This window comes from Castanea sativa, chromosome 10 (genome assembly GCF_040712315.1).
Source record: "Castanea sativa cultivar Marrone di Chiusa Pesio chromosome 10, ASM4071231v1".
Lineage (NCBI taxonomy): Eukaryota > Viridiplantae > Streptophyta > Magnoliopsida > Fagales > Fagaceae > Castanea > Castanea sativa.
In genome coordinates, this window is record NC_134022.1 from 37640349 (window position 1) to 37768459 (window position 128111).

A 128111-nucleotide genomic window follows, 5' to 3' on the forward strand; every position below is an offset into this window, starting at 1 on the left:
TTGTATGCTGAATCTTTTAAGCCATCAAATGCTAGCTTCATAGCCATTGGAACATTTAAACGAAGCATCTCTGCAATACTCTGCAGCATGTACAAAAGGCAAACAGACGAGTCAAATCATCAATCAAAAGGAAAACACCTGAAATATTGCATAAATATGCATCATGTATTCATGTTTCCTCGATAGTCTACTCTATTGAGGAAGAACTTCCCATAGCTATTTTAAAGGGGGGGTGGGGGTGGGAAATCATTGTGAACTTGCAAGGCTTGCTCCATTACTCAAGTGCTAATATAATACTTTATCATAAAAAGTTCAACTTAGAAGTAACCAAGTTCAACCGAAATTCAAATCAATAACCTTATATAATTAACTCTACAATTTATGCGCTGCAAAGTGAAAAAGGAAATAAAGGAGACAAAAATTCATCCAAAAAATAAAAGAGGTATCCACAATGCAATCATTTGCTATTAAACAATGTGAAATGGTCATACTATGTAGTCGAGTGAAGATTTTAGATGTCCTGGGTCTCTCTCTCATATCATATGACATGAAGTCGATAAAACTAAAAATTAACTTTCATAGCAACTTTGCCTCCCCCACCCCTCTATTGACACAAAAACACACTCATACACCATGTTATCTAACTAAAGCTTACTCAAATCCTTACTAACTACTACATTTCAGTTTAATCCCTTGCAACTATTTTTTGACACGCCACTCGCAAACAATGCCCCACGTCTGGTATAAGCAGACAGTCCCGCAAATTAGACATCCACAGGAATTAGCTTATCTGACTATCCAAACAGTTCTCAAACAACATCCCCATGTAATTTCTACATGCTCCTATAGCAATAACCTATTCTGGTTCATTTTTCAAAAAACTCCAAAATTTACACATAATTACACGCCAATTATTTGATTGAACAAAAACATTGCTCTATTTAAACGAACCTAAAATTCTTTGAAATTAGAACACTGTTTCAGATATAAATTATGCAAACACAAAAATGAAAGTGAGAGTACCAAAACTTCAGAATCGTCAGGCAAATCTTCTTCGATACAAATACTGACATTGAGCTCCAACTCCTTCTCTTTTCTCTTCGCCGCACGCCTCCTCACTTTCCGGTACTCTCTCTGCGAAGCCCAAACCCTTCCTCGGAGTGGACTCAAGCCCTGACCGTCCGATATCGACGGTTTCAGGGACCGAGAGACGAAGCCGCCGAAACGGTTCGCATTGGCAACGAAACCTAAATGCGCGGAGGGAAAGCGGACGAGAGCGACGGCGTTCGGTGTGTGGCCGAGAGAGACAGCGGCGGCGCGTGGGATGACACGCGCCATTGTAGTGGGGAATGTGGACGTGCGGAGGAGAGGTGAGAAGCGTGGGATCATTGATATATCATATATAAGCTATAGAGGCGTGAAAGGTTTTGGTTTGGTCTTGTGAGTTAGGCAGTGAGTGACAGTGACATGATTCACGTGAACGAAGCCGATAACGAATGTCTTAGCCTTCACAGTTCACTCCGAAAGTACAGTACTAGTTTAGAGAGAGTACTACTACACTGCTACAAACAAAACTAAATGAAATGAGCTCTCTCCAAAGGTTTTGGGTGTTGGTTTTTGTTTTCGTTCCCGAAAGGCCGAAACAGTATTGTGTGGCCACAAGAAGTAGCCTACAGCGCTAGCGATGGGAATTATGCGGTTTTTTTTTTTCTTTCCTTCAAATATTCAGTTTTTTTAAAAGAATTTGGAAGCCTTCCCTAAACTTATTTATTATTTACTTATATAGTAAATTTTTCTGAAACTCGAGTTCTAAGTGAAATTGTGTGTGCGATTGGATGCCATTTATTTTGTTAAAAATTAAAAATTTATTATTAAAATACTGTAACAAGATATTTTTTGTTATTGCAAATTATTGTTCATGCGTTTTTATCACTTGGCTGGTTCATGAACAATGCCATGAACCATCCCAAAAAAAAACACAATCTCAAAAAACGTAGCCGCAGCCGCAGCCGCAGCCGCTACACAAAACGGACGTTGAGTTTATCAAATTGTAAGGATTATAAATAAAAAAATACTACATAACTAAGTTGCAAGATATGTCATACCTTGAGCTTGGAACCTGAGATTGATCTATTAGAGTTTCATAAAAAGGTGCTAAGTTTAGGCGGAGGTTTTTAGTAATATTTTTTTTGGTTGCAAAAACAGTATATTTGGAAAAGAAAAAAAAAAAAAGCTAAATTGTGCATTGAATTTCTTTCTCAAATTGTCTTTTTACAGACAAATACCAACGTTTTATATATATATATTTTTTTTAATTCGATAGTTAATATTATACTGATAAACAAGACTTTTTGGTAAAATTTGTTGAATTTACTAATTGTCTTTGGAAATTACAATATTTGTAAAATTATTCTACATGTGAAGTTAGAAGCCAAAGTAATATTATTAGAAATTATTTACGCTCCGTTTGTTTCAATGGAAAACCTTGTGTAAAGATAGTTTCCTTATTTTCCAATGTTTGGTAGCATAAAAAAATATGAGTCAAAGGAAAACTATCTTTGGTCAATATAAAAAGTATGGCTTATTTTTAGAGATTGTTTTCCATTAAATTTTTTTGGAAAACAACTCTATCTCACAGCAAGCTAAACAAGGGAAGTTAAGAGGTTGTTTTTCAACTTATTTAAAGTTGTTACCAAACATTGGAAAATGAGATAGTTTTATAGAAAATATTTTTTAGAAAATGACTCATTTTCTAGAAAACATCATTATTGAAACAAACAGAGTGTTAGATTCGGAGAAATTAGTTAGAAACAACACCAAGCCCTTCCTGATTGAATATTCCCTCCGATCCTGCACACATCTCAACTCTAAGTACCCATTTGGGTAGTGCGTCCCATGCGTCTGCATCTGTGTTTTCTTTTTCTTTTTTTGAAGCCAATTTTCACGTGATTATGTACTATGCAGTGGGTCTCATGCACTGTTCACAGGACATATAAGTACTTTATTAAAAAAAAACTTTAAAAATAGGTCACATGGCACTATTCACACATTTAAAAATTATTTTGCTACAATATTTTTAATTTTCAGCAAAATAAGCGGTATCTAAACAGACCCTAAGGATAGCCTCCTTTGGTTGATATGTTTAAGATCGATTTTGATGGAGTCATTTTCAAGAAAGAAGAACGAGCTAACATCAGGGTTATTATTAGAGACAAGAAAGGTTTGGTTATTACTTCAATGTCTTATTAAGTTAGTTTTCCACATTCATCTGTGTAGTGGCGAAAGCTCTTAAGAGCATCTCCAATAGCATTGGCAAACACAAAATCATCTTTATTTTAGAGATTCTAACCATAATATAGTCATCTAACACTTCTTTAAAACTCAAAAAGTTTTTTTTGCTAATGAATAGTTATTCTCCAAACCTGATGTATTACTACTCATTAGTAAAAGAATAAGACAGAATAAAAAATTAGCAAAGAAATGAGTGGGGATGGGGGTTATGGGGATACGTGTGTTAAAAATGTATAAATAATGAATGAATAAATAATATTTAAATGAGATAGAGAATTTGTTGAAAGATGTATTTAAAAAAGTATATAGGTAAAAGGTAAATATCACTATTCATCGTCCAAACAGTACAAAAATATAAAGAAACTGCTGGAGATGCTCTGACTTTTCTTTGAAAATAGGAATTATAAAGACAATTATGGAGGGAGACTCAAAGTTCATCATGAGTTCTCTAAAAGCAAAGAAGATATTTTATACCCTTGTTTGGTTATTTGATATACTTATTTAGCTGAAATTGAAATTTTTTTGCTAAAAATACTGTAAATAAAACTAGAAGTTAGTAAAATAGTATAGTGAAACCCATAAATACTACAAAAAAGTGCAATGAAACCCATGAATAGTTGTATAAATAAGCTATAAATAGTAAAAGAAGCTGCTCAATATAAGCTTATTCCAAATGCAGCCATAATACTAAGTTTAGCTTCTCACATGTTTCTTGCTAAGGAAATATTACTATTTATAACCTTGCTAGATATGTTAAACATGTCACAGATTTTTGTGTGGATAGAGGATATTCTTTGACAGCTCAATACTGTAATCCAAGCCGACGTGACTTTTCTTTAATGAAATTTGTTGCCTTCTTCTAAAATTTAAAAAAAGAAAAAAGAAAAGAAATAATATTACTGCTTCAAATCTGAAGTTGATGAAACTTGAAACACAATGGAATTCTTTCGGCTCATAGGTTATATTTACTTGGGTTTGGGCCAAAAAGGATCATTTGGATGGCCTAAGGCCACATAGGCTTGGGCCTTATGATGGCCAATATTGTTTTGGGCTATTTGGGTATAGAATTGTATCATTTTCCTTAGGTATAGAGACTAGAGAGTCATGTTTAACAAAGATCATGACTGATTAGTTTATTTTATTTAAGGAAATAAATTACATAAATATAACTTAAAAAAAGGTTCATTAGGGTTTTATTAGTTGAAATTTATAGTTATCTAAGTGTTTGCTAATTAAAAAAAAAAAGTTGGTTAAGCAATATCAGATACAGGGTAATTCAAATAAATTATATAGACTTTTTACTACCTATACAAGAAGATATTAGGTATATGGTACTATTGCATTGGACCTAGTGACACATATACTTTTGGCTATGTGTCAATATCACAATAGATCTAGTGCACAAGGGACACTAAACCCAAGTCAAGTCATCATCTATATTATGCATTTTCTCATTATATATAGTATTTTTCTCCCACCTTTCTTTCACCTACTCACCTTGTCATTGAACAATTCAACAAAGTGACAAAAATTACAAAGAATTCAATACGTAAAGTGTTTTGTCTTCAAATAAACAATTAAACATTTTTTTTATGGAGAAAAAAATAAAGGACTGAACATAATTAAATATTTTAATATTTTCCATTTGAGCTTATAATTGATATTACATTTTTACTTACTAAGAACCATTTATCTTATCAACATTTTGTATTATTTATTTATTTATTTTTATAAAAGAACAAGCAACTCTAGCATTTTTTCCAAAAACAACCTTGACTTTTCGTATAATTCATGGATTGTTATTAAAGTAGGAGTCCCGAAGAAGAATAGAAACAGAACCAAGTCAATAAGCAAAGTGTTTTATCTTCAAATAAAGACTTATCATAACTACAAAATATATATTTGCAATATTATTTTCAAGTGAAAGTAAAAATCCTGACTCGTTTTATTTAATTTATGAATTCCTTATTAAAATATATGAAGAAGAGAAGGCACAGAATCGTGGATCTGCCTTGTGATTGAATAAAGAAAAAGGCTTCGAGATTTGCTTGTTATTAGTTGTTAGCATACTCAAGCATTAAAAAAAATGACAAAAGAGACAAAAAAAAAAAGGGGATAACAACCGTATTTACGCGTCAACTGGGGCCTGGCTTGTCTGGGCGGCCAGTCGGCAACTTTGAAAATCAGTTCCTCTTTGAAAACCGAAAAAACAGAAAAGAAAAAGAAAATGTAACTTAGCGTGCGTTTGATGACTATAAAAAATTAAAATTATTTATCTGTTTAGTTTATTTTTGTTATTATTTTTGGGCTAATTGTATTTTTTGCACTATTTATAGATTTCACTGTATTATTTCAACTAATTTTTACCTTTATTTACAGTATTTTCAGGAATAATTTTTCAGTTTCAACAAAATAAACAGTATCCAAACACATCCATAGTGTGCGTTTGGATTTGGATGAAAACTATAAGTTATTTTACTATTCAGCTTATTTTTACTATTATTTATAAGTCTCGTTACACTTTTTGGTACTATTTATGGGCCTTACTATATTATTTCAACTAACTTTTACCTTTATCTGTAATACTTTCAGCAATAAATTTACAGTTTCAGAAAAATAAGTGGTATCCAAACAGATCCTTAAGGTAGATTTATTTCTAAATTTAAAAGTTGCTTATTTTACTATTCAACTTATTTTTATTATTTTTTTGAAAGAAACTTATTTTTGTTATTGTTCACGAGTTCTACTGTACTTTAAATACTGTTCATGAGTCTTCCCACGTTATTTTAGTCAATTTTTACTATTATCTAGAAAACTTTTTAGCTATATATACTTCTTATTAATTAATTAAAAAAAAAACTATGAGTGTCACTCATCGACTCCGCATCAAAGGACGATAATGACTAATATCACGGATATTTTTGGGCCTTGTCTAAATTATAATATAATTGTGGCAGAAACAATACAAAAACTTCTACCGTCAAGTCCCAGCCCGCGCAACTTAGCAAGATATGACGTGCAGACCCTACAACTACAAAATTTATTTATTTTATTAATCTAAACAATAGTACTACCAATACGTGTCGAATCTGGTATTCCAGTTTCCAAACACTCCCTTTTAGCCCACCTAAAATCTGTAGAAGTTTGTAACGCTCCAATTCCTCTCTCCTTCTCGATCTTTCGCACACACACCTCTTTTGTTTCTTTCTCTCTCATATATTTTCCGTGTTTGACCAGCAAACCTTTTTTCCTTCGTCGGAGACTTAGGGTTTCGATCTGTGCTCTCTCTTTTTTCCAGTTATCCAAACACACACCTTCCTCTTCAGCTCTCAGATTTACACCTTCGATTCTGTTGTAATTCCGATTTCGCTGAAGAGGATTTGATCTTCCCTCATTCTTCCGATTCAAAATCAATTTGAGGTTACCTTTGCTTTTTTCACACTGAAAATGGCGGGCCCCGAGAGTCCAAACGGTTCTTCGCTGCAGAAGAGGTTTGGCATCACAAAGCCAATCTCCGTTGCCGGTCCCACCGAGACTGATCTTATACGCAATATGGATTTGGAAAAGGTAAAATTTTCTATATGATTTGGGCTAAATTCGGATTATACTGAATATTCTTTTGTATTAAATCTGTGTTGTTCGTAGTTCTTGCTTGATTCGGCGCTTTACGAGAGTGAGGAAGAAGGTGTGAGGAGAGAAGAGGTTCTGGCTCGCATTGGTGAGGTAAATTTCTGGTTTCTTTGTATTATTGACTATTTATTTGAGGAAAATAGTGTGTGTTCTTACTATATGTTTACATTTCACATTCAATTTGGTGACCATTTCTAAGATATATGACTTTTTCTGTTGACTAAAATGAATTAATGAGAATTACTCATAAATCAATCAATTAATTAAAGTCGAAGCACAATCAGAATCCAAATTAGCTTATTAATTTGTAGCCTAATTTTGCATCTAGTGTTTCTTAATTTTGGTGCCACGCGACCCATTCATAATGATGAACCACACGAACCATCATCGCGTGGAAACATGAGAACATAATTATTTCTATTTGATTTATGGATGATTTTCATGAGTTATTGGACATGCCTAAACTTCACCCGATAGGCGGTTAGGTTGTGAAGGCAAAGCAATTACTGGTTCCTGAACATGTGTATACGTTTCGTGCTGTTGGTTGTAAGGATTTTGGAGTTTACAAACTAGCGGGGATATATTATAAGGTGTAAGTTTATTACTGATTTTATTGTAATCTGCAGTTCCAGATGTTTGTGTAATTTTAGATGCTTCTTAGCATAATATATCATTGTTTCTTATACTTTTTCATTTTAATTTGCTCTATTAAATTTGTATGTGGCATTCTTTCTTTATGGTAAGTGTGTTTTATTGGCTAAATGTTGTTCCTATATTATTGTTTAGTTGGCAGAAGTTTTACTGTCTCTTTATCTAGATACTTTATTTTTATTCTTCTGTAATTTATCCTTGAATATTTCATTCATTTGACATACATCGGGGCTTAACTTAATTATGGAGGCTTAGAGGTTGGGATCCTAGGTTGTTGTAATATATGCATTTTTTATCTTTTTCAATGTATGCATTTCTCTGTTTTGAAGTACTGTTTGTGACCAAGTTAACTGCTTATTGTAGATTGTAAAAGGTTGGGTGAAGCAATTAACCCGCCAGAGAGGCTACACAGAGCAGATGGTGGAGGATGCTAATGCTGTCATTTTTACTTTTGGTTCTTATCGTTTGGGGGTTAGTATGAATTTTCCATTATGCTCCTTTTATGATGAGAGCAATCCCTTCCGCATTGTTATATTCTTCTCCTAGGTATTTCTGTCTGGGCCTCACAAATGTTGTTAAGAGTTAAATAAGTTTGTAAATTGTGTGAACTTTGCATGCATAATATTTTACTAATATTTTCCACTTTTTGTTGGAGGATCAACTTAGATCATGTTGAGTTTGGGAATAAGAATTGAGCTACCTGCCAGAGTCAAATACTATCTATTTTTGCTAGCTTGTGTCATCATGGTGATGTACCTGGAATGGGGAAAACCAAATTCAAGTATGAAGAACCCTGATATATAAGAGTATCTAGTAATAGTTTCTGGATTATTTCGAGGAAAAATAGGAGTTTGTGGTACATAGAGTCATTAATAGTGATTGTACTGGATAATGGCCTTTTGCTTAGTAGAAGTTAGGGAACTGGGCTGCTTCATCTTGTAGCCAGGAGACCAGAAAGTGGTTTGTTTTGGTTTGCGCGGTAGTGATTATGCAGAATGTATTATGACAAAAATGCCAATTTCTGGTTTTATGTGGACTTCTGGTGGTAATAGTGAAGCTCATTTTGTGGTCCTTAACTGGTAAATTCTTTCTCATACTGTGAGCATGGCGATCATGGTAGTGGCGGCATTGGTGGTGGTGATGATGATGATGATGATGCCAATTTTTTTCTTGGAAATTGTTGAGCTTGGATAAAGGGTTGCCCATGTGTGAAGCAGTAGTACATTTAACTTAGACAGCAAGTAGTTCTACCATTAAGCTTTAATGAAAAGTGCTTCTGTCCTGATTTTGGTCTTGCTTCAGTTTTTGTCTGCCTGCCAGTCAGTCTGTTGTAGTCAAACAGTGTACAAGAAATGTTATACTCTCTAGATTCTGACCCGTTTTTCTGTTGTAATTCTCTCTCTCTAAACATACACACACAGGCACGTATATATATGTATATACCTTAGTGAAATAACAGTTTTTTGAGTATCTGGAGATGTAGCAACAAATTGCTTTCTTGGCAGGTACATGGGCCAGGGGCTGACATAGACACATTGTGTGTTGGGCCATCTTATGTAAATCGAGATGTGAGTCATATTTTTTCCTTGTTCAGATCTGTTGAGTCTAGGCAGAATAAACTTCATCTAACATATGATTATCGCTTTCAGGAAGATTTTTTTATAATCTTGCATAATATTCTGGCTGAAATGGAAGAAGTTACTGAGCTTCAGCCAGTTCATGATGCTCATGTCCCAGTAATGAAATTCAAGTTCCTGGGGATATCAATTGATCTTCTTTATGCAAGCATATCTCTTTTGGTTGTTCCAGAAGTAAGTTATTTTGTGCTTCTATTCTTTTTCTCTTATATTTTTTTTTGTGGGGCAAAGGAGGAGGGATGGGGTCATTTATTTTAACCATGTTTCTCAGTTTTGTTTATTTAATTTTGTCTCTACATGTTTTATGACTGTTTTCAAAAGGACAGCTTCTTTCAATCCTGTATTATATGCTGTTGTCTTTGAGATTTCTTTGGTAAGCTGGGTCTTCTAAAGTTCTGAAACTCACATAAGTGACAATTTTATTCACTTTGATTGCTTACTTTGGATCAGATGTGATAATGATAATCTTGGTTTTTGAAGAAATTCTTTAGTGTGAGATTAGCTTCCTTTGCATATTTTGATGTGATTTTTTTTAATCTTTTATATTAGTAATAAATTTTATTAGAAAAACTGAACGCAAGTAGCAGAACATCACAATAAATATTTTGATGTGAATTTTAGAGTGACCATAAATACCTTAAATGCTTTTTATAACTAATGTTGTAATATTTTCTATAACTTCATGTAGTGCTTGTTGAATTAGTTTCTGACTGATATACCATGTTTATTTGCTCTGCATTTGCCATGATTGTAATTGAGAATTTGTAACAGTGAAGACATATTTGTTGCCTCTTTTTGCTTCATATCATTATTGTTCTTGAACTAACTTATCAACAGGACCTGGACATATCACATGAGTCTGTGTTGTACAATGTCGATGAGCCAACCGTTCGAAGTCTTAACGGCTGCAGGGTTGCTGATCAAATTCTTAAACTTGTGCCAAATGTTGAGGTGGACATTCCTTACTCTTTACTCTTTTTATACATCTATTTTGTGGTTTTCACAGTTTTTTAATCCTATATGCAATTGTAGCACTTTCGTATGACACTCAGATGTTTGAAGTTTTGGGCTAAAAGGCGAGGTGTTTATTCAAATGTAAGATTGGTCTATTTGTAAGTTGTTCATTGCGTTCGGCAGATCACTTTCGTATCGTGGTTTTCATTCTCTTTTCCTTCTGTGTAGGTCACTGGATTCCTAGGTGGTGTAAATTGGGCTCTTTTAGTTGCTCGGGTATGTCAGCTCTATCCCAATGCAATTCCGAGTATGCTGGTATCTCGATTCTTCAGAGTTTATACACAGTGGCGTTGGCCGAACCCTGTGATGTTATGTTCAATAGAAGAGAATGAACTAGGGTTTCCTATATGGGATCCTCGCAAAAACCCTAGGGATCGACTTCATCACATGCCAATTATAACTCCTGCATACCCCTGCATGAATTCTAGCTACAATGTCTCAGCAAGTACTCTTCGTGTAATGATGGAACAATTCCACCATGGTAACAAGATCTGTGAGGTTTGAGCTGACTCCCACCCCCTTCCCCTTCTTCTTCTTAATAGCTGCCTTTATGTAATTACTGAAGCCTTTGCCCTTGTGATTTTGTCCACTGACAGGAGATTGAGCTGAACAAAGCCCAGTGGAGTGCTCTGTTTGATCCGTATATATTTTTTGAGGCTTACAAAAACTATTTGCAGGTGGACATAATTGCAGCTGATGTTGATGATTTGCTAGCTTGGAAGGGATGGGTGGAGTCTCGACTTAGACAGCTTACATTAAAGGTCAAATCTGTCTTTAAGATGTTGTAGAATGCCGGAGTAAACTTCACCCTTTTGGGCTTGTAAATTTTATGCATTCTTTGATTATTAAATCTCTTACATATCCTTGCTACAGGAGGTGGGGTTGTTTTTCTTATTAATGTTTTCCATTTGTCGCTGTGCAGATAGAGCGGGACACAAATGGGATGCTGCAGTGCCACCCTTATCCAAATGAATATGTAGACATGTCCAAGCCATGTCCACATTGTGCTTTCTTTATGGGATTGCAAAGGAAAGAGGGAGTTAGGGGTCAAGAAGGACAGCAATTTGATATACGTGGAACAGTTGATGAATTTAGGCAAGAGATAAATATGTATATGTTTTGGAAACCAGGGATGGATATTTTTGTTTCTCATGTTCGTCGAAAGCAGCTTCCCTCTTTTGTTTTCCCTGATGGTTATAAACGTTCTCGATTGTCAAGGCACATAAGCCAGCAGCCTGAAAGGCCTTGTGACAATGCTGTGGGGTGCTTGTCTGGTTCTTCTGAAAGAGGTCTCAAGAGGAAAAATGATCCTGAAATGGTGGATCTGAAGCCTGACAAACCAGAGAAGCGAGTCTCTATTAGTCCGCAACTACCGGAGTCAGTTTCTCCAGAAAGTAGTAGATTAGAGTGTTCAATAACTGGGGATGTAGATAGCAATGCTGAGGTTAGGTCATCCAGTGGCCAGTTGGGGGGTGAAGAGGGTATCATAGGAAATCATGTGCAGATGGACGGAACGGTTGTTCATGACTCTGTCACCCTAAGAGAGAAAATTTTTGTATGTAAATCTAATTTTCCAGAAGTTAGGAATGAGGTAATGCCAACTGAAGCAGTGGAGAAACCTTCACCCAGGAGGGAGTTGCTTGCTTCATGTGAAGTACCTAATTCTCTAGCTGGGGAAACATGTCAGATTGGACTGAATGGGGACAAAGTTGGGATGGCATACATGGAAAGTGCGGAGACTGGATCTACTGGAAGACTGCTAAATTGGACAGAGGGTGCTGTTGATGCTGCTCAAGAATTAGTCAAACCATGTAATCAGACAATGGGTAAAGAAAATGCCGAAAGCGTATTCGAACCAAGTTGCAATACTCAAAACCTCAGTTGCGAGGTGAGTTTCTCCGCTTGAAGACTTTGGATTAGGCATTGTAGCAGATGGCAATGAGAAAAATGGAAGTTCTGGAGATAAGTGAGTCGGAGATCTTTGCAGGGTGATGTATGTGCGGCAGATCTTGTCTCGCCTTTGGAAAATGGGTGTTCCAATGCAAGCGGAGTATTTCAAGACAGTTTGTCTGAAGACTTGGAGGTTTTGAATCTAAACTCATTATCTTTATCAATTAACTTTATGCTTTCATAAATTCTGGCTAACATACCTTTTCTACTGGTGATTTTAAGAAGAAATAGAGGTTTTGAGCTTAAATTTGTTAGCACTTAACAAAAAATTTCACTTTCTTGCACTTCCCTATTAGCTGGTTTACTTACTATTCCCCCCCCCCCCCCCCTCCCCCTTCTTCTCTTTATGTGGTTGGTTTTTTTTTTAATCAATTTATTTATTTTTTAAAGAAAAAGAAAAGGGAAGCTTGTTTGTACGTTTCATTATATTCTCCTTAACCTGCTGTTATTCTCATAGAATTTTGCAAATTTTTTTTCCTATAATCAGTTGATAATGCTGAACTGTTGCACAGACAATGTCCTAACTGGTGCATATGTGGTGGCAGGTCCTGCACCACCATACGTGCTATGTTTCCAGTAACTGTGCATAAGAACCTGACTATGTTTTGTGTCTAAGGCTCAGATACATAACCCTCCCTTCCTGCTTATTTTCTCTAGTATCTTGTTGGTAGCCTAACTTGTTCTTTTGCCTCTACTTTTGTCTTTTATAGCCAAATATTGCACTCGGGGTGTTATAACTTCTGAAGATGGAGCTAGGTCAGAATTTATAAAAAAGCTAGTGATAAGGCATGTTTTTGGAAACTTATTATTATTTTTTAATGGAAATCATTTTATCTTTATGCTGTCCTGTTTGTTGTGTATGGCTCTTCTATGGCAGGTTAAGGCTCAAGTCCATGGTGTAAGGGTATGGGAGGTGACTGTCACTAAACATAGATCATTTCTACGAAAGGAGGGAGCGAGCAACTTGGTAAGTGCCACATTAATTGCTGGCTTTCATTAGGATTTTCCCAGGTGCACATTGTGTGCCATATTGCGAGCTGAGAGCTGGGGCCAGCAACAAAGGCCTATACATTAGATTTGGGTTAGCATTAGATTTTAGATATCACTTTTCTGTGCTATGCTGCTGAAGCTGAGAGCATTGTAGAAGGCTATTAATGTGTGAAGTTCGTTGGTGCTTTGAAGAGTAGTCTCTATGTTCTACTTTTCCTAGTGGGTACGGAATGGGAAGTTTCATAGCCTTCTGTCGATGTAAGAATCTGAACTGGGGCGCAATGTTTCTTAACAAGAGGAAATTTAGTGAGGGGGGTATGCCTTATCTCTTTTTAGGCATTGTAATACTTCATTCACTGTAGTAGCCTGTTGGATTGCTTCCTTGTAATAGTTTCTCCAACGTTGTAGTTTTTAGGCTTGCTTCCTTGTAATAAGTTGAAAGTTCTATTAAACCCTGGTTTATCTCGCAATCTCACTGTCTCTCTCTCATCCAACTTTGGTTGTACACTATCTTTGGTTGCAAATATTTCTTGTATGGTTGCAAACCTTATAAATAAGCGGAAAAAATCATTTCATGGAAAATTGCTAATATTTCTTGTAACTCCAATTAATTATATGGATATAGACTTTCATTCATGAAACTAGACTTAAAATGGGATTTTTTATAAAAAAAAAAAAGAAAAGAAGAAAAAAAAGGATAGGGGTGGGTGTTTTCTCTTCTATAATCATTTGGGAGTATTGTATGCAATAAAAGTTCATAAATTTGGATTTTATGCTAAAAAGGTAAAAATGGTAGGTTTTGAGTTAAAAAAAGATTAAAGGTGGTTTTAAGAGAGAGGTGTCATGTCAACGATACTTCCACACAAATTTTAGGTAGTGAGTTGTTATTGATTCTAATTTGAATCTACTATTGAAATTAATTTTTTGCTCAACAGTAACAACACTAAGGATTTGTTATGGACATGACATTTCTCAACTTAAAATAGTAGCATTTCTCAATTTAAAAATAGTACATGGTGTATCTTATTTTGGTGTATCAAATTGTAACCAAAACTCCCTATATTTGAGTGCCAATATTCATGAGTTCAAACGTGTCAAGCTAAGCTATCAACATCTTCCCTATTGATCTTGTAATTACTAGAAACACTGTCAAGGAGAGGAGCAACATCAAGGTTGCTTTGCATCTTCTTAACTGTGTAAGCTCTAGGAGGGGAACACCAGCAAAGCATCTGCAAAACCTCCCTCATGGAAGGTCGATTTGCAGGTAATGTGCTAGTGCATTTGAGTCCTAGTTTAAATACCATAGTCATCTCTTCCAAGTAATGCGGTTCCTTGATTTCATCATCGAGGGCATCGGTAATAGACTTTCCTTCACTGCTGTGCTGCATTGCCCATTCTGCCAGATTCATGTTCTCATCATTGGGTTCTCTTCCAGTGACGAGTTCAAGAAGTACAATTCCAAAGCTGTAGACATCAATTTTCTCATTGACCTTTGTTATATAGGCGTACTCTGCAATGCGAATCACAAAAGGATATGTGCAAATGTGTTAGATATTGGATGAAACTCTAAACACAACCATTTTTAAATACTCCTAAATAAGTGTTTTTATATGCTTGAACTTTTGAGACAACTAGTAAATTATCAATAAGATGCTCTTACCTGGGGCAAAGTAACCAAAAGAGCCTGCAATAGCAGATATTGTGCGGGACTCTCCATGCTTTTCTAACATCTTTGCTAACCCAAAATCAGCTATGCTTGCCTTGAACTCAGAATCCAACAAAATGTTGCTAGACTTCACATCTCGATGAATGATTGGAGGAGAACAGTCATGGTGCATGTAACTTAGGCCTTGTGCTGTGCCAATTGCAATTTGCAACCTTCTTGGCCAATTCAAGACCATCTGATGCGCTGAATTCATCCCTGTTGATGATTTTCTCTTCTTCCCATGGAGCCAACTATCCAGACTGTGATTTTCCATGTACTCGTAAACAAGAAGCTTTGAGTTCTCACTTGAAATACAGCACAACAACTTTACTATATTGGAATGCCTAATCGTGCCCAGTATTTCAACCTCCGCCAGAAATTCTTTCTCAAGCTTGTGATCTAAAGTCTTGTTATTCCAAATACTTTTCACAGCAACAAATTGGCCTGGGTGGTTAGTGGGAATCCGATATACTTTCCCTGATCCACCACTTCCTATAATATTGTTTTCAGTCAAATTCGACAAAATGTTCAAATCTGTGAAATTCAATCTTTGGAATGATGTAAGCTTCCATGTTGCCAGATTGCGTTGGTGCTTTTTCCTCCGGTAGTCACTTAACTTATAAAAGCTTAATAAAAGAGTGACTAGGAGAATTGCAAGGACAAGAACTAGAATCATGGCAAGGTAGGTAGAGTGCATTTTATTATTGTTGGAATCAAGGGTTTTGGTGTAACAACTTGGAAGGTCTAGAATTGGACTACCAACACACAGATTGGAATTATTCAAGAAGCTGCTTTCATATTCAAGGTTGTTAAGCTGATCTGGGATTTTTCCAGAGAGTTGGTTGTAGGACAAGTTGAGTGAAATAAGCATCAAATTGCCAAATTCAGATGGGATTTCACCGGACAATTGGTTGTGTGACAAGTCCAAGTAATTGAGATGAGGTAAAGACCCAATCACTCCTGGGATTTGGCCAGAAAGCTTATTTCTTGAGAGGTCCAAAGTAGTTAATAACTTCCATGAGATGATCTCTGATGGAAGCTCACCAGAAAGTTGATTACCACCCAGAAAAAGAGAAACAAGATGAGAAAGACTAGTTAATTCTGCTGGAATTTTTCCGGATAGCAAGTTGTTTCTTGCATCAAAGACAACCAACTGCACCCAGGAAGAGATTCCAACAGGAATTTCACCTGAAAATCTGTTGTTACGAATTTCTACCCTTGACAAATTCGAAGCCAACTTACTTGGAAGCCCACCCGAAAACAAGTTATCACTTAACATCAAGCTAGATAGCTTGAATAATGTCCAAAGACCAGAAGGAATCTCACCTGAGAAATTGTTTCCCTGAAGCTGAACTGTATGCAAAGTGGGACAATTTCCAACCCATTTCGGCACTTCCCCGCTGAGATTGTTAGAAAATGCAACCAGTCCTTGCAAGGCACCTCCTTCGCATAAATGTTCCGGCAATTGACCACTTAGTTGATTCTCCGAGACCTCAAATGCTTCCAACTTCGAATGCATGCCTAATTCCGGTGGCAAAGTTCCACTCAACTTGTTTCTGAAAACCCGAAAATCAATCAGTGGTAGTTGGCCTATGCTTTTTGGAATCTCACCGGTCAATTGATTCTCAAACAAAAGCAACACTGTCAAATTTCGTAACTTTCCAAAACCTTCAGGAATAGAACCATTCAAGTTGTTTGCAGAAACATCGAGTCCCTCCAAACTTGATGACGCTTCAATCGAGCTCGGTATCTCACCAGACAATCTATTAACATAGAGATACACAAACTTTAAACTCTTTATCAAGAGCAAACCACTAGGAATAGCACCTTCCAATTTGTTCCTTGCTAAATCCAAGTGCTCCAGGCTCGGAAAATTCGAAAAATAATCTGGGATTCGGCCAATCAAATTAGAACTTGTCATCCACAAATACGTCAACTTCCTCAACCGTCCAAACTCTTCTGGCAAAGCTGTAGGCACAAACTTATCATTATGAGGCATGCTCAAATTTTCAAGCTTGGCCAAGTTACCAATTTCCTTTGGCCACGTGCCGTTGAACTGGTTTTGATAGAGTTTCAACTCTCTCAACTCTGTCAAGTTCCCGATCCCTTTTGGGATATTGCCTGAAAAATTGTTGGCTCCGAGGTCTATGTATTGGAGAGTTTGAATCCGGTATATGTCTTCTGGGATTGGACCCACAAAATAGTTTTGAGAGAGATCGAGATATTGGAGCTTGGAACAATTGTATAGGACTGTTGGAAACTCTCCTGGTATGTAATTCCAGGACAAGTCAAGGATGGTCAGGTTCTTGAGATCACAAATTGTTGATGGGATTTTTCTGGTTATGTTTATCTTTGGGAGGAATATTATGGTGACCGAACCTTCGGTGCATTCGATCCCCGGCCATTTGCACGGTGAGGATGAGGAGTTCCATGACTGGATAAACGGTGGATCACCCCACTGCTGTTTCAGGCCGAGTAGGATGGCTTGTTCGGTGTTCTGGGATTGTGAATTTACTCCAAAGGGTACGGAGATTAGGATAAGCATAAGGAGGGGTAGCGGGGTTTTGAGAAATGGCAAGGGTAGTTTGGTCATTTTGGGTGGAGTCAGTTACTCACTCCGTAGCTCCGGCTGAGTACTTTCCCGGGGAATCCAACGGCCAATATTCAAATGTGGTGAGCTGAGCTTATAGTTATAGACAGTCAAGAAGTAGACTCCACTTGTTTTGAGATACACCGTACACGTGAAATGATCCAAAAACACGGTGCGTTTATCACGCGTGGCACTGAAAATAAGTGGTTAGTCCAATAAAGAATAGTCAAAGTCAGCACGCTGGAGTTTTGTTCTAAGACGTATGTACTTTGCTTTATTATCGCTTTACGGTGGACCTAACAACGACCTTAGACTTCAACTGCCCTTTTTGTAGACAGTGATATGAAGATTCCCAGTTGGTGTTCTAAATTTCTTTCTATAATTTCAGTCAGTTTAATTTCTGAATTTCTTTTATAAATTGTTTTGTTGAGTGTTTAATGTTAAGGTCCATCTCCTCCGCCTAAACTAGGACACTATCTTGATTAGTTTTTTGACTCTATATTGGGTTATTATGACTTAGTTTTGTGGTTTGTTTAGCTTAGTGAGAAGTGATTAATTGAAACTTATACTTTTTAATGTGCCAGTTTAAATCTCATATTTTTATCGGTGTGTTGAATGATAGTCTTAAGTTTATTATAATGAGTCATGCTAATGAGTGTCCTTGGGGCAATAGTTAACAGTTTATTTTAAGAAAGTTTTGACACAACTTTTATAAAAAATGAAAAAAATTGTCAAAATATTAATCTTTTTTTTTTTTTTTTTCATAAAAATTTTCTTTAAATGGATTGTTAACCAATACCCTAAGAGCATCCGTTAGGTGTTTGACACAATAATAAAAGTGTGGGGTTTGAAGAATCACATTTGAAAGTATTGGATTTATTATTTTTGAGAATCAAAATGATTAGATTTAATTTGTCACAAAGATAAAACTGTTAGGTTTTTTTTTTTTGGTTATACTTTCCCCTTTATTCTAAAAAATGGAGTCTACTTGATATCTTTGTTTATTTATTTTTTAATTAAAAAGGAGATAGGGTAAGATTTGATTATTCTTTTTTATTGTTAGGCAAAGAGCATATAGGTTTTGATCTCAGTCTTTTATTTGATAACAAAAGAAACCTGTTTTAATAAATGAGTTTTGAATGAATTATATATATAAAAAAATGATATTTTAAAAAACATTTATATATAATAAATAAGAAAGAAATTGCCTAAATATAGTAGTTTTAAAAAGAGGAACATCGAAAAAGTGACAAAACAAGCCGCCCATGTATATGTGTGTGTATTCCATTATCTCATCTTCTTCCCTTATATATATGTGTGTGTGTTTCTCAAATAAAAAAAAGATACTCAGTGTTGTCGAGTTATCCCACATCGGTAAAGTGTGATATTGAGAAGATGTTTATCACTTGCTCTGCGACACCAACTGCCACATGCAGTTTTGGTGTTGGCGTGTGAGTGTATTCCCTTATCTCATATCTATTCTCCTATATATGTGTGCGTGTTTCTCAAATTAAAAAAAAAATTTGGTGGTCACAAATAATGGCATTCTTAAAACCCTGTAGCATAAAGTTACAATTTTTATTAAAAAAATTAACATGGTTACATATTTTAAATTTGAATTAAATGTTTTTTATATGTCAAATTTCCTACCAATCTGCTATTGTTTATTATTTAATCTATAAAATTAATTTTTATATATAATTTTAAACTACAAAAACTTAATATTTAAACATGTGATAATGATATAACTATTAATATATGAACTTCATGAAATTTTGTATCTAATGCTGAAAAAGAAGAAGATATAGAGTTGAGTTATAGCCTTAGTAATAATTTGTTTTGATCCATGAAAATAAATAATTTAATAATTCTAACATCTAACATCTAATTTTTATTTATTTATTTATTTTAACTAACATCTACATTTAATAATATTACGTCCAAACAAAAAGAGAATTTGTTTTATTAAGATGGAGAGTGCACTCATGCGTGATTATACAGCAGACTGAAAAAAAAATCACACGTGTAGTTTTTTTTTAATATAAAATTTTTCTGGTTAGTCGCAAATGGTTTATAATATAAAATCTTTGGGATCATTGTTCTGGAAGTTTAGTACAAGGCTTAAGAGAAAATAGTGGGCATATATAAAATCTTATAAAAATTTCTTAATTTAATTGTTGTTAAAATTATTGTGAAAAATATTATGTTTAAAGTATTACCCAAATATATTATATCACAATGTGTAGTACAATTGCAAATCACCCTCTTAGATAGTGCGCCGCCAAAGAGCATGGAACAGCTAGTCTATACTCTATAGCATCATTTTGTTTGTTTGAGTTTTTTTTTTATTTTTAATACAAGTATACACTAAGAAGGGGGAAATAACCTATTCCCATCTCTAGCTTCATGAGGAAAAACTCAATGAAAGAGAGAAGAGATGTTCACAGATTCATCCTAACAAGAAGCGACCTAAAGGGCAAACTATTGGACAAAAAATTTATATATCCATTAAAAAGAAATTTAAAAAATAAAAAAATTTATATAAAGAATCACAGCCCCAAGAGGCTTAAGTGCAGAAATGTGCATTGATGAGTAATTAAAGGCAACACTTGTCCAAAACACATGTCCATAATGAATGTAACCCGTCCAAAGGTAAAAGTCACCAACAAACCGTTTTGATCACATGACACGTTTAAAGTATACTTGTTCACAATGACAGTTACTCCATAGTCACACAAACCAAATCTTTACTTAAATATTATAGATGAAGATCACTTCTCCAACCCACTACAAAGAACATGGGAACGATTTCCAAGTATATATCTTGCTCCCACTAATTTCATATTCACTCCTCCTATAAGGAAGGTGGTGAGAATCAAGGGAAATACGATCCACTCAAGATCTCCCATATAAAGACTAGACCTTTTTTATTTCAAGATACGCCTAAAAAAATTCTCAACTCTTACATATTTAGAGTTTTTAAAGATCTTTTGTGAATTTCTAATTTAATCATTAGAGGGTCATTGGTCGGTACTACACAATCAGCTGATTAATTTCTTATATCATCATGCACTATAAGCGCCCTGTTAGGTGTGTTTAGCCATATCTTAACCTTAATCCCACGAGGATCCCGGTAGCATTACCTGAATACTTTGTGCTCCCAAGGATTTGAATATAAGATGTGGATTTGAATAAAACTATGGGAGTAAACTTTTGCCATTGGATCACTCACCTTTGGTGGTGTCTAGACCTTCATTTAATCATTTATTTCTTAAAAAGTACAAGAATAAAGAGTGTGAAAGAGAAAAGGAAAAGAATATGTATTTTGTCATGGACAGAAGGAATAAAATTCTCTCAACAATTCTAAGATTATGGCCAGTTGGCCACTTGGAAAAAAGAAAAAGAAAAGGTCATCTGCATCATTTGTCTAATATGTAGATACAATGTACTTCTGGTTCTGGAGTATTGAGATCTATAGGATTACTGATTACAGCCACTAATCAATGACAACCTTTTGTTAGCAAAAAGTAGAATATCTAAAAAAAAATTAGAACCACTGTATTGCAAATTTAAAATCAATTTATAAAATTACACAAACTGATGTGATCTGTACATAAATGAAGAATTACTACAAAGAAGTAAACCTAATAGCAACAAATATATTTATGTCCATTGTAATTTATTGGGTTTAGAGTCTTTAGACTGAATTAATATGCAGGCCCACACAAAATACGAGAGTCTTTATATCATTAAGAAAATTTGTTATTTTGCTCTAGCCCAGAATATTCAAAGTTCAAACTCCAGTATAAAGTTGACTTCAAAGTAATGCTGCCAAATGGGATGTTAGATCTAATAGAAGACAAATTGTATGTTTGCTTACCCAGAAATTCTCTTGATTTCTTTATTGATTCTTTTTCGCTGGTTTTTTATTTTTTTTTTTAATTTCTTTATTCTTTCATGTGGTTTTTTGAGTATATACCACTCATTATTAGTCAAACTTCGAGAAGATTAATACTTTTTCGATTTTTCCGGCCGGCTTCCGTATTTTTAATGCCAGTCTCCCATGTCCACTAATTGTTCTCCATTTCATAAGGCTCTATACCAACCACACCTGTTATGATTTTTTATTGGAGCCGATGCTAAGCACAATACATTTGACTTAAGTTACCTTAGTGAAATAAAAATGAGTTAATTTTTAAGTAAAGGAGAAAACTTAGGTACCGTACGTACTATTCTTTAAGTTCTTTAGGTACACTTCCATTCTATAAAGAAAAATTTATATGGTTGAATCTGAGAATCTAAGAAATAACACTTAAAGTATGTACGTAAGTTTTGCCCTTAAATAAATTTTACTTTTATTTTAAAGAAGATAAGTAAATTATACTAATTCCTTTGGTTTAATTTGGATGATACTTCCATCTTTCTTTAAACAGTGAGCATTTCACTCCACGATCAACTTTATGATGGTGTTTTACAATTGGCAACCTCCTGAGCTCTGAGCCTCTAAGTTCATTGAGAATTTTGACACTAGGCTGGGCCAATTTGTGATCTCCAATATATTTTGGGGGGGGGGGCAGGGGTGGAGGAGGGAATATATTAATATAGTGAAACTCGTACTATGATAATAAATATACAGTGATAGAGATCAAAGTCTGTAGTAAGGCAAAACAATAATATTAACTTTCTCATAAAATCCCAATTCCAAAAATTTGATCTTGGCATCAATCTAGTAAGCCGAGCATGTTTCCACTATGTAAGGAAACCTATAGGGTAGGATCATGTGTACAGCTTTTCCGCGTTGTAAGTCATATCTCCATGATCTGAACGGTTGTTGCTTATGGTGTTGCTTGCTACTAGAGCAAGTCACACATGACACAACATCCAAAACCTAAAATCTATAGGACAAAATCTAAAAGCTTTTGAGAGAGAGATGGAAAGGAAAAGGATATTTTATTTTCTCGAGTTGACAAATAAGAGAGGTTATACTCTTTCAGTTTTTCGGAGTCCACTCAAATGTAGCCTATATTTCATAGGAATTAATCTCATTAACTATGGTCATATCCACTATGGTGACATGACAATCCAAATTTTAACTCGGCTTTTATTGGGGTAGGTATTGTATTATTCACTTTGTCATTCTTTGTAAATTTTAAGCCAAAGAAGAGTAAGTTCTCGAGCAATTTTAGTGGATTCTTTTGTTAATGATACCTCATACCATTTTAGTCATTGTAGTCAGTTCAAATTACCCAAAATTCATTTTTAGGCTACGCAAGGTCAACATGGAGCAGGAAAAACAAAGAAAGAAAAAGGAGGTATCAATTGTACAATGGATCAAACATGAAACACCTAGAAGAAAGGCAAGTAGGAAACTTTAATGTCCTGCTAATTTCCCCCCTGCTCCTTACTAACTCTCGTGCGACAAGTGAAGCATGTACCCATCAATCTAGAAGAAGTTACATATAATTCAAATTGAAGAATGTGACATATTTGACAACAAAGCTCCGGTCATGTGCACCGTAATTATACCTCATCCATACTCATTAGAAATTTATTGATTTTTTTGTCTCTTTGTTTTGTTGGACATTTTTTGTAACCCAAAACTCTTGCTAAATGGATTGTCCTTTGGTTGCTATCGGGCAATCCAAACTCATGCCTGTAAACACAAGAGAGAGGCAGAGCAAGATATTGCTTCCAATATGGCCTGAATTGATTCATCCTGTGACCTGTGACCTGTGGACTTAGTATTAATATTTAATACAACTGGAAAGTGAACTACTTAAATTTCATAAATTTACTGATCATGTTGACCAAATTATTGTTAAATATATGAAGAGGATTACTTATCCAAATAGAACCGTATCTAGTAGAAATAATGCTAAAATTAGAGCACAGTCGAGGTCAATCAATAAAGTACAGGTAGAATATAAGTTAGGGAGGGGAAGAACCTGATGTGTTATTCCTTTCTCTTATTGGTAAGTAAATGGAAACTTTAAATCAATGGAAGGAAAAGTGACTTTGTGAAGAAAGATTTATGCGATTATAAGGCTGATGCAGAATAATTATTTGAAAAATTGATGAAGTATTACCTGTTTCAATTTTGGGTACCCTTTCGTATTTATACTAAGGGAAGATTGAGTTGTGTAAATTGTGAACAATTTTTTTTAGTTGAGAATTTAGTCACAGTGGCAATCTTGTAAAAATTACCAATAAGTGGGATACACTCTCATAACTTGTCTCTATCAAGTTGGACCATAGTTAAGGCCAATGGCTCTTTTTGAAAGTTAGTTTATGTTCATTAGTACTTCACACATACAAACTTACTAACACTCGCACATCTTCTTCACCTTGCTCATCCTAGAATTCTTCTTCTCTTTTGTCTCTTTCTTTGTCTCTAGGTCTTGCATTTGAAGAAGAACATCGAGTTAGAGAATTGAATATGAGATGTGAGTTAGAGTTTTGAGTTATGAGAACTGAGTCGCGAGTGAAGCTAAAACAAATAGGGCTTGAACTTTTTGAATGGGGATTTGTTTGTGAAAATAGATGATAACACAACTTTCTCACTTGGGGACCTGGGGTAGGCAAAAAGATATTATGTTATACCATTTCATGTAGAGTGCTTGCACAGGTGAAAGTGGGGCTCTTGGGGGATAGGTAGCTTAGGGTTTTTGGGCATTTAATGATCAGTACTACTGAGATGAATCGAAATTTTAGATAATTAATGTTTGGTTTAGCAGTTGGAAAACAAAGATTAATCTTAGGCGAGATTTAGGAAAATACACATTTAAGCCAGGTAGATCTTTGTGCAACCTTGGGTGGCAAGCTTGTTAATTTGTTGGTCCCCGAAAAGCCCAATAGCGTATAATGAAGATTTTTTCTTTTTCAGTTTTGCTTTGTTATGAGGCCCAATACATTGTGGTAGATTGCGATTTTTATTGGGCATTGAATCCAAAGGTTACAGTGCCATCCTTGATCCATGGGACTTGGAGGCCCAAAACCATTCAATTTCATTTATTACTGTTATCATTGGGCTTGGGCTGAGTAGAACCCACACAGAAAAGCCCTAAATACTTCGTGGTGAGTGTACTGTGTAGGGAAAGTTTGCATTACATTCCCTTTTCATTGCTTACTCTTAAGATTGCCATTTTGTCAAGCCATGTACTTGAGCCTAAATTATTATGGAAGCAAAAAAATTAATTCTACATGCTTTATTAAATACTTGATGCCAATAACTTGTGTTTCTGAATTTTAGTATGTTTCCAATTCCATTGATTGTTGTTGTTGTTGTTGTTTGTTTGTTTTTTAAAAAAAAAAAAAAAAAAATTTCTTAAGGGTCTATTTGCATATAATTTATGACTATAAGCTATATTTAGACGTACAGTTGTCTTTTATTATTTAATTTCTGAGTGGTCATTGACCAAACGATATTCTCTCTTTTATTATACATATTTTTTTAATTTTTATAATTCAGTAGTTGAAGGTAAGAAATTTATATTCTAGACATCTTTATTAGAAACACTTAGAAGTATCACTTGAACAACGAAGTCTTTGACGACCACCACCGCACACCTTTGGTGCGTTGGTCACTCCACAAGTATAAGTGCTTGTGGGGTGTGGGGAGTAAGGGCCGGGGTTCAAGTCTCCAAGTTGGAGTTTCACACACATATACATATAGATTAGGCTAGAGTAAAAATTCTATCTTGTATAAAAAAAAAAAAAAAAAAGTCTTTGACGACCAAAATGATGTTGATAATTCGTAGTTAGCAAGCCGAGCAGATAGCTTTTGTTCCATTAGAAAAAAAATTATAGTGGAATGCATGGAATGGATCTAGTATCAACAGAAGAAAAAGAAAAGAAAAGGAAATGAAGAATACATGATGATAATATTGGAGCGGTAACCACATAATTAGCACAATAGTTTCATTATTTTGTGAGAACTTTGGTGCACAAATTGAGAGGCAAGATCGTCTCCCAATTTCACCACACTATAAGCAACCAAGAAATTGAGAAAGAAAATCCTTACATGTCTCTTAAATAGTTAAATATAAACATAGCAGCTTATTGATCATAGTTGCTATAGGTTCTGAATCACTGTTTGAACTGGAAAGGCTTGCTAGCATGAAGACCCTTATTTAATCCTTGGATGGCACCACATGCTGCAGCCAATGAAACAAGAAAGCAAAACGAGCTCAAGATTTGAAGCCCGAACCACCGAAATGTTCGTTTCCTAATCTTTTATTGAGCAATGTACATCTCCACTGGGAAGTAGACTGCAACTGGCCAGAACGCAATGGCTCCAAGAAGTGAAAGCATCTCATCGAAGAGGACATTGCCATGGCAAGAACTGTTATTATCACCACAAAAATTGTTCTCCAAATTAGCCTTAAGAAGTTGATGCTAAATCTTATTTTGCCAATGTTTAATGGGTACTCCATAGCTACGAACTTTGAGTTAGGCCACCTCATGCTAGCCCATAATTCTAACATGGGGAAGACTGGTTGCCCAATTACCTGTCCACAAATATTCAATATGAAAGATCATCTAACAACTTAATTTTCAACTAGCTAGGGAGACAAATTTTTCTTTTTGTTAAGATATCAAGTTGTAATTAGAATAACATCATTTTTATATGGGTTTATTAGTCACATCACATTTATTATACACCAATCATAATAGATCATGCAAACAATTGTGAAAATTTTTGCAATTCTAAACTTATTGCTTAATTTTACATTGTGTGCCCGTTTGGATCCCCGTTTACCTGTTGCGTTTGCATTTTTTTTTTTTTTTAAAGACCAGCGCTTGGTGCACTGTTAATGGGACATGAACAGTGCACCAAGGCATATGAACAGTAAAAAAAGAGTGAACAGTGTTTTTTTACACATTAAAAAATTATTTTGCTACAGTGTTTTCAGTTTTTAGTTTTCAGTTTTCAGCAATAAGTTCTATCCAAATGGACCCTGTATATCAAAACCAAAATGAAAAACATGAGTGAAATTATTCAATGCACCCGATATATTACACCTTCATTTTTTCTTTTTTTATAAAGGTGAGTATCATATGTGAGTTCCACATATAAAACTCACATTATTTTTTGTGCAGTTACAATATATTTGAACTTATGACATCCTTTCCGTTATATAATTAATATTAATTACCTAGAAAAAAACACTGATAGGTTTCTTATATAGGCAAGATTCGAGCTCAAAGAACTTTACCAAAATGTCCAAAACCAACTAAAATCCACATTTATATTTGAAGGAGAGGGGGAACTAGATGCTGAGATGGTCTGAAATTAGAATGTAAGTTGTGTAGAAATTTTGAATCATAAGGTTGGCTAATTTCAAGTTATGAAGCATGATTTTAGCTTCTCAAGGTGAATGCCTCTGGATTATTGGGTAACTAGTTTTAGCAGGTGAAATCGGTTGCGCATAAATTTTACTGGTTAGAGGCAAGTTTTGAGGACTTTATTAAAAAGATTAGATGTTATCTAAGAAAATAAAATAAAAATTAAGCATGGATTTGGAATGCTTGAGAGAATACTTACTGCTAATATGCTTATTATAATATTCATGGATTATCTAAATTGTCACCGCCAAACTTTATGCATCCCTTTTACAGAAGAAGTAAAATTTAAAAGAGATTATGTAGTTGATCTTTAAAGGTTGTTTTAGGCTTTAGGACATAAATGTATAGAGGGATCAGGGATGGTATTGAATATGAAATTGAGGTTTAGTTGTTCAGAGAGTGCACAGTATTAAAGGTATAGCCGTATAAGCAAGAATGATAAATAATTATTGGACTAAATGGTGAAGGGTGTCTCTCTAGCACCAATTGATATGACTTATGTCCTAATATTGAACTGAAAAAATAAAACTTAAATAAGAGAGAGATTTTATGCTTTGCTATGATGTGAATTGTCATGTTGGTTATACCTTTATGAGTTCTAATTCATTAAGTATGCTTTGAAAGTATGATTGGGTTACAGTAGTTAGAAAATTACAGAACAAATGCAAATATATAACTTTTTACTAGTATTATGATTTTTAATTTGTTCTTCTGTTCTAGAAATCCCTATTATGATTTTTACTAGTATTAATTTAACTGCCTTTGCTTGATTGATATCCGATCATTTTGTAATCTAGTGAAGTGAGCTCAAATTCTTATAATATGGATATTGCTGTCCTTGCCTAGAGGCGGCGGCTATGTCACTTAACAATCTGGAAACTTTTGTTGATCATTGGAATCGTAATAATTGCTGGTTTGGTCATTTCTAAATCTAGTAAAGAAGCTGGGTATGAGAATGAAACAAAAGAACCAGATAAACGCAATGATCCAACTTTAGTTGACAAGGTCAATGATTTCAAATTTGAGAAAGATGACCCTAAAGCAAGCACAAAGTTAACATTGAGAAATGTTCAAAATCAAGCTGGTATCTTGCCACTTGTATCACAAATAAATTTTTTCTTTGACAAGCACGTATTAGAAGACCATATAATTAATAAACAAGCCATATTTCCCTCTCTCTCTCTCTCTCTCTCATGTATAAATTGCAAAAACTTAAGAAGCCTTAGAGCAGGCCCATGGGATCATGGCTCCAACAAAAGACTAAAAACAAAAAGCTCAAGAAGCCAATTTTTCGGCCCCCGAATTCTCAATAGTCAATATGGGCCCAATCCCTCCCAAGTAAGGTAACAAAAGCCCACATAAATCTAGTTGAGGTTCGTCAAACATAACAAAGTTGTCTGTCAAATTGAATTAGGAAGGATCATACGGTAGGAGTAGGAGTAGGAGTAGGAGTAATAATTATTCTCATTAATTAATACTAATAGAGGTGGCGTGGTGTGGTGTGGTGTTTTTTCCTCCTCTTTATTGTAGCAGTACTAAACCCATCCTTCCTTCTTATCACTGTCAGTTATTGTGACTACTTATTTATTGTGTATGTCAGTGACAGTGACTGAGAATTAGAGAGAGAGAGAGAGAGAGAGAGAGAGAGATCCCTTTATCAAATAAATAAATATACATAAACCCTACCCCATCAGTTGCACTTGTTTCTCATCAGAGAGAGAGAGAGAGAGACATTTTGAATACAAAGAGTTTGGCAAGATGAGCAAAATCTTCAACTTCAATCTTGTTGGAATTGTTAGGGAATTCTCTTTTCCCAGAAAGAGGAGAGGAAGTGGTACCTACTTTCTTTCTTCCTTCCCTTCTCTTTTTTACTTGTAACATTAAAAAAAAAAAAAGGCATGCATGAGCCATATCTAGTGTGCTACTAGTTTTTTTATCGTGTGAGAGAGTATTCACTTTGCATGAGTGTATTTATAATTTAGTAAGTGATTTTGTGGGACATTTATCTCTGTTTCTTTGTTCTCAAAGTTCTGTTCTTGATCATCATCAAGGTTAATTATATTCCTTATGAAAATAACATATGTATTTTTAATTAAAAGTGTTGTATTTTTATTTTTTCGCTAGAAAGTGTTGTAGCTGATATCTCTAGCCATATTGGATCCATTTTCTGTGTTTGGATTCTGCACCCAACACCTCTCTTTCGCTTTCTTGCCTCCTCTCAGGTAACAATTTTTTATCTTCACATACATATGTTTTGAATTTTCAATTCTGTGTAATCTTAGGGTTTGCCAATCACCCTTTAATGCAATTTGGGGTTTTTGTTCAATGGCTTCTATGACTGAAAATTTTGAATTGTGAAGGTAAAGTTTTGAAATTTTTGTTATTTGGGGCTATTGGTGAGGTTTCTGTGCAATTTTTGCTTCTGGGTTTTTCTTTTGCTGACCTTTTGGATGCACCTTTGCTGTTTCTGAGGTCTCTTTTGTGTTTGGAGCTGAGAGAATGTGATTTTATATATTGTAGAATACATAATAATGTAGGAGAAGATCTATAAAGAGTCCAGAGCATCTAGTAGTACAACATGTAGGTACTACTAGCTATAGTAAAATAGAAAGTACTCCATCAAGTGATATGGTTGGTCTGTTTGTCGAAGCTGTAGTTAGCAATTTGAATGACACATTTTTTTGTCACAATAGATGGGAATAGCAAAGGTGATAGGACACTTAAATCCTGTAATTAGAACCAATATATAATTATATATAAAAGGGGACTTTGTAGAGGAGAAGTGCAGGATATATAGTGCAATACAATTATTAATTAACTCTTAATGTCTTTAGATATGCCTACTATTAATAATGGAATTGTTAATGTCTCTGCTCTTTCTGGGAAAAGTGACTTACAGGTCTTTATTATTCCTTCCCAAGTAATTCTTAAGTTGAATAGAACTGTCATTCTTGCTTGCTTTTAATATTTTAATTAAGAATTCTTGTTTTTCATGTATTGCAGGCCACATTATGAGAAAGAGTTTTTTTTTCCTACTCTTTATAACCTTGTTTAAGACAATTTGAAGGAATTCTACCTATGGCTAGAAGTGTTGGAAACAATGATACTTTTGTAAGAGAAGAATCAGCTAGAAGTGCTAGAAACTACAGAGCTATTGCAAGAAAAGAATCAGTTGGAAGTGCTAGAAACAATGGAGCTATTGCAAGAAAAGAGTTGGCTAGAAGTGCTGGAAACTATGGAGCTATGGCAAGAGAAGAGCTGGCTGGAAGTGCTATATGGTAATTTATATATTCTTTTATGCTCAATCTTATGCTTGTACAATGTTGATATTTGAGACGAAACTCTTCTACAAGTTATGGAAATAATTCACAGTTAATTATTGAATCTTTTGTTAACTTTCCATTGCAGGTTGTTGTTGGAAGTATATAGAAGCGAAAAATCAGTCTGTTTTGTAGAGAAAGTATGAACTTTCATTCTATTTTGGCTGGATACATCTTCTTGTAGATACAGTCTGAGCTATCAGTAGTCTGTCAAATGTTATGTTTTGCAAGTTTTGATTCACCCTTTGCTTCAAGTGCAAAACAGATCTCATGATGATGATTTCCAAAATTCTTGGTTTGTGCAAAGTAAACATGTGACTTCCTCTTTACTTTTCTAATTATTCTTTGGTTCACTATGATGTCATATGAATGAAATTACTGCTATATGTTATGATTAGAATGTACAGGTGGTAGAATTTCTAGGAAAATTACTTTTGTCTTGCTCTACATCTACACATTAAAATGTGAATCTGTTACTCTCTTGGTTGTCTTTCTTTTTATATACAATTCTTGTTCTCTAAGCTATGTATGTTGGACTGCAATGATTGTTTTGAATCATAGGCCTAAACTATGCAGGAGTATCTATATTCACCACCACCAATGTATTAAAGTTTACAAATTTAGAGTTTCCACATTGTGATCGTAGTGTTATTGCCATATTTTTCAGTACTAATTACTAATACTAATACTTTTGCTTTATGGTGGATAAATAAGTTGGGTTAAGTACTTTGGTGTTACACAACCATCGTCTTCCATTTTTTACTGATTTATGTTGATTTCTTAAATATAAATCAGATTCGTGAGTTGGTGGAATTGCCTTTAAGGCATCCACAGCTTTTTGAAAATATTGGAGTGAAGCCACCCAAGAGAATTTTGCTATATGGGCCTCCTGGTACTGAAAAGACACTCATAGCAAAGGGTATTGCTTTAGTTTAAAAAAAAAAAAAAAACTTATTTCAACGGTTTCAAACTGTTGAAATATATCTCAAGACAACATATATTTCAACAGTTTTCAATAATATTTCAACGTTTAATAATTGTTGATAAAGGTGAATCACATTTTTCGATGGTCACATAGGGTGTAGAAAAAAAAGTTTCGACATAGTTTTTAGTGGCGGTTCTCAACAGTCACTTAAACTGTCGAAAATACTTTTTTCAACGGTTTCAACCGTTGAAATAGCAAACTTTCTTGTAGTGGCTGAGGTTAGGTCATCCAGTGGCTAGTTGAGGGGATGAAGAGGGCATCATAGGAAATCATGTGCAGATGGGTGGAACGGTTGTTCATGACTCTGTCACCCTAAGAGAGAAAATTTTTGTATGTAAATCTAATTTTCCAGAAGTTAGAAATGAGGTAATGCTAACTGAAGCAGTGGAGAAACCTTCACCCAGGGGGGAGTTGCTTACTTCATGTGAAGTACCTAATTCTCTTGCTGGGGAAACATATCAGATTGGATTGAATGGGGACAAAGTTGGGATTGCATACATGGAAAGTGTGGAGACTAGATCTACTGGGAGATTGCTAAATTGGACAGAGGGTGCTGTTGATGCTGCTCAAGAATTAGTCAAACCATGCAATCAGACAATGGGTAAAGAAAATGCTGAAAGCGTATTTGAACCAAGTTGCAATACTCAAAACCTCAGTTGCGAGGTGAGTTTCTCCGTTTGAAGACTTTGGATTAGGCATTGTAGCAGATGGCAATGAGAAAAATGGAAGTTTTGGAGACAAGTGAGTCGGAGATCTTTGCAAAAAAATTTTCTCTCTTGCGCTTCCCTATTAGCTGGTTTACTTACTATTCCCCCCACCCCTCTCTGTATGTGGTTGGTTTTTTATTAGTCAATTTATTTATTTTTTAAAGAAAAAGAAAAGGCAAGCTTGTTTGTAGTTTTCATTATATTCTCCTTCACCTGCTGTTATTCTTATGGAATTTTGCAATTTTTTTTCCTTATAATCAGTTGATAATGTTGAACTATTGCACAAACAATGTCCAAACTAGTGCATATGTGGTGGCAGGTCCTACACCACTATACGTGCTATGTTTCCAGTAATTGTGCATAAGAACCTGACTATGTTTTGTGTCTAAGGCTCAGATACATAGCCCTCCTTTCTTGTTTCTTGTCTCTAGTATCTTGTTGGTAGCCTAACTTGTTCTTTTGCCTCTACTTTTGTCTTTTATAGCCAAATATTGCGCTCGGGGTGTTATAACTTCTGAAGATGGAGCTAGGTTAGAATTTATGAAAAAGCTAGTGATAAGGAATTTTTTTGAAACTTAATTTTTTTTTAATGCAAATCATTATATCTTTATGCTGTCCTGTTTGTTGTGTATGACTCTTCTATGGCAGGTTAAGGCTCAAGTCCATGGTGTAAGGGTATGGGAGGTGATTGTTAATAAACATAGATCATTTCTACAAAAGGAGGGAGCAGGCAACTTGGTAAGTGCCACATTAATTGCTGGCTTTCATTAGGATTTTCCCAGTGCACATTGTGTGCCATATTGCGAGCTGAGAGCTAGGCCAGCAACAAAGGCCTATACATTAGATTTGGGTTAGCATTAGATTTTAGGTATCGCTTTGTTGTGCTATGCTGTTGAAGCTGAGAGCATTGTAGAAGGCTATTAATGTGTGAAGTTCATTGGTGCTTTGAAGAGTAGTCTCTATATTCTACTTTTCCTAGTGGGTACGGAATGGGAAGTTTCATAGCCTTCTGTAGATGAAAGAATCTTTTGAACTAGGGCGCAATGTTTCTTGACAAGAGGAAATTGAGTGAGGGGGGTATGCCTTATCTCTTTTTAGGCATTGTAATACTTCATTCACTGTTGTAGCCTGTTGGATTGCTTCCTTGTAATAATTTCTCGAACATTGTAGTTTTTAGGCTTGCTTCCTTGTAATAAGTTGAAAGTTCTATTAAACCATGGTTTATCTTGCAATCTCTCTTTGTCTCTCTCTCATCTCATCCAACTCTGGTTTTACACTATCCTTAGATGTTGTAGAAACCACTGTGGAAAACAAACGCACTTTTTTGTATGGTTGCAAACCTTATAAATAAGCGGAAAAAATCATTTCATGGAAAATTGCTAATATTTCTTAGGACATAATTTAGCTACAAAATTGATTGTAGCTTAATGTTACAAACTAACTCAATAAAATAAATATTACAACATATTTTGAAAATCTAACAGTTGAATTGCATGTTCTTTATGTTCTTGATACACATATTAAATTTTGTGTTAATTGGATATTATTTACTATATAACCTACAAGCTTACATTTTGTGCATAATTTTAAATTACAAAAACTTGCAATTTAAAATATTTATTGATGACACAGCTATTGATCTTTGATTTTCTTGAAATTTTGCAAGTATGAAGGATATAAGAAAAAGATGTAATTCAATGGTAGATTTGTCAAAATTCATCTCTAATAAAAAGATATTAAATAAGTTTGTAACCTAAGGTTATAACTAATTTTGTAACTAAATTTTGTCATGTCAACAATAGTACATGGCGTTTTATTTTCCTTATATCTTATTTTGGTACCTCAAAATGTAACCAAAACTCCCTACATTTGAGTGCGAATATTCATGAGTTCAAATGTGTTAAACTAAGCTATCAACATTTTCCCTATTGATCTTGTAATTACTAGAAACACTGCCAAGGAGAGGAGCAACATCAAGGTTGCTTTCCATCTCCTTAATTGTGTATGCTTTAGGAGGGGAACACCAGCAAAGAATCTGCAAAACCTCCCTCATGGAAGGCCGATTTGTAGGTAATCTGCTAGTGCATTTGAGTCCTAATTTAAATACCATAGTCATCTCTTCCAAGTAACACGGTTCCTTGATTTCATCATCGAGGGCATCAGTAATAGACTTTTCGTCACTGCTGTGCTGCAATGCCCATTCTGCCAGATTCATGTTCTCATCATTCGGTTCTCTTCCAGTGACGAGTTCAAGAAGTACAATTCCAAAGCTGTAAACATCAATCTTCTCATTGACCTTTGTTATATAGGCATACTCTGCAATGCGAATCACAAAAGGATATGTGCAGATGTGTTAGATATTGGATGAAACACTAAACATACCTATTTTTAAATACTCCTAAATAAGTGTTTTTATATGCTTGAACTTTTAAGACAACTAGTAAATTATCAATAAGATGCTTTTACCTGGGGCGAAGTAACCAAATGAGCCTGCAACAGCAGACATTGTGCGGGACTCTCCATGCTTTTCTAACATCTTTGCTAACCCAAAATCAGCTATGCTTGCCTTGAACTCAGAATCCAACAAAATGTTGCTAGACTTCACATCTCGATGAATGATTGGAGGAGAACAGTCATGGTGCATGTAACTTAGGCCTTGTGCTGTGCCAATTGCAATCTGCAATCTTCTTGGCCAATTCAAGACCATCTGATGCGCTGAATTCATCCTTGTTGATGATTTTCTCTTCTTCCCATGGAGCCAACTATCCAGACTGTGATTTTCCATGTACTCGTAAACAAGAAGCTTTGAGTTCTCACTTGAAATACAGCACAACAACTTTACTATATTGGAATGCCTAATCGTGCCCAGTATTTCAACCTCCGCCAGAAATTCTTTCTCAAGCTTGTGATCTAAAGTCTTGTTATTCCAAATACTTTTCACAGCAACAAATTGGCCTGGATGGTCAATGGGAATCCGGTATACTTTCCCTGATCCACCACTTCCTATAATGTTGTTTTCAGTCAAATTCGACAGAATGTTCAAATCTGTGAAATTCAATCTCTGGAATGATGTAAGCTTCCATGTTGCCAGATTGCGTTGATGCTTTTTCCTCCGGTAGTTACTTAACTTATATAAGCTTAATAAAACAGTGACTAGGAGAACTACAAGGACAAGAACTAGAATCGTGGCAAGGTAGATAGAGTGCATTTTATTATTGTTGGAATCAAGGGTTTTGGTGTAACAACTTGGAAGGTCTAGAATTGGACTACCAACACACAGATTGGAATTATTCAAGAAGCTGTTTTCATATTCAAGGTTGTTAAGCTGATCTGGGATTTTCCCAGAGAGTTGGTTGTAGGACAAGTTGAGTGAAATAAGCATCAAATTGCTAAATTCAGATGGGATTTCACCGGAAAATTGGTTGTGTGACAAGTCCAAGTAATTGAGATGAGGTAAAGACCCAATCACTCCTGGGATTTGGCCAGAAAGCTTATTTCTTGAGAGGTCCAAAGTAGTTAATAAATTCCATGAGATGATCTCTGATGGAAGCTCACCAGAAAGTTGATTACCATCCAGAAAAAGAGAAACAAGATGAGAAAGACTAGTTAATTCTGCTGGAATTTTTCCGGATAGCAAGTTGTTGCTTGCATCAAAGACAACCAACTGCACCCAGGAAGAGATTCCAACAGGAATTTCACCTGAAAATCTGTTGTTAGGAATTTCTACCCTTGACAAATTCGAAGCCAACTTACTTGGAAGCCCACCCGAAAACAAGTTATCACCTAACATCAAGGTTGATAGACTGAATAATGTCCAAAGGCCAGAAGGAACCTCACCTGAGAAATTGTTTCCCTGAAGCTGAACTGTACGCAAAGTAGGACAATTTCCAACCCATTTCGGCACTTCCCCGCTGAGATTGTTAGAAAATGCAACCAGTCCTTGCAAAGCACCTCCATCGCATAAATGTTCCGGCAATTGACCACTTAGTTGATTCCCCGAGACATCAAATGCTTCGAACTTCGAATACATGCCTAATTCCGGTGGCAAAGTTCCACTCAACTTGTTTGTGAAAACCTGAAAATCAATCAGTGGTAGTTGGCCTATGCTTTTTGGAATCTCACCGGTCAATTGATTCTCAAACAAATGCAACACTGTCAAATTTCGTAACTTTCCAACACCTTCAGGAATAGAACCATTCAAGTTGTTTGCAGAAACATCAAAGCTCTCCAAACTTAATGACGCTTCAATCGAGCTCGGTATCTCACCAGACAATCTATTAGCAAAGAGAGACACAAACTTTAAACTCTTTATCAAGAACAAACCACTAGGAATAGTACCTACCAAATTGTTCCTTGCTAAATCCAAGTGCTCCAGGCTCGAAAAATTCGAAAAATAATCTGGGATTTGGCCAATCAAATTAGAACTTGTCATCCACAAATACGTCAACTTCCTCAACCGTCCAAACTCTTCTGGCAAAGCTGTAGGCACAAACTTATCATTATGAGCCATGCTCAAATTTTCAAGCTTGGCCAAGTTACCAATTTCCTTTGGCCACGTGCCGTTGAACTGGTTTTGATAGAGTTTCAACTCTCTCAACTCTGTCAAGTTCCCGATCCCTTTTGGGATATTGCCTGAAAAATTGTTGGCTCCGAGGTCTATGTATTGGAGAGTTTGAATCCGGTATATGTCTTCTGGGATTGGACCCACAAAATAGTTTTGAGAGAGATCGAGATATTGGAGCTTGGAACAATTGTATAGGACTGTTGGAAACTCTCCTGGTATGTAATTCCAGGACAAGTCAAGGATGGTCAGGTTCTTGAGGTCACAAATTGTTGATGGGATTTTTCTGGTTATGTTTATCTTTGGGAGGAATATTATGGTGACCGAACCTTCGGTGCATTCGATCCCCGGCCATTTGCACGGTGAGGATGAGGAGTTCCATGACTGGATAAACGGTGGATCACCCCACTGCTGTTTCAGGCCGAGTAGGATGGCTTGTTCGGTGTTCTGGGATTGTGAATTTACTCGAAAGGGTATGGAGATGAGGAGAAGGATAAGGAGGGGTAGTGGGGTTTTGAGAAATGGCAAGGGTAGTTTCGTCATTTTGGGTGGAGTCAGTTACTCACTTGGTTGCTCCGGTTAAGTACTTTCCCGGGGAATCCAACGGTCAATATTCAAATGTGGTGAGCTGAGCTTATAGAGTCGTGAAGTAAACTCACATTTGTTTTGAGATACACGTGAACTGATCCAAAAACTTTGTGCGTTAATCACGTACCATATGGCACTGAAAATAAGTGGTTTGTCAGATAAAGAATAGTCATAGTCAACACTCTGGAGTTTTGTTCTAGGACGTATGTATTTGCTGTCTGTATCATCGCTTTCTGGTGGACCTAACAACGACTTCAACGGCACGATTTGTAGATAGTGATACAAAGGTTCCCAGTTGGTGTTCTAACTATCTTTCTATAATTTCAGTTAGTTTAATTTCTGAATTTCTTTTATAAATTATTTTGCTGAGTGTTTAATGTTAAGGTCCATCTTCTCCGCCTAGACTAGGACACTATCTTGATTAGTTTTTTGACTCTATATTGGGTTATTATGACTTAGTTTTACACTCAAAAAAATTATGACTTGGTTTTGTGGTTTGTTTAGCTTAGTGAGAAGTGATTAATTGAAAGTTGAAACTTATACTTTTAAATGTGCCAGTTTAAATCTCATACTTTCATCATTGTGTTGAATGATAGTCTTAAGTTTATTATAATGGGTCATGCTAATGAGTGCCCTTAGAGTAATGATTAATAATTTATTTTAGGAAAGTTTTGACACAACTTTTATGAAAAATGAAAAAAAAACTGTCAAAATATTAATTGTTTTTTTTTTTCCATAATTTTTTTTTTAAAAAAAATGAATTGTTAACCAATGCCCTAAGAGCGTCCGTTAGGTGTTTGGCACAATAATAAAAGTGTGGGGGTTTGAAGAATCACATTTGAAAGTATTGAATTTATTATTTTTAATTTGAGAATCAAAATTATTAGATGTAATTTGTCACAAAGATAAATCTGTTAAGTTTTTTTTTTTTGGTTATACTTTCCCCTTTATTCTAAAAAATGGAGTCTACTTGATATCTTTGTTTATTTATTTTCTAAATAAAAGGGAGATGGGGTAAGATTTGATTATTCTTTTTTATTGTTAGGCAAAGAACATAGGATTTCATCTTAGTCTTTTATTTGATAACAAAAGAAACCTTGTTTAATAAAGGAGTTTTGAATGAATTACATCTTAAAAAAAATGATATTTTAAAAAACATTTATTTATAATAAATAAGAAAGAAATTGCCTAAAAAGAGGAACATCAAAACGTGACAAAAAATAAGCCGCCCATATTTGGTGGTAATAAATAATGACTTTGTTAAAATTGAAGAATTTATTAACATATTAATAAGGTTTAAGTTTGACTACAAATGTAGTTTTAGTATAAAGTTACAACTCCTACTAAAAAATTAATATGGTTACATATTTTGAAATATTAATTTTTGAATTATATGTTTTTTACATTTTAAATTTCCTACCAATCAGCTATTATTTATTATTTGATCTATAAAGTTATTTTTTATGTATAATTTTAAACTACAAAAACTTAAAACTTAAACATTTGATGATGATTATATGAACTTCATGAAATTTTGTATCAAATGGTGAAAAAAAAAGAAAAGAAACAGAGTTGAATTATAGCCTTAGTAATAATTTGTTTTGATCAATGAAAATAAATAATTTAATAATTCTAAAATCTAATTTTTATTTATTTATTTTAAGCAACATCTACCTTTAATAATATTACGTCCAAAAAAAAAAAGAGAATTTGTTTTAATAAGATGGAGAGTGCATGCGTGCGTGATTATACAGCAGACTGAAAAAAAAAATCATGCGTGTAGTTCTTTTTTTAATATAAAATTTTTCAAGTTAGTCGCAAATGGTTTATAATATTAAAACTTTGGGATCATTGTTCTGGAAGTTTAGTACAAGAGATTAGGCTTAAGAGAAAAAAGTGGGCATATATAAAATCTTATAAAAATTTATTAATATAATTGTTGTACAAATTATTGTGAAAAATATTATATTTATCGTATTACCCAAATATAATATTATATCACAATGTGTATTACAATTACAAATTACCCTATTAGATAGTCCGCCGCCAAAGAGCATGGATTAGCTAGTCTATACTCTATAGCATCGTTTTGTTTGTTTGAGTTTTTTTTTAATACAAGTGTACGCCAAGAAGGGGGAAATGACCTATTCCCATCTCTAACTTCATGAGGAAAGACTCAATGAAATAGAGAAGAGATGTTAACAGATTCATCCTAAAAAGAGGCGACCTAATGGGCAAAATTATTGGACAAAAATTTTACATCTCCATTACAAAAAACTTAAAATATATATATAAAGAATCATAGCCCCGAGAGGCTTAAGTGCAGAAATGTGCATTGATGAGTAATTAAAAGCAACACTCGTCCAAAACACATGTCCATAATGAATGTAACCTGTCTAAAGGTAAAAGTTATCAACAAACCGTCATGATCACATGACATGTCTAAAGCATACTTGTCCACAATGACAGTCACTCCATAGTCACACAAACCAAATCATTACTTAGATATCATAGATGAAGATCACTCCTCCAACCCACTACAAAGAACATGGGAATGATTTCCAAGTATATATCTTGCTCCTACTAATTCCATATTCACTCCTCCTATAAGGGAGGTGGTGAGAATCAAGAGAAACACGATCCATTCAAGATCTCCTATATAAAGACCAGACTTTTTTCATTTCAAGATACACTTAAAAAAAATCTCAACTCTTACATATTTAGAGTTTTTGGAGATCTTTTGTGAGATTCTAATTTAATCATTAGAGGGTCATTGGTTGGCACTACACAATCAGCTCACTGATTTCTTGTATCATCATGCACTATAAGTGCCTTGTTAGGTGTGTTTAGCCATATCTTAACCTTAATCCTGGTAGCATTACCTGAATACTTTGTGCTCCCAAGGATTTGAATATAAGATGTGGATTTGAATAAAACTATGGGAGTAAACTTTTGCCATTGGATCACTCACCTATGGTGGTGTCTAGACCTTCATTTAATCATTTAGTTCTTAAAAGTACGAGAATAAAGAATGTGAAAGAGAAAAGGAAAAGAATATGTATTTTGTCATGGACGGAAGGAATAAAAGTCTCTCAACAAATCTAAGATTATGGCCAGTTGGCCACTAGGAAAAAAGAAAAAGAAAAGGTCATCTGCATCTTTTATCTAATATAAATGTAGCTAGATACAATGTACTTCTGGTTCTGGAGTATTGAGATGAGATCTATGGGATTACTGAGTTCTGGAGTATTGAGATGAGATCTATGGGATTACTGATTACAGTCACTAATCAATGACAACCTTTTGTTAGCAAAAAGTAGTGTTGGGCTTTGTGGAGCCTAATTTATGTTTGATTTGGTTGACAACCCGACTCGACCTGAATAATGTTGCGTGGTTTTTAATGGGAGATTTTCTGAGGCTTTGTAGCCCATTGTGAATCCTGTGCGCAGGAGGTATAAAACTCAGTTTTTGTGATTAGGGTTTTGTGTAGTCGGTTTTGAGAGAGAAAAAAGAACTGTAGACGCACTTTGTATTTTTCTTGATAATAGTGAAAAACTCCGTGGACGTAGGCAAATTGCCGAACTACGTAAATACTATCCTGTACGTGTGATTATTTTTCTTTGGCGTGTGTTTTTTTTTTTTATTTTTTTGTTTCTCACAGATTTAGGAATTCGTAAAAATTCCCTACAAGTAGAATATCTAAAAGAAAAATTAGAGCCGCTGTATTGCAAATTTAAAATCCATTTATAAAATTACAGAAACTGATGTGATCTGTACATAAATGAAGAATTACTACAAAGAAGTAAACCTAATAGCAACTAATACATTTATGTCCATTGTAATTTATTGGGTTTAGACTGAATTAATATGCAGGCCCACACAAAATACGAGTCTTTTATCATTAAGAGAATTTGTTATTTTGCTCTAGCCCAGAATATTCAAAGTTCAAACTCCAGTATAAAGTTGACTTCAAAGTAATGCTGCCAAATGGGTTGTTAGATACTACTTAGATCTAATAGAAGACAAATTGTATGTTTGCTTACCCAGAAATTCTCTTGATTTCTTTATTGATTCTTTTTCGCTGGTTTTTTATTTTTTAATTTCTTTATTCTTTCATGTGGTTTTTTGAGTATATACCACTCGTTATTAGTCAAACTTCGAGAGGATTAAATACTTTTTGGATGTTTCCGGGCCGGCTTCCGTATTTTTAATACTAGTCTCCCGTGTCCACTGATTGCTCTCCCTTCCATAAGGCTCTATACCAACCACACCTATTATGATTTTTTATTAGAGCCAACACCAAACACAATACGGCCGTTTGTTAAGAGATTTTTAGTAATATTATTTGAATTTTGTAAAACAAGTGTAAAAATACGTGTTGTAATGTTTAAATAATAATTTTTGTTGTTTAAACACCATTATCAAATGAGGCCTACATTTAACTTGAGTTATCTCAGTGAAATAAAAATGAGTTAATTTTAAGTAAATTATACTTTTATTTTTAAGAAGATAAGTAAATTATACTAATTCCATTGGTTTAATTTGGATAATATTTCCATCTTTCTTTAAACAGTGAGAGCATTCCACTCCACGATCAACTTTATGATGGTGTTTTACAATTTGCAACCTCCTGAGCTCTGAGAATTTGACACTAGGCTGGGCCAATTTGTGATCTCCAATATATTGGGGGGTGGAGGGAATATATGAATATAGTGTAACTCGTACTATGATAATAAATATACACAGAGATCAAAGTTTGTAGCAAGACAAAACAATAATAATAACTTCCTCATAAAATCTCAATTCCAAAAATTTGATCTTGGCACCAATCTAGTAAGCAGAGCATGTTTCCACTATGTAAGGAAACCTATAGGGTAGGATCATGTGTACAGCTTTTCCACGTTGTAATTCATATCTCCATGATCTGAACGGTTGTTGCTTATGGTGTTTGCTTGCTACTAGAGAAGTCGCACAGCATCCACAGCCTAAAATCTATAGGAAAAAATTTAAAAGCTTTTGAGAGAAAGATGGAAAGGAAAAAGATATTCTATTTCCACGAGTTACATAAATAAAAGAGGTTATATTCTTTTAGTCTTTTGGAGTTCACTCAAATGTAATCTATATTTCATAGGAATTAATCCTATTAACTATGGTCATGTCCACTATGGTGACATGACTATCCAAATTTTAACTTATTGGGGTAGGTTTTGTATTATTCGCTTCCTCCTTGGTAAATTTTACGCTAAAAAAGAGTAAGTTCCCGAGTAATTTTAGTCGATTCTTTTTGTTAATGATACCTTATAACATTTTAGTCATTGTAGTCTGTTCAAATAACCCAAAATTCAATTTTAGGCTACGCAAGGTCAAAGTGGAGCAGGAAAAACAGAGAAAGAAAAAGGAGGTATCAATTGTACAATGGATCAAACATGAAACACCTAGAAGAAAGGCAAGTAGGCAACTTTAATGTCCTGCCAATTTCCCCCCTGCTCCTTACTAACTCTCGTGCGACTAGTGAAACATATACCATAGAATGGTCATAGAAGCTAATTGTTTAAGCACACATAATCTATGGCATCAATCTAGAAGAAGTTACATATAATTCAAATTGAAGAATATGACAATAAAGCTCCGGTCATGTGCACCGTAATAATACCTCATCCATACTCATTAGAAATTCATTGATTTTTTTTGTCTCTTTGTTGGACATTTTTTGTAACCCAAAACTCTTGCTAAATTTACTCATTAGGACTGTTCACTTTCCAGTCCTTTAGTTACTATCGGGCAATCCCTGTAAACACAAGAGAGAGGCAGAGCAAGATATCGCTTCCAATATGGCCTGAATTGATTCATCCAGTGACCTGTGGGCTTAGTATTAATATTTAATACGACTGGAAAGTGAACTAGTTAAATTTCATAAATTTACTGACCATGTTAACCAAATTATTGTTAAATCTATGAAGAGGATTACTTATCCAAATAGAACTGTATCTAGTAGAAATAATGCTAAAATTAGAGCACAATCGAGGTCAATCAATAAAGTACAGGTAGAATATAAGTTAGGGCGGGGGAGAACCTGATGTGTTATTCCTTTCTCTTGTTGTTAAGTAAATGGTAACTTTAAATCAATGGGAAGGAAAAGTGACTTTGTGAAGAAAGATTTATGCGATTATAAGGCTAATGCAGAATAATTATTTGAAAAATTGATGAAGTATTGCCTGTTTCAATTTAGGGTATCCTTTTGTATTTATACTAAGGGGAGATTGAGTTGTGTAAATTGTGAACAATTTTTTTAGATGATAATTGAGTTACAGTGGCAATCTTATAAAAATAACCAATAAGTGAGATACATTCTCATGACTTGTCTCTATCAAGTTGGACCATAGTTAAGGCCAACGACTCTTTTTGAAATTAGTTTATGCTCATTAGTACTCCACACATACAAACATGCTAACACTACACCTCTTCTTTTTACTTCTTTGCTTTGCTCATCCCAGAACTCTTCTTTTGTCTCTAGGTCTTGCATTTGAAGAAGAACATTGAGTTAGGGAATTGAAATGAGATATGAGTTAGAATATTGAGTTATGAGAACTGAGTTGTGAGAACTGAATTTTGAGTGATGCTAAAACCAAATAGGACTTTGAACTTTTTGGATGGGGATTTGTTTGTGAAAATAGATGATGACCAACTTTCTCACTTGGGGTAGGCAAAAAGATATTATGTTATACCATCTCATGTAGAGTGCTTGCACAGGTGAAAGTGAGGCTCTTGGGGGATAGGGTAGGTCAGGGTTTTTGGGCATTTAATGCTCAGTACTACTGAGATTAATCGATCGAAATTTTGGGTAATTAATGTTTGGTTTAGCAGTTAGAAAAGTAAGATTAATCTTAGGCGAGATTTAGGGAAGTACACATTTAGGCCAGGTAGATCTTACCTTGGGTAGCTAGCTTGTTAATATGTTGATCCAGAAAAGTCCAATAACGTATAATGAAAATTTTTGCTTTGTTTTGATGCCCAATACATTGTGGTAGGTTGCCATTTTATTTGGCATTGAATCCAAAGGTTACAGTGCCATCCCTGGGACTTGGAGGCCCAAAACCCTTTCAATTTCATTTGTTACTGTTATTGTTGGGCTTGGTCTGAGTAGAGCCCACACAGAAAAGCCCTAAATACTTCGTGGTGAGTGAACCGTATAGAGAAAGTTTGCACCACATCCCTTTTTCACTGCTTACTCTTAAGATTGCCATTTTGTCAAGCCATGTACTCGAGCCTAAATTATTATGTAAGTTAAAAATTAATTCTACATGCTTTATTAAATACTTGATGCCAATAACATGTGTTTCTAAATTTTAGTATGTTTCCAATTCCATTTGATTGTTGTAGTTGTTGTCGTTTTTTTTTTTTTTTTTTTTTTTTTCTCCCCTAAGGGTCTATTAGCATATAAGTTATGACTATAAGCTATATTCAGACGTACAATTGTCTTTTCTCGATTAACTTCTGAGTGGTCATTAACCAAATGATATTCTCTCTCTCTTTTTTATTTTTATTTTTTATAATTTAGTAGTTGGAGGGTTAGAAATTCACACCTGGACGTCTTTAATAGAAATGCTTAAAAGTACCAGTGAAACTACAAAGCCTTTGACGACCAAATGATGTTCATAATTAGTAGTCAGCAAGCCGAGGAGATAGCTTTTATTCTGTTAAAAAAAAAAAATTATAGGTGGAATTCATGGATCAAGTATCAACAGAAGAAAAAGAAAAGAAAAGGAAATGAAGAATACATGATGATAATATTGGAGCGGTAACCACATAATTAGCACAATAGTTTCATTATTTTGTGAGAACTTTGGTGCACAAATTGAGAGGCAAGATCGTTTCCCAATTTCACCACACTATAAGGAACCAAGAAATTGAGAAAGAAAATCCTTACATGTCTCTTAAATAGTTAAATATAAACATAGCAGCTTATTGATCATAGTTGCTTATAGGTTCTGAATCACTGTTTGAACTGGAAAGGCTTGCTAGCATGAAGACCCTTATTTAATCCTTGGATGGCACCACATGCTGCAGCCAATGAAACGAGAAAGCAAAACGAACTCAAGATTTGAAGCCCGAACCACCGAAATGTTCGTTTCCTAATCTTTTTCTGAGCAATGTACATCTCCACTGGGAAGTAGACTGCAACTGGCCAGAACGCAATGGCTCCAAGAAGTGAAAGCATCTCATTGAAAAAGGGCATTGCCATGGCAAGAACTGTTATTATCACCACAAAAATTGTTCTCCAAATTAGCCTTAAGAAGTTGATGCTAAATCTTATTTTGCCAATGTTTAATGGGTACTCCACAGCTACGAACTTTGAGTTAGAACACCTCATGCTAGCCCATAATTCTAACATTCGGAAGACTGGTTGCCCAATTACCTGTCCACAAATATTCAATATGAAAGATCATCTAACAACTTAATTTTCAACTCGCTAGGGAGACAAATTTTTCTTTTTGTTAAGATATCAAGTTGTAATTAAAATAACATAATTTTTATATGGGTTTAGTAGTCACATGACATTTATTATACACCAGTCACAATAAATCATGCATACGATTGTGAAAAATTTTGCAATTCTAAAATTATTGCTTAATTTTACATTGTATATTAAAACCAAAATGAAAACATGAGTGAAATTATTCAATGCACCTGATATACTACAAATTCTTTTTTTTTTTCTTTTTCTTTTTTATAAAGGTGAGTATCATATGTGAGTTCCACATATAAAACCCACATTATTTTTTGTGTAGTTACAATATATGTGAACTTATGACATCCTTTCCATAATATAATTAATATTAATTACTTAGAAAAAAATACCGATAGGTTTCTTATATAGGCAAGATTCGAGCTCAAAGAACTTTACCAAAAGGTCCAAAACCAACTAAAATCCACATTTATATTTGATGGAGAGGGGGAACTAGATGCTAAGATGGTCTGAAATTATAATGTTGTGTAGAAAATTTGAATCATAAGTTTGGCTAATTTTAAGTTATGAAGCATGATTTTAGCTTCTCAAGGTGAATGTCTCTGGATTACCGGATAACTAGTTTTAGTAGGTAAGATCAGTTGCGCGTAAATTTTATTGGTTAGAGGCGAGTTCTGAGGACTTTTATTAAAAAGATTAGATGTTATCCAAGAAAATAAAATAAAAATTAAGCATGGATTTGGAATGCTAGAAAGAAAGAACCTGATATGATCCCAATAGGTGCACCACAATCATGATATTGCCCAAGTCTATCAACCAGAAGGGCTCGTAAAACCCAAAGCCAGTCAGCATGTTGCCTCGTGCCTCGTTCCCAAATGCAGCATAGCCAAGGCAACCGCACATGAGGAAGAATACTGTCATGGTCGAGATAGCTATTGTGTTAGCCTTCTTCATTACTTTATTTTCAGGAGGTGATGACTTTAACGTGTCCTGAAAATATAATTCACAGGAAATGAATGTAAAAAATTTTCTTGTAATATAATTAAACTTATTTGCTTGAAATAAGAAATCCAAAGATCATCTTACGACTTATTTACTTGTAAAAAGAATGGCTTTAAATTTTGATATTATTATAAATTATTTAATTTTGTTAAATTATTAATTGTTCAAAAAACTTAAACTATTGAGAAGTGATGAATTTAATTACTAAACTATAATTCTAACAATTCCTTTCATTTTGTGGGCATAATTTCCCCCATAACAAATAAGGTCCAACAAGTGAGATTTTTAATATTTTAAATAGGAGGTAGAGTTAAAACATAAATTGAATTCAAGATTTTCTACTCTGATACTATATAAATTACCAATTATCCAAAAATTTTAAATTGTTAAAAAATAGTTAATTTAATTACTTAATTATAATTCTAACAGACTTTGAGTATTGCAAATGCAATAATGAAAAGGGAAGGGGAGGGGGGCGGGGGGGAGTGTGGGAGATCAATGAAAAAAATAATGAGAGAGTGGTAGGTCTTACTTGGACATCGATCGCAATAAAAGCATATGCGCAAGCAAGTGCGATGTTTCCCATTGCTGTGCACACTCTCCAAATTTTTCCTGATTGAGATACATCAACCCCTACTTCCACCCCAGTCATAGTGGCTCTCCCCCTTGGCCCTGTACAAATCCCAGTTTTTAATATCCTGCTAGTTCATATTTAATATACTCCAATATATATATATATTTCATGAGTGTCTATGAGGTACATTTTCACAGGGTTGGGTACTTACAAAATATAGATGAGATCATGGAGTACATAATTGGAGAAGTTTTATATGTATTTTGGGAGAATTTTCCTTCAAACTATTACATGGTGATGAAAAAGACCTTCAACATGCAGTATTAATCCAATAGCCTATTTAATTCGTAGTCATTAACTTGCTTAATTAGATAATGTAATGAATGATGTGATTAAAATAAATGTATATAGTCATTTCAATAAATTAGATGCGATTCCTCTAAACCATTTGAATGAAAACTTTGACATTTTCTCTACATGATCATATAATGTTTTGTGATAATTAAAAAGAAAAACTTGTCTATATATATTTTTTTTGGATGTGTGGAACTTGTCAATAACTGTGCCAAAAGAAATTAGGAAGGAGGAAAAAGAATGAACATTACCCGAGATGACCCTTGCAAAGGAAAGTCCAATCCCTATACTCGCATAACCGAAAGACATAATTGCTGCCACACTGGACAGCCATGACAATTCATGAAAGTTTGGGATTTGAGACAAGAAAATCTCAAAAATCCCCAATGCAATCATGTATGGATTGTTGGAAAACTTGCATGGGGCTTCATGGCCTCTTTTGTGGAAGCAATGTGATTTATGTATAGCCCTGCAATTAATATGTGCAGCAATACTCATTTAGTAACAATTAGATAGGTCTCAACACAATTATACTGCTAGGGAAAGTGTAGCAGTTTTCACTTTTCATATATGCAGAGGGAAACTTACACCATGCTTGTAGATGTTGTTATGGTATAGCCGATCAAAATTCCAATATGGCTCATATTTTGGACCAATCCACAAGCCATGTACATTTCTCCACCTAATCATTTAGAAAATAAAAAGGAAAATGGCAATTTCAATAAATTTAGACAATGAAACTGTTGGTATTAAGTTTACAATTTTTGGTGTATGCTTTAAAATTACCTAAGATGTTTTGGACAGCCTCCATGTATGTGTAATTTCGCGTCCCAGAAATTGGGTCTGGGCACCTGTAACAATCTGCTAAAAGATTGGCAGTATATAATGTAATCGCTGCAAAAATTAAGACAATGCTTATGCCGAAAATCCATCCGAGTTGTGCCACACTCCAGGCAAGTGAGAGAAGCCCAGTGCTTATCACAGCAGTAATTATATGTGCACTTGCAGTCCACACAGTCCCTGCATCTCATACAAATTTTAAGTATATCATGCAAAAATGCTTGAATTAATCATTTTTAAATCTTAAATTAACTCTCGTGTCAATTTTCAAATACTTATTAAAAAATTAATTAAGAACTCTATCTATTATTTTATTATATTATTGTTGACGTAACACCAATCATATTCATTGTCATTTAATAAAAAAAAGAATTGTAATTTATTTTTTAGACCTTACTGCTTATTTGGAAGCGGTTGAAAGCGCTTATAGAACCATTTGACATTCATAGCCTTTCAATCCTATTGGGATCTTGCAAGGTGGCATATGAAACGAAAGTCATCTTGAAGCATGTGAGGAGCTTCTTTCCCACATATCCTAATCGGACATTTTACTATTTGGTCGAGTAGAAAGCTGATTAGCTTTTGTATTTTCCATCTCTTTTACCCTTAATGTTGTTGCATTAAATATTTTTCACCTCTTATTGAGGGGAAAAACTTAGATAGTCCTAAAGTAGTGTTTCGGCTCTCACAAAGTGGGTGAGCCCCATGGTGGGTCTCACCATGGGGCCCACCCACTTTGTGAGAGCACAAAACACTGCTCCAAGACTATCTAATTATTACCCCTTATCGAGGGGCATGTCATGAAGTGGGGTTCTCTTAAAGTGTGAGTGAGTTCATATTATAGGTGTGTGGATCTAAAATTTAAAAGAATTTGGAATAAGTCTAAGATTTATATTTTTTAATAAATTCCGATTTTGAATGGGTAATCTTAATTCAAACTTGTCTTTTCTCATTTTTAAGTAAATTTACCAAAGTTATCTATAAAAAAAGAAGAAGAAGTAAGTGTGCCAAAATGAACCGAATGGATTGAAGTAGACCGAATTGATAGAAATAGACCAAAACTGATCAAAATAGAGGGTGGGCATTAGTTGTTTGTTGTTTTTTTTAATAATTATTTTATCATTTTCTTTTTATAATTTAATAGTTATAATTATAAAGAATTGGAGATTTGAACTCTAATTATGATAATAATGGAGAATAAATTATGCTATTAAACTACAAAATTCTTTAAAAGGTATAGGGTTTATTAATTTTCACATTTAGGAATAAGACACTAATAATAATAGGAAAATATTAATGAATGCTTTAAGGGCATTGGTTTATGAACTATTTTTAGAAACAAATTAATTAATTTCGTTAATAATTTTTATATTTCTCATAAATATAGTGTTAAAACTTTTTTAATATAATTTATGCCCTAAAACGCCTATTAACCTGACTCATAATAATTTAGCACTTTTATATCTATATTATTCTCAATTATAGAACTTTTACTCTTTTTTGACTCACCCCAACTGCTCTCATTAAAGCCCATAAGTAATCTGGCACAAAGGACAAATCATGAAGCTTGATGACATCTATATCTCTAATCTATATATAGGTTGACATTAATGAACCTTCACCCATAACATTGATGACATCCCCCGGTTATTTTTCTAATTTTTTATCAAACACAGTCTATAAACCATATAATGAATAAAATGGACAGTTTATGAAATGGAAAAGACTATGTTTTGAAGGTTCCGCCTTCCAACATATATAGTAAGTGTACATTAGTCTGTGAGTTGTAGGTGGAGTAGCGGCAAGTCTAATTAGTGGCCAAATTGTTTCATACCATGACGTAATGACAGGGTTTAACTGTTTAAGTGGTGCGGAAACAGTGACCATATTTGCGATCTTCTTATTTTTATTATTTTTTTTTATAGCCAAAATAAAAAAGAAAGAGTACATCTGTACTGTACATGTCTTACGCAGATTCTTGGCCATTTCTATTCATTCGAGCTAATTAATAAACATATATGTGTTTTGGTAAATAGGGAAGAATAAATAATATGATATCCATGGGAATTGGTCAGAAATGAGAGAGACGGCAATACAATGATACAGGCACAAAACAATCAAATAAATAACTAGATAAAAGTATTACAAGCATCCATGGACTTTGGAAAGAGATCAGAGGGACAGAGAAACATTACCAGTTCTTTTGGGCTTCCCATCATCATCTAGTTCTCCATTCGCAGCTTGTCTGTCAATATTAATATCCAAACCAGATTCACATACCTCATGTTGGAATTCTGAATCAATGGCACTCTCCATATACTACTCTTTTTCCTTTGCCCCCTAGCAAACTAGCTAGCTACTTCTCTGTCCTGTGAATGAAAGAATGGCTATATTCAGAGTTTCAAAATACTTTCACCATAAAAACGGGCATTATTTAAGTTTCTTACGTCAAACCAACCTTTATGGAGGTTTGCTTTATTCATCTCAAGATTCATTCTGGTGATGAGAGGAGTAGAGTCAAGCACTCTTATTTATTGTACTGCATCTGCATCTGCATGTAGTTTATGTGGCTCAATATGATTGATCCAGGCAAGATGATGATAGTGTATGCGTTACTTTTTGGGTTGGCAAGTTGGAGATATTCCAAAAATTATTCTGAATTCCTGATGTATTAAGCTTCCTTCTCATCTGAAAATGATCTTATATATATCCGGAATTCGTGAATGGATCCATTTGTACGTAGTACATGAATGATTTCACATTGAGGTCTATTACTTGCCATATTAGCTATTTACAATTTCATGGATATACAAGCCGAGCATATTGGTGTGTTCCTGCAAGTCTGAGAGCGACATTCAACTCATTCTAGATCCCAATGTGATGTTTATGCTTTAGCCAAAAACAAAATTCCAATATGTGATATTTTGATGATAACTTACACTATACTAGATGATGTAATATTCCAATATTGTACATTCTTCAATAATTCAACAAGTGATTGTTGGTGGCAAGAGTCTTATAATTTACTCGGTATCTTTTAATTTTTCTAATGAAAACATCTTATTAGAAGAGTGAGATTAGAAAAATCTTTCTAATTATTTCATTCCCTATTTCAAAAAAAAAAAAAAAATCCTTAAGAAAAGTAAGCCAAAATCATTGTTTAGTAGCTATTTTGCTTCAATTTTTAAAATACAAATCATAAATTGAAGATTTAGTTACGATAAAAAAATACTTCCTCCTCAATAGCCAATAAAGAAATAATTTCATTCTCTATTTTTCCATGGATTCTTAATCATACTCATTTAATTGGAAGTATTTTTTTTATTTGTCCATTGATTTAATTTAAAAACAAATTAGGATTGGTAATTTCATAATCCAATTTTTTTCCAATTGGAATTGTGAGTTTTGCAAATATTATTTTTCAAATATTTATTAATACTATTATTAAGAAATAGTAGTATTTTGCCACAAAAATAGTGTTTTTAATTCAACTGTATAGAAACTGCTTAGCTTTATTTCTTACTCATTAAGACTCCAAAAAAGAAAACGAATAAAGAGAGAGATGGTTTTCAAAATATAATTTGGTATGTATTCCTTTAGTTAAATTGGAATTAATGAATTAACAAGATAAAAATAAAGAAACAGAAAAAGAAATGATATATTTTCAATTCGGAAGTTGAATAATTTGTAATCAAGAAAACACAAATATTAATAAGATTGACCCCTTTTTTTTTTGAAATTAATCAGAGAGTGAGTATGAGTTGTGTGCATGTGTGTGGAGGGAACGAGAGCCCTTGCTTCAGCTGGTATTGCATGTACCATTGAGGGTCACGATACTGGTGGTCCCTGAATCAATTGACAACATTTCTTAAGATAGTTACTATGTTCTTCAACATGCTATTATCATCACATCACCTGAGTTTTGGTATTCATCAACTACAGAGTTTTATTTTTTATTTTGTACTTTTTTTTTAGGATGAGGACCATAGATATATGCCAATTGACTAGTTTCATTTTTGGGTATTTTTTAGCCAATTAAATCTTGATTGAAAATTTAAATTTTAACTACATCCACTATTCCCCCCCCCCCCCAAAAAAAACCTATACTAACTTGGGGACCAGGGGGGCCACTCCCTGATGTTCAAGTGGTTCAGTCCAAAACACGTGTCAAAGATTTTGCTTGATTTATTTTTAATAAATATTTTTTATGACTTATTATTTTGGGCAAAATATCATGGATTTTTCATTATGATGGTAGCCAGTTTAAAACACTAGTATTTCTTGTATGTTCTAATAAATATTACTGTTTACTAAAAAAAAAAAAAGTAGCTAGCTAGAACTTAATCATGCATTAATTAAAATAGCAAAAATTAGTTAGTCAGTTGTTTTAAATTTTAATTATATATAAATCTTTTAGAAATCTGCTATTTTTATCACATTTCTTCACAAATCTGATTCTCAAAAAAGGATTTCTTCAATCTTATATACTTTTTAGTCTCTAGTATTTACTTTGAAAAGGAATAAATCCAAAAATTTGAAAAATGAAGATGAATATATGCACACGTTCAGTCTAAATATAGAATGTAATATTACTCTTTAGAATGTGTTTGTATAAACTATTAGAAAACTGTGTTTTGAATTTAAAATGAGTGTTTATTAAAAAGTTACTAGGATCTATAGTTGCACAACATAGTTTTAAATTTAAAAAACGCTCTTCTACGGTTCTACCTATCAATTACTTATTATGCTGTTTCTCAACAAAAAAAAAAAAATACTTATTATGCTGTCAGCCTATTTTGTACCATATATATTATGAGGTAATTAAGGTTTTCTCGAGACTTCCAACTTTTCCCTGAAAGGCCCTGGAAGCACATGCACGTTTCTTCCATGTAACTTTATATATTATGAGGTAATTAAGGTTTTTTCGAGACTTCCAACTTTTCCCTGAAAGGCCCTGGAAGTACATGCACGTTTCTTCCATGTAACTTTTATATATATATATATATATATACTACAAGTAAAATATGAAAGTAGATCATCAATTGGAATATATACTTGTCGAAAAAAGAAAGAAGAAAGAAATGGATTTAGTGGATGTGATAGATATTGCATTGTTTTCCAAATGCATTCTCTTGAATCATTGCTGAATCGTTTCGAAAATTTATCCAATTTAGTTTGGATTAATCATGGTACAACTGTGTCACTAGGAGTCTAGGATCCAATTTTGGTGTAATGAATCTCAAAAGTCACTCTAAATCTACCGACAAACACGTAAGCTCAAAGAAAGCAATTGGCACCACGACTTGTCATTCAGTAATGATCTTCATCCTTAATAATCCTAGTTTGTATTTTACTCAAACCTAGATTTACTTTAACTCCTTTGATTTTTTTTCCACAAAAATAAAAGAGTAAATTATGCCAGTGTTTCTCTATGTCCAACAATACTTTTGTGCAGCGAACATATTATTAGTGTTCAAGAGTCTCAGCAAAAAAAAAAAGTGTTCAAGATTAGGAAAAACTGAGATTAAAAAAAAGTAAAATCATCTCAATTCTGGTCATTCATATCTAATCTTTCTTTAAATTATCATTTTGTTCAAGTGTTAAAATTGTGTGTCTAAGTTTCGGCATATTATTTACATTTTATTTATCAACTTCTCATTTTTTTTTCTAATATTTTAGCTGTATTATGATTTGTCTTTTTAGATATGGATTTAAATACACTTGATTCTCAAGGTCCTTCTAAACGAAAGTGGACTTCTGTTGAGGATTTGAAACTAGTGGAGGCTTTGGTAGAATATCACCATGAAAGGGAAAGTAACCCTGAGAATAAATTTAAGCTTGGATATTTGAAATTTTAATTTGGAGGAAAAGATTTCTACCAAATTACCTAATGCTGGTTAAGAGCAAAACCAAATATTGAATCAAGATTGAGGACTTTGAAAAGATTGAGTATTTTACCGTTGTTCAAGTAAGATTGTGATTTGTTGGTCAAATTTTACAAGTGAGGGATACTTAATTGAAGACCCTCAAGATTTTTTGAAAGACCAATTGATTACTGATGTAGCTACTTTTTAATTTTAATGCAATGAAATGAAAGCAATTTTATTTATAAAAAATAAAATAAAAAGAAGAAGATAGATTGGGTTTGTTGGAGGTCCTTCATTCAAGATTGGGTTTGTTAAACCAATCTTTGTAATTTTAGAAGAAGGATATTTTAGATAATTTGATTTAAAATGCTTTCATTCCATTGTCTTCAAATTCCATTCCATTGTCTTCAAATTCTATTCTTGTGTTGTCACTAAACAAATAAATAATAATAAGCACTATATTACAACATATTGTATTTCTTATAATATCTATTCTTATTCTTATGCAATTACTATTATATGTTACAAATGTGACAAACAGGATACATTTAAGTTGATTCAGTTTTCAAAAGCTAAGGCTTAAAAGTATGAAGATTTTAAGGAGGACCAGATAAGAGATATACGTAGAAACACTATGTTACAATCTCTTAAAATCTTGTTCATAAAAAGACAAAACAAGAAGTTGCAACTCCTTATTCACCATTAGTGTACAGATGGAAGGCAGAACAACTATACAAGGATCCCAAGCTGAGGTTCATAGAAATGGAAATATTCCCCTTTAAAGCTGCCTCAGATTCCAGTTTCCACTGCAAAATCAAAGTGGTGTCTTTTCGTCCTGACTGGTGGTAACTGCACACAGCCAAACTTCCACTATGAGTCCGAAGCTAAAAAGTAGCTTGAAAGCTATAAACATATAATAAATAAGGCCCGGTTAATATATGCCGTAAGGCATATATTAACCATCTATTTTAAGAAATTTTTTATGAAGGATTAAAAAAACTTTTAAACTAGTTTTTCATTTTTTTAATAAAAATTTGTTAAAATGATTTATTAATGTATGTCCTAAGGGCACACATTAGTAAAACCTAATAAATAAATGAAAATTGATGCTTTGTAATTTTATGAGAAAAGTAATCTCACGTCGTAGAGTGGAAATCTCAGAGCTCTTTAACACGCGTAGCCGCTTTACTGTAGACACAAACATGCTGCAAGAAATTTAACTCTCAAAATATTAAACTAAGTGGCTCAACATGATTACAGTAAAAATAAATACTAGATTTCAATTTTTAGATGTTATATAAATGACATTAAATTAAATTGGCAACCATGAAGACTTTGGATAGTGCTCCACTAATCCAACTTAAGTATAGTGTGATAAAAACATAAAATGAGTTTAACAAGTTTACAGTAATATAATATACAACAAAAATCTCAAGCAAGAACTAAAAATTTTTAACATGCACTATGAGGCAATCAAAACCTGAAGAGTACATAGAAAAATAATATGCTTTTTATAAGTGAAAGTTTAATAATTTTTAATGGCATTTTGAAAGTTGAAGTTGATGCAACAAACAAAAGACTTATCAGTGGGAAAATGCTTACTGCCATGGAACATCCCCAACAAGCATCCTGTCCCCTTCATTATCCTCATAAATTAAAGTATATTCCCTACTACCGTGTAAGGAATCTGTGATTGCTTTTGCATCCCCCACCTTGTTTTCCTTTTTAGCGGCAGAATAATCTCTTTGAGCTGAAAATGGATTACAGGTCAATTATTACAAGTCCCTATTATTACTTAAAAGGTATGATCAAATTTTCTTGTTAAAAAAAAAAAGATTTTTATTTTTTAAAAGCCTAGAGCATATACATCTTTCAAATTAAGTACCATATTTTTAATTTTTTTCAATTGAAATTCTAAATTTAATTATGAAATTATTTCAATTCAAAGTTTAAGTCCATCTTCATTAGTCATTTATGTTATTCTAGGAAAATAAAGGAGCATTGAAAAGTATGAAACCATGGATTAAATTATATGTTTCACCTAGCTAGCTAGGGCTTGTTCATAAATCAACTTAGCATCCATTGAACGGAGAGAAGAGAGAGTGATAGGTCAAAGATAGAAAGTATCGTTTAAAGTAAGAAAGTAATCGCCAAAAAATTGAAGTCAGTTTCCTAGGTTAAATACTAAGTTTAATTAATGGATTCAATTTTGCTATACTGTAATTAATGGACAATAGCCTGAAATTGAAACAGTTTTATAAGTTTGAGAATTCTGTTGACAAAATTAAAATCTTATAATCTAAACTAAAATAAAGTATAAATTCTGGAAAGTCTTTTTTGTTGTTATAATTTCGCATACAAATTAAAAAGAAGGATAATTTTCCACGTACTATATATGCGTGTGCAAATTACCTGCAAGAAGATCTCCGAAGAGTTCATCTATAGCAAAGGAGAGTTTCTCGTAACTATCATAGGCTTTGAGATCCACTTTTCTTCCAATGGGGACTCCGTCCATATTGATCTTTACAAACATATGATGTTCCAAATTTATCAATTTTTCACCATCACTCTCCTCCTTTGGAGTTTCATTTTGTGACTCGGGAGCTGGCTTTGAAAAGTTTCTGCTTCCGAAATTTTTCCTGAACGAACGGATTGGAGGCCACCCAACAACAGGAGCAAATGCGATTCTGCTTTTTGTTGGAGCACCAAACAGGAAGAGAAATCAAAATTTGATCTTGATATATATATATATACACACTTCATTTGAAATGTCTCTACTAACAACAGGACTAAAGAAGAACTTTACCATAACAACTAGCTAGCTGGATGCATATATTCTTCTTTTGCTGTACAAATCTCTATATACTAGCATATATATTGAAGGAGAATCAAGTTGCAATTCATTTTTATCAACAATGATACATGTACGTGTTGCTCATGCATGGAATTAAATCGAATGAGAAGAGAAGATAGCAGACATGCATGGATCGGAAGTTAATAGTACATGGGGCTTCTTCTTCTTTTTGGCAGAGATTGAGACTAAACAAAATGAAATTTGAACCTCACGGGAGAGTGGTGAAGCTTGTTATATGATGAAAATACGCAAGGCCGGTCATCACCAATCAGAAGTACCAAACGGGGAATGCAAAATTTATAGTTTTCTGTATTAAAATTCCCTTACTTGAAACAAACATTTGATTAAAATTGATGTGCTTGTTTAAAGGCTATCAAAAACAACCCCCCCCCCAAAAAAAAAGCAAGGAAAATATATATATATATATACACACACATACAAATAATATGTAGTATGCAACAGTGTTCCCAAATACTCTAATAGTGGCTAACACTTGGGTTTACTAAGAATCACAGCAAGACATAGTTTAATTAAAGATAATAATTTCAAACAACACAAAAACACAAAGCTAAATTTGTAATAATGCCAATGAAATGTTAAGAAAAGCTGGAAAAACCTTTTCTGAGAATTAATGGGCTCAGCTGTAGCTGTAGAGCATGCCTTCTTATCTGAATTCTGCATCTCTGCCACTCTACAGCCACATGTCTGTTGTGACTCCTCTGCCATAACACTTAACCTGCGAGAAATCGAAGGGTACTGAATATATGCAGGCTTTGGCTGTTGATTCTGCTTCTGATCAGTATCCATGTGAAAGGCAGAAGAGTGTAAAGATGCAGAAGACCATGAAGTTGGAAACACTCGTTCAACAGTTTTCTCAGTAAAAGAAATGTCCTGGTACTGGTTTTGTGCATTTTTGGACAACCACTTTCTCTCTTCTTTCTTTGCTACAACTGTTTCTTGCCATACTCTTTTGGCTCCATTGATTTTGTTGTTGAAACCAACATAGTGGACAGTCTGGGCTTCTCCTGGAGGACCAAGCCTCAGCTCCAACTTTTTTTCCTCTGATACTCCATTGCCTCCCTCATTTTTTATTGGATCAGACTCTTTTTTCTCCATTTAGGTAAGAGGAAAGAAAATAATGTTTTGAATGAAACCTTTCTCAGGAAATGAGATATTTATTAGTGGGTGGAAAAAACACTGAGAATTGCAATTGATCTCATCACAAGAATTTCCAGAATCATGTTGAAATTGTTTGGAAAAAGATATGATGGCTAACAAATTAGAAAGAGGAAGCACATCAGTAAAAGCTCACACATAAAGAAAAATCCTTGTTAAAAGAATTTTCTTGTTTTGGCCAGAGAAGCATGAAAAGGAACTAGCTACAACATGAACAATTTTACTTTCCATGAAAGCCGACCTGAACGTTTCCTGAGATCATATATAAAGGCTTAATTGTATGGATGTGTATTGTTTTCCACTATCTCTCTTCCTCTGCAAACCGAGTAAGGAGCAACAAAAGAAAATGAAGAAAAGATTCCTTGGCATTAGAACACACTAGAAATGAAAATATAAGATTATTCACGCGCAACTAGCAATGCATAGCTAGATGGAATGTTGTCACATAGTACAACTTTTTATGACTTTATTCATTACCGTTAACAGTGGAGCTGCTAAGTAAAAGTGATATTACTTTAATCATAATAGACCAATATATATAGTTAGAGTTAAGATTTGCTCCTATCATAATTTGTTGTAATTGGTACATTATAAAAGAGGTATTAATTAGTGATGGACTAAGATAAAAGTGATATAGCTCTAATCATAACAAATCATATCAAGAAGTGGAACACAAAAATTGGATAGATAAATTTGTATTCCCTCAAAAAAACACAAAGACTAGGGACGGAGCTAGAACTTTGAATTAAGGGGACGACTTTATTGTTGGTTGTGTACAGCGGTTTTAACCTCTAACTTTGCTACTACTTAGCTACTGAATGTTTTTTTTTTTTTTTGTGGGTAAGAACAAAATTATTTTTTGTTTATAATTTTTTTTAAGGGTAGGGTTGTTTATTTTGGATAAAATTGGTTGATGGAGCTTAATTTTTTTTTTTTTTTTTTTATAATTGGTAATTTTTGTTGTTGAGCTAATTTTTTTGGGTTTGTATATTTTGTTTTAGATTTTAGATCTATAAATTTTTTATAGTCACTAAAATGAGGAAAATACTAGAATTACGTACTTTTTAATAAATTGTTGATGTGATAAGTGGTTATTAGTAAATCAAAAAATGATGAAAGTAGTGGGTTTATATGCGAACCAATAAGAATTTGCTATCAAAACAGTTTGTAAAAATGTTGTAAAAAAATTTGTGAGTATAATAATATTACTTTTAAAAGAATCAATGATATTGTTTAAAAGAAGCAAAATGTAATTATATAGAATAAAATTGCTAAAATTAGTACACATATATATTATAATATTTTAAAAAAAAAATTAGTGGGAGCCATTTGCCCCCTAGCTAGTCCAACAGTCGCTCCATCCTTGACAAAGACCAACACATCATGGCAATGGAAGTAATTTTTTTATATATAAAAATGTTCAAGGTACCTTTGCACACAACAACACTACTGCAAGTCAGTCCTTCAATAGAGGAATAGGTAGATCTAACAACAAGAAGGAACGTGCAGGGAAGAAGCCATAACAAAATAGGAGCAGGAAACTTGTATCATCAAGGCAAAAGGCTCTCATCAGATCAAAAGAGACCAATTTGTCAAATTTGTAGGAAGGCAGGTCATATAGTGTTAGGTCAAAACTGTTAAGTCTTACCCAATCTAGCATCGATTATGTTAATATAAAAAATGCTCTTACTATTTTTGGATGGTCATTTACAAAGGCAGGAATGAGCATAGTCTTACCCAATCCATGCAGCCCTTTCAAGTTCAATTTCAACTTTGAACTCTCTGTTGTCTACGTATGTCGGTACAAAAGTCAGTCATTCCTTATCAAATGATCATCTAGGACACCCACATCCTGCTACTCTTCAACAAACTCTTAAGTCTTAACCAACAATCTTGGTTGTCTTATAAAAATAAATGTTATTCTCTCTCTCCCTATGATTTGTATATATTGTCATCATGGCAAGATGGCACAGTTTTAAATCCACGTTTCCCTTACAACTAATTCACAGTGTTTAGGGTCTTGCTAAGGATCCCATTTTTTAACTAAAATATGGTCTTGGAAATTCCATCATTTATTGTATTATGGGAAAAAAAAAACATTTTATAAATATAACTCTAATGAATAATTGAATGAATTATACGAGTGAATCAAAGAAAAATAAAGATTACATGGCTTTGTACCTTAATACAATCTATGAAACAGAAAATTACAAAACTCTGGTTCTATACATTAGCTTAAGCTAGTAAACTTGACTTGTTGAACCTACTTAATTAGCCAAACTCGAGTATTATGGAGGTAGCTTGGGCAAGGGGTACTATAATGTGCAGGTATGACAACTCTTCAAAGTTCAAAGCATCCCTATATGGTAAATATTAGTGCATATAGTGCAGTGTAGCATTGTGTTACACACACTGTTTTATAAACTTAAGCCACGATTTTAGTTTACAAAAATTCGTTTTTTTAATAAGTTTCAATTTATAACTTCCGCTTTTGATGATAGCTCTTTATTATCAGACTAAAATACCAATCGATTTTTAGTGTAGATAGAAATTGAACTCAAATTTCTTATTCAACTATTAGAAAATTTACTACTAATTGAGCTAATTGGAACCTGTCAATTATAAATATAAAAAAAAAAAAAAAAAAACAAACAGTAAACTAAGTACAGCCCATTCAAAATAATATAATAAAAAAAAAACCATATTGTATATCTCACTTTTATCATAATAGCTAGAAAGGTTATCTGGAAAATCTGAAGTGCTTTTTGAATGGGATTCATCTAAAAAAAATAGCAAACGTGTTTTAGTAACTTGTTCGTCGTGTTGCGACGACTTATAAGTCACCAAATATGGCGCACTATCAAAAGCAACTGCCGACCAAATTTTTCCACATAAACGGCTGCAGTAGCACTTATATATATATATATATGTGTGTGTGTGTGTGTGAGAGAGAGAGAGAGAGAGAGAGAAATGTGAAATAAATCTATTATCTAATTTAGTGTATTGTTTTTTTTATTATTAATTGAATAATCTAATGTAAAGTTAATATTGTAAAATAGAAAGGAGAGAATTTTTTCAGAGGCTAGAGTTTTACCTATATATATATAAATGGGTTGAGTTCAAGTTATATCTGGTGTAAGTTTAAGCAATATTATACTATTTAATATTTTTTAATTGGATGTAAATTTTGACAAATCTCCTGTTAGATTATATTATCTTCGTATATTCTCCATAGTTACAAAATTTCAAGGTGATCAAAGATTAATAATCATGTTATTAACTAATTATTTAAATTTTTGTAATTTAAAATAATGCATAAAAGATGAGTTTATGGATCGAATGGTAAATAACATCTAATTGATATGAAAATTGGCATGCATGTTAAGCACATATAGAACATGTAATTCAACGATAGGATTTTTGAAATATGAGTTCAATAACAAATTATTTAGTAGTGAAACATTACTTAGAGTTATATCTGGTGTAACTTGAACCCAGCCCTATATATTTTAGTTGAAAAATATTTCATCTACAATATTTTCACAACAAATTATAGGTGGTAAGTTGTTATTGGTTCTAATTTGAATCTACAACTTAAATTATATTTTTGTCCACCTATAACGGCTAATAGCAATCTATCACTTAATATTTATTATAAAAATTAAATATTGTAAGCAAAACATTTCACTTTCTCTCAAAGGCGAAAATCAATTTCTCGTAAGCTTTTTAACTTCTCCTTTGTTAAAATTCTTCCCACCCCCTCTCTCTCTCTCTCTCTCTCCAAAATTTAGCTTCCAATCTCCCAATTATGATGGCCTAGAAAGGCTAGAATACCTAGCTATGTAACAAATAAATCCGACAGTATCAAATTTGGTTGGACGAATTCTTGTCAAAACTTTACCTTCTATTATATGAATTTTAATGACTAATCTAATCTATTCTAATTATAATAATATAAGTAAAATGTATAAAACCTTTTTTAGAACTTACTACTATGTTATTACCGCATCAAATTTTGAAAGTTTTGACTTCTCTATGGTAACATTTTAATGTTCAAAACTACAAAGCAATATTGTTGAATCTTGAAACCAGCTAAAAACTCCTATTGTTGCATATCAGTTGAAACAAACTAAAAATTCACCTACTATAAATTCTAATATTGAACTATTGTAATCCAATATTAAACAAAATTTTGATTACTTATTTGATTAAATTACATTTGTCATCTCTACAAATTTTCTAGTTTGGATTTTTATTTGTTCCTCTATTATTTGGTGTTACGTTTGCTTGTTAATTGATTTAATGAGTTAGATATTATAATATGCATGCAAATTAACAAAATAAGTATTAGATGGTTTTCTCCATAGACTACTTTATATTAAAATGCTAAGTTTTATTTATATATGTTTTTTACATGTTTCTATTGATTTCTTCATTTTTTTTTTCTTTCTTTGAGAGGACTATTGATTTTTTTGAGTAGAGTAAAAGATAAGTTTGTAAATCTCAAATCTACAGTTGTGACTCTCGAAGTAATTCTTATTCACCTATTATTTACCCTATTGTTTAATTAATTAGAGAATTTTAGCATATCAGGTCTAATAATAGAAATGCTATTGACATTGATTTTTAAATTTATTAATGATTATTAGTTAAACCTTATGTAGGGATAAAAGGCCCAAAATGCATTTTGGGACATAGATTTTGTTCGAGGTTGTTCATTTATCCGAGGACAGATTAATAGTAATGAAGATGTCAGACTTAGAGATCCACAAGCAAATTATGACCGAAGAAACTAAGGGAGGTAATCCGAGGAGGGGTGTCTCCTTGGCTAAGCAAAGCAAAGATCAGATGGTATGTCCTATTGTCCAAAATGATCTTCTAGGAGGTCTTGTTGACGAAGATATGTTTCATGGGGGCACAGAGCACATGAACGGTTATGAAATATCTAATAGAAAGCTGCTATCACCGCATTGAATGCTCTGTATCCGAATCTTTGGCCGCAATAATGAGGAAGTGATATCTGAACAATGATTTTCAGCCTTACAGCTATTACCTAAAGATTTCAAGAAAGTGCTGATGAGACAAGTATCAACACTAGCAGTCTAAACCTACACGTGGAGGGAGGAAATGAGAGAAACAAAGAAGTATAAGATAGAAAAAGGTCCTGGAGAAGGGTGAATCGGAAAAAAGAAAGAGGAAAAGAAAACATTGTAGATTCAAGAATAATATCTGTAATCTGTCCTTTAAGATAGTGAAATATAAAAATCAACCTCCATGGCTTAAGTTTGAGGACAATTTTCACTATACAAATTATTTCAGCTTCCTCTTATTATGATTTTAGCCCACCGTTATTGTTAACTAAACTCATTAAAATCTAGATTTCTAGCTCATTCTCTACAAATTCATTGTATTGGCTTTTTGGGCCTATCCCCTTCCTATTTTAGGTTTAGGTGCAAATCTTGTCCCTACACCTTATTTTATAGAAATATTCTTAATTTTGGAAAACAAAATTTTGAAATCACATATATTGTGAGTTTAAAACTTTTTTTTTTTGGGATTGAGTTTAAAACTTTAAATACTCACAATTTGGTAACTTAGTATTTATCAAAAGATATAATTTTTTATAGAGACTAAAATTAATTTAGAAGAATAATTAAATGAGAGCTTTTCATGGTAGACATCATAAATCATATTGACTTTTTTTTTCTTTCTAGCTAGCTAGGCACGTTTCTTCAATATCGGTGCTTTAGGGGTGGGTGGAGAAGCCTATCAAATATGTTCCTCTGGATCTTTTTAGAGTAATGATAACTATGGAGCATTATTTCTTCCTCTTTCTATTTCTTTTTCTTTGCTCTTTTCTAATTAACAGAAAATGTCCAATGAATTTTGAGCGTGGTCATTTTCATCATCATTAACATAACAACCCTCTTGCAGTTTCTATCTCTAGTGGTGGACCCCTACATCCCATTTATCTTAATATGATTTTTTCCCTGATATTTCCTTCACTTCAAAGCAGCTTTTTTAAGAACTAGTCTTGACCTTTTTTGCTTTCTTCCTTCTTCTTTTTTCTTCCATTCTTGATTGTTATTATCATTACAAGTTGCCTGCTAATCTGCCAACCAATCTGTCTCTCTCTCTCTCTCATATATTAACAATAGCTCATGAGTAGCATGCTTTGGTTAAGATCATTTGGTTAAGATCATAATCTACCGCTTGTTCATGAACCTTATAGTTTAAGACAATAAGTGTGTATTCAATCCATCGGCCCAACAAACTAGACCCAATTTAATCCAAAATTCCAAACTCATCATCTCGGGCTGATTTTTTTACAGTTGATAAGTTGGGTTGCTTTCTAAATCATTTTGAAACTTAGGTTAGGTCAAGTTCGAGTTGACAAAATTTTTAACCCAAATTACTTGACTTAACCCACGCCATTAATTTTCTTTAGTTTGATTTTTTAGATTTTCAAATTTTGTTTAAATTTTTAGTTTAATTTATTTGTTTTTTTAGACAAAATTTTGATAGCTAATGTCTAATTTTATAAATTAGACTCATGAATTGAATGATGAGCTTAAATAATTATATGAAAACTCAAATTTTTTTATTGAGCTTGACAAAATAACCACAACTCAACAACCCAACCCAACTTGATCCTTATGAATTAGGTTAGATTGATTTTAAGAGTTACCATCAGTTGGGTTGTAAAAATATCCCAACCTGACCCATACACACTCCATGCATATGCCTATTTAGAAAGAACTTGTATTTAGGGAATCACTTTAATTGTATCTCAGAAAATTTTTAAATGGGTGGAGGCCAAAGATGATTATTAGAAGCTAGGGATTGCTAGTTCATTTTGGATTAAAGTCATTGGCACATTTGATTTTGACTCGATTAGGTCTTGTGCTCAATGTCAATGGGCGCCCTGCTCTTCTGATGATGTTAACTCATCGGCACTCTTCTAATTCATCATTAGGTATGATCATTCTGGCGACTCCACATATATAAAGGATGAATAAACCTACGATAACGACATGGATCAATAGTTGGCCAATTTTCAAGCCATGAAACTATTGGCAGTAAGGATGTACCAATCAATTAATTTCCTAACAGTGTATATATAATTCTTTGTTAATATTACATTATTTGATAAATTTTTATTAATTTAATATTATAAAAATAAATAAACCAAAAAAAAGTAAAAAATAGTTGGATTACTCGGTATTGTACATATAACCATCAACTCACATTCTATGTATAATTTTAAATACCACCACGCATCCTTGGTGTGGTAGTCATTTTACAAATATAAATGTTTGTAGGGTGTGGAGAGCAAGGGTTGGTGTTCAAGTCTCCAGGACGAAACTTCACACACATATATACTTAGATTATGTTATAGTAGAAATTTTATCTTGTAAAATATATATATAATTTTAAATTATTATAAAAAATTGAAATGTAAGCATGTTATTAATGAGATAGTTAATAAATATGATTTTTTTGATCATTTTGATACTTTATAAGTATGAAAGGTATAAGAGGATAATGTAATTTAATGGTAGACTTGTCAAACAATCCACCACATCCTACATTCAACCATTTCCTCTCGCATCATAATTTTCAAGTTCCAATAGGAGTCTTAAGTTTCTTTTACGTGTATAAACCACCTTCCCAATTCACCAGATGGGTCCTAGATTTTTCAGAGATACAAAGTCTCACACACGCACGCACACATATCAGGATCACATTGGGTTAAAGCTTAACAGGATAAATGAGAGACCATGATTTTTTCCATTTATGAAAGTCCAAGTCTACCACCTCAGTATGAATGCAGAATCCCAGTCAGGCCAACCCAATGTCTCAACACCCACACAGCTCCACCCCCTAAAAAAAGGCTTCTCTTTCTTACACACGCGCACACATACGCACACGCAACAACAACAACAACAACAAAAGAAAACATAAACAATACATAAATTTCAGATCAACATCATACATAGAAGAGCTAAATTGCATTACTAGTTATAAGATTTAGATTCCTAAAACATTATTTATATTGCCACTAAGACGTACAAAATCAGCAAGTTCTTCCATTTTACTCGGTCATGTGGGCTTTATCATATTTATAGTATAAGTCCATAATGAGGGATCCTCCCTCGTCCATGTAATCATCTAACTTGACCTCGTGAAGTCCCAGGTGGTCCAGCTTGTCTTGCCAACTGAATAAATATAAACAGAATAGCAAGCAAATATAAGTAAGAGCAAAAATGACAAGCACAAATACACACTCACATAAAAGAGATGTATACCTGAAAGTAAGTTTCAAGCTTTGTCCTCAAAGTTGCATGCTCTTGTTTGACTTGTACGAAAGTCCTAAAGCATCTGCAAAATTAAACAATATAACATAAGACTAGACACAAAATTTCAAAGGGGCTGGAATTAATCTTAACTGTAAGTCCAATAGAGTAAGCTAGAATGGCACAAACTGTATGTGTATTTAAGCATGCAAGTGAAAATCTGTTACCCTTCAGCATTTCCTGCCGTACAGTATTCTTTGAATCGCGTGCATTCGTCCTTCACCCTTTTAGCTCCAATGCTGCAACAAAAATGTCTCCTTGTCATTGCATTAATTTCGACAACAATTTCTTCATGATTTAGGCTAGCCCTGGAGTACCATTTTCACATCTGTGTTCTTCCATTACTAATCGCATACAAACACCTCTTTTGTAATTCAAGTGGAGTCTTATGTGAAAGAGCTACACTTGCTTTTATGATGTGTGATTGTGTTGAACCAACAATGGGAGCTCACAGTGTGGTTCATCAAGCACAATACATTTTTCATTTATTTTAAGACCAATTTGTTTAAATTTTGTACAAAACATTTTACCTTGAGCTACTACCCTTGAATTGGTGCATATAATTGTCCAGCTTAGCGAAATCGATGGGCCCACTAACCCTGTTATATATCAATAAATATGAAACCAATGATGATGGTAACAACAAGGGCAGCAGCAGCAACAGCAGTAAAGACATTCTACTTACAGTGCCTGTTCTATGTTCTGGAGCAGCCTAGCTGAATCATTGAAGAACAGTGTCACAATTTCCTCTACAAAATTAGGGTTGTCATCATCTTGCAACTCCTCAAGTTGAATGAATTGCTCGTCAAGGTACCCCTGCAACATTGCATCTTTTGACTAACCGCTTCACTTTTTTTTCTTTGTAACTATTTTTTTTTTTTTTTTTTTGTTGATAATTAAGTAAAAACTTTTTTGAAAATAAAGGAAATCAGTGCTCCCCATGTACACAGGCAGTGATGCAATGTACTAGCCACTAGGGCAGCTACAAAACATAGCTAAAGTTACACAAATATCTAAAAATTCCACGAACTTGGAAAATGAATGGCCCACTCAACGCAGCCATCCAATCATACATATAGAGTGTAAAAAAATCTTTATAACTAGGTAATTACCATTTCACACACACTTATAGAAGGTAATCCTAGAATTAAAGGGCAAACATTTCGTATGTTCATGATACACACAGAAGTTCATGGACTTGGTAGTTGAAAAATCAAAACATATTAATTTCTGGGTGACCATGACCCTAGAGACACACACACACAAGAAATATACTTTTTTGTTTTTCATAAAAAGATTAACACTACTTTAGTGTCACAAATTTTCTTAAAAGAATAAAAAGGGAAACTGAAAAGAGGGCCATGCATTTCCCCCGCAAGTCATCGAACTCTATAGTCCTTACAGGATGACGACTCCCACATATTTTGTTAAAGAATATTGTAATGTATTCTTGTTTCATGTCTTGAAAAACTAAAAATGTACCTTGCTGAAATAATAGAAGTTGAACCTTCAAGCTAGCTAAAGCTTAGCCTATTGCATAAAGTTAGCTTCACCTTCAGGCTGTGTTTTAAATTTGAGAGTTAATTACCACCTTCATTGTGAAGTGGTATTCTTACTTTCTGCAAAAGAGAAAATCTACCTGACCCCCAAAAAACGAAGTTTGAGATTGATGGTGTAGAAATCCTCTATTGTTAGGATATAGGAGGAAAATCTATACATGTGTCAATCATTTACAATAATTTCCCATGAAGGTATCTCCAGTCTCCTACTTGTAATTGACAGGTAAACTCCATACCAAATCTTTATGCTCAATTTTAGGGAAAATTAATCAACACTCTAAGAGCAATGCTCCTCCTCTCACATATATGAATGATGAGTCTTATTATAAATTTAATTAATGGGACTAATATGCGAGAGCAGGGACCATTATTCCTAGAGTTCTGAATAATTACTTCAAATTAATGTAAGGTTTAGTGATTTCCTTTTAAGGCAATTGAATAATCTCAATTCATGAAAGGGTCACATGTATCAAGGGCATAGTACTGGTTGCTTCCTATTTCCAAATCATGCCCAAATTATTCCAAGTTTTTGTACAATGATATATTCTAACGCAATAAGCCAAGTTGAACTGGCAGTTCTTAGTGGGTTCAAATCACTCCTCTGCATGCATTGTATCTATCGAATTATTAAAAAACCATTCTAATGCAATATGTGGAACAAAATGCCAATAGTTAATAAATACATATTTTTAAAGGGTCCAAACACAATCACAGCAATTTTTTTTTTTTTTTTTTTGGAGAAAACAAAGGCTGCATTGGGCAGCAATTTTGCCATAAGCGGCTATTAAAGCATTTTCTGTTTAGTAAAAACCATAATACGGATGAAAAATGAAAACAAAGAATCAAACACAAAATATGCACTCTTGGGCCTTACAATGTAAACTGCATTTTTTTTTAAAAATTTGTAGTGCAAAGAAAGAAAGTAGCACTAGCACTAGAAGCAAAACCTGATCAAGGAAGGACCTCTTCATGAAGTCAACTTGGCGTTTCAAGTGGTTTCTGTCCATGTCTCTCTTCTCTGTTAAAGTGGCAAAATTATTTGATGGAACAAATACAAAGTATATATCACAATAACTGTGGACCGTGAGGAAACAAAAATAATAAACCTCTTGTAATAAAAGTGGTAAAAGGACTGTGATGATGGATATTATATGCCACACCAATGTACTTATAGTACTACAGCTACACGGCAGGAGGAATATATATAGAGAGATTGCGAAAAAGCGAAAAGAAATGTCAAGGTTGGTGTACGTGTCAAGAATATTGAATTATTGATACCTTCGTATCTATCATTCATTGCACCTTTAGGTACTAGAATATAATATATATGCATGGAGATTCTAAATCCCACCAGATTTGGAGGTACAGATTTTCGAATATTTGATGCACCAATAATCTAAGATTCTAGTAACTTTAGTCTTTATTGAGAAGTGTAATTTTACCCCCATATTTCATTCCATTCTTATGTCATGCAAGTTTATTTAGATCTCTCCTAAATTCAAGGACTAATTTTCCTAAAATAAAAAGTGTACACCACTAAAAATATAGAGTAAAGTTGGGGAAATGTTTTTTTTGTTTAGAGAAAGTATCAATTTAATCAAGACAATAATCGATTTTTTGTGTAAGTGGAGATTGAATTTGTATTTTAACTTTAAAAAAATATTTATTCTAGGGTCTCATTCCTAATTTGACCCCCGAATCTTTAAAATCCTAACTCTACGTCTGAGTAAAGTAACCGGTGCTGTAAAGAGTAGACTATAAACTCACATGGCTACCCTTTTCCAATTTACACTTATTTTTTAAGGAGGCAATTGCATTCATAATTATTCAAAGATTTGGTTTGCATCAAAGATCAAACAGCCATTGAGAATGCTAGGACAGGTAGTCCCCTACCCAGATTTCTATATCCTCTATATTTGGATTTGCTTCTTTGTCAGCTCAGTGATGTTTCCCCATGGGGCCATGCTCGCTGCAGTACTTTGAACTTTGAGAGGCCTTGAGTTTGACTATGATCAACTTTTAGAATCGCGTCTCTTACACTTATGTTTAGGACGTCAAATGGGTGAGTTTGGATTGGACATAAATAAGTTGGGTACATCAAACTGTTTACTTATTTAACCAATTAATTATAACTCAAATCCAATCCAACCCAATTATTACAGGTAAAATCCAACTCATCCAATTGTCCAATAATTGATGAATACATGACAAAAATACCCCTAAAAGCTCTAAAATAGCCTAAATACCCTTAAATTTAAAATATTACCAAACTACCCCAAAACTTGAAAATGACCAAAATACTTATAGGCTATGTCCATCTATATATCATTTTTATATCCTCTATATTATTATTTTTTTGAAGGGGCATCCTCTACATTTTTCACCAAATTAAACACGCTCTTAAGCTTAATCTATATGATTTCAATTGACAAAAATGTCATTCAATTTGAAAGTCAGTCAGCTTTCTCTCGAGAAGCAAGTCATTTACCTTAAGTGATAACATATATTTTATAGGACAAAGTTTGACTACAAACTTTGTTTTGTTGTAGTCAATGGTTACAATTGCCACTAAAAAAGTTAATATAGCTACATATTTAGAAAATCTAACCGTTAAATTGTATATTCTTTATACTTTCCATACGTATGTCAAATTTCATGTCAATTAGAAATTATTTACTATTTGATCCATAAACTTATCTTTAACGCATAATTTTAGACTACAAAAATTTGAAATTTTAACATTTGATTAATAACATAGCTATTGATTTTTAATCTCCTAGAATTTTTGCAAGTACATAGGATATAAGAAAAAAATGTTATCCATTGGTGGATTTATCAAAATTCACATCTAATAAAAAGATATTGAATCAAATTATAGTCATTAACTTCAACCAAGTTTGTAGTAAAACTTTGTCATATGTTATATGTGAGAACAAGTTACCCCTTAGTCCCTCACCCCTAAATAATAATAACACTGATGATGATGATTGTTTGAGCATAAAACAATTTAACTAAGTCTAGTCTCTTTTTATTTTTATTACAGATGACTCAAAGATGAAGATTTGCTTTAAGATAGGGGTATTCTCTATTGATGAAAAGATGAGAAAGAGAGTCACTCGAGATGACTTGGTTGTGTTTAGAGGAGAGCAATTAATGAAATGGTAAGAAAGAGTGAGTTGATTCAAGTTGAGAAGATGAAAAGGTAGAAGAATGTCAAAAATAACATTATTGGAAGCAATAAAAAAAATGACATATCAATTAGGGAAATAAATAATAACAAAGAGTGTGATTTGAGATAGAATAGCATGGAGGAAAATAACACATATGACCGACCCTAATTAATTTATCGAGAATTTATAGTCGACTTTAAAAATTTTGAGACTAAGGCTTTATTGTTGTTGTGGTTTCAAGGTGGTGTTGTGGTTTTAAGTAAAATCCAATTTTGTGCTAGGAAAGCAAAAACAAAAAAAGTAAAAAGGCTGAGGAAAAAAAAAAGTTCACTTGTAATTCAATTTAGGACAAATGTCCTTTTTTATCTTTTTTTAGAAATCCTACTTTAATTACTTGAAAATACACAAAGTTCCATTTTGGTTCTTACAATTTAAAATGCTGCTAATGAATCTTTAACTAGTTTAACATTAATTCTTATTTAAGTCCTTTTGATACTCTTATTAAATATATAATATGCTAATTTTTTATTATGTGACAACTTATTGAATGAATGAAAATTGAGAAATGCTAATTTTACAATATTTTTACAATAATTTCACAATAAATCCTATGAAGCAAGTTGTTATTGATAGGTAAAAAATAATAATATCAATAATTGCCCCTTATTAGAAATAGTAGTAGCTTACTACCTTATAGTTGTTGTAAAATTATTGTAAATGGTAGTATTATTCATAAAAATCATCGCAAGTATTTGCATGCTTAAGTCACCTAAAATGCACATAAAAAAATAAAATAAATAAAAACTTAGTTCACCTAAAGTGACATGATGTAGGTAATTACGTATAAAAATGAAAAATAATACTATAATCACAAATTATTTTATAATATTTTTATAAAATGTTGATATGATTAACTTCTTATTAGTTTTCATTTAAACCTACTAATAATATTACTTTTTCATTTACCAATAATCGCTTACCACATTAGCCGTTTGTAAAAAAATTTATATCTTTAACATTACTCAAAAATAAAATAACAATAACATGGTAATTTTTTTATTTGACTTATTTCTATGGCATTCTTTTATTTTTAATTAATAAAAAATAATGCAAAGAAAAGCTATTATGTGGCTTTATATATATATATATATATAAAATGGGTATACCACAGATATTTATGATGCGGTATTTACTATGGCTGCCAAGTTGTTTGTCGGCACTTTCTGCCACTTCCGAATAATGGAAGGAATAAAGTACAATTTGTTAAATTATTGGAAGGCCTGATTCTACCTTTCTCAACTTTGTATGGATCACATTGAAACACCTTTTTAAAATAAATAAATAAAGTATAAGCCCTTATTTTTAAATTTTTTATTATTTTTGGGAAATTTTAGATTTGAAAGGGAGAGGATCTTATCTATTATGAGTTATGATATTTCAAAATGATAGGAATTGAAACCTTCTTTTTAACTGTCAATAAAGTGGAATTCAACGTAGAATATTGTACTCAAAAGCGCCGAAGACAAGTAAGATGATTCTTGGTTTATCTAATTGGTAGAGTTCATATAGATTTTACAAAGAGAAGAGCTTATTAATATTACAAATTTTACTATGTAAGTCTTATAGAGTTACAAACTTATGTGTCAATTATTGAGGAATAAATTAAAATTTTATTTATGTTCTATTTGATACCCACTTTTGGATGGAATCCTTGCAATTACTATGCAAATTGTATACTCCACAAAGCTCCTGTAACTAACATGTCAACAATATGAGTTGAAAACAGGTCTTTTTTTTTTTTTTTCTTGAACTCCAAAAATGGTGAGTTTTTGCAGATTTATTTTTTTTAATTAGTATTCCAATGTAAAAAAAATTTATATTAGGAGGTCTAGAAAACCAGCAGAGAGAGGTTATTATTGTATGGTAGACTTTTTCCATTCCTTTGAAAAGGGGGATAATAAATCAATAATATTAAAAATTACCACGTACAGGTCTGCCTTCAAATTTAAAGACTCCGAGAGCTTTTAGTTCTGCCTAAAAGGTGTCAAGCACCCATATACAAGGGTTTGGCTTATGGCAAGAATTATTACGTATGCTTTTTTTTATAGGTAAATAGAAATAATTATTGGGTAGTCTAGAAGCATTACTCCCTCCTCACATGAGGAGTGGGCCCCATGGTGAGTCTCACATGCAAAGTCCACTCCTCATGCTAGAGGAGGGAGCAATACTTTCAAACTGCCTAATAAATTTCCATTAAATGAAAGGAGGACAAACAGAATTTGAACCCCGTATCCAAACACCACAAGAGATAAAAGAACCATTAAGATATCCCTCAAACTCCAAAATTATTTCATACACAAAATATATTATACCGCTCTTTCATATAAATATGAATATCACATATGATATCGACATGAAATCCACTTTAGTAAAAGAGAAATGTACAATACCATTAAGATATCCCTCAAAAGAACCAATAAGATAATCCTCAAACTCCAAAATTATTTCATACACAATATATCATACCGCTCTTTTATATAAACATTAATGTCATGTGCAATCTCCGCATGAAATCCACTTTAATAAAAGAGGAATGTACGGTACAATAATTTCACGTTTGTGTGGTTAGAAAAGACATGCTAAATCAATAAGCATCTTAGAAAGTCGGCAGTCCTTTCAAGCAAGAATTTTTTGTTCTTTTATAAATTTGTAACCCATATATCGAGAAGGAAAATAGGGCATAAATAACTCATCTATATCTATGGTTTTATACCCTTTAAAAATCTTGGTGCAACCCAAATTATTGAAACCTTTAACCGATCCTAAATTGTTATAAAATAACAAAAATGTAAATGAAAACGGGTGGAGCTCCATCAAGATTAACAGAATGCCATCCTATCATTGCTATACCATAATAAAATTGTTACCTCAATGAGCAAACAGATACAGCTTCAATAATCCAGATTATTTTGAGTTTCTTAATTTCATGACCTATGGGCTCTATGTTAGTGCAGTTCTTCAAAGTGGCGCATAAAATTACAAAAACCTACAGAAGACAGCCATAACCATGAAATAACCAAAAGTAGCAAATAAGAAGATGGAAAAACACAGAAAGACACAATTCAGAATGAGAAAATTCTCTTAAAATAAGAATGACCCCTATTGATAAAAATATAAGAGAAAGTCGCTTGAAATGATTTGGCTATATGCAAAGAAAAACGATTAATTCACCAGAAAGAAAGAGTGAAATGATTCAAAAAATAAATGATGACCAAAAATAACATTAACAGAAGTAGTTAAAAAGAAAATGTCAATTAAGTAAGTAATATAAGCTATAGCTTCAAATAGAATAGAATGTAGGAAAAGAATACATATAACCGAGCCTAGCTAATCTCATTAAGGGTTCCTGGCCAAGTCCAAAAAAATTAGGAACAAGGCTTTGTTGTTGTCATACCAACAAATAAGAAGAAAAAATATCCACAAAAGATTGAAATGAGAATACTAGCTTTAGATTATTAGACAGTGGTCCTTATAATTTCTTTGTATATTGCCCTACTCTACAATGCTCACCACCAAAAGGAGAAAGGAGAGAATAGTTGAGAAGGGATTCTCCTTTCCACTCAACAAATAGAGGAGGAGAGCGCATGGAAAGGTTTTACAGAACAATTGACATTTCCCAGTATCACTCCAACTGAAATTCCAGACGTGTGGGGACATGTCCCCCCTTTGTAAAAGAAACAAAACACTTTGGGCTGGTGGAATGGAGTGGGATGAGAGAAACAAAAAGTTCATCTTTCCCCCCTTTCATTGGAGAGATTAAAATTCCCTCTTGCTATCATTCTCTCCTGTGTTGATAAGAATCACAGCATGGACATGATAAACTCTACGTGAGTAATAGTTAAGTCTGGGTTCTAAATTAAAATGAGCTTCCAGAACAGAATTCTCAACAAAAAAACTTTAATAAAACCATTCCTTATTTGAATGTTTAATTTAGTCATCTAGAAATTACAACATTAAAAAAACTTTGAAGACTTCTACGAAACTGAAAATTATAGAGTTTTTCCACAAAGTTTTCCTACAGTGAGCGCACCATATATACAGGGCTGTTAATGCCCTTATCAACATACATCATGAGTTGAGTACTGCATGTCTATAATCAGCTCAACTAAAAAGAGTTTAACGTTGAGGATGGTCATTGCTATGGATTCTTTGAATAGCAGCATGTTTCTATTGGGGTGGTCCATGACAGTTTAAATGGAAAGCCTAGCTTGTTAGTAAAGAACCCTAGACAATATCTGCAATATTTTTATCAAATTTTACTGGTGAAGTTTTTCTAAATATCATGTTGGTAAGGATATCCTACAAAATACAAGGAAAAGGACAAAAGGAATTACAATCAATAACATGAATTCAATGCAACTACCTTATACTACATCTGTGATGCACCACACGGCATTTTGGCCGCCGAACCCGCGGGCAATGCCGCTGCCTGTGCGTTGTGTCGTGTCCTTTTTTCTTTTTCTTTTTCTAGGCCCGATACACACCAATTTGCGCTGACTTGGCGCCAATGCGGGTCGACTCGCGCAGAATTGGGCCGATTCGCACCGAATCAATCGGTATCGGCCGAAACCGCAGAAACGCACCGTTTGGCCGAAACTCAAAAAAAAAAAAAAAAAAAAAAAAAAGTGCAAAACGCACCGTTTGTGAAAAAATAACAAAACCTTATCTCTATCTCACTGATTCATTCTTCTCTTCAGCTCTCTCTCACTCTCTGACTCTAAGTCTCTATGCTCCACACCACTCCAGTCCACGGCTCTCTGCTCTTCTTCTCCCCTCTCTCACACTCACAGACGCACGTAACTGCACTGCACACACAATCTCACTCTCAACTCACTCACAACCTCACCGACCCGGCGACCCAATCTCAACTCAATTCAAGTCTCAAGCTCAAGTATCAAACTCAAGCTTTCAATCTTTTTCTCAATCTCAAGCTCATTATATTTATAATTAATAGTTATTACTCATTGTGATTTGTGTATCTGTGAATTGTGATCTAATTTTTTTATTTTTTATTTTAATTCTTTATATAAGTTGTCTATAATGTTGTGACACTGGGTTTTTTTTATTTTTATATAAGCTATCTGTAATGTTGTGACTTGGGTTTGATTTTTATTTAGTTAATAGTTAATATGTTTATATAATGTGAAAAAGTATGCCTAGAAATATATTAAAAATATAAATAATAATTTTTTAATCGCCGCACCCTGCCACACCCTACTTTTTCAAAAATTGCCAAGTCAAGCACCCACACCCAAATCTAGAAACGCACCCGTGCTTCATAGTAACTACATCAATTCAGTGGAGAGACAAAACAACATTATATTAGTTCTAGTCAGGCTGACTGAATAAATACTATATGACAAATGTGAGAACACAATTAGTTCTTATAATGTGGTCAATTTTTATTACATAACAAATGGTGGTTCAAATTTCTAAAGAATAAGATTAAATGAAACCTAAAAATTACCTGATTCTTTAAAGCTATATGTATATACTTTAAAAAATCATGACAAGACAAGGTAGAGGTAACTTCACGAAAATTTGTGGGGCCTTCATGTAATATTTTCTTTTTCACTAGTAAAGAATATGCTTATAGATATACTTCAAAAAATTGTGGGCAACGACATGCCACCCAAAACTTAAATTTAGGTGCTGTCTTACTCAGCTTTCAGCATGAATTCTTCCTGCAGCATCGATTCTGCTCATCTCCGCAAGAATCCCATCGCCTGGTAGACATTATTTAGTGTAGCATCTGCTATATCTGCAGCTTTTGTAGCACCTTCTGCCAATACTCTATCCAAATAAGCTGAATCAGACATGATTTCCTCATAGCGGACCTGCAAAAGTTGAAAACCTATTGGTGATGGCCAACACCATGATCACTAACAACATCAAAAGTGGCAAATCAATTGTTAAATTTCAGAAAGTAGAAGAAAAGGAAGAAAAGAATCACCAGAGAGTTGTTGGTACGAAAAGGGAAATTACTAAAATTATCACATAAAAAATAATCTTGCACTGGCAGAAAAATACAAATGCATACCCCAAAAGCAAAGTGAAGAAAAAAAAAATACCTGCATGCACAAATTATTAGCTCATAGATGTCGACACAATGCATATTGATACCCAGTGCCAATGAGCTCTAGCTCAAATGGCATTTCTTCCAACCATAAAGAATAAAATGGAGGGCGAGGTCATGTTTTCAATATCAACTAAGTGTATGACTTACCGATCAAAACAGAAAATATCAAGACCAGGCAACACAGGTGAAAAACAAATGTGCTGCATCCACACATGCACCAGTGCAAGCAAATCCCCCCCCCCCTCCCGGAACACACACACATGTACAAGTAGAGCCAGTAGACAAGTACATCACAGAATACAGATAGGTGCACATATTAAAAGTATAGGATCTGAGCAAACAGGGGCATGGTTGATTTTAAAGTTCCAACTTGCACCAGTATGAGTTCAAAAGGTTTAGTTAAAGAGGGTTAGGAAAACTCCTCTGAGCATATTACATTGCAACTACAATAATTTTTACCCAAAAATATCAGTGCCAATTATTGACTTGGTGAAGGAGAAAACAAAGAAACATATTTTTAGTGCTAATCATTGCCCCAGTAGAGACAAGAATGCAAACAAAATTGCAATTGACACCACCAATATGAGTCAAATTTAAGCCCTGCAGCAATAAAGCCTACTACGCAATTATCATGAATTTTGTTAAACTGTACAATTAAAATCATTAAACAACAAAAGATATGCATAATTATAATCTCTTGCCCAACTGGCATCAGTTTGTGTATGGATGGAAAATAATAATTTCAAGTTTGGCTACACTTATTGGAAATCATAAGCAGCTTATTTGTTAATAGCTTGCTGAAACAAATTTAGCATTTACAGCATAGAATCTGATTCTTAAAAATTTAATAATAGAAAACTAACAAAAAGAATTGATAACACAAAAAGAAAAAACTAATTTCAAAACTTTTTTCAACTTTATGATAAAAAAAATAAAAAAAAATAATTAAAAAACAAAACAAAACAAAACAAAAAAATCTTAGGAAACATATTAAAGCTTTTCTTCCTTTTACAAATTTCAAAGAGACCCCAGGCTACTAAAAATAAAGTTACATTTACTGAGTTGTTTCTTTTAATAACATGTCAGCATGCACTATCACAATCAAGAGCTTTGAAGTGTGGCTAATGTCAGGCCACTAGTTACAGGATGCTGCTCAATCACAACAGCATAACCACTGTGAACCTATAAAATGCATTAAATAGTTTCTAAACACATGTTATCTACTTGGAACTAAAAGTAAGCATCTCTTTGGTATTAAAAGCAAATATTCTTGTGCAAACTGAAAGAAAGAACCAAGTAAAAAGCACAGCATGCACACATCAATTATCATGTGCTATAACTTATTGAATAAGGCATCATATTAGAAGTAGAAACCTGGATAGGTTGCAGATGATCAATCAAGGCGTCTGTTAAAAGGATTTTAAATGTACCCCAGTTCATATTTTCGCATTCCTGTGCAACTTCCTGTATTAAAAAAAGAAATATTAAGCAGAAAAGCTTTCATGGTGGAATTCATAAAATCTAACAGCTACTATATGATTGTCAAATTTAAAATTTTTTTAAAAAAAATCAGCAATTCTTATACAGAAAACTCATATAAAAAATTCTTATTATTGGTAAGGTACACATTCACATGCAGTCAATCAGTCTTCAACCTTGAACTCACCATACACCTCATTCTTACAGGGAGGAGATGCCATTTGAACTAAAGCTAGAGCTCAATGGTTTGTATAAATCAAAATTTAAATACACTTTTCTAAAGTAAATTTTAAATACAAAATATTCCCAAAGGAAACTAAGAGTCCCAACCTAACCACAGCATATGTATTATATGGCACTATAATTATAACAATGAACACTATCTTCAACAAATTGTTTTATATCTGACAGTCTCTCCAGTTGATTTAATCTCACCGTCACCTCTCAGAGTTGGATTACTAAGTCCATAAATTTAGATTTTACTTCTAAAGTAAAATATGCTGCATCAAGTTTTCAGTACAGTCCATCAAAATAACAAATATTTTAAATTACAAAAAAAATCATAAATGTAACAGATTCTCATAACCTCTAGATCTCAACTAATTGATTCTCCCTGATAAACATAAGCCTATCATCCTCAGATTTATTAAAATAATAATAATAATAATAATAATAATAATAATAATAATAATAATAATAATAAAAGAAAGAAAGAAAGAAAGATAACCATAAAGAAAAATGAGTCTTCAAATGAGTAGTGGGCATCAATTTACTACAAGGAAAATAATAGGTGCATTTGACAACCTCTTTTGTCTTCCCTGACATGAGCTGATATATGGAAAGAAGATTGTTGGATTCAGGTCTTTCAGGATTGTCGAATTCCATGCTGTAAGAATGCAAGAAAACACACAGAACATAAGAGAGTTTACAACACCTTACATTTGAAAATTTGTTTAAAAAAATGAATGTCAAAATAGAAAATGACTTCAATGTACAGGAGAATATCTACAAGACAGAGCATCAAAAGGTTAGACAATTCATGAGATTGAAAATGCAAAGATTAAGTACTAACCCAATAAATGAGTCGGTTTTGCAACGCTTAATCTTGTTTGCTATTATCTTCAAAAGAAACAAGCCAACTTAGAACAAGTGGAAGGAGCGAAACAGAATAACAATTAGAAACTAACAAATCAAATATCTTCATTTGTCTTATAATTTTATCATGTCAAGATAAAATTCATTGAAGATGAACACAAACTTAAGATATGCAAAACTGAAATCCTAGCACATAACAGGACCAAGTATCAAAAAATGGTTCCCATCTCAAAAATAAAACAGGTTGGCTAAATTGTTGCAATCAAATATAAGTTACTTCACTTAAGAACAACAATAACAACCAAAATCAGCTTTGGATCCCCAATAGGCTAGTCAAGGTTGGCCACATGTATTCTTTTCCACCATTCTATTTTATCCAAAGTGATAATCTCTATCACCTTCTAAATTGACATGCCCTTTTTTACTACTTCTATTAATATTATTTTAGGTCTTCACATGACTGTCATTATTAGAATACCTCACATGACTACCATGATAGACTGATAGAGAACTACGTCATGTCTAGGGCCAATTGCTTTGGCAAATGGCATGATGCTAAATCCAGGAACCCATACTTGCATGATATAGCATGTGTATGTGGAGGATATCAATATGTACTCTTTGATGTTAGCAATTAGCATCAATGATACATATTACCTCATGTTACCATTAATATAGTAAAATAAAATAAATCACATTACACATACATGTCAAAACTCAAGCACGCCTACTTACATCTTTTGAATCAAGAAGATTGATTCGAGATTGATCAGAAGGTGCAGACTTGGACATCTATAAGAATGAACCCCAAAAGGATGTTAGTCGGTATGTAAAAAGAGTTTCTCCAAACACACACACACACACACACACACATAGATTATATAAAACCTTAAAGAATCTTAGTTACTACGATTTATTGATTGGGAATGTCTATTTCGACTTATTATCATTATCTGGGTAATTGAAGTACTTATGTTCCACTATTAAAATTAAAAATAAAATAAAATTGAACTTCTAAAGAGAACCCTTTACCCTTTTTATAGAATATCATCCACCCATGAAATTGGAATTTACTCAAGAAATTTAACAAGGGGCGAAAGCTCATAAAAATCCAACTTGTACTTCATCCAAATACAGTCTAGTTCCTTTCTTTGCCAATTTAAATTCCAGTTGAACTGAAACATACTTGCAAAAGTTTCTGACAGGAAAATGTCAAGCAATGCAATATTGAATTAGTTTTCACTTATATTTATTGCCTGGTTTGATGCTAAAATAAATACAACCATTCAACCTGATAAACAAATTTAAAGTAGATTTTGTATCTTTAAAAAATAAAAAAAGGCACTACTCTGTATAAAACCATAAAGGAAACTACAGGGGAATAAGGACAAGTGAACCTTTGAAAGACCATCAGTGAGAGACATAACTCGGGCTCCAGTTGGTGGTATAAGGGGCTCGGGAACCTACATCAAGAAAAACATTTTAAAAAAGAAATGCTTGTGTTGCACAATACCTGACCTCAATTAACAGGTTTCAACAAATGCACCTTAAAGATAGTGCCACCTCGCCTGTGACCAGAACATAAAAATATGAAGGGTCAACTCAATAATGCAGAAAAGCAAAAGGAGGCTAAGAAAATGGAATATACTCAACCACTTTAAGGGTAATTTCAATTCCAAGTTGAAATATATTTCTTACCCACCCAATTTCTTCCACTTCCTTCCTCCATATAAAAAATTAACACGCTCAGCCAGTTCACGGGTTAACTCCAGGTGCTGCTTCTGATCCTCACCGACAGGGACAAAGTCAGACTGCAGAGGCATGCTGGAGCTTATAAGAATCATGCATTTTCAGGGTAATTATTAACCATCTTGAGATTAAATATGCAGGGTCAAATAAGCAAAAAACAAATTATTGTGTTTGTTGTAAATAAATAAAAATGTTACTGCCACAAGAACCTCTACTACTTATTAAGAGGAGAAGATTCTTTTGTTTACTCATAAAAACTTCCAAGACAAATAGATTTTCTACATCTTATTACATAAAGCTGTGGATATTGAAGATAACCTGATATAAAAGAATATCAGAAGCCATCAGAACAGGATAAGTCAAAAGAGCAACAGCAACATTTTCATCCCCCTACAAAATGAAATTAAAATATAAAATAATAATTTAAATCAATGAAAAAATCACACAGACAACAGTAGAATACACAAAAAGACTAAGATAGAAGATAGATTAAGGTCTACTATGAAGAACAAACAATCTTTAATCATAATTTGAAAATTAAAACTTATAAGCATAAGATGATCTTTTTTTATTTTAATAAGTAATGATTGATTTCATTGTAAGAGTGCAAAAAGGGGGCACAACCGTAGTTCATGGGATGTCTTCATAATGACAATTAACACAAAATTGTCAAAAATTACAAGAAATTTAATATTATCATAGAACAATGGAGATCTCATGGTTGGTTTGTCGCATCCAAATACCCTTTCATACATAAAAGCAATAAATAGGATTTTGTTTCCCTCTGGTCATCAAAGCTAAGTGCTAAGGCACTGCTGTACCTGGAAATTTGATGTCAGATTGATGAAATTAATTATTAAATTTAAATAATTGAAGAAAATTTCTATATTTTTATTTATTTATTAATTTATAAGAATATAAGAAAAATTCTATCAATTGGATTATTCTTATGCGCTAGAATAATGGTTCAATGATTAAATTTATAAATTTTTAACAACTTAAGTTTTGGGACAAAAGGTAACTTATCATGGTATCAAAGCCCTAGGTAGTGTGTGGCAAGGTTATCAAGCTCCCTTTCGCAATTGGAGTGGGGATGGGTGTTATACTTAGAACCCACATAGGTGTGCATCAAACAAGGCAAGACCACAAAGTCCATACAAATGATCTTGAGAAACGGCCCTACAACGTAGTATTGCCAAAGTGCTAGATCAAAGAGCATGGAAGAACTAATATAATATCATTAGGAAAGCTCCAAAAACTAAATATTTTGAAACCCATATGTTATATGCTATATGAAGGCAGCAATTGGAGTCTCTCCAAAGCGTTGTCTCCCTAACAAGTGGTATTAGAGTTAGGTTCTAAAACCCTTCTCCCCGTCGTCCTCCTTTTCCAATGCTCCTTACTGCAATGCCTCCATCCAACAGCATTCCTGCAGCTATTTAAGCATTGTCCCCCTTGGACATCAAAACATCATTTCGAGTTCCTAAACATTCAACTTGAAAGATCTAAAGCCAATCTAAAAAAAAGGAACAAAAATCAACCCAAAACAACGCCACATGTGTTCTCACATGCCACTCTGCACGTTAAATCCACAAACTCATGCACTGCAAGAATCTTCCATGCATTAGACATTTGTGATGCTACCATATGCCAATGTCATTCAGCAAACGTTGCTACTCTCCTCTGACCATTGATGTCACCATCCTCTAGCCATTCATCAACAATTGCTGCTACTACCAGCTTCAATCTCGCATATGCCATCCCCAAGCCACCATTGCTTTGTTGATACTCCTCATGCCACAGCTACAACCATCTTTCAACAATGGTAGCTGTTGCCCAGTCACTGGTGCAACTGTTCTCTAGTTCTAGTAGGAGTAGCTGTCATCCATCAACAACCATCATTGTTCGTTGCCCCCACCAAAGTATCATGTGTTTCACTCCTCACCCTGCTCAATCCATTCTATATTCCTTCCGGCTATTCATGGTCATGGTTTTTCATGAGTTTACATTCCAAACTCAATTTGTCTTCAAGCTTCCACATTAGGTTTGAGGGAGACATTAGGATATTTTATAATATCACAATAAATACATAAAACCATGTTTTTGTGGAATAACATGAATTATTGCACTTTTGTAATGCCCTACATAAGCCTAGAAATAAAGACTATCATGATTTTAGGGTTACCATACTAAATCACGTTAACTCTTATTTTCACTTTCTCCCTTTACATTTTTTTTTTGATAGGTAATTTACATTATTTTTTTTCTTCTTTCTACTTAATCACATAATAGAGCAAGTAGTCCCAAGTTCGAACTGTGACTTCACTCTACCTCCCATCTTAAAAGTTAAAAAATCACACACGTTGAACCCCACATATTAAGGGGAAGTCTAGGCCCACACATAAGGAGGGTGTTAGAATAACAATTAGCTGATTAATTTTACTATTTCCTAACAGCTTAAACTTTAGGGACAAGCAATAGTTTATCAACATGCAAGAATACTTAAATGCTTTTCTATTGCTAAGAACGAATATTTTTTAAGTAATGGATAAGTACAGGTTTAATAAATATTTAAAACACACACAAAGATGCAGCTGTCATACAGCTATAAACGCACCGCCTTGCGAGATTTCTCTTTAAATTGAATCATTCTGTTGAGCCAACCAATTGGTGTTGCAGAACTCAATAACCACATTAGTTCTACATGTGCACGAACATGAGACTGCACAAAAACAGAAGCCTGCATATACAAGTAAGATTCATTCATTCAAAAGAGTTATAAATACTTTTAGCTTGAATAGAGAATTTGAAACATTGTTATTAAGGATTAATAGCAGCCTCAAACCTTCGAAGTGTCCACTCCACATGCCAAATAAATGGCTGCAGTATCCCTTGTTGCCTTTGATAGTTTCTGTGCATCATATGGTAATGTAATCTGTAATCTGAAGCTGTTAATAACCCATACTGTAGTACAAAAACAAGAAACATTTTGCTATGAGTATACTGTTTATGAAGTGCGACTAAAAGCATAGTCTGCACTGTCCATTTATTTCTGTAAAAAAGAATAACTATATTAAAACGATGATAATAACGGCACTCTCAGAAATGGAGATGCTTATGTAGCATCTTCTATCCAAAATTATTGGTCTCTGTGCAAATACTTTTAGAAGAAAAGCCTCAAATATGAAAATTTGGTATCAATATAAAGACTAACTTGGCAACAAAATACCATTATAAGGAAAGACTCATGCCATAATAATTTGGACCATCTGATTATGGCTTCTGGCATCTTTTTATGGGTAAATATGTTTCATGACTTAGGACTTGTCTAGACTACTCAATTAGCACAGCAAAAACTGCTTAATGCCAACTCTCTTTTCTTTTCCTTTTTTAATGCCAACTCTCTTTGAACTTAAGAACACAGCATGATAGTCCAATTCATAGCAAGTGAAACAAAACCTCCCTAAAAATTACAATCTGAAATTTGAAAGGTCTAAAAGAGAGAAGGAAGGGGTACCGCCTATAGTAGTCATCCAATCATGTAGAGATCTCAACAAAAAAAACATTTAATAAATTAATAGCATGTGCAAAATTTTAACATCTTCAAAAATCCTACTTTCATCCCTCTCCACATTTTCCACAATAGACACAAGGAACAAAATTCAAGATTTTTGAACCCTTGTGACAATCAAATATTCCTTGCCAACTATCAGGCATCTAAATCACACAGAGTCTACGTCATTACGAAAAGTACAACAAATAACGTAAATAGAAATGTCCAAATTTCTCTTGCCACTAAACAATCAAGTAAAAGATGATCAACTGACTCCACTACTTTTGCACATACAACACCGACTCCCTAAAGCAAATGACTGCTTTCAAAATTGACAAAACCAAAACAATAACACTTGTAGAATAACAAATTAATGAGTATGAAAATAACTGTGGACCCCATAACTTGTCCCCTTCATAATTCCAAAGATTATGCTTCATTAGAATTTTGGCACTCATTATTCAAGGTATGTTGTTTTAAATTACATATGATACATGGCAAAAATAAGTAACAGAAATTTGCTTGTATTTATATACATCTAGCATGAAAATAACCCAAATTTGAAGAACATGGGAATTTATTTCAAGCTTCAAGTTGGGTGCAGTGATAAAGGGCATTTGTCCAAGAATCTTCCAACTTCAGAATGCATAGAGGCTTGTTGATTTTCCCTTAAGTCAAAGGCCTTGATACCCTTGCTAGTGTTGTTAAAAGCATGATTAAGCGAATTCAAAGCTCAAAACTCAAAGCCCCAAGGTCTAAGCACTTCACTTGACCAAAGCGAAGCTTGTTTAATGAAGGGTGCTTCAAGCACACTTTTCTAGTGCTTTCAGAAAAAGCACAAAGTACGCTTCTTTTTGGCTAGAAAATATATGAATTTTTAAAATTAACCGTTCGATCTTGAAGGATGACATGAACCGTTAATGTATTATACAAACACTATTCCTTAGGTATTCCTAAGGCATGCATATCTAGCATACTGATACAACTTAGTTTGACAAATTTTGGAGTAAGTGCCCCAAACAAGAAGTAAGCAGAGCAATCTAAAAGATATTTAAATGGAGGTTAAAGAGCTTAGAGGATATTGATAGAAACTAATGGTCTGTTTGCATTGAGGGGGATTGGGGGAGAGTAGAGGGAAGTAGGGTAGAATTGGCTAGAAATTAGCCTATTTCTAGCCAACTCTACTCTACTCGCCTCCAATCCCCCTCCCTCCCCCCTCCATTTAAACAGGCCATAAGACTAAGGATATACCTCCAATCATGTACATTAATTAATTTGTAACTTCAAAGCTATGAATCGAGTACGAAACTTACCGCATGGAGGTCCACAATAAAGAAGAGAGTATCATATGAATTCTGCAAGATTGAGACCAAAGCATGGATTACTAAAACTTTTATAATAAGAACAATGCATAAATCTTTACTTAATAAAATAAATTTCCTTCTAGAAGAGTGTATAACCAAGTCATGTTTTCAAAATGAAAACCACCTCCTTGAAGAAGAGTAAGCAATAGAGAATCTACTAATGTAAAGGGTCCTTTTATCATATAAGATTCTTTAGTGGCCCAAATAGGCATATGCGAGCAAAGAAGGGATACCTCATTCATTGTGGTATAAATTAGTAAGCTAAACTTAAATATTCACATGATACAAATTGGTTGTATGAACAACACATACATTTCTTCCCACCATTCAATGGGACAAAATATATGAATTCCATTTAAGCATGTAGGACACACAATAGCAAATTCATATAGTCATCTGCAATCTTAATTTCAAATATTGTTTCTCTCAACAAAGAAAGAGAAGTAATACACATTCCAAAAAAGACATTGAAATATGTTTATTCAAGCTCATAACTGCAATGCAACATTCCGAAATCCAAAGGAAAACTAAGACCGAGAGGTTGGTAAGTATGTAAATTGATTATCAGATGTAAAATAATATAGAAAATTATTAGCCCACAACTCTGCAACAGATCGTCTTATGTGACTTTGTTAGAGCCCAAACCATTATAGCAATTCACACAATTTGTCTAGTTCAAGAGGCCGGTATGGATTGGCTTTCAAGACATTTTTTGCAACATGTTTGCATGAATAATGTCCATGCCTATCACAAAAATGCTTTTATCTTTAATTAGCAAGTTACACGCATATTCTTGAGTCTATGTCCTCACCCTCAACCTCCAAAAAAGGCCAGGAATGGCTACATTACAGATATGAGGCTATGATATAATCTAATAAGCAACTAATGCTGTGTTCAAGTTTTGGATAAAACAATTTCACAATAAAGAGCATATTGAAGAAAGTCGAAACAACCTGAAGAGAAATCCAATTCTTTATAGCTCCAAGATAATTTCCAAGGTGAATAGATCCAGTTGGTTGAACTCCAGACACTATTCTCTTCCTGTAAAACAAAAAAGGGTTCAAAATTGAATTTCATAAAAACAATCTAAATTCAAAAAAAGATTTGCAGCCAAAGAAGAATCGGCCATAACCAATATATATGTCAAAACTAAGAAATCAATTTAAAAAGAGAACAAAAGATTGAATGAATAAAAGAAATAGAAGACGGAATTACTTCACAGTAGTGGGAGGACTCTGAGGCACAAGGGGTTCAGAGACCGAGACACTGCAAAAGCAACGGAAACGAATGGGACGCCGAGAAGGACTGAGCAGCAAACCAGTTGTTTTCATGTACTTCACTGGGAACTGGCCACGCCTGCTTCAAATGAAATGAGAATCGTTATAGATAAGCGAGGATACATGCTACATTGGAGAGCGAGAGAGAGAGAGAGAGAGAGAGTACAGTGAGGGAGTGAAGTGTGGATAGGAGTGTGAGAGAGTGAGGAAGTGGGAGAGAACTGGACGACCCATGTTCTTCTTCTTCTTCTTCTTCTTCTTGGTTCGTTGTTTGTTTGTTGTTTGTGTCGAGTGGTTTCGTAGTTTTGATTTTATTATCCTAGTGAGGCGTGTTCGAGGCCAGTGTTTATGTTGGGACTTCGGTTTTGGTATATGGGAGGTAAAGTTTTGCGGTGCTAAAAAACTATTACCATGGAATTGTTTTTCGTTTTACCCCAAGAATTAAAAATACATGTGGTTATAAGTGACTGATATCCATAAGATGACAATAAATTATAGACAGTCTTGTACTTCAATTTTTTTTTTTTTTTTTTGAGAATGAACTTGTACCTTAACTCGTACTTCTACAAAGGTTAAGTCATTTTATGGTTTTACTCTGATTAAATAATTTAGTATAAATTCGGCTTAAAACACTAATATCACTATTTTTATGTATGATCTAATAAGTATTATTATTTACTCAAAAAAAAAAAATTTCTCACATTAGTTGTGTGTGTTTAGTGTCCGCTGTTTATAACCTCAGTCTACAACTATAAAGGTTAGACTCTTTTATAGTTGTATTCTGGTTAAATAATTTATTATAAACCTAATTTAAAATACTAATATTACTATTTTCGTATGTGTTATAATAAATATTACTGTTTACTCAAAAAAAAAAAAAACTCGTACTTCTATGATGTTTATAACGGAAACAATTAGGTTTATAGTATTCCTACTTCATCTATCGTCAAGAAAAAAAAAGGTTTACAAATCATCTGTTCCACATCAATGAATATTGTACATATATAAAAAGCTAATTTAATTGTTCTCAATACAACATGAGATCTATGATCTTGGATTCTTTTTTTTGATTTGCCCTAATTTATCTTGCATTGTAACGTGTTCAAAAAATGGTGCATTTTTTATTCTTTTAAAGTATTTAAGGAAAATAAAATGAAAAGATGAAGACTTTATAGGTACAAGGAAAATGATGATTTATCATCTCAACTGTGTCCAATATAAAATAGCTAACCAAGCAACTAACCTAGTGACATGAAAAAGGTTGGCTTAAACCCCTAAAAGCTTGTTAGCTATTGAATGAAAAGTTAAAGACAAACTCAATACATAAGAGCATCAGAATTGATTTATTTCAATTCTATCTTATTTTACCATCCAAAAAATCACTTTATCAATTATATAATACCATTTTTCAATACACCCAACATTCCAACTTTTATTTTTCTATTCTACTCATTAAAATAATATATCTTCACAATAAAATATTATTTTCACCTTCTTCTAGTCTCCTCCTCCATCATCCAAATCAACCCAACTCCTCCTTCATCCATATCAACCTAGATCGGTGAAACTAAAAAAAAAAAAAAAACCATCACGTCGATCAGAATGCCATCGCCACCATAATGCCGATCACATATACCAACAAACCCAAAAAAAAAAAAAAAAAAAAAAACCATTTACACCCATGCCGATCACAACACCACAAACCACCATAACTCTACCGATCTCCGCCACGTCAATCTCGCCACCCACCCATCTCCACCAAACTGATCTCCACCGTTCTTAATTACACCACCCACCTCCGCTGAGCAAAATCCAACCAAATCAAAATTAAAAATCAAAATCCATCATCAAAGCCAGCAAACCCATCGGAACAAATCCCCCAAATGCCAAACGCCAACCCAAATCCGACCTAAACTCCGGAAACCCATGAACAAACCCATGCCAAAAACCCATGAACAAACTCACAACCTCCACGCCTCCACCACAGAAGCTGATCGAGCCTCCATGCCATTGCCTCCATGTTGTAGAAGAAGAGAGAGTAGGAAGAAGAGAGAGTAGAAAGAAAGAGAGAGAAAGATATGATCTACAGAGAGAGGAGAGGGAAGACCAAACCGATAAAAAAAAAAATTTTTTTTTTTACCATTGAGCTACAGTTTAGAATCGCACTGTAGCTCAATTGTATTTTTTTTTTGCAATAGTTGTATTTTACAACTTCTAATGGAGTTCTCTTTTGAGCCTGAATTGTAAACTACTTTGAGATTTGGCCTACATTTGGGATTTGGCCCATTCAATGCTGACGCTCTAAGGAGATGCATTCGTATCCCAAGCTACTACCATCGGAGTCTACAACATCAATCCCTACAATTAGGGAATAAGTTCGAGGTTAAAGGAAGCATGTTACACAAGATAATATCACTATAATTTTAGGTAATTCAATCCCTAAAATGCAATATAAATATGAGGAGAAAATGTATGCTCAACAATCCATACCCTAGATTTTGCATATAGGGTCCGTTTGGATAGAACTTATTTTGCTGAAACTGAAAACTGAAAATACTGTAGCAAAATAATTTTTAAATATGTGAATAGTGCCGTAGGACCCATTTTTAATAAAAAAGTTGTTGAAAAGTGAAATTTGTGGGACCCATGAACAGTGCATTTGTCCACTGATCACTGTTGAAAAGTCAAAACATGCAGCTGGGTAAAAAAAAAAAAAAAAAACGTGGACGTGGATGCGCAAACGCGGATCCAAATGCCCTCATAATCTCATATAGGTTGTTCACAAACTGAAGCATTGGAAAGTCCATTCGTCGGCAAACCTCGACAAGTTTTCATTGTTTCATTCCATTTTGTGCACGTTCATGGATCAAATCAGATTGTTGGTGGAATTGCATCATCAATGACTGTAAGCCCAAATCCCATCATTGGCAATATTTAAATATATATATTTTTTTTTGTATAATTTGATAGTGGGGTGTAGAGGATATGATCATATGAGTCCTAAATGTTTATATACTTTGAAAATGTAATTGTTGGATCACATTTTCTTTATGTTTTTAAAATGTATGTCAAATTTAATGCTAATAAAATGTTATTTACTATTCAATCTATAAATTTATTTTTTATGCACAATCTTTAGATTACAAAAATTTGAAACTTCTAATATTTGATCGATGATATATTTATTGATTTTTGAATCTTCTATAAATTTTGTGGACATGAAGATTATAAGAAGAAAATGCAATATAATAATGAATTTGTCAAAATTCACATAAAAAAAAAATTGAGTGAGCCAAACTTTGTAATATAATTATTTACTTTGGTTTAGTTTGCAAATTGTTAACATGATATGCACCAGGACTAATCTTAGTATGAAACAACAATGATAAAGACACATGAAATTATTTAACCATAGTAGAATTTCCCACACGTATGTAATAGCCGAATGGTGAAAAGATAAAATTTTCAGTGACAAAAATGGACTAATCTGGTTATATTATGTATTATAAACCTGATTTAAAATACTATTATTATTTTCATGTATATTTTAATAAGTATTACTGTTTACGTAAAAAAAAAAAATTGACAATTGATGATATGACACATTGTTAGTGATAAAAAAAAATAAAAAAAAAGTAATGCAAGTGATAGATCAAATCACAATAAGTAGAAAGCTTGCTAATTCCGTAGTTTTTTTTTTGTAGTTTTTGTTTTTGGTATGTTAATGTTACTCGATAGGTAAAAGAAAAAGGATAAAGTACAAGACTGACTCTCTAAGTTTTTTCAGATTTCATTTCAATCTTCTAACTTTTATGTTTATTCAATTAAGGCTTTTTCATCAACTTTTGTTATATGTTTTAATTAATTTTTCAATTTTATAAATTTTTCTTCAAATTTTTTAAATTAAAAAATTCAATTAATGGTTGAAAAAAATATTTCCCAAATTTTTTTTTCACAAATTTTTAACAAAAGTTAACAGAAAGGTCTTAATTGAATAAATCTGAAATTTAGAGGATTAAAATGAATCAAAGCAAAGTCAAAAGACTGAAAGTAACGAATGTAAACTTAAATGGTCAGTTTTACATTTTAGTATTAAAAAAAAAAAATTTCAGTATCACTGACGTGGCAAAGATATTAACAATACGTTGGATTACTCGGTACAGTAGGAGGGGGTATTGTTAAGAAGGGAGGGGAAGTATAGAGAAGAAATAAAACGTTACCAAAAATAAAAACAGTGTGGGAAGAAATGGAAGACGAAAGGTTATTAGCGATGGAGAGGCACCAGATGGAGCAGATTCGAGAGCTCGATCTCGAGGAATTGCAGGTCGAAGAGGTCGACGACCTCAACACCTCATCCGACGATGACCTTGACGCCACGTAATCTCCCCCCTCTTCTCAGTTCTAGTTTTTTTTTTTTTTTTTTTCGCAATATTGTTTGTACTCCATAGTATGGGACTTAGGGTTCTTGCGTAGCTTTGAATTTAACCGTAGCTTGATTTTGATTTTGTTTTAAAAAAATGGAAATGCAAGATAGATTTCGTAACGTTAACATATAAGCATTAATTCATAGTGAATTGATTTCCAAAAAAATTATTTATTTTTTTAAAAATCCACTTAAATGCGTTTTTTCTGTTTAATTTGGAGTTTGATTTCACTGTTGTTTTGATTATTTTTGATTATTATGCGTATTTTGATTTGGATTGAAGTGATCGCAGTAATGGCGGCGCTGGTGAATTGACATTCAACACATCTTTGGCTTCGTTACACACATATCTTGGCGGTAGGCATATTGTTTTTGTGTTTTATGTGTATATGTGTGTTGATGCTCGTCGAAACTATCTGTGGTTTAGTGATATGATATCTCTTTTTGCATATAATAGAGGTTGAAGACACTCACCGTAGGGTGGCCTTCCTGGAAGGCAGCGCCGTCTTGAACCTTCCGCTGTTTTATCTTGAAGGTATTTATTTGATATTCAAATTGTTTATTGTCTGATAATGGTTTCGATTTTCAGTTCCGGTATCAAACTGGTTGGTTGGCCATTAAACTTTGTCCAAAGAACAACTTAGTCATAGTCGTGTGAAGTTCTCCACCATTTTTTTAATGGAAAGTTGAAAATGGATAAATAGATTGAAAAAAATAATCAAAAGACTGTGTTTTGTGGCTCTGGTGAATGCTGATCAAAATGTGCATTCGGGTTTTGAGTACAATTTTGCAAACATTTTTGAAAGAAATTTAATGCCGGTGTTACTGAGCCTTTCTAAATATAAATATGTGTTTATGTGTGTCTATGTATATTCTTTTCCTTATTCATTCATGCGCCATGATGCATGTGAGTGTGTATGCATGTATATATATATTTTCCCCTATTCTTTCATGTGCCATTATGCTCTGTAATGGCTTGTGCAGTATCATGCATAAGTTTTAAATCAGCTTTCATAACCCCTAGGCGTTAAACACCAGTTTAATGAAGTACCCTCAGTCTTGCAAGTGAGGTGTTAGATGCATCAAATTGTCATCTATATATTTTCTGAAAGAGAAATTTTGACCTGCTGTGTGAAATATGTCAGGAGTTGTTTTGTTCCCAGAGGCTACCCTTCCTCTAAGAGTTATCCAACCAAATTTTATAGCTGCCGTTGAGAGAGCATTGACCCAAGTTGATGTTCCTTATACTATTGGTGTGGTAGGTGAACTTCTTACAACTGATTTTCACTTGGTCTTATCTTTATCAGGGATTACTTCCCTGAATTTTTGTCTGAAAGTTTTGACGAGGTCTTGAAACTTGTACAGGTCCGTGTATACAGGGAGCCTGATGACCCAAGAATGAAGTTTGCAACCATTGGGACAACAGCGGAGGTTATATTTCAAAATCTTGCAGCCAATTATTTCTTTTCTTCTTCTTCTTCCTTTTTTCCCCCTCCCGATTGATGAGGATTTCACTTATATATGTGGGATTCTTTGTTGGTTGTTTTATATCTTTAGGCTCTATTGTTTGTCACATTATTTATGAAATAGCTTATCCATTTGCTAAACTCACTTTTACAGATTCGGCAATACCGGCGGTTAGAGGATGGCTCACTGAACGTGGTTACTCGTGGCCAGCAGAGATTTCGTCTAAGGCGACGCTGGATTGATGTGGAAGGGGCAGTTAGGATAATATTATGCTTGAATGATGTTTCTTTATTTTTCTTTTTATTCCCCCCTCTTTTTGGTTGCCTATAACAGTAATGGCTTATTTGGGGTAAAATTTTCATCTTTCTAGCCATGTGGAGAGGTCCAAATTATTGAGGAAGATCAGCCATTACGGACTCCATGTGATGCTTTTGGAAAATTGACACCATTAAGTAATCTTCGGAGCCATAGTTTCTCATGTACCCAGCCTTTGAATGCTTCTCGTGCTAAATTGCATCAATCTAGGGATGAGGACAATGTTTCAGAGTCAAATTCTGAAGAAAGTTTTGAGAGTGCGCTCTCCCCTACAAAAAGGAGCATCCACCATTCTGCTGTTGATTCTTGTTATGGGTGTGATATAATGGATGAATCTACAAGCAGTGATGATGAAAAATTCTTGTGTGAGCCATTTGGAAGATCTTTCCTAAAAGACTCTGAATCCGTAGGATCATTGCATTCAAACCATCAGAAACACATTGAAAATGCTGATTTAGGTTCCACATCACGAAGGAAATCTTGTCAAGGAGAAGAGACAGACAGGCATAGGAAAAAAATTAATATTGACCAGTTCCGCAGAGTTCCAAGAGCATACTGGCCCCATTGGGTATACCGTATGTATGATTCCTATTGCCTAGCTGAAAGGGCTGCAGGTAGTTTTACTTTGCTTTTGTTCATGCCCCTATGTTCTCTTTATCATTTATTAGTTTTAATATTTTAACTTCAGCTGTGGTTGAGTATTGTAACGCAAGCTCTTCGTTGTGAAAATACCTTAGGTCATACATTCTAATAGCATAAGATATGTATTGTCATCATTCTTGTTTTTAAATATTTAAGTCAAAAGGACACTGATATGGTTCAGTTTTGATCTTTCTAAGCATTCTGAAGCCTTTCTAAATGTGACTGTAGTCTGTTTGTAGAATGTATAAGAAATAATTTGTTATCCATGAAAAGGGAAAAATCTGCAAAATGTTGTTGAATTTTGTAGAATCAACCTATTTATCTTAGATGACCAAGAATAAATCATTCTAGAAGAGATAAAATCTCATTAGTTTAGCAGATCACACTAGTTCAAATCTTTCCTTCCCCCTCCCCCTGGGGCTAACTATCCAAGCATTTTTCCTGATATTCTCCTATCTCTTCCTTGGTTCAAGTGGAAAATTACATAATTGCATTGCCTTATAAGGTATTCAGATATTATGAACAGGAGGGATTCTTCCTGTTCATCGTCTTTAACTCAACTAGGTTTGGATCTTGTTTTTAAATCTCATTTAATGACACTAATCTTTCTGCACTGGTATTTTGCAGATATGTGGAAAAAGATAGTTGGGGCACCCAGTATGGATGGTCTTGTTAGGAAGCCTGATCTTTTGTCATTTTATATTGCCAGTAAAATCCCGGTTTCTGAATCTACAAGGCAGGAACTTCTGGAGATTGATGGGATTTCATATAGATTGCGTCGGGAAATTGAGTTACTTGAGAGTGTCAATCTAATTCGATGTAAGATCTGTAAGGTAATTATATGGTCTTGCTTCAAAACTCTGGGTGTGTGCGTGCACAAATAAAGATGCAATGACTCTAGTTGCCCATCTATTCATTCTACATTTTCAATTTTCTTTGATGCAGACTGAAATCGCAAGGAGGAGTGATATGTTGGTCATGTCTAGTGAAGGTCCTCTTGGTGCATATGTGAACCCACATGGTTTCGTGCACGAGATAATGACACTCTACAGGGCAAATGGCTTAGCACTAAGAGGGCTACCAGAGACAGAATACAGTTGGTTTCCTGGGTATGGGATTTTCTTTTATTCTCTTTTGTCCATGTGACTTGTTTGAAAAATATTGACTTGTGCAATTTCACCTTTCACAAGTTAAGTGATTGTGTGGCTACTTTTCCACAATATATTGTATGGTCATTGGTGCAAAACCCATTACATGTATGTGTAATTTATCAATACTAAAAACCAAAGAGTAAAGTGCTTGTGTTCTAAGGGGTAATGAAAAGTGTGCTTGGAACTGTTAGATGCAACCAGGGACCTGATGATGTTGCATGTATTGACATGGATACCCATTCTATTATCACTTGTTCTTTTTAAAAGAAAGGTTTTGTAAAGAAGAGAATAATATTTTTTCTAAGTTTGAAAGAGGTAAGAAGAAATGGAAATCAAATTTCTCCACATATGTGAACAGTGCGCATGAACTGTGACCTTGAACTGTGCAAATGAATAGTACCTATGAACAAGATAGTGAACAGTACACAATAAAGAGCAGAAAGAAAGAACAGAAGGAAAAAGAACAATAAGGGCAATGTGCCTTAATACTCAAACACTCGGTATTTGTTTTCAACTCCAACTCTTTTTCAAGTACTTTGAGCACAAATATATGTATAAGAACTCAACTTTGTACTAATGGTAATAGGAGTAATAGTAATAGGATTCATAGTTTGAGTAGTAAACTAAAAACCTAATAAGGTAATAACTAATGAAAGACTTACTTGGACTCGAAAGAAAATAAAACCTAAGATACTTAGGATCTCCTAGAAAATCCTTGACTCAACTAAATTACCAAAACATCCCTAATTCACAAGGATTGCAGAAACTAAAATTTTGCTACTGAATACAAAAGTTACCATAACTTTTGAAATACAAACCCAAATTAATTTTTTTTTTAACTCTTGGACAAATATAACTGGACCTTTAAAGTTTAAACCACTCAATTTTCAATTCCATTGGACTTCATACTTGAACTTCAATTAAACCTTGAATAGACAAATTAGCAAGGTAGTATTAAATCAATCTTATCTGGCTGCATCATAGATACCCCACCCCCTCTACCTCTATTAATTGCACTTGTTCTTTGTTTTTGTGTGCATAATGAATTAAATTTTGGTCAGCTGGATATGGTTTTCAGCTGATGGTACTGATATCTGAGTCCAAGTCTAGTGGGGGTGGGGCATATTGCATTTGAAAATGAATGTCCAAATGTCCTTTGGAACTTAACTCTGATGAATATCTAATGTTGGATTTTAATTAAGTTGTTCATGTTCTTACTTTGTTATGGCACTTCAGAGGCTTTTTCTTCTCAATCGCTGCCCCTTTTTTCTGACTTATTCTTAGAAAAAAGGAAATTATTGTTGATGGTGTTTCAGTGACTCTTTAGATAGCCCCTTAAACCTGCAACCAATCACAACTCAAATATACGGTCTCTTACAATATGAGTACGCTTATGAGTTATGACTGTACTACCATTGTATACCTTTGTTCTTTCATATGACTACTCCATAACTTTTCATCTTGTAGCTTCCTTATTAGCATGATCATTTTTCCTACTTTGTTATAAGTTTAGATATTTTTTCCCAGTCAATTTATTTGCTTATGCATTTTTAAAGCCTTAAATAATTAAATATTCTAGGTACAACTGTACTTTTGCTAACTTTCAGCAAATTATCTTTTCAGTAAAAAGCTATTCCAAATGTACTTTTGGTTGAGTGGCTGATAACATGTTTCCGGAGGATTTGGAAAATGTACATTGGTATAGTTAGCAAGTTCGAAGAGATTGAGAAGATAGTCTTTCTGGAATTCTTAGTACCTAGTTGAAAATTTATTGCAGAATTTTACATTTGTACAGAGAGAATACTTGGGAAAGACATCATTTGCTGGGATTAGAAATTGTTTGCAGTTGTAGGTAATTTGGATACTAACAGAGTAAGGTAAGAAAACCACAGGAGGAAGTACATCATGATAACAAAATATAAAATATATTATTATTAGTCTGGGATAAACAAGGTGTGAAATACTTAAAGCAAATAAAAAATTGTCTGCATCTTCCATGAGTAATTTGCAACTGTTTAATTATATTTATGAAAATATTTTCTTCAGACCTCAAAGAATATGGTACTGTGTATGGCAGTTTATTGTGTGGTTAATACCTGAATCTTGTAAGCTTTTGCTCACTATTTTAAGCTAATGTGTGTTGAAGTAATCTGTGGTTTAGTTTTGATGCAACTCTTATGAAGTCAGTGTCGCCTGAGTAGCTAAACTGGAAATTTATTGATTTTTGCAGGTATGCATGGACGATCACTAACTGTGTCGCTTGTGAAACCCAAATGGGGTGGTTATTTACAGCTACAAACAAGAAGTTGAAGCCTAGATCATTTTGGGGGATTAGGAGCTCTCAAGTTGCGGATGGCATGTAGTAACACGTAAATTTTTAGGTGCTTCCCTTAATTAATCTTTCACTATATAATGAGATCAATGTGTATATGGCTTGTGTGTCAGCAAACGTGGATTTTGTTAGAATGATTAAAGTTTAAGCTTTTGAGATAAATAGTAGTTTTTCATGGTAACAGGCAGGCACAATGAACTCTCAAAGGGGGAAATAGTCTACTGTGTACAATAGCGAGATATATTGGCCTTTTTAATATCAAATTACATTTAACATGGAGAGAAAACAAACTCATAACTAGATTGCATCTAATATGGAAATAAAAATTAAATAGAATCAAAGTCCTCTAATAGCATAAAATCATGATCAATCAATATTGATCTGTCAAATTTGGTTTACGCATCATCAAGTTTTTAAAAAGCAACTGAAAATTGTGGCTTTAATTGACGTGAGGATATTGTCCCAAACATGTATGTGTAGGATCAAGATTGCAAGTGTCAAATTTGAGTCAGTGATACATCTATAATATGTCAGAATACTTTTTTTGGTTTTTCCTTCCTCCTTTTGGGTCAGATTTGGGTTGGAGTGATTCGTGGTGCCATGACACTTGCCACCCATAACATTCAGAAACTTATATTTGCCATTACTTTTTGGCACCATTTTTTTTAGGGACAGGTTTAAGTGCAGAATCAAGCTAAAACTTCAGTGTAAACTGCTTAAATTTCACGAAAAAATTTGATTCGAGTTTGACCGCTTGATGCAGTAAGAATATGTATTTGCAACTCCAACTTCGACCCAAAAGTGGGTAGTTTTGGTAAGCACTTCGTTCGGATGTATTAGTCACAGTATTGCGTAATTTGCGTGAGAAATTAGACAGGAATCATTATAGAAAGTAGAAACCAACGTTTTGTTTTTTGCTAATATCATACAAACCACCGTCACTCTTAAAAAGAACATAAGTTTTATTTCCAAAACATAATGGAACAGCCCTCATCTAAAGTTTGTGCAACACACACACATACACACCAGTCAATTGGCATCAGAGTATAATCATAATGAATCCTTCTGATATATGAATATTATTCATTAGATACGGAGTTTGAAAACATTGAAATCTCTCCCTCTTAAAATGAAAATCGATAAAAGAAAATTATCAGTCCTGAGATCAACATAGGGACTAACTATAATTTATGAACTAGAAGACTAAAGAAAAACCAATTAAGAAAAAAGAAAAGGACAAAACTTGAAAGTCAGAGAGGTTGCAGATTTCAAAGTGCAGGAATTTTAACGATAGCTGCGGTAGATTGGGCTGTACATGCAGCTCTCTGCATACTTAACAAGATCCTTAGGACGAGGGAGACGAGAAGCAAGACCTGGAAAGCAATCACAGTATAGCATTATTAAAAAGGTGAAGGCAACTTTTATGACCTGAACACATCAGAAAGAAACTCACCAAGTTCGTATGCCTTAGCCGCAACTTTAGCAGCAATGTGAGCTGATATCTTTCTGATATTGGTAAATGGTGGGTAAATCAATCCCTTATCGAAGTTTTCTTGTGCCACTTGCGCAGCCAAAGCTTCCGCTGTTACAACGGAAAAGATGGAAGTAGTTAAAACAAATGAAAAAGAGGAAAGAAGAAAAACAGTGAAGAAACATGTTTCCTTATAAGTTATTACAATGAAAATTTTCAAACAAGTATATGCATCATGAAGTTATAATTTAATAATTCTTTAAATGTGCTTACAGGCTGCCAAAAGCATGTCATCATGCACACGAATTGCACCAGAGATGATCAAACCCAAACCAAAACCAGGAAAGATGTAAGCATTGTTGGCCTGAATGAAATGAATAAGAAGTAAGCCCATAATGTCCTTGTAAATTTCAGGCAAATAGGGTCATATACAATAACAGAATTAATTTGGAACCTGGCCAGGCACAAAAACTTTCCCATCATACTCAACAGGATCAAATGGGCTTCCACTAGCAAAGATTGCTCGACCCTGCATGTTGATAGAGGACAAAGGTGACAGATGGTCAAAAAAGTGTTATGCTAGTTCATTTAGCCATAATATCCACACCATATGCAAGAAATGAGGTGTCTTGAATTAAAAACCCAAGAAAAAAGAAATATAGTTTTACCTTACTCCATGTATAAGCTTCTTCAGCTGTACACTCAGACTGTGAAGTTGGGTTGGAGAGAGCAAGAATGAGAGGTTTCTACAAGCCAATCACAGACATCACTGTCAGATTCTTACTGTCAGATATTAAAATAAATATATTATATGGAGCGGCTGAGAGAACCTTATTAAAGGATGACATGGCCTCGACCACCTCCTTTGTAAAAGTCTTTCCTACTCCTGAGGATCCTATCAGCACTGTTGGCTTGATTGCCTGATAAATTGGAATGTAATGTAAGGAAAAAATCTTTACAAGGTATTCTTTTTATAGAAATGTAGCATTATCCAAGACAGTTTTCATACCTTGACAGCATCTAAGAGCGCCTTAACAGGTTCATGCTCATGAGCCCAAGGCTTCTTAAAGTGCTGAAGTGACTCCTTACGGGAGCTAACAATCAGTCCCTGCAACCAAGTTAACACACCAGTTATAAGTGACTAAAATAACTTCAAAAAATATTGTAGAAGTTATTTTTCTTTTCCAAGCATGGAAGTCGGATCAGGTTTTTATTACCCTTGAGTCCACAAGCCAAATCTTCTTGCGAGTTTCTTCCAACGGAGCTTTTGTCTGTGAAGAAAATAAATCATATTAATCACAAATGCTTTACTGAAGAAAATAAAAAAACTATATGATGGAGAAATTATTACCTGTTTTGAAATCTCAAGTGCTATAAGCTCTGCTATACCAGTTCCAGCCTTCAATAGAAAAGGGACAACAGTGAGAAAGAACAGCCAATCGGATAGAGTTTGTATGAACATAAACAATAATAGATGGTATCTATCTATGCATGTGTATGTATAAATTAGAAAATAGGATCAATGAAGCAAGCAAGGACTCATCAAGTTAGAAGGTGCTTGAACTGAGATGGAGACTAAAGTAGGTAAATTCAGCAAGCAAGATGTATCAAAGTGCAGGACATTGGAATTATAACTTTTAAATTGATCTTAGTTTCACCAATGAAAGAAAAATGAAGGAAAGACAAAAAGGAAATCTCTAAAAACAAATGTGTTTGAGCCTTACTTCTCCAGCACCCAGGAATAAGAAAGTGTGGTCAGCTAAGGTTCCACCAACTAATTTCAGAGCTGCAATAAGCCCTGCTAACACCACAGATGCTGTACCCTGAATCAAATTGAAAGAAATCAATTTTTAGAAATATATTCACCAAATTGAAAATAAAATGACCAACAATTTAAAAGTTTTTGAACATCTTACCTGTATATCATCATTAAAGACAAGATGAGTTGAGCGGTATCGTGCCAGCAGCTCAAATGCATTATGGTTAGCAAAATCTTCAAACTGAGGGAAAAAAGGTTATGTATTAGGAAAATATGCAATCATATGAAACAACTCAGAAGTTCAGAACACTAAAAGAATTAGTTCGTTATAATGATATAGACCTGAACTAGAACTTTCTCCCCATAGTTCTGTTTAACTGCATTCATGAACTCATCAAGAAGCTCGGCATATTCCTGAATCAAAAAGTGAAAAACTATCTCAATAAAACAAAATTTACATATTTCATAATAGTTTTTACAATAGTTAAACATATTGCAGTCAAAGGAAGAAGACAAGAATATTGTAAAACCTGCCCAGTTGCCCTCTTGTGCCTAAGACCAATGTAAAACTCATCCTTCAACAGCTGCTCATTGTTTGTGCCAACATCAATAGTTACAGGCAAGCACTGCAGACAATAAATACAGATGGTAAATTATCAGCAACAATAGTGAACCACTCTATTACTTGGTCAAGCTGTTGATGAAATAACTAATCTAGGTCCAACTTGCAAGGCATTTAACTTCAAGTCTTCAGAAGAGGAATTTATGAAATAGTAATCACCATGTGACAAAAGTGTGGCCATAACCTACCAACTTTGGGCCCAATTGTACAAGAAGACATAAACAAATTTAGGATATGGGAACCTTTTTTTTTGCCAAGTAACTCGCACATTTTGATAAATTAAAGGAACATAAGAAGAAACTATGTAAAAGTCCATTAAACCAAAAAGAGAGCAGTTAGAATAGTGCTTACTGCTGAAGGACGAATTCCTCCTAGTGCTGTATATAAAGAAAGTTTTCCAACAGGAATTCCCATTCCCTGAAGAAAATCGAAATGATCATGTCAAAGAAGTTGATTGTAAACTCAACTATGAGATAAGAATTGGTGACTATGAGTTCCAACTTATGATTTATCCATACAAATTGAAATTCAAACTGAACTAGACATGCCATACCTGGCAGCCAAGATCCCCAAGCCCCAATATACGCTCACCATCAGTCACAACAATAACTTGAATACTCTTCTCTGGCCAATTTTTCAAGACTTCAAGAATCTTCCCCCTGAAAAATTGAATCATTATTCATTATCTGCTTCAATGCTATGCAGAGGATTAAAAACAGAAATGCATCCAGAAAGTATACTTCTCTTTCAAACTGATGTAGAGGCCCTGGGGACGACTGAAAATACTTCCATATTTCTGGCAAGCCTCACCAACAGTTGGAGTGTACACAACTGGAAGCAGTTCCTCAACATTATCTATCAGAAGCTTGTAAAACAGCCTCTCATTTCTCTCCTGTACAATACAATCAAATTGCACTAGAAAGCTTCAGTAGTAGTTACTTAAGATATTGGTTTCACCACGTCAATCAGGATTAGCAACACTCAAAAGCATATCAGATTTTAAATGACCTATATTTTATCAAAATTTCATCTATTCAGAGGCATGTGGAATACTTCAACTTCTTCTAAACAGTATATGAACAACGGATGCTTTTACAATTGACCAATAGAAACCCTTCTGTGATGGAATTTGGACTAATATACCAAAACAAAAGAAAAAAGAGAATCCTTTCAAAAGTTCATTACCTCAAATATATTTAAACCAAAAGTAGTGTAACTCAAACCGTCACATTCCTAGTGTTTCCAACCAAAATGGTACAGGGTTCAAATCCCTCATTCTTAACTATCAAATTATCAAATAAATAAACGACTTTTATAGGTTAAAATTGTACTAGCAATGTAAACTTGTACTATAGATACACAAAATATGTACAATGCTATATATATACACATTTGCAAAAAGTGTACAATATAAACTAAGAATTTTCCATAAATAAATAACCCTTTAGAAACCAATGTAAATTAGGCAGGGAACAATTACCTGAAGATCCATCATGGCCATGTACCTATGCAATGGAACATCATATTTTCGGAGATTATGCATTAACTTCTTTTCCTAAACACCATAAATGTAACAGAAATAAGCACAAATTAGCAAAATAACAAGCACAAATTTCCTAATTAGCATAAACTAAGTGTAGTCAAGTAATAACCTGAAGCTCCTGAGTGAACACTGCTGGAGGAAGAAGGCCACGCAAGTAATGAGCATCTCTCTCTTTCTCATTGAAGCCAAGCCCTTTGTTGTGGTGTGGATCCCGCAGCAAGGTGTACCCACTGTAACACAAATAATGCTTATAAAAAAAATTCCAAATTATGCAAAGCTAATAGTTTTGGGATATAATACCATTACCTACAAAAATGGTTTCAGCAACCAAGAAATGAAAGTGCCAAAGAGGAACACAGAAAAAAAAAGTCAAACAAGCCACTGTAACCGGCTAGTCTATACAATTGGAAGAAAATTCGAAGGAAAACTATGTGAAATGAACACATTTTTCTTTTAAAAAAAAAGGTAAGAAGGTTGTATAACTACTTGATTCAGACTCAAAATTAAAAAATACCATAAATGGCTCTGCAAAAATTTAACAATAACCGTAGAATTGTTTCATGAATACTAATAAAATATGTGATGAATAGTAAATAATTAGGCCTGTATTTAGCTTAGTTCTTTGGAAATTAATGCTGCATCGGACAAAATAGAAAAGGCACTTTGTGTCTTACATGTAATTATATATACTTTATTAGTCTATTCTATTCTATCACTTGACCATCAGAAATTTCAAATGTAATGAACTTTTTAATAATTTTCTAAATGGTGAACAAGATCCAGAAAACAAGAATAAAAATATATAAATAAAAGCTTTGCCACCTAACTCCTACACGTATAGAAAGCCTAAATAATAATCAAAAAATAAAAAAACAAAAGGTATTTATTATAAAAAATAAAAATAAAAAACCATTTTCCTTTGCCTGAAAGAAAAAAAGAAATGAAAACTAAGCAGAATTTACAAAGCATCAATAAATAAAAAAAATCTATCAAAATGAACTTCAAAACCACACACAATGTGAAGACATCTTATAAAAAGAAAAGCTAAATAAAGATAATACAAAATAAAGTATACATACAAACAAATAAAAGTTAATAATCTAAAAATCTGTGTGTGGTCTCAGTATTCTCATCATGTCTCACCTAGCAACAGAGATGGTCCATGGAGTAACAAGCTGATCTTCCGTGGCACTATCCTCACCATACACGTCCTCGACACCCCCTCCAAAACCAGCCTTACCTTCTTCTTCCACCACTGAATAATCACGACCACCGTTCATCATTACTGTCTTCTCCATCAATGCAACAAAAAATTTCCTCACTACTCTCCTTCTTTCAACACCCACAACTTTCTGTAAATAGCACAATATATTTATATATGCTCTCAAGTCTCAACAAAACAAAAACAAAAAAACAAAACAACCCAGAAACCAAAAGGCTTTGCTTTACAGTTTGCGTTGCGTATGTTCAAAACCAAGAAACCAAACCCTATTTTTATAGGCTTCCTTTTCCTGTTTCTGGTGACGGTGTTGTGTATAGGGTTGAAAAACACGACTTGGGTTTGTTTCATTCGTCAAAGAGAAATAAAAATGAAAAAAATAAACAACTTGGACTACCACCACCACGTGTATAAAATATAAATATTATTAAAACGAATCCAGAAGATCTTTAAAGTTTATAGTAATAGTAGTAGTAGAAATTTTTTTTTCTTTTTTTAGAAAATGAGACTGTCAGAGAGAGAGAAATGAAATTATTGTACCCAAAAAAAAAAGTTACAACGTGTTTACATTGTTTCGTACCAGAATATTGCTTCTGTTCAACGGTATCATAATGTAGGAACAACCTGTGTGAATGGCAGGCAAAGAATATAGTAGTACATTCCGCGTTGTTTTTAGAGAAAGAAACTGAAGTCTTGGCTAGTTGGCTCCGCGTTTGTAGAGAGAGAAAGAGAGAGAAAATTTAATATTGTTAAAAGAAAAAAGAAAAAAAAACATTCATTTTCATGTCCTATATTTTCTCCGTGTCTCTCGCTGTGTCTCTAAATATCCCGCGAAATACTTTTACGGGTAGATATGGACCTTATGGTGTGTGGTGTTCACCGGGGAGGGTGTCAACACGTGTACGGTAAAGATAGTGCCACGGATGATTCTACTGGTCAACACTTAGACTTACTTTGTTGCTTCTTGCTAGGTTAATTAAGATTTCAGGTATTTAATTCAATCAGCCAAATTTTTTTTATTTATTGACATCTTAACTTCCTTTATTAATTATTACTTCTTCCGTGTGATACAAGAAAAATCTGTCATTCTACAAATCTCTAGATTGAAGGCTATATATAAGTTTTCAAGCACTTATTTATTACTCTCGAAATGCGACAGAAAACACGTCTATTTATATAGTTAGTAAGAAAGATGATTTTTAAAATTATGTTTTTGAACCTGCCTAGGGTATTTAAGGTTCAGGTTGGATATGGCTTAGGTGCATATTTTGGAGTGCTATTCAATAATATTGATTCAAATGGAAGTTGTGTTAAAAGGTGGGTAATAAAACAGAATTGAGAACTTTAAGGTGGGCAACCCAACCTTCCATAGAGTTCTCAATTCTATTTTTGTGGCATTTGGGTATACACTAAAACAAAAAGCTTTCTTTCTAGACTTTTAATGAAAAAAAAAATAGAACAGAAATATTTCATTACTGTTTTTTCTATAAATATTTTGTTGATATTCTATTCTGATTTGGGAAATATTGTTCTCTCTCTCTCTCTCTCTCTCTCTCTCTATATATATATATATATATTATCCATGTATTGTAGGATTTAATCAATTAAAATTTAGTACATCTTGGTGTTTTCAACAGAGACATTTAGAATTCAAATCCTCCCATTTCCTAGTTGTAACTATCGAATTATAAAACAAAAAAAGATAATAAAAAAAGAACAAAAAATCACTTTAAATTACAAGATGAATTGAATGCACGTTAAGTAAGTCTAAATTTATATTATCCATGTATTATACATCTTAATCAAGAATCATATATAAATTATGAAAGTTATTGTATTATTTTTATTAAAATTAAATAATAAAATAGATGATCAAAATAGGAAATTCAAAAATTATTTGAAGTTACATGATAAATGCACATCATAAAAATTTAAATTTTCAAAAAAAAATAATGATTAGAAAGTAATCCAAAATAAACAAAGAAACTATTTTCAAATGTAATTGTGTTTTAATTGGAATGGTATTTTAAATTTTTCTTAAAATTTGGTTCTTGGGTTTTACTCATAAAAAAGTTGATAATTTAACGTACTTCTATTAAGTTACATGATGAAATTATCATATACAACTTACAATACTTATATCCCGATTGCACTAAATTGGAGTTTGGAAGTATTTTGATATTTGAGAATACATTAGAAAGAACTAAGAAGCACTATAATAATTTCAAACATGTACGTAACTCTAGTAATAACCAAACATTATCTGATGCCCTAAGAACTATTTTTAGAAATTAAATTTTTTGATAAACTTTGTAAGTTGTAATAACAAAAAAGAGAAAATTGCAGCAAAGGTAATCCTAATTTTAGTCCTTATTTTTCTGTCCTCTGCATCTTAGAGATCTTGAGTTAGGTTCGATCACAAGCCAAACCCTTAATTATGAATGAATCAACTTCTGCCATTTCTAAATCTTCAGCATGGGTCTTACTCTTATCACGCTTGTCGGGTTAAACGACAGGCTGCAACACGTGGTATGACCAAACCAGATGGATTATTGTCGTTGTTTTGTAATGGCGTTGCACAAAGTTAAGAGAAACTTTCCTTCTTAAAAAAGTTAAAGAGAAACTTGTAGCCACAAACCCACCTTATTTTAGTGCTCATATAGTCATATTTATGATGACTAGTATTATTCACAAGGGACCCCTTTATGCCATTTTGTATGTGAATGGGCTAGCTAGCCTCCTAGCTTGCATTGCTGTTTTAACTTTTAATGTACGACCTTTGATTAATGACCTAACACGTACGGCCTTGAAAAACATTCATGATATAGGTTTCATGACTAGGTTCTAACCTAATCGAAGAGACATTTCATCTTAGATGTATTGATTTGCAATCAAGAGATTTATATGTATATTTTTTAGATTTATTCTTTGGTATGAATATTTTACAATATATGATAATTTGGATTTATAATAGAAAAAAGGAAAGAGATTTATTCCAACAAGTTACTTATGTGATGAATTTTGATCTAAAAAAAAAAACTTATACTAGTATAAGTTTTTTAATGGCTACATATAAGTACTTAATTATATTAACAAGACTTAAGCCCATAATTTTCATCGACAAAGAAAAATATATGTATATTCGTATACTTTAATCAAGCCATTATTTTCAAATTATTTTTATATAAATTAATCATTAGAGAAATTGAAATTTACCATGCCCATTTTATAATGGCTACATATTTTGCACCGGAAATGATGCAGTACTGACTTTTAAAACCAGCAATAATATTCATCGATCTTCACAAAGAAAAAAAAATAAAAATAAAAACTCTGCCACCCATCAATATACTAATTCAGACTATGATTCTGGTAGGCAAAAAAAAAAAAAAAAAATCAGATTTTTCACATATTGTCAAGTGATCTTAATTATGACTCTTCTGTGTTTACCAAAAAAAAAAATTATGACTCTTCTGTGAGTCATTAACTACCTTTTGCTCTAATTTTATCTTCTACGTTATGTTGGTGGGCTGAAGTTGTTGGTGACTCTGACACGTAGAATTCATTGGAAATCAACTGGAACCTACAAAGCAAGAAGACCTGGACCTGGTCATTCTCACCCTGCTATTTGTGGGGCTTTTTGACTAAGACTATATTTAAAGCACTTTGTTAAAAATCTTTTCTCTACTGTTGGTGGACGCAAACCATTTTTCAATCTTCAAATTTTCGCTTTCAGACCCAAACCCGTCCTTATCTTACGAGTCCATTCAATATTGAAGGCATAAACAACGAACGACTTACTCTGTTTGTCAAAAGTGCAATGTACATATAGTATGGAGTTGTTATTGAATTCATTTTCAACCCAACCCGTCAATGCCTTTTTAGTTTATTCATGTACTTCTCCTTACACAAATCATAGTTATATATATAATTTCAATAGCCGTGATAATTAAACTTTGAATATTTTTATTGAAAATATTATAACATATATTAATTGAGTTACAAAATTTTTGATAATTTAATTTCCTTTTTTTTTATATAGAAACAAATCAAAGAGTTGAATTTGAAGAGTTACGACTTGCAATGACAATACTTTCTTGAATGCTAAATATTCAACCAAAAATTTTTTATTATAAAAAAATATAAAATATAAAATTTTATACTTTAAAGAAAATGGGATGATAGACCTAAACATTTTTTCCCCTAGAGAAAGGAATTTGGCTAAAATCTAAACTACACGATCGTCTACCTTTTAGTTTATTCATGTACTTCTCCTTAAACAAAAAAAAAAAAAAAAAAAATCAATATTGAGTGAGAGATAATTTAAACTTTGAACTTTTTTATTGGCAATATTAAAATATATCAATTGGATTACAAAGCTTTTGACAATTTAAAGATTTTTTTTTTTTTATAGAAACAAATCAGAGAGTTGTTTTTGAAGAGTTGTGACTTGTAATGACAATAGTTTCTTGAATGCCAAATGTTCAGCCAAAAAATTTTTATTATAAAAAAATGTAAAAGTTTATACTTTTAAAAAAATGGGATGACAGACCTGAACTTTTTTTCCCCTAGAGAAAGGAATCTGACTAAAATCTAAACTCACTATCAAAATTTAGGTTAATTGTCATTTTCGTTAAAAAAAATAATTTTCTCAATTCAAATTCATTTTTATAACAACTGGTCCTTTCCTATTCCATTACGTTTAACAGATGTCATTCATCAATTCATGCATGACTAATGGGTTTTCCATTAGTCATTTAAAAGATGTCTTTGGCTTTGGGTTTCCATCACTTGGGTTGTCCATTCATATATGAAATCATCCCTTAAGTTTGATGTGTATTGATAGTAACTTAATTTTGCATATTTATATCATTGTTAGAAAACATTATCATACTTATTTTGAGTTGATTCATGCATTTTATATTTAATTTTGGAATAATGCTAAATAATCAATTTTGTACTTAATTGAATCTTATTGCGTGAATTTGTCTTTTGTAGAAAAATGGAATTAAATAAATGGATTTGTGCAAAGAAAAAAGTTAATGATATGGACTTTACTTTTACAAGGGCCATGATGAAGTTAAAGAATGCCAAACTAATTAAATTTAAGTCCAATTGGAGTAAGGAATCAAAGAAAATTTGCACCAAATCCAAGTTTAATTCGGATTAGGATTCCAACCTGCACATCAATTAGTATTTTTGGCATAACTTTCAGTTCAGATGTCCAATCGAGATGATTCAAGTTGATCTGGAAAGTTAACTTAAAAAGGGATACAACTTTATAATTTACCAAAAGTTTCAATTCTAACATTAAATAGGAGAAAATTGTCAGTTAAGTGAAGCCTAAAAATCTAGGATTTTATCTAAACGGGAATTCAACTTGTAATAGGATTCCTTATCCTATTTAAAGGCTCTTTTGATGGAAATATGAGTGTACACAGCGGAAAAATAACGGATCTAGTTTATTCATAAATGTTAACATGCACTATATAAGTTCCAGAATATAAGAACAAGAGAGTGTACCTTGGAACGGTAAATTTCAAAACCGAATATCAGAAGCACTCGGGAACACTTTCAATCTTCACTCCAATTCCACTGACGCCCAAGATGTGGTCTCTCAATCAGTTTACTAAGGGAGAATGTCAAAGTGTCTAACAGTCACATACACCACTTCACAATAGTGTTCTTACAATTCCCCTACAGAAAATTCTGTAGGTTTCTCCCTTTGTTTCTAATTAATTATGGGCCTTCTAATTGGGCTTAAGTGTGTGGCTTGGAGTGGGACCAAAATAGACCAATAAGACATTAGCTCCAATGGGCCTTGGGCTTTTCTGTCAACTCTTGACAAGTCCAAAGTTACCATTAACTGTATTTAATACCACTATATAAATATAGTTACACTATAGGCTTTATCTATAAATTATATCCCAAGACGTTATTGTACATGCAACCCCTTCATAAAATATTCGTAGTAATACAAAATCATAAATGTAGACTACCACTTTGTAGATTACTACATCTTAATTCCTTGAGTACCTGGTTTAATCCTTTAAAGTCATTCATCATATATTTATGAAATCCAATTCCATAAATATATATTTTAGTAACTTCTTACCAAAGTGGTTAGGCCTAACTCTCTGAATAACAAATCCATTAAACGTATCTCAAGAGAATATTTTATATCTCCGTTAAGAGACTATGACTTCCATCTTGAGAATATATGTTTCATCAACACTAAATGTGATTACGCAACATACTGAGGTTTTGATCGTAACTTTAGATTTCACTCCTGATATATCAAAATAACCTACACTTCATGATCAGGTCCATTATCCTCTCAGGCTTAAGAGTTCATGTAAATATAAGTCGTGAATTTATTATTCATTTGACAGTCGTTAGAAGAATAATAAATCTCATAGCAGTCCAGTTCAATATGTCTTAACTCTTAAGACATATCAACATACCAACTAGAAATCTCCATTTTCATGATCAAGACAAATCATCTTAGTTGATATATTATAGTCTTTGCAGATGAAATGTCTAATTTAATCACCGACTACGAACTAAATTCTGAGTTGACAAAGAACTTGTGATTTATATCTTCTGTAACTAAATCATATAAATCACATACTATGCATCTCATGGATTATATGATAATGTCCCAATATTCATGTTATCATTATTTTTAGATAATAATTAAAGAACTTTATTAATTACAACATTAAGTCATACATAATAACATACATAGCATCATACAATAGGATTTAAGGACACTAATCCTAACATCTTTAGGGCAAAATTAAGGAGGTGAGTGCTAGGGCTAGGATGCAAAATAGAAAATTAGAGCAAGAGACAGTGCCGCATGTGGCTTCTCTGTAGCTTTTCTCCGTGATAGCATCGTGGCTATTTCTTTCTCTATTTTATTTGTCTAGTTTAATGTTTAATATTTTATTCTTTTATTTTATTTCAATTACCATGAGTAGCTAAATTTATAATTAGTGTTGAAGATGAAACCTTGTTAAGGATTATCAGTAATATTTATGTGATTTGATTTTTCATACAATAGTTGTTTTTTAATGATTTAAATTGTTCTTGCTTCATATCCATTGACTAAGATGAAATTCTAGATATGAGTTCAATCATGTTTTTCTCATGATTTAGGATTTGTCTTAATTAATTGAATGCTTGGTTTATTATTTCTTGATTTTAAAATTGGATATCTCTTGTGATTTGTTTGGCTATGGATACAATTGATGATTTGATTTTATACCTAGGAAGTAAAGAAGTGCATGCTTTAGATATTGAAATAGAAGTTTTAATGATAACATTTTCCATGATAGCAAAATTGATTTCTAGATTATCATACAGTAGTTGGAAAAAATTAATGATCATAAATATATATCAGCATATATATGTTGATATGACTTATAAAGCGGATTTCAAAACCTTTATTCCTTTCTCTAGATTGTTTACATCTCTTTACTGCTTTATATTCCAAAACCCTTAGTATATTTAATTGCAAGAAATCAAGTTTTATTAAACTTGATTAGGATTAATTTGGTTAAGATTTAATTAATTTTTCTATATTCATTCAAGTTCCTATGAGTTCGACCTCATTCTTGTCAAACTTTAATTCGGTACGATTTGTACACTTGGGTTTATAAGATTTTGGTTTATATTAATGATTGGTTTAATTCCTTACATTTTTCAATCTTCAAATTTTCGCTTTCAGAACCAAACCCGTCCTTATCTTACGTGTCTATTCAATATTGAAGGGCATAAACAACGAACAACTCACTCTTTTTGTCAAAAGTGCAATGTATATATAGTATGGAGTTGTTATTGCATTGATTTTCAACCCAACCCGTCAATGCCTTTTTAGTGTATTCATGTACTTCTCCTTAAACAAATCATAGTTATATATATAATTCCAATGTTGGAGTGAAATTAAGATAATTTAAACTTTAAATGTTTTTATTGAAAATATTATAACATACATTAATTGAGTTACAAAACTTTCAATAAATTTTTTTTTTTATAGAAACAAATCAAAGAGTTGAATTTGAAGAGTTCCGACTTGCAATGACAATACTTTCTTGAATGCTAAATATTCAGCCAAAAATTTTTTATTATAAAAAAATTTAAAAAAATGATAAATTTTTTTATAGAGTGAGAGATAATTTAAACTTTGAACTTTTTTATTTAAAATATTAAAATATATCAATTGGGTTACAAAGCCTTCGACAATTTAAAGAATTTTTTTTTTTTTTAGAAACAAATCAGAGAGTTGAATTTGAAGAGTTGCAACTTGTGATGACAATACTTTCTTGAATGCCAAATGTTCAAGCAAAAATTTTTTATTATAAAAAAAATGTAAAAGTTTATACTTTAAAAAAAAAAAGGGATGACAGACCTAAACTCTTTTTCCCTAGAGAAAGAAATCTGACTAAAATCTAAACTACACTATCAAAATTTAGGTTAATTGTCATTTTCGTTAAAATAATAATTTTCCCAATTCAAGTTCATATTTATAACGAGTGGTCCTTTCCTATTCCATTAAGTTTAAAAGATGTCATTCATCAATTCATGCATGACTAAATGACCTTTGGATATGGGTTTCCACCACTTGGGTTTTCCACTCATATATGAAATCATTCCTCGAATTTGATGTGTATTGATAATAACTTAATTTTGCATATTTATATCATTGTTTGAAACCATTATCATACTTATTTTGAGTTAATTCATGCATTTTATATTTGGTTTTGAAATAATACTGAATAATCAATTTTGTGCTTAATTGAATCTTATTACGTGAATTTGTCTTTTGTAGAAAAATAGAATTAAATAAGTGGATTTGTGCAAAGAAGAAAGCTACTTTACTTTTACAAGGCTATGATGAAGTTAAAAAAGCCCAACTCAATTAAATTTAAGTTCAATTGGAGTAAGGAATTAAAGGAATTTGTACCAAATCCAAGTCCAATTCGGATTAGGATTCCAACCTGCACATCAGTTAGTATTTTTGACATAACTTTTGGGTCAGATGTCCAATCGAGATGATTCAAGTTAGGCTAGAAATTTAACTTAAAGGGCTACAACTTTGTAGTTTACCAAAAGTCCGAATTCTGACGTTAAATAGGAGAAAATTTTCAAATTTCTCTAAACGAGAATTCAACTTATAATAGGATTCTTTGACCTATTTAAAGGCTCTTTAGGGCAAAATTTAGGAGGTGAGTGTTAGGGCTGGGATGCAAAACAGAAAATTGGAGCACGAGGCAGTGCCACATGTGGCTTCTCTATAACTTTTCTCCATAATAGCACCGTGACTATTTCTTTCTTTATTTTATTTTCTAGTTTAATATTTAGTATTTTATTCTTATATTTTATTTCAATTACCATGAGTAGCTAAATTTATAATTAGAGCTGAGGATTAAACCTTGTTAAGGATTATCATTATTATTTATGTGATTTGATTTTTCCCACAATAGTTGTTCTTTAATGATTTAAATTGTTTTTGCTTCATATCAATTGACTAATTTGGGATTCTAGATATGAGTTCAATCATGTTTTTCTCAAGATTTAGGTTCTGTCTTAATTAACTGAATGCTTGATTTATTATTTCTTGATTTTAAAATTGGATATCTCTTGTAATTTGTTTGGCTATAGATACAATTGATGATTTGATTTTATACCTAGGAAGCGAAGAAAAACATGCTTTAGATATTTAAATAGAAGTGTAGGGTCAATGGGCCTCGGAGTATGTATTGGGCCAAAGGCTCAATTCGAGGACATTAAATTGTCCGAGGATGGGGGAATATCAACCCAAGAAGTAGTGTTGGTGGATAAAGAGGCAAAGGTTGATCAAGGTCATCCCGGAAGGTGGTCCGAGGAGGAGTCCGTCTTCGGCTAAATAAAGCCGAGATAGGAAAGTGTTGCCTGACGTCTAAAAGCGATGTTCTAGGAGATCCTGTAAGTCAAGGTATGCATGGTGAATGTGCGGGATAGAAAGAAGGGCTATGAAATAATCAAGATAAAGTTGCTACCACCGCATTAAATGCTCTGCAGCTAAACCTCTGGCCACATTAATGGGGAAGTGATATTTGAGCATCAAAGTTTAGCCTTACAGCTATTACCAAAGACTTCAGGGAGGGACTGATGGGACAAGTATCCAAACCAGTAATCTGATCCATATGCGGAGGATGTAGAGAGGAAGAGAGACGATATAAAAGGGAGAGGAGACATTTCGGAAAGGGAGATCGGAGAGAAAAGAGAGAAAAACACTATAGATTGAATATTTGTGTAATCTTCATTTAAAGAAGAAAGTAGTATAAGATCTCGCTCCTTGGCTTGAGTCCGAGGACGGTTTTTTATCATATAAACTTGTCAATCACTATTGTTTTATGATCTAGAGTCATTACCGTGTTAATTAAGCCCACAAACAACTAGATTTAGAACCCACTCTTTATAAATTTATTGTATTAGGCTCTTTGGGCTATAGGCTCTTTGGGCTATACCCTCTCTACTATGGGGCTTAGGTGCAAATTGTGACCTTACAAGAAGTTTTAATGATAATGTAAGTGCACAATTGCACCTGGACCCAAAGACAATCACGGGCTCAGGCCCAATGAGCCTTAAACAATGAAATTTGTAGAGTGTGGGCTTGAAATCTAGATTAAAGGTACTGAGAACTTAATAACAGGCTAAGATGTGCAAACACTTGTAAATAACAAATGATAATTGCAAATAGACCTCCTCGGACGTAAGCCGAGGACTACCTCTGTATTATTTCTCTTCCTTTCTTAAAGATTACAATTCTTAATTTCTTTCTTAGTTTCAGACTGATTCCCCCTTTTTCTTTAACCTTCACCCCCCTTAAATACTTCATTTTCTGATGCTTTATCCACGTGTTGCTCAAACCCCCTCTCCCCTAGATATTTCTTCGCTTAGTGTCTTTAAATAGTGACCAAAAGTCTCAGCCCTACTGTTCAGGGGTCACTTCCCTATTAATGCGGCCAGGGAGGTAGGTGCAGAGTCTTTAATGTGGAGGTGGCAGCCTTGGCTCATGATACTTTTCTAACATCGGTGTATCTAGTAGGTTCAGGGCTTCCCCCTCTTAACCAACAGTCTTTCCAAAGTTCTGCCTTAACCTTCGTAGTGAATCCCCGAGTTCTCTTGGGTCTGTCCGAGGAGAAACTCACCCTTGGCTGTATCCTCGGACACTCGGCATGTGGGCCAATTCGCAATACTAACAAATTCTTAGTTCAAGAACAGATCGGCCCTCCTTGTTAGAGCCCAAAGGCCCAGATGCATGCTTGGGTCCTTTTACTCCCCGCAATAGCCCCTTAAAACTCTATTTTTCAGCATCCGAGGAGAAAAATAGGGTTTTGATTCAACGAAAACTTACCCCACACGTTTTGTAAATAACCGCGCGTGTGGAGATCGCTTCGTGTTCTAGAAGATGCCACTTGGCGGTTTTATTTTCAAAAATGCGCACATTTGTTACCGTAAGTTACACCTTGTCCCCCACGTTCAACGGTGAGATGAGCATCCAACGGCCCTTGTTACCCCCCGAAAATTTGGGCGGGACGAATACAATTTCGAGGCCGCTTCCCGCACGTCGTGACGCTTTGGAAACCTACGCCTTCATTTATTTCTTCAGAGACTAATCCCATCAAAACATCAGTAATAACCTTTTTCTCCGCAGAAATCCGTGGAAACCCGCACAACTTCAAACTTGTAAGTTTCATATTCTTTTTCTTTACTCCATTCTCCTCGGATATTGTCCTCGGCTCCCATTTTAACCGTTCTCCCTCTTAAAACTTAGTCTTTCGTCTCTTCCTAATGGGTAGATTTAAGTGTTTAGTTGACACTGCCGCTGGGATGGAAGGTTTCAGAGCCAAATACCACATTCCCAGCGACGTAGGTTTAAGATACTGTCCGGCGGAAGCCGTAGCTGGGTCTAGAAAAACGGAAGAGGTTATCATCCCCATGATTGCCTTCATAGAAGGTGGGATGACCCTTCCTATAAGAACCGTGACCAGGGAATACCTCCGCAACCACCGGTTGTGTCCTGACCAGTGTGCTCCCAACGTCTTTAGAGTCTTAGGAAGCGTCGATGCTCTAAATGAGCAGATGGGTCCGAACCTTACCTGGCATGACGTCGTTTTTATGTACGAGTGCCATAAACTTACCAATGTAGGTTATTACATCAAATCCTGCTCTAGCGTAGTTAGGTTAATCTCCTGTCTGCCCAAGTCTAATAAAGGCATGAAGGACGACTACCTCATCGTCTCAGGCAACTGGCACGACGGCCTCCACTACCCAGTTGAGTGGGGAGATCCAGGTGCGACTCCTTAGGATCTAACTTCCCACCCCACAACTCCACCTAACATCTAAAAATGTGCATTTGCATTTACTTAAGCGTCTAATTGTAGTTTATTACATGTCCCACAAATCTGACCATGTTTGTTTGTTTTGGTGTCTTTCTTTGCAGATAAACAACACGTGCGCCCTCGCTTGAGCCATTGTAACGTCGCGGATCTGAACCGAGTGTTACGCTCAGAGGTGTTCGTGAGTGAAGACTTACAGCTCAGGGCGGCTCATTTGATATTAAGGTACGGCCCTATCTCCTTGGACTTCCAGGAGATTGAGAACGCCATCGTTGCGGGTGACCGGAGGCGAAGAAGGATTCACGTGGCCAGACCGCACTTCTTAGCCGACCACGACCTTCCTGACGACCCCCACACTATACTGTACACACAGACCATTGCAGCAATCCCCCTCGCCACGCACTCTCAGGCAACAGTTGTCCCAGAGGAGCAAGTGTCTTCGGCGAACACGTTGGACGATGAGATAGATAAGTTCCAACTTGAAGACACCCAAAGGCCTAGTAAAAGCCCATTTGTCGTCCTTTCCGACGAGGAAGAGGAGCCAGCCGAGACCTCTGGGATCGCGGGCCTTGTGATAGCACGTCTAGAAGACAGCTCCATTGAGGAAGACATGGACGAGCTCAAGGGCCTTATGACGGCGAGAGGCGCGAGAGTGGCCAAAAATGGAACAAGGGGGTCCCAAGTTCCCCCAGCCTTACCACCACCCTCTCCTCCAGCCGACCCCAAACTTCCAGTTGAGGAGCCTAAAAAGAAAAGAAAAGGGGAGGCCGAGGAGACTGGTGGCGAAAAACAAAAGAAGCCACGACAACAACCACAACACCAAGAAATAGTTCGGACAAGGGCAAAGGTCGGGCTCGCTCAGTCGAGAGTGGGGAGATCAGAGACATGGCCGAAGTGCGCCGAGCACCGACCACCTGGTCTCCTGACTTAAGACTGGACGGCGCACCAATCCCCTACCACTCTAGTATTAGGGCAATCCAACAAGGCCACGCCCACCACTTGGTCAAGGCGTTGGAGCGTCCTCTTCTGCTGCCTAAGGACATGGAAACCTTGGAGAGGATGGGCCAGCCTCAGTTGTTCCTTTCATTAAAAAGGGATTTAGCTCTGGTAAGTTCCACCTCACACTTGTACTCTAGATTCATTTGTAAACACTTTACCATATTTAACCTCCTAACATTTTTGTAGGCCATCCAAGAAGTTTTCGCGGCCGAGAAGTTCGTGGAGGATTCTCGGAAGCGCGCTGGGATGGAGCAAGAGTTACGGCAAGAGGCAGAAAGGTCCCTAGGCCAGGTCCTAGCAGAGAATGGAAAGATCACATCGCAGCTGGCCGATTTAAAAAGAGAGAAGGATGGTGCCGAGGCCAGCTTAAAGACGATGGAAAACCAAGTGGAGGGGCAATGTAAGCTTCTTCTCCAAAAAGACGACGAGCTCTCTCAAGCCCAACGGGCACGCTCTGATTTGGAGAAGGAGCTTACGCGGGCGAAGGAGGAGGCTCGCACCCACAAGCACGCACTGGAGGCCGTGAAGAAGGCTAGCTATCAGGAGGGAGTAAATGCAACGCAAGAATAGTTGACAGAAGCCTTTGCGGCCTTGTGCCGAGAGTACTGTCAACAGGTCTGGGGAGAGGCCATGAATGCAGCAGGGGTTCCTCAAGCTTCCGAGCTGAGGAAGCCCGAGAACATTTGGCTTCCCCTAGACATACAGGAGATAGAAGACCCTCCTGTTGCTGCCTCCCCTGCCCTTCCTCCTGTAGTGCAAGAACTCGTTCCTGATCCTACAGAACCTAAAGGTTCCCATAAAGAGAAGGACGAGTGTGGCGGTGCCGAGAAGGAGAAAATTCAAAACGTGGAGCCCCTTGTTCCTTCAACAGACAAAGGGAAGCAAGTTTTGTCAACCTTTGAGCTGGAACTGAAGAGCACTGAGGCTGGCAGCAGCTTGTACTTTCTTAGCACCTGGAAGGTGTCAGCCAAATCTTTAACGTGTAAAGGTATTGTTTTACTCTTCACCACCATATCATCCACATACACCTCAATGGTCTTCCCTAATTGCTGTTCGAACATTCTGGTCATCATTCTTTGGTAGGTAGCCCCAGCATTCTTCAATCCGAACGGCATGACCTTATAGTGGTAGTTCCCTGTTGGAGTAATAAAAGCAGTCTTCTCTTGGTCCTCCAATGCCAATGGAATCTGATGGTAACCTTGGAAGGCATCCAAAAAACTCATACGAGGATGTCCGACAGTGGCGTCGACAAGCTGATCAATACGCGGCATTGGGAATGAATCCTTGGGGCAGGCCTTGTTCAGATCCGTGAAGTCCACACATACTCTCCACGTTCCATTCTTCTTTTTGACCACAACCGTATGCGCCAACCATTCGAGGTAGAAAACTTCTTTAATAGCCCCAACCCTCTTGAGTTTGAGCACCACCTCCTTGACAGCCTCGGAATGTTCTTTGGAAGAACGCCGAGGTGGCTGCCTTCTCGGAACAATGGTGGGGTTGACATTTAAATGATGATAAATGAAGCTCGGATCTACGCCTGGAGCCTCATAAGGGTCCCATGCAAAAACATCAATATTGTCTTTCAGAAATTCTAACAACTCCATCTTCTCCTGGTGTGGCAAACATATGCCAACTTGGAAGAACCTCTCTGGGTCATCCGCTATCAAAAACTTCTCTAACTCCTCACAAACAAACCTCCTCTCCGTCACCGCTCCAGGGTGCATCCGAGCTTGTTAATTGCTATGACTCTTGGATGAGCAAAGCCGATGACTCGCTCGTCCGATGAAGCACCGCGGCCGATATGCACGGCTCGGCCACCGATTGTCGCCGAGGATCTCTTCAACGTATTCCCGCAGGGGAACTTAACCTTTACATGGAAGGTAGAGGAGACGGCTCCGGAGCGTGCAACCATGGCCTCGGTAAGGATGGCTGTATATGGGGAGTACGCGTCAACCACAATGAAATCCACCTCAACCGTTTCGGATTGAACGCAAACGAATCATCTCCTCGCACAACGGCCTTTCCTTCAAAGCTTATGAGTGGCGAGTCATAAGGAGTAAGATCTTTCGCCTTCAACCTTAGCTCCTTAAATAAATCAGGGTACATGATATCTGCACTGCCCTGATCAATCATCACCCTCTTCACATCATAATTTCCTATCCTGAGGGTGACCACAAGAGCATCGTCATGGGGTTGAATGGTACCAACCTTATCCTCCTTCAACTTCTTCGGCTTGCAGCCTACCTCTTCGGTCTGAGAATGGGAAACCGCCATCACCTTAGTGGGACCTGAACCGGTTCTGCCAGGTGCAGCGAAAATAACGTTAATTGTTCCCAATGCCGGCCGAGATGGATTATTCTTCTGATTGTTTGAGCTAGATTGACTGCCTTGCCCATTAGGTTGACACAGGTGCTGCTTCAGTTTTCCTTCACTAACAAGCTGCTCCAAGTGGTTCCAAAGGGACTGACAGTTCTCGGTAGTGTGGCCCACGTCCTGATGGTATTGACAAAAGAGGTTCTGATTCCTCTTCGTGGGGTCTCCTGCCATCTTACTAGGCCATCTGAAGAAGGGCTCCTTACGAACTTTCTCCAATAATTGGTGTACTGGTTCTCGGAACACAGTGTTCATGGCCTGAGGTACTGCCGAGCCGGACTGCCTAATGTAATCTCTCCTAGGCTTGTTGTGGTATTTGTCCGACCTGAAATCCCTTCTCTCCTACGGGATAACCTTCTCCTTACCATTTCCTTGTTGCTGGTCTTCCTTTACTCTTTTGTACTCATCAATACGATCCATGAGGCTACGTACGCTGCGGACGGGCTTTTTGGTCAAGGATTTCCTCAAATCGTGATTAGTAGGAAGACCTACCTTAAAGGTATTGAGCGCCACCTCATCAAAATCACCATCTATCTCGTTAAACATCTCCCAGTACCGGTCAGAATATGCTTTCAACGTCTCCCCCTCCCTCATGGTCATGGATAACAGCGAGTCCAATGGCTGAGGCACTCTGCTACATGTGATAAACCGCGAAGCGAATGCTCTAGTAAGCTCCCCGAACGAACCTACAGACCCCGATTTAAGGCCGTTGAACCACCTCATAGCAATAGGTCCCAAGCTAGAGGGGAAAACTTTACACATCAGGGTCTCGTTATGAGAGTGCACCGCCATCCTCTGGTTAAAGTGACTCACGTGCTCCACCGGATCAGTCCGGCCATTGTAGATGGTAAAGGTGGGCTGGGTAAACCTCCTGGGAAGCCTCCCTTTCTCAATCCTACGTGAAAATGGAGATTTGGAGAGTTGGTGCAACGCCAGACTCATAGCATCGTTCCCCAAGACCCTAGAGGGAAGTTTCTTGTGTCTGCGAGCTGGCGGGTCATCCTCCTCATAAGAGGACATTGCGCTGGGGGGTGAGCATGACCTCGAGCTGTAACTACCTTCCCGGTCCTCCTCCGAAGAAGGATTAGACAAGGACGGTGAAGGCTTGCGTCTAGCGCGGCGCAGTTTTCTTTTCAAAAGATTAATCTCCTTCTGCATGGCTTTAGCACCATCCTCGTGGGTGGCGCTGCCTCCACCATGAGTATGGCTAGCCTTAGGGTATTCTGTATGGACACTTCTCTCACAATCCCTTTGACGCTCTAGACGCTCGAAAAGATCCTCCGGTTGTGATCCTTAAGACTCTGCATGGTGTGAGCCTAGGCCTGCCATAGTATCCCAGCTCTTTTTAAACTAGATTCCCACAGACGGCGCCAATTGTAAGTGCACAATTGCACCTGGACCCAAAGACAATCATGGGCTCAGGCCCAATGAGCCTTAAACAATGAAATTTGTAGAGTGTGGGTTTGAAATCTAGATTAAAGGTACTGAGAATTTGATAACAGGCTAAGATGTGCAAACACTTGTAAATAACAAATGATAATTGCAAATAGACCTCCTCGGACGTAAGCCGAGGACTACCTCTGTATTATTTCTCTTTCTTTCTTAAAGATTACAATTCTTAATTTCTTTTTTAGTTTCAGACTGATTCCCCCTTTTTCTTTAACCTTCACCCCCCTTAAATACTTCATTTTCTAATGCTTTATCCACGTGTTGCTCAAACCCCCTCTCTCCTAGATATTTCTTCCCTTAATGTCTTTGAATAGTGACCAAAAGTCTCAGCCCTACTGTTCAGGAGTCACTTTCTCATTAATGCGGCCAGGGAGGTAGGTGCAGAGTCTTTAATGTGGAGGTGGCAGCCTTGGCTCATGATACTTTTCTAACATCGGTGTATCTAGTAGGTTCAGGGCTTCCCCCTCTTAACCAACAGTCTTTCCAGAGTTCTGCCTTGACCTTCGTAGTGAACCCCGAGTTCTCTTGGGTCTGTCCGAGGAGAAACTCACCCTCGGCTGTATCCTCGAACACTCGGCATGTGGGCCAATTCGCAGTACTAACAAATTCTTAGTTCAAGAACAGATTGACCCTCCTTGTTAGAGCCCAAAGGCCCAGATGCCCGCTTGGGTCCTTTTACTCCCCACAGATAACATTTTCCATAATAGCAATATTGATTTCTAGATTATGATGCAGTAGTTGGGAAAAATTAATGATCATAAATATATATTGATATAACTTATAAGGCGAATTTCAAAACCTTTATTCCTTTTTCTAGATTATTTATATCTCTTTACTGCTTTATATTAATTATTTGCTTAGTATATTTAATTGCAAACAATCAATTTTTATTAAACTTGATTATGATTAATTTGGTTAAAATTTGATTAATTTTCTTACGTTCATTCAAGTTCCTTAGGGTACGGTTCGTACACTTGTGAGTACTTTAAAATTTCACAAAAATGTTTATAAAATTTTAGTTGATATTAATGATTGGTTTAATTCCTTACATTTTAATTATCCTTTCATTATGATCCTATGCCTATAAATAAAATGATGAATAACATTACATTTTTGAAGTACTAGTTCCGTATATGTTTTGTCTTGAAATTTCTCTATATTGTTTGGTTATTTCTTTCATTTTACAACTTATTTGACAGTGGAAACGAATAACATATAAACAATAATTCTTTATTTGCTTACCTTGTCCTTAATCAAACTTACATATAGGTAGGAACCTTGTAAGTGATTTACATTAATTGTCCTATATTGCCGATTATGAACAAAAAATTAATGAAACTCGCACAACGGTGTTTGTTATATGAACATATATAGCACACAATATTCGCATCCTAATTCACTATTAGAAATTGAGATATATATATATATATATATATATATATATGCAAAACTTAGGTACATTTCCTTAGCTACAGTACCTTAGGTTCCCTACTTAAAATTTTGACATCTGTCCAATTTTACACCTTAAACAAACGGCGTTAAAACAATTTTTTTTTCCATCTTCCTTTTTTTTCTTGTACTGCAACAGCAAGAAAAAATCATACCAAAAAATGCAGAACCAAACAGGAAAGATAGCCAGATCTACTAGGTTTCAAACCAAAAAAAGGATACTTTCTCCCTCATTTTCTCAGTAACTAAACAGGAAATATCAAAAAATAAAAGCCAAATCTACTGGGTTTCAATCCAAAAAACAAACCATTCTCCCTCATTTTCTCAATAACCAAACAGGAAAGATCAAAAAATAAAAGCTAGATCTACTAGGTTTCAAACCAAAAAAACGGAGCCTTTCTCCCTCATTTTCTCAGTAACCAAACAGAAAATATCAAAAAATAAAAGCCAAATCTACTGGGTTTCAATCCAAAAAACGAACCCTTCACCCTCATTTTCTCAGTAACCAAATAGGAAAGATCAAAAAATAAAAGACAGAAAGAAAGAATCATAGATCAGAGAAGAAGAAAGAATAATAGATCAAAAAAGAAGAAAGGAAGCAGATACACATACATACACACACCAAGAGAGAGAGAGAGAGAGAGAGAGAGAGAGAGAGAGAGAGAGAGAGAGAGAGAGAGAGAGAGAGAGAGAGAATCATAGATCAGAAAAGAAGAAAGGAAACAGATACACATACCTACACACACCGAGAGAGAGAGAGAGAGAGAGAAAGTCATAGATCATAAAATAAGAAAGGAAAGAGATAAACACACACACACACACCGAGAGAGAGATCTGAGATATTCTTTCTTTTTCTTTTTTCTTTTTTCTTTTTTCTTTTTTCTTTTTTCTTTTTTTGAGTTTTGGGTTTGGAAGAGAAGTCGTATAGGAAAAAAAAAAAGAAAAAAAAATAGTTTCAATGCCATTTGTTTAGGTGGTTAAATTGGACAGATGTCAAAATTTTAAGTAGGGAACCTAAAGTACTGTACCTAAGGAACTGTACCTATGTTTTGTCCTATATATATATATATATATATTTTATTGTCTAACAATAATGTGTAATGTCCCACTTAAACACACACACACACACACACATATATTAGTGGCGGCTCCAAGAATTTTTTCCAGGGTGTTTTTCAACAAGTATAAATTACACGGTTTAATAAAAAGAAAATTTTATATATTGACAACAACAATCAAAAAACATGTACATACATAAAATTTACAATTGTCTTCTACGATTTTTCATTTTTTGAAATCGTTGCATAATAGTCTTATTATCAATGTTAGAAGCTACATCTTTTTCAATATACACAACCAAACAATCATTCATCCACTGATCTCCCATTTGATTGCGCAGTTCATTCTTTATATATTTCATTGCTGAAAAACTTCTTTCTACTGTTGCAGTAGCAACATGAATGGTCAAAGCTAACTTCACAAGCAAATAGACTAATGGATAAGTCTCATGCTTCCTCGTGCTCACTAACTTTTCAGCAAGTTCACTAACTCCTTGAAGCTCTAAAAACAAGTCATTGTTGCGCATATCAAAAATGAAATTCTGAAGTTGAGAGTCAAGTGCCAAGATCTCTGTCCCAGGAAAATCATATGGATAAAACTTTGCTAGATGTATTAACTTTTCCTTATCAAAAGCCACAAATGAATTACTTGGATTTAAGCAAGCCATACAAATTAGCAAATCGGTATTCACCTCTGAAAAACGATTGTTTAGCTCTTGAAGTTGCATATCTATGATTGTGTAGAATAGCTCAACACGATAATGATGTAAATTTGTATTTTGTTGGGTGTTGCGTCGCGGCCTCCCACTAACTACAAATATTTCATCCATGTTCAAGATAGGAATATCATGTGTGGCACAAAATGAAGACACTTCAGTCAATAAAGATATCCATTCATCATCTCTCATCACTTGCAATCGTTGCTTAGACACTTTAACAAGATCCATAGCATTTACTATATCTTGATTTTTTTTTTTTTGCAATGCTATTGACAACTCATTTGTGATCCCTAAAATGTTTTTCATCAAGTGTAGAGCAAAAACAAATTCAAAAGATAGAATTGACCTCATAATAGATTGAGCTTCAACTTTTTGGTCAGAGAGCCCATCTTCTTCAATAATCTCAAGTACATCAGCAACAGCAGAGAACATCAAAATCAAGTTGAGAATAGTCTCATAATATGATCCCCAACGTGTATCACCAGGGTGTTTAAGATTTGTCTCTTGATTCAAACCTTGTCCACTTCTTCGTACACCATTCTCTAAATCTTCTTTAATTTTGGCAAATTGAGCATCTCGTCTCTTACAAGAGCCTCCAATAACAGTTACTAAATTACTAACCACATAAAAAAAATCAGCAATGTTAATGTGATTTTTAGCAACGGCAACAAGTGTCAATTGAAGTTGATGAGCAAAACAATGAACATAAAATACTGACTTATTCTCTTTCAAAATTAAAGTTTTGAGACCATTGATATCACCTTGCATATTACTAGCTCCGTCATAACCTTGCCCACGTAGTCTCAATAAACTCAAATTATGTTTACAAAGTAAACCTTCAATAACACATTTGAGTGACAAAGCGGTGGTACTTGCTACATGTACAATACCAAGGAACCGCTCTATAATAATTCCTTGTTTGTTCACATAACGAAGAACGAGTGCCATTTGTTCTTTCACTGAGATATCACGTGACTCATCGACTAATATTGAAAATAACCCATTGCCAAGATCCTCGATGATGGCTTTGGATGTTTCATGTGTAATTGCATTCACCATGTCTTTTTGAATATCATGATGGGTAAGCTTGCAATTTTTCCAAGTATTTTGCATCACTTCATTGATAGATTCATTGTGATCCCCCAAAAATTGTAGAAGCTCAAGTAAAATTTCCTTTATCACTTGAACCTTGAGATTCATCGTGACCACGAAAAGCTAATCCTCGGAATAAAATGAATCTTACGCAATCAACTATTGCATTTAATTGAATCCGATATTCAGCTTTATCTTGATTTGATTGCTTAACCAAAACACTTTGAATGTGTTGCTTTTCCTTCTGTAAATCTTCACTCTTCTTGACAGCTTGGTTATGAGCACTATTAACTCCTCCAACATGGGAATCTAACTTCCCAACCTGATTCCAAAGTCGGAATCCCTTCGTTACAAAAGTGTCACCTCCTCCTTGCTTACCAACATCTTTCCCAAATAGGTAGCAATAAAAACAAAATGCTGCATCTTTGGCTATACTATATTCCAACCAATTTCTAGTTTCATACCATTCGACTCTAAATCGACGGGGCTTTCCAGAAAAATATGATACCGGGTAATCATGAGGAGGTCGAAGGGCCTTTTCCTAAATAATGTCTTCTTATTTCATCATGATTATTAGGATGATAAGATGATATCTTTTGTCGTAGCCCAGGATCTGAAGGATGATTTTCTAAGTTAAAGTCAACATGACTTCGCTTAGAAGATGGAGATGAATCTTGGGTACGTGGTTTTTTTATCAAGTATTTGTCCATAATTCTAGCAAAAGAATAAACAATAAATTATAAGTTTATTTGAAATATTAATAAATTATTAATTATTGTTGTTTAGTTGTTTTATTAATTTGTTTGTCTTTTATAAATTATAATTTGTTATATTATTGTTTCATTAATTATAAAATTATTAATTGTTGTTTAGCCTAACATAATTTTTTTTTATCTTTTATAATGTATTGGTTAATTAAATTATTAACGCTAAAAGACAATCAAAAAATTTCACAAGAACTAGCTACCAATCAGAAAATTTCACAATCACAATAACGCTAAAAGACAATTAATGTCTTTGATTCCAATACCAACACACACCAACAGTCCAACACGGCAACACCAACACCAACACATTACAATTTACACACCAACCAATGGATAAGAATCAATCATAAGATAAAGCCAAAAGCAAAATGCCAAATTCAAAAAGTAAAAAAAAAAAAAAACTGAGTGCTTCAGCCAGCCATTCATGGTTCTCCAGTTTAGACAATGAGACAAAATCATAAAGTTAATAATGACTAAAGAGAGAGAGAGAGAGTCATAAATAAAGTTATAACTGTGTTCATTATTTCATTTTCATTTCCTATATCATTTCAGATTTGAGATAGAGAGAGTGAGAGACCGAGAGAGAGTCAGAGAAAAAGAGAGAGAAATACCTGGGCGACTGCGGCGATGTGCGACGGTGATGGCGACGATGAGCGACTGTGACTGGGACGATGTGGACCGATCTCCGTCTCCGATGCAATGAGGGGCGACGAGTCCGATCTCCGATGAGCGACTGCGACTGGAGCTGGACCGATCTGGCGATCTCCAATGTTCGATGAGCGACTGGAACTGTGGATCGATCTAACTTCTAAGGGGAGCATCGTTGCTCTGTTTTTCCTTTTTAGGTTTGCTTAATGCTTTAGCTTTATTGAATTTTTTTAATTTTTTTGAGAAATGCTTTAGTGATGTACTAAACTACTGATAACTGATTTGAGGTTTCTGATGGGTCTGTTTTTTTTTTTTTTTTTGGTTGAGAAACCGGGGGTTTGCTTCCTCTGTCATCTGTTGGGCTTGCCGTGGGCTTGATGTGAT

General features: G+C 34.1%; 11 protein-coding genes across 19 annotated transcripts in view; 2 read left to right on the top strand and 9 right to left on the bottom strand.

The window, feature by feature from the left end:
- LOC142613731 (endoribonuclease YBEY, chloroplastic) overlaps nucleotides 1–1585 on the bottom strand; it is an 8775-nt gene extending 7190 nt beyond the window's left edge. Inside the window, exons 1-2 of the mRNA XM_075786203.1 lie at nucleotides 1024–1585; nucleotides 1–80 (exon numbers count right to left, since the gene is read on the bottom strand). The exon at nucleotides 1–80 is cut by the window's left edge and continues 172 nt beyond it. Coding sequence (XP_075642318.1) covers nucleotides 1–80; nucleotides 1024–1389 — 446 coding nt within the window. The 5' untranslated portion in view covers nucleotides 1390–1585. The remainder of the gene's footprint in view (nucleotides 81–1023) is intronic.
- Nucleotides 1586–6442: 4857 nt separating this feature from the next.
- On the top strand, nucleotides 6443–13633 carry LOC142613327 (nuclear poly(A) polymerase 4). Of its 6 annotated transcripts, none has more exons than XR_012840274.1 (13): nucleotides 6443–6858; nucleotides 6937–7014; nucleotides 7936–8043; nucleotides 9078–9140; nucleotides 9222–9383; nucleotides 10047–10160; nucleotides 10242–10304; nucleotides 10392–10721; nucleotides 10820–10984; nucleotides 11146–12111; nucleotides 12211–12306; nucleotides 12719–12959; nucleotides 13051–13633. XR_012840274.1 is itself a non-coding variant. In XM_075785633.1 (13 exons), the coding sequence occupies exons 1-12, from the start codon at nucleotides 6739–6741 to the stop codon at nucleotides 12908–12910; spliced, it is 2292 nt and encodes a 763-aa protein (XP_075641748.1). In that variant the 5' UTR covers nucleotides 6443–6738; the 3' UTR covers nucleotides 12911–12959; nucleotides 13051–13633. The 6 variants fall into 6 exon arrangements, 4 of the variants coding, with proteins under 4 accessions (XP_075641748.1, XP_075641747.1, XP_075641745.1 ...); XR_012840273.1 differs by having other exon boundaries at nucleotides 12719–12929; XM_075785633.1 differs by having other exon boundaries at nucleotides 12884–12959.
- Nucleotides 13634–14131: 498 nt separating this feature from the next.
- On the bottom strand, nucleotides 14132–17621 carry LOC142613326 (uncharacterized). Its single transcript, XM_075785629.1, has 2 exons — nucleotides 14824–17621; nucleotides 14132–14673 (listed from the first exon to the last, which is right to left on the bottom strand). Exons 1-2 carry the CDS (start codon nucleotides 17459–17461, stop codon nucleotides 14258–14260), a joined length of 3054 nt encoding a protein of 1017 aa, XP_075641744.1. The 5' UTR covers nucleotides 17462–17621; the 3' UTR covers nucleotides 14132–14257.
- Nucleotides 17622–33488: 15867 nt separating this feature from the next.
- LOC142613727 (uncharacterized) lies at nucleotides 33489–37075 on the bottom strand. The gene is made up of 2 exons (XM_075786200.1): nucleotides 34282–37075; nucleotides 33489–34131 (listed from the first exon to the last, which is right to left on the bottom strand). Exons 1-2 carry the CDS (start codon nucleotides 36917–36919, stop codon nucleotides 33716–33718), a joined length of 3054 nt encoding a protein of 1017 aa, XP_075642315.1. The 5' UTR covers nucleotides 36920–37075; the 3' UTR covers nucleotides 33489–33715.
- Nucleotides 37076–44914: 7839 nt separating this feature from the next.
- LOC142612473 (amino acid permease 6-like) lies at nucleotides 44915–50517 on the bottom strand. The gene is made up of 7 exons (XM_075784561.1): nucleotides 50397–50517; nucleotides 48148–48381; nucleotides 47950–48043; nucleotides 47613–47830; nucleotides 46966–47105; nucleotides 46194–46421; nucleotides 44915–45380 (listed from the first exon to the last, which is right to left on the bottom strand). Exons 1-7 carry the CDS (start codon nucleotides 50515–50517, stop codon nucleotides 44958–44960), a joined length of 1458 nt encoding a protein of 485 aa, XP_075640676.1. The 3' UTR covers nucleotides 44915–44957.
- A 4027-nt stretch (nucleotides 50518–54544) lies between these two features.
- On the bottom strand, nucleotides 54545–58486 carry LOC142612992 (uncharacterized). 2 transcript variants are annotated; one of them, XM_075785169.1, is made up of 5 exons: nucleotides 57539–58486; nucleotides 56481–56755; nucleotides 55671–55818; nucleotides 55209–55273; nucleotides 54545–54917 (listed from the first exon to the last, which is right to left on the bottom strand). In XM_075785169.1, the coding sequence occupies exons 1-5, from the start codon at nucleotides 58036–58038 to the stop codon at nucleotides 54883–54885; spliced, it is 1023 nt and encodes a 340-aa protein (XP_075641284.1). In that variant the 5' UTR covers nucleotides 58039–58486; the 3' UTR covers nucleotides 54545–54882. The 2 variants fall into 2 exon arrangements, with proteins under 2 accessions (XP_075641284.1, XP_075641283.1); XM_075785168.1 differs by having other exon boundaries at nucleotides 54732–54971.
- Nucleotides 58487–66058: 7572 nt separating this feature from the next.
- On the bottom strand, nucleotides 66059–69165 carry LOC142614275 (histidine-containing phosphotransfer protein 4-like). The gene is made up of 6 exons (XM_075786860.1): nucleotides 68962–69165; nucleotides 67141–67271; nucleotides 66986–67054; nucleotides 66623–66694; nucleotides 66408–66480; nucleotides 66059–66317 (listed from the first exon to the last, which is right to left on the bottom strand). The coding sequence occupies exons 1-6, from the start codon at nucleotides 69019–69021 to the stop codon at nucleotides 66267–66269; spliced, it is 456 nt and encodes a 151-aa protein (XP_075642975.1). The 5' UTR covers nucleotides 69022–69165; the 3' UTR covers nucleotides 66059–66266.
- A 7382-nt stretch (nucleotides 69166–76547) lies between these two features.
- LOC142612582 (tryptophan--tRNA ligase, chloroplastic/mitochondrial) lies at nucleotides 76548–88155 on the bottom strand. 2 transcript variants are annotated; one of them, XM_075784682.1, is made up of 15 exons: nucleotides 88007–88155; nucleotides 87779–87919; nucleotides 87517–87604; nucleotides 86513–86554; nucleotides 84492–84581; nucleotides 84264–84386; nucleotides 81965–82036; nucleotides 81596–81708; nucleotides 81444–81465; nucleotides 81295–81360; nucleotides 80633–80689; nucleotides 79875–79921; nucleotides 79607–79688; nucleotides 78698–78787; nucleotides 76548–77081 (listed from the first exon to the last, which is right to left on the bottom strand). In XM_075784682.1, the coding sequence occupies exons 1-15, from the start codon at nucleotides 88072–88074 to the stop codon at nucleotides 76947–76949; spliced, it is 1236 nt and encodes a 411-aa protein (XP_075640797.1). In that variant the 5' UTR covers nucleotides 88075–88155; the 3' UTR covers nucleotides 76548–76946. The 2 variants fall into 2 exon arrangements, with proteins under 2 accessions (XP_075640797.1, XP_075640795.1); XM_075784680.1 differs by having other exon boundaries at nucleotides 87779–87922; nucleotides 88007–88134.
- A 3862-nt stretch (nucleotides 88156–92017) lies between these two features.
- On the top strand, nucleotides 92018–98351 carry LOC142613091 (uncharacterized). 2 transcript variants are annotated; one of them, XM_075785280.1, is made up of 10 exons: nucleotides 92018–92217; nucleotides 92547–92620; nucleotides 92721–92798; nucleotides 93409–93521; nucleotides 93629–93694; nucleotides 93884–93985; nucleotides 94101–94659; nucleotides 95315–95520; nucleotides 95633–95796; nucleotides 98069–98351. In XM_075785280.1, the coding sequence occupies exons 1-10, from the start codon at nucleotides 92087–92089 to the stop codon at nucleotides 98199–98201; spliced, it is 1626 nt and encodes a 541-aa protein (XP_075641395.1). In that variant the 5' UTR covers nucleotides 92018–92086; the 3' UTR covers nucleotides 98202–98351. The 2 variants fall into 2 exon arrangements, with proteins under 2 accessions (XP_075641395.1, XP_075641396.1); XM_075785281.1 differs by having other exon boundaries at nucleotides 92019–92217; nucleotides 92556–92620.
- An 866-nt stretch (nucleotides 98352–99217) lies between these two features.
- LOC142613090 (NADP-dependent malic enzyme) lies at nucleotides 99218–105030 on the bottom strand. Its single transcript, XM_075785279.1, has 19 exons — nucleotides 104709–105030; nucleotides 103675–103795; nucleotides 103503–103577; nucleotides 102763–102914; nucleotides 102576–102681; nucleotides 102374–102439; nucleotides 101931–102026; nucleotides 101743–101814; nucleotides 101558–101641; nucleotides 101366–101464; nucleotides 100993–101040; nucleotides 100859–100912; nucleotides 100651–100749; nucleotides 100472–100561; nucleotides 100310–100387; nucleotides 100096–100170; nucleotides 99915–100005; nucleotides 99624–99752; nucleotides 99218–99543 (listed from the first exon to the last, which is right to left on the bottom strand). Exons 1-19 carry the CDS (start codon nucleotides 104861–104863, stop codon nucleotides 99455–99457), a joined length of 1779 nt encoding a protein of 592 aa, XP_075641394.1. The 5' UTR covers nucleotides 104864–105030; the 3' UTR covers nucleotides 99218–99454.
- Nucleotides 105031–124775: 19745 nt separating this feature from the next.
- Nucleotides 124776–126279, bottom strand: LOC142612474 (uncharacterized). The gene is made up of 4 exons (XM_075784562.1): nucleotides 125982–126279; nucleotides 125632–125828; nucleotides 124885–125424; nucleotides 124776–124781 (listed from the first exon to the last, which is right to left on the bottom strand). The coding sequence occupies exons 1-4, from the start codon at nucleotides 126277–126279 to the stop codon at nucleotides 124776–124778; spliced, it is 1041 nt and encodes a 346-aa protein (XP_075640677.1).
- Between the last annotated feature and the right edge of the window lie 1832 nt (nucleotides 126280–128111).

Excerpts from the sequence above, each read along its gene's own strand:
- LOC142613327 (XM_075785630.1), top strand. The coding sequence starts at position 6,739 with ATGGCGGGCCCCGAGAGTCCAAACGGTTCTTCGCTGCAGAAGAGGTTT. Across the intron at positions 10,161-10,241 it reads AACTTGTGCCAAATGTTGAG|CACTTTCGTATGACACTCAG; the intron begins GTGGACATTCCT and ends ATGCAATTGTAG. Across the intron at positions 10,305-10,391 it reads GGCGAGGTGTTTATTCAAAT|GTCACTGGATTCCTAGGTGG; the intron begins GTAAGATTGGTC and ends CCTTCTGTGTAG.
- LOC142613326 (XM_075785629.1), bottom strand. The coding sequence starts at position 17,461 with ATGACCAAACTACCCTTGCCATTTCTCAAAACCCCGCTACCCCTCCTT. Across the intron at positions 14,674-14,823 it reads TTTTGGTTACTTTGCCCCAG|AGTACGCCTATATAACAAAG; the intron begins GTAAGAGCATCT and ends TTCGCATTGCAG.
- LOC142613727 (XM_075786200.1), bottom strand. The coding sequence starts at position 36,919 with ATGACGAAACTACCCTTGCCATTTCTCAAAACCCCACTACCCCTCCTT. Across the intron at positions 34,132-34,281 it reads ATTTGGTTACTTCGCCCCAG|AGTATGCCTATATAACAAAG; the intron begins GTAAAAGCATCT and ends TTCGCATTGCAG.
- LOC142612473 (XM_075784561.1), bottom strand. The coding sequence starts at position 50,517 with ATGGAGAGTGCCATTGATTCAGAATTCCAACATGAGGTATGTGAATCT. Across the intron at positions 48,382-50,396 it reads TGGGAAGCCCAAAAGAACTG|GGACTGTGTGGACTGCAAGT; the intron begins GTAATGTTTCTC and ends TATGAGATGCAG. Across the intron at positions 46,422-46,965 it reads TTATTGCGATCGATGTCCAA|GACACGTTAAAGTCATCACC; the intron begins GTAAGACCTACC and ends TTATATTTTCAG.
- LOC142612992 (XM_075785168.1), bottom strand. The coding sequence starts at position 58,038 with ATGGAGAAAAAAGAGTCTGATCCAATAAAAAATGAGGGAGGCAATGGA. Across the intron at positions 56,756-57,538 it reads CCCATTAATTCTCAGAAAAG|AATCGCATTTGCTCCTGTTG; the intron begins GTTTTTCCAGCT and ends AACAAAAAGCAG. Across the intron at positions 55,819-56,480 it reads CTTCGGAGATCTTCTTGCAG|CTCAAAGAGATTATTCTGCC; the intron begins GTAATTTGCACA and ends ATCCATTTTCAG.
- LOC142614275 (XM_075786860.1), bottom strand. The coding sequence starts at position 69,021 with ATGGACAGAAACCACTTGAAACGCCAAGTTGACTTCATGAAGAGGTCC. Across the intron at positions 67,272-68,961 it reads AGAGGTCCTTCCTTGATCAG|GGGTACCTTGACGAGCAATT; the intron begins GTTTTGCTTCTA and ends GCAATGTTGCAG. Across the intron at positions 66,318-66,407 it reads AGCTTGAAACTTACTTTCAG|TTGGCAAGACAAGCTGGACC; the intron begins GTATACATCTCT and ends ATATTTATTCAG.
- LOC142612582 (XM_075784680.1), bottom strand. The coding sequence starts at position 88,074 with ATGGGTCGTCCAGTTCTCTCCCACTTCCTCACTCTCTCACACTCCTAT. Across the intron at positions 84,582-86,512 it reads TTATTGTGGACCTCCATGCG|ATTACATTACCATATGATGC; the intron begins GTAAGTTTCGTA and ends TTCAGATTACAG. Across the intron at positions 84,387-84,491 it reads GTGGAGTGGACACTTCGAAG|GCTTCTGTTTTTGTGCAGTC; the intron begins GTTTGAGGCTGC and ends TTGTATATGCAG.
- LOC142613091 (XM_075785280.1), top strand. The coding sequence starts at position 92,087 with ATGGAAGACGAAAGGTTATTAGCGATGGAGAGGCACCAGATGGAGCAG. Across the intron at positions 92,621-92,720 it reads GTTACACACATATCTTGGCG|AGGTTGAAGACACTCACCGT; the intron begins GTAGGCATATTG and ends TGCATATAATAG. Across the intron at positions 95,797-98,068 it reads GAATACAGTTGGTTTCCTGG|GTATGCATGGACGATCACTA; the intron begins GTATGGGATTTT and ends TGATTTTTGCAG.
- LOC142613090 (XM_075785279.1), bottom strand. The coding sequence starts at position 104,863 with ATGGAGAAGACAGTAATGATGAACGGTGGTCGTGATTATTCAGTGGTG. Across the intron at positions 100,750-100,858 it reads TTTGGCTTGTGGACTCAAGG|GGACTGATTGTTAGCTCCCG; the intron begins GTAATAAAAACC and ends ACTTGGTTGCAG. Across the intron at positions 99,544-99,623 it reads GGCTAAGGCATACGAACTTG|GTCTTGCTTCTCGTCTCCCT; the intron begins GTGAGTTTCTTT and ends ATTGCTTTCCAG.
- LOC142612474 (XM_075784562.1), bottom strand. The coding sequence starts at position 126,279 with ATGGTGAATGCAATTACACATGAAACATCCAAAGCCATCATCGAGGAT. Across the intron at positions 125,829-125,981 it reads CGGAGCTAGTAATATGCAAG|TAACTGTTATTGGAGGCTCT; the intron begins GTGATATCAATG and ends TTAGTAATTTAG. Across the intron at positions 125,425-125,631 it reads TGTTCTCTGCTGTTGCTGAT|CAACGATTGCAAGTGATGAG; the intron begins GTACTTGAGATT and ends AAAGTGTCTAAG.